The 132,535-nt window shown below is 32.0% G+C and overlaps 4 protein-coding genes across 18 annotated transcripts; 2 read left to right on the top strand and 2 right to left on the bottom strand.

Annotated features, from left to right (window-relative positions):
* Positions 1-3,237: 3,237 nt before the first annotated feature.
* LOC143224979 (protein singed wings 2-like) lies at positions 3,238-23,551 on the top strand. 7 transcript variants are annotated; one of them, XM_076453550.1, is made up of 3 exons: positions 3,238-3,393; positions 14,867-15,684; positions 18,948-23,551. In XM_076453550.1, the coding sequence occupies exons 2-3, from the start codon at positions 14,970-14,972 to the stop codon at positions 19,790-19,792; spliced, it is 1,560 nt and encodes a 519-aa protein (XP_076309665.1). In that variant the 5' UTR covers positions 3,238-3,393; positions 14,867-14,969; the 3' UTR covers positions 19,793-23,551. The 7 variants fall into 7 exon arrangements, with proteins under 7 accessions (XP_076309665.1, XP_076309666.1, XP_076309671.1 ...); XM_076453551.1 differs by having other exon boundaries at positions 3,264-3,431; XM_076453556.1 differs by having other exon boundaries at positions 3,264-3,397.
* LOC143224980 (ketimine reductase mu-crystallin) lies at positions 22,702-46,159 on the bottom strand. 6 transcript variants are annotated; one of them, XR_013013557.1, is made up of 9 exons: positions 45,898-46,159; positions 40,903-41,053; positions 38,071-38,133; positions 35,023-35,124; positions 33,447-33,639; positions 30,967-31,088; positions 30,327-30,411; positions 28,796-29,010; positions 22,702-28,080 (listed from the first exon to the last, which is right to left on the bottom strand). XR_013013557.1 is itself a non-coding variant. In XM_076453559.1 (9 exons), the coding sequence occupies exons 2-9, from the start codon at positions 43,654-43,656 to the stop codon at positions 28,940-28,942; spliced, it is 792 nt and encodes a 263-aa protein (XP_076309674.1). In that variant the 5' UTR covers positions 43,657-43,750; positions 45,130-45,479; the 3' UTR covers positions 28,213-28,939. The 6 variants fall into 6 exon arrangements, 4 of the variants coding, with proteins under 4 accessions (XP_076309674.1, XP_076309673.1, XP_076309676.1 ...); XR_013013558.1 differs by lacking the exon at positions 45,898-46,159 and adding an exon at positions 45,130-45,478; XM_076453559.1 differs by lacking the exons at positions 22,702-28,080; positions 45,898-46,159 and adding exons at positions 43,652-43,750; positions 45,130-45,479 and having other exon boundaries at positions 28,213-29,010.
* An 11,683-nt stretch (positions 46,160-57,842) lies between these two features.
* LOC143227332 (axin-1-like) lies at positions 57,843-81,895 on the bottom strand. Its single transcript, XM_076458788.1, has 12 exons — positions 81,280-81,895; positions 79,736-80,785; positions 79,156-79,168; positions 78,137-78,285; positions 73,129-73,240; positions 72,770-72,907; positions 72,103-72,495; positions 71,060-71,283; positions 68,775-68,915; positions 67,747-67,893; positions 61,702-61,875; positions 57,843-60,714 (listed from the first exon to the last, which is right to left on the bottom strand). The coding sequence occupies exons 2-12, from the start codon at positions 80,719-80,721 to the stop codon at positions 60,588-60,590; spliced, it is 2,604 nt and encodes an 867-aa protein (XP_076314903.1). The 5' UTR covers positions 80,722-80,785; positions 81,280-81,895; the 3' UTR covers positions 57,843-60,587.
* A 21,494-nt stretch (positions 81,896-103,389) lies between these two features.
* On the top strand, positions 103,390-120,148 carry LOC143224982 (cold shock domain-containing protein CG9705-like). Of its 4 annotated transcripts, none has more exons than XM_076453563.1 (5): positions 103,390-103,574; positions 108,880-109,031; positions 112,374-112,496; positions 115,572-115,794; positions 119,391-120,148. In XM_076453563.1, exons 2-4 carry the CDS (start codon positions 108,880-108,882, stop codon positions 115,759-115,761), a joined length of 465 nt encoding a protein of 154 aa, XP_076309678.1. In that variant the 5' UTR covers positions 103,390-103,574; the 3' UTR covers positions 115,762-115,794; positions 119,391-120,148. The 4 variants fall into 4 exon arrangements, with proteins under 4 accessions (XP_076309678.1, XP_076309677.1, XP_076309679.1 ...); XM_076453564.1 differs by lacking the exon at positions 119,391-120,148 and adding an exon at positions 104,641-104,742 and having other exon boundaries at positions 103,395-103,574; positions 115,572-118,767; XM_076453562.1 differs by lacking the exon at positions 119,391-120,148 and having other exon boundaries at positions 115,572-118,767.
* Positions 120,149-132,535: the final 12,387 nt, after the last annotated feature.

The following is a 132,535-nucleotide window of genomic DNA, read 5'->3' on the forward strand; positions in this document are numbered from 1 at the left end:
TATGCGGTTAGTAGTATTATACAACATTGGTTATTGGCAACTTAATTACTAAATAGTTACTAAGTGAAAATGTTTTTGAATTAAGTACAAAGCTACACAGATAGCCATCTGTGCTCTGCCTACCACGGGTATCGAAAGCCGGATTTTAGCGGTGGGAGTCAGCAGACATATCGCTGTGCCATTGAGAGGAACTTAAAATATTATTGTAAACGGCATTTTAATCAGTGATGTCGAGAAAACCCACTTTTACATATATAAACCGCATTTTAGTTTGAAACCTAGACTATCCTCCTTTAAAGCACATGCCAAGCGCGTAAGGCGTGCGACTCGTAATCCGAGGGTCGCGGGTTCGCGCCCGCGTCGCACTAAACATGCTCGCCCTCCCAGCCGTGGGGGTGTATAATGTGACGGTCAATCCCACTATTCATTGGTAAAAGAGTAGCCCAAGAGTTGGCGGTGGGTGGTGATGACTAGCTGCCTTCCCTCTAGTCTTACACTGCTAAATTAGGGACGGCTAGCACAGATAGCCCTCGAGTAGCTTTGTGCGAAATTCCAAAACAAACAATTTAAAGCACATACATTAAGTTTTCTTTGGGGAATCTGGATTATTCACATCATTTGATTGGCAGTTGGCTTAGACTTTTGTTGATTGTCAAAAATTATTTCGAATGAGTGAGTCATAAAGTAAATTACTAATGGAAACGTTTAAAACTAATGCATTCAAATGCATTACTGGTGATTCATTTCATAAAATACACAAAAAATGTCTAAATTTATCTCTGAATATCTTAATAAATGTCCTACAGCGACAAATCCTGAAAACAAAGCATATAAATATGTATTGTGTAAAACTTTGTTACTGTTACTTGTTTATCATAATTTATAACTGACTATGACTATGAGTAAAAAATAATAAAAATTATGATTTAATGATTCTTCGGCACAGAATCTGAAACGTTGACGAAATTCCTACCTAAATCGGTAGTAAACAAAATATAATCTACATAAACTGCAAATAATTTTCACTTAATTTCTGGATAAAAGAAAGAGTTCTTTTGCACATTACTTTGTTTCTGAATTGCTGATTTTAAGAGACTCTAGAAAAACTAATCCACTTATAAATTGTCAGCCGTGGGGGCTTTATAATGTTACGGTCAATCCCACTATTCGTTGGTAAAAGAGTATAGCGGTGGGTGGTGATGACTAGCTGCCTTCCCTCTAGTCTTACACTGCTAAATTAGGGACGGCTAGCGCAGATAGCCCTCTTGAAGCTTTGCACGAAATTCAAAACAAATAAACCAAACCAAACAAATTGTCAGTTGGTATTTGTTTTTCTCATCAAATGACGTGACGTCAAAACGCGAACTACGTTTCTAAAAATGAATTATTGTAAAATGAAATAAATTCAATTACAGTGACCAAATACACACAACAATTCCATTAGTTAGAGGCATGTTAATCTTTTAATATTTGTCCTATTAATGCGATTTGGCACGTAAAGATGGCCAAACATAATTTAAGTGCACTTTTATCAACGCAGTAGAAATCAAAGAAGACTAAAAGGCCCCCGCTGTTACAGCGGTAAGTCTACGGATTTACAATGCTAAAATCAGGGGTTCGATTCCCCTCGGTGGGCACAGCAGATAGCCCGATGTGACTTTGCTATAAGAAGAAACACAAACACACAGAAGACTAAAAAATGTTGGATCATTTGATACGCTCCTACTACTAGGCCTACTTACACTATAAGTTGGTTACTTTTTCATGGCATTAAAACAGCAGACAGAGGTGCACAAACTTATTTTTACAAAGATGAATGATTTTCAATAAATCTGAAATTGTTATATATCATTTAAACATGATGTGTATTGTTATAGAGTCACTAGTCGCAAAATAGTGATACTATACAAGATATATATATATATACCTTCTTTGAGATTTTTGGAAAAAGAAAACTTAGAATTTCCTTATGAAAATTTTGTTGTTGATTTGATCCCTTTAGGAATTTATTCTCTCTACACAATTATATGGAATCGTTTCATCAGTTCCTGGATCACCGATAGCTTTTTTAACGGTTGATTATCTTTTGCAGACCTTGTTTTCTTTTTTACTTCAGTTCAAACTTCACAATTAGTTAACTGCAGTGTGTCAGACGTGTGAAGGGGTGGCAGCATGACCAATCTGAGGGTCGCGGGTTCGAATCTCCGTCCTATCATAAATGCTTGTCCTTTTAGCCGTTGAGACGTTATAATGTTATGGTCAATTCCACTATTTGTTGGTAAAAGAATATCCCATGAGTTGGTAGTGAGCGGTGATAACAAGTGGCTTTCCTTTTAGTCTCTTACTTCTGAATTAAGGACGGCTGGGGCAGATGATCCTCGTGTAGCTTTGCATGAAATTCATAAAATATCAGTCGGAAGGGGTGGGTAAAACCCCAAATTTTAAACTCTGAAATCATTGGTTACTCCTTTTGTAAAGAAAGACGTTTGTGCATGATATTCAAACTAACTACTAGAGCCAGAATTGAGAGTACCGATAACTTGTATTAATTTGCTATATTATAAGAATATACAGTTATTATTAAATATATAAACTGGGATGGAGAATTGAATTTATTCTATCAGATTACTGTATTAGTATATATATATTTCACAGTTGTTCGTACGAAGAGTATAGTTAAAGCTGTTGTATCATTTATCTGGACTTTATGTTTCCTCCTTCGGTGAAAAACTATCATCTCTGGTTTGATTCATCACAGCGGGCAAAGCAGGTAGTCCAGTTAGGTTATTAAGATTCTACGCTAAAACAGTCAGATTCTACGAAAGTAGAGGAAGGAAACTGGGTAGACTGCTATTATAAAATAAACGTTAACAAATTTGAAGCCTAGTTTCATTATATTTCTTAACATTTAAGTATTCCGGTAGTTTGTTTAATGTATGGTTATTTTGTCAAAGAAATGATCTACTTATAAAAAAAACGCAACGTAATAATCTAGCTGCTATGTTTGATTTTTATTTTAATTAAAATTCCATTTTTTTTATCAAGACTCAAGATCATCTGTTTCTTTATCATTTTCCGAATTATCTTTTAGTAGTTATTTTTCAATGTTACCAAGCTTGGCTTCTCGAAAAATAAAGATGCAGTTGTTCAAAATATTTTAAATAATTATTCAATCAAAACATATACAAGACACCTTACACATATACTAAAATATACATTTTTCGGTACCATACGGAGGTTCGATCCTTCGTAGATCTTTGTTTTCACCGTTCCATGATGAGATATTAGCTTTGTTTGTGTTTTTGTTTCACATGGCGCTGTAATCGAGCTGATGTTTGTTAACATTAAATCTAACCTATTTGACACAACTGTAACGAAGAGAAGTCGCGAAAAGTAGGTTGTGTTTTTTGATGTTTGGATAGACGATTGATGTAATTTACATTTTTATTTGCTAAGTTAACACAACTTGTTGAAATCGGAACAAATAAGTAACATACGTAATTAAATTTTCTTTAATAACATTTTAGCCTTCTCAAACAGTTAATGAATGTGCTGAAATCGAAGTAAAATTATTTTCGTGATTTTGCAAGTAATGATGATTTAATTGTTAAGCCTAAGGCCACATCTGAACTGTTGAGATGTCATTAGTTACTACTGGTATGCTTATTGGTATTACATGTTCTAACGCCGAGTGTCGCGGACTGCTGTACTAACTCAGTGGTATTTTTTAGGTTAAGAGTTTTAACTTTTACATGGGTTGATCAGAAGGATTAATTAACGGAAAATGGGGCAATTTTTTTGTATGTGTGAGGTAGAGGCATATTTCAATTTGCATCAAGTTAAAATACATCTAAAACTAAAAGCAGGCTTAAAAGTGTCGCAGTAACACTTGGTAATATGCCAATCTACCGGCCAGTGAAGTTTTTTTTTTAATTTAATGTACATGTGTAATGTTTAATGTTAAGTAAAAGTGTTAGTAATTACTATATCTCGATATGTATGTAATTATTTTGAGTTGTGAGTGTGCTACAAATTCAAAATAGTTAATATTATGTTTTTAACAAACATTTTTATGAGCTATTTTCATTTATTTAATTATGCTTTCAAAATTGAAATATTTATATTTGTGAAATGAAATAATCATGGTACTGGATGCAATTGGATTAGAGGTGCAGGCAAGTATTATTTGTTATGTATTGTTGGCATTGTCCATTTTTATGAAAGTTATTGTCATTACCTCAATAAATTATCGTTTTAATAATTAGGCATTGTAAAAGTGTGTGAAAAAGGCTATGGAAAGTGTAGAATTACTTTTGTTGAATAGTAAAAATTTATAAAACTTAAAATTACACATGAATATTTCTGTAGCACATTTGTCTTAGGAAGTCTTGACTAATTTAGTGTGTGTGTAATACTAATTTTAGTCACTTATGAGTTTCTATGAGTTCTTAAATATAATTCATGTGTTCATAATATTTTCAATTACTAATGTCATGCCAGGTAGAAATTTACCATTTTAAACACCATGATTTCTGTTATGGAATGGAAAATCATTACTGATGTTGTTAGTAAGTCATCTAGTAAAGATTTTTGTATTTCCACTAATATCATCAAAAACTTAGTCATTGATTATCTCCAAATTGATAAATTTTGTAAATAAAGAAGCAGAAAAGGGCATTAAAATAATTGACTCATTTAACAAAAAAAATATATCTTTACAGATGTGTACAAAACATAGAGATATTGATAGATAAAAACAAAATTCCTTTGAACAGTGGAAATAAAAAAATGCATTTAAACCTCAGGTTGCTATGGTGATATTATATATACAAGTAATAATTTCACCACAAAACTGAAGAGAATGATTAGAACATAGACATGTTAAAATAGTACAAAATCCAAGCTTCTCCCTTAAGTTATTAATAACAAATTCAATATACAAAATGAAACATGTGTGAAAAATAATTATATAGCCATTAAATATGGACTACATAATCAGTGCTTTTTTAAGAATGTTGTTTATGAAGTGCTTGTGGTAGATGCTTTAGTATGTATATAGGAGAAACATGCTAACCTGTACATAATAGCAAATCTGAACATGTGGCATTCAAAACAGCAGTGCTAACAGTGCCATTGCTTACCATATGGGAAATACATGAGATATCACAAGCTGATAGTAACTTATTGGATGTCAAGATTTTATGTAAATATTACATGGTTTTATTAACCAAAAGATTAAAAATCTATTTTAAATTAACCAAAGATGAACAAATATAAATTGGCTTGTAATATAGAGCTGTTTATTGTAGTCTTAAGATTTTAAAATATTTTAATTTTGACATTATCAGAATTTTTTTGTGTATGTTTAGATACGATAGGATGCAGTAGTACAGATACTTATAAAGATACATGTATGAAGATGTATGTCACATTCATTACACTTAACCTATTGTAAATCATATGATCTTAATAGTTCATCTTTTGATCTACTTATCATTGTTCTATACTTTTTACACATGTAAATCCATATTCATTTAACTGTTGGCCATGTTCCATCTGTATTATTAAACTTTCAGGTTATTGGTAATTCAACCTAAGCCATAATGGCAAAGTATTAAGCCAGTGGAGATGCAGGTCATTATTTACAGTAATAGAAATGTTTCATAATGAACTCTAGCTTGCATTAAAACAGTGGCTAAGCAAAAGGTTTCTGGACTTGTTACACTACAAATATGGTTTTGATGCTTGCAGTAGGCAAATCACAAGTAGTCCATTGTATAGCTTTGTGCTTAACAACCACCACATTGAACAAAAGTGATTAATTGATAGCCTCATCAGTTGATTAATACAGTGTCCCTTGAACCATGGTACAAACAAGAAAACAGAAATAAAATTTGGTAGTGGCTGCTTTCACCTACTTGCTTTCCCTCTCTGTGGTCATCAGTTCAAAATTAGTTACAGTGGTAAATATATTTAATAGTTTTGTCATAATAAAGTTCAGTGTTAATATTTTGAATACTTGGATAGTTGGAATAGTAAAAAAATGATAATAAGAAACCATAATTTTGATTAGTTGAATTTTTATTTATTTTTTAACAATCAATTAAATGATAATTTTGATTAATTGATTGTTGGAATGAACTATAATAGTACTAATTAAAACACTAGTCTTAATGTTCTGGGAAATTGTCTAGTTTTAATACACTGTATGCATAGATAGATTATTATATTATTTTGTTGATCATGATATAAGGAAAGTAAAATAATTACTTTTAATTCTGCCAGTTATTTCATAATTTAAATGATAAAGTAATTTGTCTAACTAAAATTAATACACTTAAAGTATTTGACAAATTTATTTTTTACAATACATTTGACAAATGTAGAAAATATATATATTTTAAAAGTAGTTTCAGTTGTCCAATAACCCTTTGTTTTTATTGCTTATTTATTCAAAAATATAAATTATAAAAAAAATATTGTCATACACAAAAAATGATTTTCAAAGTAAAACTGGATTTAATTAAGAAGAATATATTCTCTGTAAGCAGCAACAGAGGGCCTTCACTAAGCATATTAAAAATTATAGTCAGCCAATCAGTTTTAAGTATGTATTTTTGAATGCATAAATTTTTGAAGACTAATTTAATAAAGTTTTATTTTGCCAAAACACAACAGTAAAATTCATCACTATTTTATTTAGGTTATTTGGTTGTTATTGTGAAAGGAGAGAAATATTCTGGGTTGTTTCATGACTGATAGGTAAGGTTAGTAGACGAGATACATCAAACTATTATTAAATTCTGGTATTAACAGAATATATGATATTGTATATTCTTGAGGAGTAATACTACATGATTAAAAATTGTTTTTATTGATACACTATATAATACAGTTAAGTATTTGAATTGTACCTCTTTCATACAAATTGCACATTTTACATGACATATATTAAATGTTTGTTCATTATAACCTAATGTTTTTGTCAGTAATGAAATATTAACTTTGTGTAAGTTCTTGTGCACCCTCCAATTGTAGTAAACAATAATTGCTTTTATTTATGTCTTTAAAATTTAACTGCCTTCTTTCAACTTATATTTCTTCACATTGACTTTATGAATACACCTGTTCTTTCTAACTAGTTGTTAGTTCATGTAAGATGAATAATTCTAAGAAGTAGCAGGATGACAGGTTTAGTGTGGGTGCTGTGATGTAGCCGAGATGTAGTAACTATTCTCACCTGGTCTCATGCCATTACTCTTTTCATTCACTTGAACCTTTCAAGAAAGCCTCATCAATTAAACAGCAGGAAATTTATGGGTTGTTGAAGTAATATATTTTAAAGAAGAGAAAGCATGACACACATTTTGTAGAATAAAAGTTACTGAAGTGGGAAAGATTGTTGTTCACCATGGAAAAAACATATAACCAAATCTTTCCTAAAAACATTCTATAAATTAGTAATTTTTACCTTGTAGACAATGATGTATTTCTAAACCATCTTGACAGTTGTCAGTTAACTTGATAAAGCAGTGCAGTGTAATAACAGCAAAAACAGTATAAACTTGGCAAACTCAAATTCTCATTAGGTATTTCATAACTGTTTTAAAACTTCCCCTGGTGAGTGCTCAAAATAATTTTTTAACAAACCTATCTTGCAACTGTGTGATTGTATCAGGGTGCATAATTTTTGGAAGTGTGTATTATAACAGTTTTTAAGACCTGTAAAAACATTTCTTGGCTAATTTAACTCCCATTGGAGATTGTCACATTTAACTGATTAAGTACTGATATCTTGAGATTAATTAGAGAAAGAGAGCAAAGCTTGATACATTTGGGTATTTAAAATATAGGAAGACAAAAAATAATTTTAACTATCAAGTACACAACATACAAAATGTACAGTACTTTTACTGTTGTGAAAGTTACAGAAGGCTGAGGATTAAGCCTTAGAATTAAACATTTAAATCAAGCAGATGTGCACATGTTCTATCTTGTGATACCTTAAAGTAATGACAATTGTAGACATCAGATGAACTTGTAAAATATTTAAAAAACTGTGTAAAGAGAAATGTTAGTCATAATTCTGTGTTTGGTAAATTTAACTGTTAGGTATCATAAAATTAAAACTTTTGAGAAAGATAAAAAAAAAATTTGGAAGATTTATGTAGTGTGCATGACTTTGGTCTTGTTACAAAAAGAATAAAACATGTCAAAAGAGTGCAACAATTTCTAATTTTTAAAACACAGCTCGGTTATAAAATTAGGTTTATAAATAGGAACATGGTTTTCATGAAAGTTGAAATCAATACTAGATTGTATTTAAATATACAGGATTTCACATATCACCTAAAAAACAAAAACAAATTAGAACAAAATAAAGTACAATTTATAAAATCAGTATTTATTTGAAACAGTGTAGTAGGAATTGTGTAATTGTCAATAACTTCTGATAAAATGATACTACTTGCATAGATTTGAATTAACTAATTAAATAATGTAACTAATGTACAGAGTGTCCAAAAAATGCATATATACATCATTAGTTATAATCAATCTAATTCTGCTTTCACATTCTGATAACAAATGCCCCCCGCTAGTACAGCAGTAAGTCTCCGGATTTACAACACTAAAATCAGGGTTTCGATTCCTCTCGGTGGGCTCAGCAGATGGCCCGATGTGGCTTTGCTATAAGAAAAACACACACACTGATAACAAACATCTTTGTAACAATGGATAAGACAGCATTATAGATACTAAGCTTTAGTTCTTCAGGATCCCTTGATATGTTATGGTTGACTTTTGTTTAAAAATATCACCAGAGATAAAAATCAAAAATGGTTGAATCTGGAGAACTCTTCATGGTCAGTCCTGAAGTCTGAAACAAAATGAATTCATAAACAATAATGGAAGTACTAATAATAATAATTAACTTAGATAAAATTCAAAGATGGTTTGAGTTTTGTTGTTAGTTCTAATAATAAAGTCATTTGATATATTAATTTTGGGACACTGTATTAATCTAACTAGGAGTATGCAGTAATGTCGAGCCGAGAATGAATAGCAGTTGACACAGTTTATGAAAGTTTGACAAAACCAAGCTAGCATTAAATCATCACTCCTCAAGCTGTAAGATGTGTTTTTCCTATGTTAATACACATGTACACTTATTTGATATTTGTTTGGTAAAGGACTACAGACGTTTACCTTATTTAAGAATTTATCATTTATTATAAAACATTTGTTATGATGAAAATTCATTGATTTTTGTTGTCTTTGCACTTTTGCTCTTACCCATATTTTTGTTATATGGGTAAAATAATTTCTAGTAGAGTAGCAAAAAATCACAGTTAATGCATTCCATTGGTTTGTGGAAGTAGTACTAGTGAATAAATATTTCAAAGTATGTTGAAGTATCAATTTTTACATTGAGAAATTATATAAATTCATTAGCTCATATTTAAAATGTTTAGTTTCTGAAAAATTCAAAGTCAAGTTTTTTTAACTGCTTTTGGATTTTGTTATTTCTTGTGATTTACATTGAACAGATATTATAGGTGATAATATCACTATTCCAGAAATCTGATAACACCAGATTTGAGAAGGGTATTTTTCTTTCTTTAGTGATGAACTGGGAATGAGCTAAAAATGTAAAAAGATATTTAAGTTATTGTTTGTGTGTAATAATGATATAATAGTGAATTATAATCATATATAGAAAATTAGAATATGACAGTGTATGTGAAATTTATAAAATAGAAGGAATAACCAATTAAGATATCTTAAAAACAAACTAAAGGAAATTAAAGTAACCCAAGGTACAAAATTCATTAGAGTAATAGGATAATATGTCATTAATAAAATTAACTAGCAGTAATGTAAATTAAAAAATTGTAAAAAGAACAAAACACATTAAAATAATATATAAAGGCTTGATATATTTATTATGTAAGTGAAAACAAATTAATTCTTTAGTAACAGTATAAATTTAGGACCGAAGATAATTTATTTTGGAAGCAAGATTAATGGCATAATTACATACCAGTATTTTAGTGAAACAGACATTCTTAAATTATTTTATCTTTCTGTTTAGTAGGAATAAATACTACAGTTCTTAATTTTAGGTCTGGATGACTAAGTGATTACCTTTTGGCATTAATTACTTCAAGTAATGTCATTAAAATAATGCTTTTGATTAACTCAAAGTTGCTCACTGTAATCTATTAGTGTTGCAGTTTGTGAAGACAAACTATTGGAAATTAATGTCTTTGATTATTCCAGATATACAAGTCTCCTGAGAATAATAATGAAATCAATTACCGAGTCTGATTAATGCATTAGCAGGTTCCACTATTTAAACAGTTACATCATAATCAATTTTTGCACATTACTATTGTTAAGTATTCAGATTTTATTTTATATATGTTTGTGTGTGTGTGTCTATTATCCCTGAAGATTGAACAGTTAATCTAGTAAATATTAACCAAATTTAACATGTGCTTAACTAAAACCCCATATAAATGGAATACTATAGGATATTTTGTAACCTTTCACAACCTTTAAGACAGTGTTTCTTAACCTTTATTGGGTCACATATCCCTTTGAGAATACAGTTCTAAAGCTGTGGGCCCTCTCCATAGAAAAATACATACACAATAAATAACGAAGGAAAAATAAAATTTTTGCCTCAGGTCAGAGGCCTTCTAGGTCCATGGACCACTGGTTAAGAACCCCTACTTTAGGGCATGACCAATGTATGAATTAGTTAAGTACAGAAAGCACTTTATACTTAAGGATGTGAGTGTTTGTGTAATATGTATTTAACTATATTATATCTTCTCTGTGAAGGCTTATTCTAAACATTTGGGACTTATTACTGTATAAGTTACTTTTACATTAAGAATACCCAAATGTTTATATTTTTAATACAGTATTAATTTCTGTATTAATTTTTACCAACATTTATTAAGGAAATAAAATAAGTTGTGTTTAAAATTCAATATTTTAATTTTATTGTGGTCTTCCAGGTAGATGACTGCACTATCATAATAAATACAAAAGCTCATGTATTTTTTACTGATTTTCATTGTTTTATAAAGGTCCTGTTTGCATATATTCACAGATCATATTAAATAAATAAAATAGTTTGGAACCACCATCAAAACTAGATTATTGGAAGATCCCTCAAAACCTTGTCATCTTTTACCTTTCAATAGACATATCCTTAATTTTGTTTTTTATTTAAAATATTCATCAGATTATTTGGTAAGCAGTTGTTTACAATATGTACATTTTGTATTGTGGCCTTCTTGATGAAACTATATCATTTGAATATTATCTTCACAACAATTAATATAAAATTCACCATACCTCATTTACCTTCATTTTTTGATATATGTAAATTCCAAGTCTTTAATTCATTATTAACTTTTATAACCCTGTGTACAAGGGTGGTGATCAGAATGTGCTTGCTATGATCTTTTGTAGAGTGCCATTCGATACGATGACATACATTTAATATCAGTTATCAACTGTACTGCTGATTTAACAACAGTTTAGTGGAGGACAGTAAATATAATGTACAATACACAAATACAGAGAAAATTGTAAATATGCATGTTGAAGATTCTTGAGGTTTTACAAATCCAGTGAAGAAAACAGTATGATGGACAAAAGTCTGTCATTTTTCATGTGAATATCACTGCACTTGGACACATCAGACTGTTGTCTTCAATTCACAGATGTGTCTTGACTGTAACTACTTTATTAACACATCTGATTTTTTGTGTATCTCAAGCTTGTACATTTTAATCAAGATTTCTTCTCCAATAACAGATTAGTCCAGTGGACTAATCCAATACACATTTAGTAACCTTCTTTGTTATTGAGCTTTTTGGTAACTTCTGATATTGGACTTGCTTTTTAACACACAGCAAATTTCAGTTTAATTTTATTTTGGAATTTTCTCTGTTTTCATTTCATTAGTAGATTTTCTGTGTTCTATGATAATTTTAGTGACCTAATATATTTTTTCTTTAAAATTAAGGTAAAGCTTAATGCTCTAGGTTCTAACATTAAAGAGAAACATAACCATTAGAACTGGGTGTTTAATGGTATTTGTTAATTGATTTAGAAAGTAAAATGTGGGTATGTGCTCCCTTCGTATATTTTTCAGACAGGCATTGTTCTAATGTTTTCATTCCCATTGTTTTTTAAATTAATTGTTAAAATTCCCTTGATTTTTCATCATGACCTTTTGTGAAATCATATTTTTTGTATTATAAAATTAAAAGTTATGTTAATGTTGACTACTATGTGGTTGCCATTATGTTTGCTTTTCAAACATTTGGAAACCCCACATTGTTCTTGCATAAATCAAATAAATTGACAATTAAATGGTGAAAATACATTTTGCCATCACTGATAGCATTGAAAAGAGAAATAATTTGTTTATTTAAAACATTATTAATGCAACTAGATAGTTAACTAAGTTATGTACATATATTATTTCAATAGGATAAATGTGAAAATAATCGACTTTGCAGTTATCTACCATACTCATATAAATCTACCTGACTTGGTTTTAAGTGGTGAATGTAGTAATAGAACCACATGTTTAGGAACATTGCAACTCAATAAAACAATATTATAACTTCTAAAAAAAGTAAAAACACCATAATTTTAAACACCACCAAGCATTAATAAGATACATTTTAAGCCTTAAGCAGTCTCTAGTCATGTGACTTCTTTTTATGTACTGTAATTCCCCTCCCTTTTGTAGGTAAACAACTTTTACCTGACTATGACAAAACCTTCTCCAAACATTGTGTACATATATATTTCTCTACAAGTGGACATCACTGATTATTGTGTATTTGTTACTTTGTTATACTTGTAATAATGTTTTCTTCATCACCCATTCAACCCATCCCTAATTCATAACTCGGTGAAATAAACATCTCTAACTTTCAAATAGAGAATTTAATACAGATTTTCATGCAATTAAAAATAAGGATTGAGAGGAATGTTTACAGAAACTGTAAACAAGAAATAAGCATGTACATCAACTGTTATTTGTATGTAATTATTTCTGCTCTCTATTAAAAGTTTTAGTGAATGTATATTTAACACAAATTTGAAGAGGTTATGGCTTCCTTTGTCTTTGATTTCATGACCTTATGTCTCATCTGTTTTAATTAGTGAAGTTTTAGTTTACAACAGGTAGCTTCAGTTAGGCCTATTCATTGTGAGTTTCTACTAGTGCTTACAATTTAGATGTCTGTACACTACCACAGAAAACTTGTTACATAATCAAAATCAGTTACTTTTCTTCATAGTCTAATGAATGCAATTTGTTTGTATTACTATAACTTACCAACTGATTAATAGTCAAGCTCATTAACTGAATACATTCAATTCATTATTCTTGAGTGAGATTCAAATAGTTGGATTAATTAAAATTAGATAATCAGAAATATGTCCTTTGAGTACTCTGGTGTCTTGTTGTAACCCTAAACATGATAAACATAAGGATTCGTGCTGCAACATAGCCTTCAGTTAGAATATTTTTTAACACACCCACTTTTTGTTACATATATATGTATTGTACATAAAACTGGAAGTAATTGATTTAATATACATGGATGAATAAGGGGAGTACTTTCAGTAAGACAACAGGAACTGTGTGAGGTACCTGAACACATGCACAGTTATTGACACGAGGATTTATCTTTGAAGTTAGGCCAACTGTCAAATGTACTTAAGATTACTTTGTATTTGAAGTGAATGAACCATTAAACCATTTGAGTGACAACAAAGCAGATAATTATGGAAATGTACTTTGAGCTTGATCACAACTATTAAATGGTCACTTTTGAGAGATATATTAGGAGAGAGCAGGAACTATTTATAAACGGATGAGTAAGAACACAACATTAATTCACAAAGATTGTTTTATATGTTGAAATTGATTTGTAAGTCAAAAGCAAAAACAAAACTAAAACTTAAATTTGTAAATCACACATGTTGTCTTGTTTGTTTTGTTATTCTTAACATCTAATTCCTCAGTGTTACACTAAGTTAGGAGTAGCATTAAAATGCATTTTATATACCAACTGGAAATTGCCTTGGGTTGTGATGTAAAATCTAATAATTGTTTTTAATTGAAATGTTTTAAAGTTTATTTTAGTAATATCCATGAAGTTGTTGAAACAGCTGCATGAAGAAACTTTTACTGTAACCAAGTAATAAACTAATATTCGTAACTTCTAAGTAGCTAAAGATGATCCACTTGTTTAAAAAACTAAAGAGTTTGCTCAAGCCATTGTCAATTTATCATTTTATTTCTCAGTTAAACAAAGTAGTTGATGAAATTAAAGGGTTTAAAGTTTATTATTTTCATTTATTTCCATTGTGAAGTAGATCTTTTTCAAGTTGAAAACTCACCAAACCCAAACCTGGTATTGTATTTATATTCATAGCACCCCTTTAGGACCCAAGGAATAAATGTTTGAAATTGTATTCATTTCCCCCTCCCTATCTCTTCCTCATTTATGAGCTAGAGGAAACAAATATGGCATATTTACTTGGTTATCATGGATGAATGTCTTAACAGAGTTTGTTTTGGGGTAGGTGTAAAAGTAATTGAATATATTGAGATTTTTAGAAGGAACAAATTATATATAAACAAATGTATTTATTACAGAAATAAATTAAGAGGTATCGACATTAAATAAAATTAGTAATGAAATATATATATCTAATAATAATCACAGTAGTAAGAGTAAAAATCTACTAGAGGTTTTACTTGCATTATAATACTTACATTGCTTTTTATTTTATTTTTTTTAATCTGTCTGGCTTCCAGCCCCCTCAAGTCAAGCCTCGATAGGATCTAGTCAGCCATGTTACTGAAAATGTATGCACTTCACTATTAACAAATTCAAATTGACTGTAAAAAAGAGGAAAAAATGCCAACATTTGAAAAAAATTTGGAATGTTTACTTATTTTGAATATGCTAGTACACTTTGTTTATGTCACACCAAATGACTTGTTTTGTAGAAATGCTGATCAGTGTCCAAAAAACAGTGAAATTGAAAACTACTGTTCATGTAAGTGTGAAAAGGCTTTGAATAAATGGGTTATCAAAGACATATATTGTACTGGCTTCACTAGAAAAACTCTTCGTAATAGTTTTAAATGGGGAAAAGGTAGTAAGAGTACTATTTCAATTGCTTCTATGGAAATAACTTACAACAGCTTCAATGAGATATCCCTCAAAGATTTGAAAAATCTGAAGGAGCTGAAAAAATTAAAAATCTCTCATAGTAATTTGACAGTAATTGCAAACAATGCTTTTAACAACTTCGATGCACTTGAAACTTTAGACTTGTCGGACAATAATCTAAGTGGGATAAAGGAAAAATGGTTCCAAGAACAACAGCAGCTTATAACTCTAAATATCTCTAGGAACAACCTAGCTTTCATTGAAAAGGAATCTTTCAAAAAACTTCAGAATCTGCAACAACTGGATCTCTCTGGAAACAATCTCTCCACTATTGATAAAGATGTATTTAAAGACTTGACAAATCTTGTGATGTTGAATCTTTCTGATAATCAACTTAATTTTCTTAAAAGTGGATCTTTTAACAACAGTCCAAAACTTTCAGAAGTGTATCTTTCAGGTAATTTTTTTCTTAATGTATCACACAAAAAATATATGATTGTAATTATTTTTGTAAGTTAATGGAAGTTTGTGTTTTTAAATATATTCTTAAAAAATAATGTAATATTTGCTATTTATAATGTAACTAAAAAGTGTTTTCAAGGCTATAACCAAAATTTGTAAGATACTAAGATATGTAATGTCTTTAAAAAAGGTATAAAACATAATTTTTAAATGAGATTGTAATTTAACTCTATTCTGTAAAACATAGCACCACCTCTAAGAAAAAATTATATTATTTGAAGTCAACATTTTTACATTTTAAACTATGCTGGTAAATCAAGGCCTAATTAATATTGTTTCTTTAATCAAAGATAGAAGTAATTTATGATATATATATATATATTTAGTTATTAATTGGGCTTCCATTATTCTCCTAAACAGATTTTACCACCATAATTTTGGATTAATACTTACAGTTGACTTGTTAGATTGGATACTGTACCACAGAGAGTTAGTTACCCAAGAACATTAATGTTGTTACAGCAGACATGTACAGTAAAATAAAACTGTGTTCACTTACTTTTAATCATTGAAGTAATTTTTCTGAGTTAGTATTTATTGTTTCTTTAACATGTAGGTGTGCTGTATCTTCCTAGTTGGTTTACCTAAAATCAGGAACTTTAATGAATCATTAATTTAAATTCAACCAGCACATACCTTTTATTGTATAATTTGTTCTGCAGTATTCTTATTTGTTCTTATTAATGAGTGAAGCAGTGTATGTCATTTTGTGGTATTGAGTTGGGTAACTGTTTTTTCCTATACTCCTGTTTAAATCTACAGAATCAGTTGGAGTACAAGAAATTAATACACTTTGAGAACAATAGTGCATGATTTGTGACAGCATTAAGTTTTACTGATATAAGTAGGTGGAAAGATACAGTTAAAGTAAATGTTAGTAGAACACAGCAGTTTTGTCCTGCTAAAGAATTATGCTTACACCTTGATTGGCCATAAGACTTGCATAACAAATGTTCTACTTTTTAACTATCACTATTGCTTTCAGTTTAATCTGTAATTGTATATGAACATCTTACATAATTACACACACACACACACACACATGTATATATTTCTCTACACGTGTTTACTCACCTGTTCCAGGTAATTAACAAAAACTTCAACATTCAAACTTCCTGTAGTTATCCTACAAGTCTACCACATTGATCTTTATGACAAGGGCTTCTTAAGCTTGTGTTAAACATGTACATATTTTATTAATGGCCTGGGGGTGGAATAACTAGCATAGCTTGGAGTTTATACAGTTACACTCAACCCACCAGATCTCATTCACTTCAAACCTGGCCATCTTTACAGTCAAAATTATCAAGTGAAATTCTAGTCTTTCATCAGGTGACAAATAGCCTCAATTTAGTTCCTTTTAATAGCCCATAATCTAGAATTTATACTTGAGCAGGATACTGTACCAGTTTTCTACAAACATACATCAAATACATGTATATCTCGCTAACCAGTCAGTTCATCAATAAAGCAGTAAGATGACTGATTAGCAGTTTACCTACCATTTCAATATCATATTCTCTACTTTCATTTATTAACTGGAGGTTTTCTCTTAATCCACTTCACTTATAGTTCCTAACTAAATTAATACTGCATTAAGTATCTTATTATATTAGTTGTCATACATACTGTGCAAGTTTAATTCATGTAAGTCTAATTTTCTCCTGGTTCAGCCATACAGATCAGTTGAATGTTTTATTTTGCTTTTATACACAAAGTTTGTGGCTATTTTTTGTTCTGTATGAAAATTATCTATTTAACATTTTCATCATGACTATTGTCATTCCTGATGATGTTTTTGGACACAAACTTTGATAGTTTTACTCTGTTGAACCACACTAAAAAAACTATTAACCGATATTCTTAACCACAGAGATTCAACTAACTCAAGATGGTAGATTACAGTACTTTGTAATTACTGTGTGCAATGTTAAGATAAAATAATAAATTTATTTTCTATTTGTCACATAAAAGGATAGTTTTGCACTACAACAGTTGCTGTAGATTCATTAAAGTGCAAATAAGTCCCCATCTCATCCATGACATTGCAGAACACCCAGACACGTAGCATTGAAATATTCAAATACAGTTGTATTTCCTTTCACAGAACAGTTAATTGTACACAATCAATAAATATACAAGCACAAATGTTATGTACTTGATATTCAGTTAATTTAAGCACTAAATATAGCAGCATGAATGCACATTGACATATTTCCACCAAAAATATGACATTCAAATATATAGGTCAGGAATGAAAAATAAAACCAAGGTCACACATTTTAGTGAAGCAAGCAACTTGACTTCAGTACAGTGTTCATGGTGGGTGTTATATTTCCAGCAAATGTAATCTGGTTTTTAACACAGTACACTGTACCATAAATTATGGTGGTTTTATTTCTTTTTAAAAGGCTAAAGGTAATTTTTAGGATCTAAGTAAATATTTGTAAAACTACATATATATTAGATTTGTGGAAATGAAAAAAACTTCAGAAAATTTGATTTTAACATTAGTCCTAATAAATTAAAATGAAAATACCCAAGAAACCTTATTGGATATATGATAATTTAACTGAAATTACTTTTAAGGCCAGGTTTGTTTGACAAATGATAAAGAACAAATTTTAAAGAGTATTCTCACTGGAAATGGTCTAATAAAATATGAACTTACTACTTCCCTCATGATTACTCAAAAAGAACTGAATAAATTAATATTGTTTGTAGATTTTAGTGATTACTAACAAGTAACTTAACAAATAAAAATATTTTACTGAACTAATCTATGATTTTTGTGTTGTGTTGTTTTGAAGGCAAATAACCTTGTGAGAAAATATTGATTTGATTAATAGATAATGGCAATATAATGTCATTTTTTCAGAATCTGTGCTAGTGCTTAATAATTGATTAATACCAGAAAATAAACAGAATTGTTGTATACAAATATTTTGAACTGTTTTATCTAAGAAAAATGACTTTTGTTTCATAATAAAGTTTGCAAGTAATTTAAGTTTTTCATTCATGTTTTTTTCAAAATTAATGTCCATATAGTTTACTTTGTATGCCTAAAAACATTTTTGTAGCATGTGAAAGTCAAGATGTGGTATGAAGCAAAATTCTGTGCATTTACACAAGTTTTGCTAGTCACTGCTACATATGTTATCTAAACAAAAATTTTTGACACAAAATATGTTTCTGTAGGCAATCCTTGGATGTGCAACCCACAACTTGACTGGCTATCTGATCATGTAGAAAACAAGACAGGAATGATGATAATGGACTTTTCAAGCATGCATTGCTTATTACCAGCTTCCAAAAAACACTATTCCATGACAAAATGGTTAAGTATTCGTAGTTTAGAGAGGGAGATTGAAAAGTCTGACCTTTGTAAAAATTGTACCTGTAAAGAAGAAAGATCTGAGTGGATTAGTGTGAACTGTAGTAGCAGAAACTGGACACAGCTTCCAAGAAAACTTCCAATTAAGACCAGAAGTGTTCACATGGAAAACAACAGGATCACATCCCTTTTCCTGCCACAGAATGCAACAGCATATTGGAAGACTGTGGCTTTTCTGTATTTAGAAAACAATTCAGTTGAATCTCTAACACGAATGGAAGCATCCAAAGTCTTGAGAAATCTAGTGACTCTTCACCTCAATAAGAACAGGCTTTCTGAGATTCCAATACATATTCTGGATCAGTTTCCAAACCAAATGGACCAACTCCATCTTTCTAACAACCCTTGGAAATGCACATGTAACACAGTTCGCTTCATGGAATGGCTACAGGATCATCACAAGCAGGTACAAGACAGGGAAGAGGTTCGGTGCCAAAGTGACGGGAGTCAGCTCGAACGAAGGGTTATATACCGACTCTTGAAGTCAGAGCTTTGTCCACAAAATTCTGTGACTGTCAACTATCTTGATATTGTTATTTGTATAATGGCTGTACTCATCATAATGATTGTTTTTAAACTTTTGTTTGATTGTTGGAGGCAGCAGAGAACAGGGAAACTCCCAAGGTTTTTCAGTTTTAAGCTAACTTAAACAGTATATCCTTCCAGAAAGAAAAACAAACAGGATAAGAATAGACAAGGCTCTTCCTTATATAGAAACAAAGAATGTTATTTTAGATTCTAAAGTTTTATATTTTTTAATCAAGAAAACTTTGTTCCCTGAGGGTATATTTCAAAATATGAAGATATATTGTTGAACAATCTATTGTTGTTGAAGCTTAACCAAAGAGACTTTAAGTGATGTGATAGGATAGTTACCTTATTGTTATGTAAAATAAGCTAATGAACTTGCACCTATTTAAGATTTTATTTTGATGGATTGAATTATGTGAGTTAGAAATACATTTCCATCAGTAAGGGTTTAAAGTGTTAATGTTGTAAGTTTCCATGTTATATAGTAGTGATTGTGTTTTCTAAAGTTAGTAGGAACTGTTGTTTTTATTAAGATTAGGCATGCAGGGAATTATTGAATGGGACTATTTTACTTTCTGTTCTGGCTTCTCATGCACAAGAATCTGTCTAGATAGGTTACTACTAAGCAGTGGTATGTGGTGGTTTCTCAAGTAGGTCTTGCAATAATAACTTAATAATATATATACAGGATAGGCAAAACAAAAGCATGCAGAGAATAGATTTACTCATCATATATAAAGATGAAGCTTATATAGTGGTTTTTCTTTAGATGAAAACTCTCCTAATGTTTGAGCTTGTGAAGTAACATCATAAAATCAAATATAACCTGTAACTGTTGATGAACATCTGGACATGCACTTGCTGTCATGCTATTTTAATGCAACATAACTTACACAGCTGTACCAACAGTTGGTGCTGAAAGGACAAGACCAAGCATGCATAATTTGCATAGCATGACATAACTGAAACTAGTAGTGCAGAGCTCTCAAAGTATGAAATGAGAATATTGCCACAGCACAAAGAAACACAATAAAACAATAATAAATACAAAAGATGCATGTCATTGCATAATACTGTTGTCACCTTTTTAGTTTTTAAGTGGGCATGCAGTGTATGATTTGCATGCCACTGTTAAAAAGTCAACATTTAATACATCTAACTTGTATAAAAGTTAGCGTATGTCACGTCGTGCTTTCTTGAAACAGGAGTATAAAAGCTAAAATGCATCATTCAGATAGAATAGTTCAATTACTGTCTTGCCCATTATGATTTTAGTAAGAAGTGCCACGAAACCTTGTATGTGTAGTGAATGTTGGTGTGAGATCACCTAAAGCTAAGTGCATAAAATTTGTCATGAAAGTAAAAATATCAATTCAATTTTAAATTAAGCTATTAACAAAAAATAAACCCCTTTAATCAAGAGATAAATTAAAAAATCAGATATTTTCCAGTTGCCTGTACATTCCATTTCATACTTTCAGTACATAGACTGGCAATATTAGGTTATAATTTTATTGCTAAGCAACATGGCAAATATGCCATTATTGGAATGTAGTGTTATCAAAACACACAGACTTTTCTGTATATTAGAAGTTATTAATCTAACTGCTTTTTGCCAATAATTATTCTATGAATTATTTTAAGAAATTATCTTAATTTTGATTGGATCACAAAGGAACTTACTAATGTTTGACTGTGTCGACTGCACTTTTCTGCCTCTTTGTTGGTTAAGCTTGATTTTGCAAAATTTCAGTTAACTATGAAATGTGAGGTTAGAATACTCTATGGGGTGGATGTGATAATACTTACCCCATCATTTTTGATGGACTATATGCTAGTTTATTAATGTCACTTCTCTAAAGAAATTGTTACTAGAACCCTAGCCAAACATAAATATTTTCAACAGCAGCAAAAAAGGGAAAACTCACTCTACAAAGGAAACAAAATGCAGAAAGTTGGACTCTAATATAAGTTTTACTGTATGATGCACACATAACAAAAAGCTTTGTAAACATTTGAAAGTTATGTAAATAAGTATCTTAACTATAAAGTTACTTTTATTAAAAAACTCTGCATTTATTAGTGAAATTAAACTCAATGAAATAACAGGATCAAAGAATAGTGGATTAATGTCCTTTAAACTATTGTGCAGTGAGAAAAACAGTAACAAAAGAAAATAAACTTTTTAATTATTTGTGAGCTAAAACCTAATTTAAATCTAAACACGGGTAACTTTAGTGTTTTCTAAAATTGAATAAAATGCTGATGCTGTATTTCATACTGTGGACAATATTTTACCTGACAATGACCAGTGGTCAAAATGTTATAAAGTGAATAAAAAAAATCCACTCAAAAGCTGTATCTATGGGCTTTTATTTAAGGTAATTTGAAAGTTACTATAGATTTCTCAAGATAATTAGAATGTTACTAGTCTTATTAAATTAAAATATTTTTACAAATATTCTAAAGCTTTGTGTTATTTTACCTTAGAAGGAAACCTAGTGTTACAAGAAGATGAAAACCATAACCCAGAAATGTTGTGTAAATTAGAATTGCGTAGAACTGGGATAATGAAGTATATTTTTATAGCTAGTTTTCCGAGTTTAAAATCAGACAGTAATCTAGATAAAGATATTAACCATTTAGTTTTATTGATAGGCTTGAATCTGTGTATGTAACATTGTTCAAGACCTGTTTATCAGTTACAGTTAAAACCTGAATTCACGTTATCTGTTTAGTTTTAAAAAGGAAAACAGTTAAGGACTGAGAACAAATTTAATAGATGATTTGAAGTTTGAAACTCTACACTGTATGGGGCCCTCAGCATACAGACTGAAATAAAGTTAGAAGAAAACAGATAAAATCATGTTACTGCTGTTTTTTAATATTACAAACTATCTTCATATATGTATATATAGTTATTTTATTTGTGACTATTCAGCTGTAAAGTAATGACAGTAAGTTGAAACCAATATTTTATGATCCAAAAATGGATGTTTTCTTATGAGCTGTTAGCTTAAAAAGTGAGGGAAATATAAAAACATTTATTACAAGTGTAACAAAAGAATAACTTCCATATAAATAGTATTACAATAAAGTTTATCAACTTTACCACTTATTTTACAAAACCATTGTTTTATGTGTTAAAAGTATGTCTACTACAAAATTGAGCTTACAGTAAGAGGGACAAATTGATTTTATAAGTAAGTACATACAACTTCCACAACATTTGTCATTTGGTACTTTCAAAAAACTGTTGAAGTAAAGAAACAATTACTTAAAAAACAAACCTGAACAGCTTTGTTTTTATTCACTACATAAGTAAGATACTTTGAGTTTTTAAGTATGAGAAACAGACATTAGAATTAAATAAAAGGTAAAAAAATTGATGGGAAAAATAAGTTGAAAAAACTTGTTCATATATATTATGTCCAATTTATTGTTTTCATAAAGGACAATTTATTGAATTAATAAAAATTGTGAAATTAAGACGTACTTCTTTCAAAATGTGAAATTCTTCAGTGCATTTTTACTTTTGTGAGAGATGTACTCAAAAATATTTTTCATAATGTTCACGAATATCTTGAATCAGCGTACGTAGTTTATAAAACAGGTGTTTTGTATGCATTTTTAAAGAAATCAATGTTGTGTGATAAGTACCTGTATGATGGTTTGAGGAAACTTAAACAGCAGATTTAGAGTATAAAGCTATATTGGTTTAAAACACCTTTTTAAATATCTTCTCTTTTTTAGAAGTATGTCAGTGAGTTTGAGAATTTTATTATCTGGAAGTTCAAATGTGTGTAATATTCAAAGTGAAAACTGTGAATATTATATATGAAATTCACTTGTGTAGACTAATAAAAGTTGAAAAATACCTGAACTTTTTCTATAAATAAGCATAAATCCAGTTCTGCTAATTCAAAAAACTATGCTCATAATAAATGACAGCTGTAAGGTGCTGTTACTGTTTACTGTTACTATATTCATACTTTATGCTTTTATGGCAGTGAATTAACAATTTAAAAAATATATTTTATTAAATTTCTACCATCTGCATAAGCATCACATAATCTACAGTATTTCCAAAAATGTCATGTGTAAGTGCAGTAAGAAGTATTTGCATTTTTCTTTGACTAGTTAAATTTTGAGTTAGGAACACATGAACGATTTATAAAGACAGTGATTGAGAAAAACTAAAGGTGTGATGGTTCACAAACTAGAAGAAAAACCTGAATTTAGGACTTCAAAACAAATATTAATTATCTTCAATTAACATATATTAAAACAGTAACAAAACTTACCCTAAAATATGTAAAATCAACTGAAATTACTTCATACAATATCACACTGCATCCATCTTTAAAACTATAATCAATTACCTACAGGCCTAATGTATAATGTACTATTTCCATTTTCAAATTGTTGCTTTTAACTACAGACTAATAACACTTGTTCAGTTTTGAAGCTTTTAAACCTTGATCTGCAAACAGTAGTTCCAAAATTATAGCTTCAAGGCAATAACTGACTACCTGAACTCCCTTGTCACTTGCTGTGGTCTATAACCTATAGTTTTCAGTCTATAAATTTCATCCTAAAGATCAAATGCTACAGTTGGCCAAAATACGTTTTTGGCACATTGGTTGGAAACATAATGAATATGAGAACTCAAGAAATTTAAATTACATGTAATGAAATGGAATCCTGTCTCATGGGATTTATTTACTGTTTATACTACTTGAGAAGGAAAGTTAACAAAAATGAAATTTATGATTTTACAAATATAACTTTTCAAGACTGGTTTCACCCCTGAACCTATCTCAAGTATTGTTTATTTCAAGCCACTGATTTAATTTTTAATATTTTATCATGAAACAATATCTTCTAATAACGTCAATGGAGCACTGTACTTTATAAGGATGTATAAATATTTATTCAATCCATCATTCCTACACAAGTTAGTCTTCTACTAGAAGGGACCATATCTAGAAAAAAACTGATTTCTACCTTTTATGTAAATGTGATATAAGACAAGCCTAAAAACTCAGCTGATACTCCTGTATAACTTGTATTTCATATTAGAAGTTAATTTATTCTATGTGAACCTAAGAAAAAACCTAATTTTTTATCTAAATTTCTTTTAAACTGCACAACAAATGCAAGTATTGTACTTATAGTCCACATTTTTAGTGAGAAAGGGGGAAGTTCCTCAGATGGAATGATTCATTTCATGTTTTTCATTGTCACATTAATTAATAAAAGCTGAGAATTAAAAATATCAGTTTTGTTTACCATGGAAGTTCCTGCTAGAAGTTAATACTTCTTTCTCATCCATGTGGATTTTTTCTCTTACTACAAATAGAAAGCTAAGTAACAAGTGTCTCATCCATATGTTTTTTGTTTTGTTTTTCTTTAAAGATGAAATGACAGCCAAGTAACAAATGTGATTACATTGAATACTCACCTTTCTTATGTATTATTAACAGTTCACTGCATGTAATAAAATGTACTAATTCTTTTGTAAAACAACTTTTAGATTTCTATAATTTTCACCATGTGTTTTACTTATAAGATTTTGTATACTGTCCATCTGACAATGTTACTTACCCTAGAAAAAACATTAAACCTTAAATGCAAATATACACTGTTTCATGTTCCTATTTGAGAATATATTTTCAGTTTTGTAAAGTTAAAACCATAAGTACAACATAATTTTTAATATAGTCTATTTTCATCAAGCTATAAAAAAAAACATATTTACTTACACTAGTTTTCAGTATACTGTATTAAGAAACAGTCTAATTTCATAAATGGTGCCAGAATATTTCAGAATGATACTTGTGAGGCAGACAGGAAGTTGGGTCTGATGTTTACAATGAATTTTGTTTTCTGCAAACAGTTGTATTTTTTTAAACATAAAAATGAAATAATTTTTCTTTCATTGTTTAATTGTAATAGTGAAAAAATAAAATTATGAGATATATTTATTCTTTTTTTCAAAACAAAATGCATAAATTAGAAAATATTGAAGTTGACATTTTGAGGCTTGTTTTATTTGTTTTAGTGCAAATTACACAATATATTATCTACATTATACTTATTACAGAGAATGGAATCCTGGAATTTAGTGTTGTAAGTCTAATGGGAGACACTTTTGGAAGATTTCTATCTAGGAGAAGCATTTATTTGAATTCTATTCTAGTCATCTTTAATGTGTGTTAAGTATGTGACAGCTTTAGTGTTATACATTTATTTTAATATCTACATTTGTTTCAGTTTAATGGATGTAACATATCCTTAAATGTATGTTGTGCAAGTCATGCTTGTTTCTCTAACTTAAGTGTAAAAATCAACACAATACATGTTTTATGAAAACACTATCTTATTCTTGGGCCAACTGAATTTGTGAATCTTGCCTAATGAATATAAAAGGTAGTTATTGCAAAATGCAGGGAAACAAAATAGTATTGTTGGTCTATTATAAGCCTTGAAAGCTATAATTGTGATACATGAATATTAATCAGAAAACTACAGATATTTGACCATGAATGTTTATAGATTTTGAACATTATGAACTATTCAACTTAAGAGAAATAAGTTTGAATGTTAGTATTTATACAAAGCCATTGCATAACTTCAGAAGAAAAACTCGCATGTTAAGAACAGAACTAGCTAGCATTCCTGGCAAGTGAAATGAATGTGTGTCAACGTAAAAGTAATTTGTGCCTCATGTACCTGAATCTTTGATAAAATAGTCAATTTAAGACTTTGTAATATTTTTATATATAAACGTTTGTAATAAATGTTATTACAAACTGTATTTTTTTTTGTATATTAAAACATTTGTTTCAAAAAAGAAAATTTTGTGTATCAATCTTATTGGCAAATATCATAAATTTAATATATAGCAACATGTATATATAATTAACTTTCAAATTCAACTTCAAGTTTCTGGCTATTTGAAATCATAAATGGAATGTACATAACATAATAAATTGTAGACTCATCTGATATAAATCATAATCAGGAACAATATTAATGAAAGCACTACAAGTCTAATGGCTCAGGGATGCGAAACAGTACAGAAAGTGTTTTAATATTATCGAAGCAAAATGGTATATATTACTTACAAGAGTCAAAAAACATTCTTAATAAAGTAATAAAATACAAAACATACTGTACATCTAACTAAGTACAAGTCCTATCCACATTGGACAGGCATAAAGAAAGTCTCAGTCTCCTGTAATAACATGGTGTATAAAGAAATTCAGAAAATAAAAATTCTTCCATGTGAATAAGAATCTATCAATATTAGAAAATACTACCTTACCATAAAATTGACCAGAAGGAGGAAAACACAAGAATAACAATAAGTGAATTCTACCACACTGACGATACAAGGATCGCTGAAAGCAAAAAGAGCTGAGAAGTGTAGAGGAGCCCACAATACAATATGTTCCTAAAACAGAACATGCTACAAGAAAGATGGTAAGTACAACATTCCTAACACTCCAAATCAACAGCAAAAGATAATAGATTTCACAAAGAAAACTTGTAGAACAATTAATGAGAAGAAGAAAAAGAGGTCAAGCCAATGACAGATACACTAAAACAACAAAACTTGAACCAAATAGTTTCAGATAAAATAAAGATCTCATACCTATAACAACTTGATGTGATGAAGGGTAGATTATAGAGGGAAAACATCTATGGACTATTTTTAATAATCAGGATATAGATAAATTTTTGAACAGTCTGAGAAATGTATTATCTAACAGATTACCAGAATCAAGAAAACAACAAAAAGAATTTAATATTAAGAAAGAATGTGATTTTATATGAATCCAGGGTATATGGATAATAAACAAGGTAAACCACACATACACACGCAAAAAAAACATCCACTAGGGAACAGAGATTGTACAATGAAATAATAGTTGAAGGCTGGCATGTCCAAAATAAATGCAGAAAATGAAAAATACACAAACTGCCCTAAACGTTTTAGAGGTTTTGAGCAAAAAACATCTGTAAAAAAAATAATAAAATTGAAAAGAACTGTTAAAAGTTTTCTAAAAAGAGGAGCTTCTTCCTCCTTTTGGTTCAGTTTACCCGTAGGTGATAGAATCAAGAGTATTTATTTTCTTTGTCTCTCTACAAAGTCTATAAAATTGTTGAAATAATAGATGAAAAGCTACAGTTAAAATGTTTAAGGGTTAAGTAGAAAAAATATTATTGTTAACATTTATTGACAACAGTTTTTCCTTTACAAAATAATATTTTGTGTCAGCAGATGGAAAATTAGACTTAAAAGCACTAAATAATTTGGTGGAGATTTGCTGCTAATTGTCTAGTCATTTAACAAGACATCCTGTAGTTGCAGGTGAAACTGAGCAGTTTTCTGGAAATCTATTAAAACAGATTCATTGCAGTAAAAATTTCATATGATCACAAAGCAGTTAGTAAATCATGTGAAAAAATATAATAATTAAATAACAAACTTAATGCTTTTAACAAGTACATTTGTATTAAATACACTTATAGTTGAACTAGTTTTTATTTTGTACAGTAATAAATTCAAAAATTTTGAGGGGTTAGGATTAATTCAATATAAATAAAGATTTTTCCTGATTACAAATAGCAAAACTACACAAAGTTTTAAAGAAACAAAGTAGAGATTACTGAAGAATAAATGACAAAATAGTTCTAACGAATTAAAATTTTAGTAATCTTTACACCTAAGCTTAACACTTTACATTTAGTTATTACGCATGTAAGTAGAGGAAATAACATACTCACTTATATACGTGTGTTTAATACATGACCTCAAATGTCACTTTACAAGTTGGCATACAGCAGTCAAGTTATATTTATTAATATAAACAATATTTAACACATTTAATTGCACAATATGGCATAAATATAAATCTTTTTTTTTCTTAAATCTACTTAAGATCAGCATTTCAAACACAAATGACATGGCAGAGCATTTTCCATAAACAATAGTATATAATACTAATTTACATATGCATCAAGATACATAATAGTACGTTATTAACTACCATAGCATCATTCTTGTAAGTTTTTCATACTCAAAGAAAATAGCATTTAATAAGACACTTACATTGGCACAAGCTATAAACACAGACCTGGTTACTTGGTTATCTTCTTCATAAACAACATAGCTTGAATATATAATACATTATAACAAACAAAATAAAGTTTCTATTCTGGACTTTGGTTAACTTGGCCAATGTATTTCATAAAATTACTTCTGGAGATCTGAAGTGTAAGCATCATAAACAAGTTTGGCTGCAACCAAGTCCTGTATAGCCATACCTGGAAGCATAAGAAACAGCCTAATCACAAAATTATGTACAATTAGGTTTTAAAACATAAATATTATTAACAAAACAGCCATATTTGCATTTGATTTTTTGACTGACTCCTTTTTTCTAAAAATAAAAAATAAAACCTTAACACTTGCACTAACATCTTTAAGCAAATAACCATGAATGTAGATAAATAATAAACTAGATTTTTGCACATCAGAATTTTGAAGTAAAACATTAAAACTCCTCTCAGTACCTATAATTATCAAACTGTTAACTCTGTTATTACCTGACTATATACACATGGTCATGACTTATAACACATTCCTATTTTATCTTGTGGAAATAGAAAGAAGCTGATATTACAAAATGTGAAATTTTTTAGTGTTAGCTTCATTTAAATGGATAAGACCAATGGGAAGCCAGATACAGTTAATATTTCCATACATAAATTATCACTAATACCATTTTGGTATAAACTCACTGAAAATATAAAATTGTTAATTGCAAAAACAAATATAACAATAACCAACTAAACAGTTTGAGTAGAAACTTAAATACCAACTTTGTTTTTACTGGGTTTTTGTTTAAAATACTGCATGCTGAAAATATATTTTATATTTATATAAACTAGATTTACTTGACAGAACTACAAGTTGATATTCAAAAAAATACAGGAACTTGCTTTTTAATATACAGTCTTAAGCTAAGATCTAAGAGGATATAAAGTAATAAAGTTATGACATAACAAAAGCAACAAATTTTTTTAAATTATTTTTTAACCAAAATAATTAAAACTGTACTTTTTATCAGACTAACACCAATCTAATAAGATCACACCTTGATGTCACTTTGTCCATCATCTGATGCATTATATATATCTGTATTTTAAGATTTCAAAAGTATTTAAAGCATACAAGTACATCCGTATGTATGACTTTATTTGACAATAGTTTTGAATCAATACAAACTATATGTCATAGAAATGAGCTAATTCAGTAAGTTCAAATATTACTTGTTACATTTAACCATTTCTCTGATACTAGAAGAAGCAAATAAATACCTGATAAAAATTACATTAATCCAAGTATCTATACTTTACAAAAAAAATATACAAACATAACCTGTGTGCTCCATTTTTGAATAAAATCAAATTTACAACCCACTTAAAACAAATTTATTGAACATTACAGTATTTTCAGATTGTAAGTTTTGGTTACGCACTAGAATCAAAAGTAGGAGACATCTTTGAGCCACATCGTCTACTACATAATCAAAACTATTTATGTACTATAAACTTATAAACTCTTTACATGTACTCACCAAGTGACTTGAATACAGTTGTTTTATCTCTGAAACCATCTTTCTTTCCCAAAATTACTTCCCGGATTTCTGCATACACTTCTACCTGTTCAAAATCAATAATCAGAACCACAGAGAAATTACTACAAAACTACAATTACAGTGTAACTTGTACAGTTATGACTCTCTCTGCTTATGAGCAATTTTTTCAATACCTGTTTAATTATCTTAAGGCATAAAATACATAAATATATTTGAAATTCTTCATATATTTTACTAATTTCTTATCACTGTTGAAATTTAAGATAATTTTTTTTACATCACACTGGTGTACTGGTGATTACCACAGATCACACTGGTGTATTGATAACTACCACAGGCTACATTTGTGTACTGATGATTACCACAAATCATACAGGTGTACTCGTGATTACCACATATCACACCAGTGTACTGGTAGTTACTGCATATCAATAATGTCTTTTAGAATATAACTTAAAATTTTAAGGAAAGTAAAAACTAAAATATTTGATTGCTCAGAACATATTTACTTTGAAACATTTTATATCATGACATAAATATACAGCCAACACTGTATCTTATACATTTTATATTGTTATAACACAAATGTTTTACATACAATTAAACCATAAAATCTTACTTCTGAAATAATTATGTCTCCTGATTCTACAAGAGCAGCTTCTGTATTGTCAGTATAGACAACAGCAGATCTCATCAACTGAGAATCCAATTCCTGGCTTGTTGGATGAGAAGCACCAACCACTAGATAATTTTGTAGGTAGTGAAGCCATTAAAATAAAAGATTTTGATAACTAAATGTTCTCTTAGTGTTAATTATACTTGAAACAAAAAAACAGTGTAATAGTTTCAATGTTAGAAAGAACTACATTTTTTAAAACACACACAAGTTTATTCTTGTTGGGTTGTTTTTTTTTTATCAGTTGCACACAGTGAAACTTTTGTTTTTGTTAAAAATATTTCACCAGGTTTACCTGGCATCATCATCTGGTTAAATATTCTGAACAAAATGTGTAGTATGTATAACCAATAAAAAAGTGGAAATATTTGATTTGTTTTTTCTCTTTAATAACTACATTATTTATCTCATGGTCTCTCCAAGAAGATGTATGTGTGTATAATAATACTATGTTCACAGTATCCATAGCTCAATAGTACAAGCTCATCATAAAATAGTAGATAGCTTTCATGATCAAGATCTGTTATGATATTAAACCTGAAATTAAGTGAACACTTGACCCTGACTTAAATAAGAGCTCCAAAATTAAGTGTTTTAAATATGTAATGTATACTATGGGACAGTGAGATACATGCACATGGTTTTTTGTATACCACACCATCAACTTTATTACAACACTTACAAAAACTTCATAAAAGAAAAATATATAATGAAGTATCAATGATTGTTGAGAAACATTATTTGATATGATGTAAAATATTGTAAAAACTCAGTCATACATTGATTAGTAATACCAGAGTAATTGTTCATAAATATTATTTCACATAATTGGAAGTGATTCCAAAGAACAAGTTATAACACTGTGTATAAAATCAATATAATTAAAATAACAATTTATTTATATTTAGATAAAACATTTGAAACAAAAAACATTTACACTCTAGATATATATAATATTTTTGTTTCTGTTTTAACCAATATTTGGTCTGAGCTTAAATTTCAAAAATATTTCACATACATATGTCTGTAATGTAAAAGGTCATTTTCTCTAAACTTTTTATCACAATGTGTAAATCCATTCAGTATGCACTACACATTTTGAAAGATAACAAAAATTTATTTACACCTAGTTTAATCTTTTTTTGTAGGATAAAAATACAAAACCTTATAACCTGCAGAACTCTTTTACCAAGAACAAACCTTTGTATGATACATACCACTAGATTTTAGTGGAGATGAGAGAGCAGCCAAAATTTAGAAATGTAATCCAATAATTCTTAGGCAGATTAATAATAATAATAAAAGTGTAAGTAAATAATATAATTAAATGGCCAGTGAAATAATTAAGACATTAGTCAACTATGTTAATCTTACAAAAATAAAAATATTATGATTTCTCCTTGCTAAATGTTAATTTAAATAAAGATGAAAATCCCAAGCACAATATATCTATACATCACTGTAATTTCAAGCAATGCATTTTATAAAAAGTAATTTAGATTAACAAAATTAGGTTAGCATCTTTGAAATAATTATCAATGCATTTAACAATGTACAAGAAGTTGATAACAAAAAAAAAAAAAATTCAACTTTTCACTTATAAACCATTAGGTTCAGTACCAATTCACCATGATAAAATTGTGCTTAAGACTTTTGGTTCATCTATATGTTCATTTCATCATTAACCACAAATTCACAACATAACCAGGCACGGGCTGATGATAAATCAGAAATATATAAAGTCTGTAAAATTTTGAAATGTACTAAAGATACACTAGAATGATAGATGTGAATTAGAATTTCTATTCTGTAAAGAGAAAATGTCATTAACTCTTATACTGGGAAGTTATTAAACATTCTTTGACCTTCCTTTCACCAATATTTTCAGTTTTTTGATCAAAAGTCAATTGCTTCTGATTGTGCTACTATTTCCCATTTTATAGCTTAGAAAATGAATGTAGAACATCAAAAGACATTATGATTCCTGACATTATGCTAAGTGCAATAAATGCAGTCAATAAGTTTCTGGCCGAGTTTATGCCGAAAACAACAATTAACCCTCATCAAGATAGGTCAACTTTGAAAAATAGTTTTTAAGCTGTATCAAAAGTAGTGTTAGTTTATACACTACAAACCCAAATTTAAATACTAAAACAACCAAATTAATACTTCTGTATCTAATGAAGTGAAAAGTTATCACATTGTATTGGTTCTGGACTAGTTATAAGTGTTAAATTCAATGTGAAAGTGCAAGTGAAGTTCTTTTTATATAAAAATCAATGTTTTTCTTTAACTTGGATGACAAGAAAGTATTAACTAACTTGGCTTCTTGTTGAAATCTGTCTTTAAAATGGTTCAACAACCTAACCAGTCATCAAATTTTAAAAGAACATGGATTTGCTTTAGTACAAAACATCACTAACCATTGATATGAGCTCCTGGTTTAACCCATGCTGCTTTCAGGACAGGAGTTTTCGAAAAGGTGGCAGTTACAATAATGTCTGCATCTCTTACAGCTTCTTCCACAGTCAAGCAACACACACACTGAAAGCCTTTGTCATCAAATTCTTTCACTAACTTTTCAGCAGTATTCTGATGAATGTTCCAAATTCTCACCTTGAAAAAAACTTCCATTTAATAAAAATGTTCACAAAAATGGCAATCTTGAATGTTTTGAATGTTAAATTCTAGAAACAGAAGTTTCCTTACACAGGATAAAAATGTAAAGCCAAACAAGATATGACAGCCTGATGATGCATGAGAGAGGAATAAGCAATGTACAATTAGAAGTTAAAGTAGGAACTTTGGGGAGAAACAATTCTTGTAAACTCTGGGCTCTACAGACTACTAATACATAGCTCCAGAAATTAATAAATAATTCTTGTTCACTTGGGACTCTACAGACTACTGATACATAGCTCCAGAGATGAAGAAACAATTCTTGTTAAACTGGAGCTCTACAGACTGCTGATACATAGCTCCAGAGATGAAGAAACAATTCTTGTTAAACTGGAGCTCTACAGACTGCTGATACATAGCTCCAGAGATGAAGAAACAATTCTTGTTAAACTGGAGCTCTACAGACTGCTGATACATGGATCCTGAGAATGATAAGCTATTGTTTTTACCACAGAGCTTATGGACTGTTCATACACAAGTTCTGAGAGGGATAAATAATCCTTGTTAATTTGGGGCTCTAGAAGGACCAATTATGACTGAATAGTAAAAAAAATTATGTATAAGGTAACTTCATTACAAGAGAAAATGCATTAATGTTTTGATGTTTCTGAAGAAAGAAAAGAAGACACTGAGACTAAGATGACTTGAGCTTTTAAAACTATTAATTGGACAGAGGTTTTAACCAATGAAGGTATTGAATGTAATGTATCTTAGTAATTATTTTGCTGAGTAGTAAGGGCCTCTTTCTTAGGCTAACTAGTTTATACAACTTAAAATTCCTTTATTACTGTCTTCACCACAATTCTGATGAACTGACTATTGTTGAACTTGAAATCTCTTTACTAAACATTTCTACCAAAAAATAAACCATATAATTAAACCAGTGAAGTAAGAACCAGGACTTTCTGCATCAACATAGTAATAGTATAACTGGTTAGAGCATATGCTCACTAAGCATAATCATACGTTTGAATCCTATTCAACACATTTCCACTTCTGAAGAAAAATCATAATTTTACAAGAATAGTGTTATCACCATTTATTTCTGTATCAGCACTATCAGTGCAAAGTAATTCTGTATAGTTTTACTATACTCATGTCACAAATTTCTTATATCTTAATAAAACAATAACAATGATATTCAGTTTCATGCACCTAAAAACCTATTTTAAAGATTTAATGTTAGTCATCAGGTTAATTACCCTATAAAGTGATTTTAGCATCTTACATTTCCATGTTTGCACACTTGAGCCTTTTAAAAGTGAAAAATACTTTTGCCTCATCTACTATTCTAAATACTGTGTAATAACATATTCTCACCTCTTCAAAATTATACAAATGAGTTAATACTTCAAGATGGCTTTTTCCTTGAACACCTGCTCCAAGAATGGCCAATATTTTGGGGTTTTCGGATGCTAAATACTGAAAACAAAAACCAGTTCCTAAAGAAAAAAACATCACAAAGCAAAGGGATAAAGAAATAACATATACAGTGGTACCTCGGTTCTCGAACTTAATCCATTCCAGAAGGCTGTTCGAAAACCGAATCAATTTTTCCCATAAGAAATACTGTAAATTAAATTAATCTGTTACAAACCTCCAAAAATTATGCATTATGAAGCATTTTAAGTAAAAATATTACTTATTTATACCTGTATAATAATACTTACATGTCAACTACAAAAACTATAAACACAATAAAAAAACAATAAATGAAAATTTAACTGCACTTTACCTGTGCTGAGAAGAGCTGATGGCGTAAGTGAAAGGTGGTAAGGAACGTGGAGAGTAGGAGGGTTATTATTGTTTGGAAGGGGAGTCACCTTCCATAAAAATGTCAGGTAACTCTCCTTCTGGAGTTCTTTCTCTTTTCTGTCTCTTTGCACCACTACAACCTGCTTGAGACTCAATGGACCTATTTCTCACTAAAAACTTGTCTAATGAGGTTTGTTTCTGCCTGCATTTTAAAATGTTTCTGAAGTACAACATGGCATTGTTATTGAAAAGGTTTATGCTGCGGTTTGCTACAGCTTTGTCAGGGTGAAATGTTTCCACAAAACTTTGTAACTCTCCCCATTTTCCACACATTTCCTTCCTCCCTTCCCTCCTCCTCATCTGAAGACACTTCCTCAGTTGCCTTCTGTTGCTGCTCCTTCTGAAGGCCTTGGAGTTCTTTCATAGTGAGCTCAGTGTTGTGGTCTTCCACCAACTCCTCCACATCATCACCACTCACATTCAAGCCCATACACTTGCCTAGTGAGACAATATCTTCGACAACAGGCTCAGCCTCAAAGCCTTCAAAGTCTCTATCTGCTACTGAATCTGGCCACAACAATTTCTTCCAGGCTGAGTTCATGGTCCTCAAAGACACTTCCCTCCAGGCTTTGTCTATGATCCTTAAGCAATGGAGGATATTAAAGTGATTTTTCCAGAACTCTATGAGGGTTAACTCTGTGTCAGAGGTCACTTCAAAGCACCTTTGAAACAGTGCTTTGGTGTAGAGTTTCTTAAAGTTCGATATGACCTGCTGGTCCATGGGCTGAACGAGAGGAGTCATGTTAGGGGGCAAGAGCTTCACCGTAATGAAACTGTACTCCTCCACCAACCCGTCCTCCAAGCCTGGTGGGTGAACAGGTGCATTGTCTGTCACAAGAAGGGCTTTGAGTGGCAACTGTTTTTCCTGTGAGGTAATTCTTTACACCTGGGGCAAACACTTCATGGACTCACTCCATAAAAAATTGCCTGGTTACCCATGCTTTACTATTAGCCCTCCACATGACATTTAGTTCACTTTTCAGGACATTATTTTTCTTAAAAAACCCTCGGGTTCTCAGAATGGTACATAAGCAAAGGCTTAAGTTTTAAGTCCCCTCTTGCATTACTACATAACAATAGAGTTAGCCTGTCCTTCATTGGCTTGTGTCCTAGCAGTGACTTCTCCTCCTTGGTGATATAGGTCCTCTTTGGTATTTTATTCCAAAAGAGGCCTGTCTCATCACAGTTGAACATTTGTTGGGGAATAAAACCCTCAGCTTCTACATAGTCCTTGAATTCCCTAACAAATTTATCAGCAGCGTCTTTGTTAGAACTGGCACCCTCCCCCCACTACGTATACCACTTCTCTTTCTAAATTTTTCAAACCACCCTCTACTAGCCTTAAAGGCATCACTTGTATCAGCACTCATTCTAGAGGTGTTTTTCAGGAGGTCAGCATGCAACTGCTTTGCTTTCTCACAAATGATGGTCTCAGAAAAGCTATCACCAGCTAACTGATTTTCCTTTACCCAAATCAACAACAGTTTTTCTACCTCTTCCATCGCTTGTGATATTTGTTTCATAAACACTGTTACTCCTTTTGCAACATCAGCTCCTTTAATGACATCTTTATTTTTCAGTATGGTGCAGACTGTAGACTTCACCATATCAAACTGTGTAACAAGGTCAGACACGCAAACACCACTCTCATACTTTGCTATGAGATCTTTTTTTACCTCTATTGTGGCTCTAACAACTTTTATATTTGGTTTGCTGCTTTCATTATACTTCTTTGACCCCCTGGTGGCTTATTTAATCAGAATATTTAGAAAAAAAAAGAAAAAAAAAGGAGAACATTCACAGCAGATTTTAGCAGGGGTGTGGACTGAGCGACAGGTGTGCGTAAAATGTTTTGGGCAAGCTTGACGTGGGCCAAAAATGGTCGCAGGGTCGTTTTGGTCACCAGTCAGGTTATTTCAGGAGTTCAAGCCACAACAACTTGGTTTGGGAACTGAATTTATGTTCGACAACCGAGACATTTTTTCTCAAACAATATGTTTGAAAACCGAATTATTCGAGAAGGGAGTCGTTCGAGAACCAAGGTACCACTGTACTTTAATGAAAGTTATATTCTACAAGCAAAACAGAAATGACATTTTTTTCTTCAGACTTGTCTGTTACAAATGTGAATAAGTAAAGAAAAATGGACTACCCTACAAACACTCCAAAGTTCCTTTACTATATTAATATCACACTGTTCGACCAAGTAAACATGTCACCAAGTCAACACATCTTGAAAGTTGGTTAAAATCTAGCAGAAATCTTGTCTTCAAATAAACTATTTGTCAAAGATATTTCCTAAATTAATTTAAAAAGCAAGACTGGTTACAAGCACAAAGTATGTAGAAAATAGTTTAAAATAATATAATATAATTTAATATATATTAAAAAGTTTGTTTTATTTTCCCTTTTGAATTAAATGAATAAATTATAATTTGTGATGCACATATGTGTTATGATTTTGTAAAACATTTATTTTTGTACAGGATAAAAAAAAATCAATACTTCTTGCATGTTTCCCAATACTATGTTGAATCTATAATATACACTCACCTTAGTGGCTACTGCAGATGCACCTGCTGTTCTTTTAGCTGTGATTACAGGAGCTTCCAATACCTGCATGAAAATAAGTTATTTTATTGACGTTATTGTATACTACCATTTCTCAAACTGGGGCTTCTGGCCCAAAAAGGGGTCAAAGATCACAGAGATATACCAAAATAAAGAATAATTAAGAGTATATAGAGTAATTTGCTATCAAAGGCATTTGTTTGGTTGTTGTTGTTTGGGTGGGGGGATAATTACAATCTGATTTATTTTCTGGGGAACAAGCAATAAATTTTGAGAACCCACAAAATGTAAATAAACATATTATACACTTTGGTATCATCACTTTTTTACAGAAATTATTCACATCAGTATAAACAATGGATGCAAAAAGATATTCATTCAATATCATTAATACCAATGGAAGACTTCTTCACAATATCATTACTGGTTGTGCAAGTGTTTTAAACAAAATATCTTATTTCACATTACATTCAACTGTACATGAGAAACAGTCTGGTTTATGTTAATCATTCAAGAAAAAGTTTCAAACATGAAATTTTTCCCACAAAGATAAAAACATCACTTAGAAAGCTGTGGCTTGAATAATATCCAATATGAAAATATTTTAATCACCTGATTTTGCCGTGGTAAAATTTGAAATAATTGTATACCTGAACCACTAGAATCTTTGCCAAATAGTGTCAGCTTTGTTTTTGTATTTCTCGAAGCAGTAATCTTCTGGAAAATGTAGATACCATCATAATAAAAAGTGTGCAGTTATAAAATCCAAAACATTATATTAGATTGAGGAATAATTCGTGAGCGTTTTTAAATAATTTCATTCAAGCATTACATGCAAGACTATACAATACTTCAATGCATGAACACATTACACCCAAAACATTTATTATGATACTTTATTTCATGTAATACCTAGGTATATAGTATGCATTGTTTTAAACGAAATTGCAAGAAATTAAATGCGAAAAGCAGATGGTGTCGAAAATGCTCAATTTTGTCCACTTGACAGTCCATTTAATGAGCTGAAAATGAAAGCGAAAATTAAAGACATATGAAAATCAAACACACAATCTATTAGAGCAAAAAATTATCTACCAAATGACATGAAATATTTTGAGAAAGCATTTCATTTATGAATATATTTGTTTAACTTGAAAAAACGCTCACGAATTATTCCTCAACCCAATATTATAAATCATAACAGAAATTAATCTACAAGTTTATTGGATAGTCATGTCTCCCTTGGGACGACACAGAGCATGGTAAGTAAATCATTTTAACAGTTCTTCATGTCCCCCACCAACTGCAAAATACAAAGATATTTTGTACATTCCACTTCATGGAAATAATAAAACAACCTTCATCCAGCACTCTGTTTTATATCTCTGTAGTTAAACTATTAATCTTAATTCAGACTGTTCTGCTTCATGGGGTAGAAACTTGGGCCATAAGAAGAAAGGAAGAGAGTATTTTATAAAGAACTGAAATGAGATGTTAAAGTAGATGGTGGTAATATCTCTGAGAGAAGGAACAACAAGTAATTATATACTACATTAACCAAATAAATAACAATCAGAATACACGATTACAGAAAAAGTAGGAGAAGCAAGTTTGAGACGGTTGGAACACACAGTATGAAAGAAAGAACAACAATGAAAATAGTAATGGAATGATGAAGAAGTGGAGAAAGATAAAGTGGACAATGATTTAAGGAGATTGGTGCAACTAGGAAAGATGCATAGAACCTTAATCTACGGAGAAAGAAGACTCAGGAAGTTACTTCCATACCAAAATGGAATTAAGGTCATAAGAAATTAAACTAGTAATTTTAATACAAAATAACATTGTATGGTTGTTTTAAGTCCTGAACAAAAATTACACAATTGTTCTCTTAGGAAAATAAAACTTGATCAGAAAAAAAACATGTGCATGCCATTAGTAGCCTTGAATTCTGAGGTGATAGGACTAAAAACAAACAAAAGAGACCAATATCTCAGATGCATGACATAAAAACTTAATTTCACATCATTTCTTACAGCTGTTTTATCATATTCAGTAGTCAAAATAGACCAGCATATGATGATATACCATACAGAAACTTCTCAGAATGTGTAATGAAACTTTTCGGAATATTTTAATGGGTGCATGGAATTAATAATTTCATTTCAAGACCTCTAAACATACATTTCAACCAGTGCTTATTGTTATTAATTTTTGAAATGTATTACCTGATAATTTAGATAACAATGAATGATCATCCAGATATTGTTTTCCTGCTGTTTATCTAATTATTTACATTCAGTTAAACATTTCAGCTAATATTTCAAGAAGTTGGTTGATAACTTTGTGATTTTTCAATATGTAACAAATAAATAATATAGAAAAAGTATCTGTTTTTTATTTATTTTTAACTCTGTAAAAGCCTCAGTTCTTTAGATTTTATCACCAAGAGTTCAAGCAATACTTATACTTTTAAAAGCAAATTCATACACAAACATTATAGAAAGATCTCTAAAGCTTATATGAGAAAGTTCTGTACACACATGTACATACAGAATCAAAAGAAATATATTATATATTATAAAGACTTAACTGTAAATAAATACTATAAGTATTTTGTTTAAGGTAAATATAAAAAATGGCCCTCATTTTAAAAAGAAATATTAAAACTTACATATTTATCCATATACTATATTAGAAAACTATGTTTTTAAACATCGTAAATCATTGCACATGTGTATATATATATATATAATGTTTTACACAGGAACTATAACCTCAGTTTAAACAAAGATAATGAACTGTGTTTATTACCGCCTTTAAAACACCATCTACTGCACTGAAAAGTAATATCACCCCCTGAATTCTCGGCACTCCCCTCAAGTGATTATCTGCATATAAAGTAATGATCTTAGTTGCCAGTGCTTCGTGAGGAGAACTGAAAACTGGCATTGACAACAACAACCTAAAATAAAGACAAAAAATGTTATTTCCAACACAGTTATCTGTATACAAAAATATTATAATACATTTACTAAATAAATAAGTCAGATGTACATGATTATATAATAACAAACATTATCTGTTTGTTGTACATGGTGATAAATAACACAGCTGACCAATATACAAGTTTTTTTTGTTTCGTTACAAAATTTAAAACTGGAAATTTATTACATTAGTTTTACCATCATCATGAGACTATGGTCTTCAACCAATAAGAAGCTGAGACATACTCCATGTGTAATAACTGCCATGAGCATTATCATTTCAACAAAAGCATATTTCTGATGAGATGAAAGAAAAACATTGGAAGACAGGAGGAAGGGCAAAAACTTCTGTGAAAGGTTCAGTATCTGAATATATTTATAGTTAAAAGAAAATGTCAACTTCTGAAATACTATTTACCCCTCGAAAGAACCAATAACTAGAATCACACACATTGAACAGATTATATATAGGCTGGAATAGATAAAGTAAAAAACATAAACTTCTTTGTGAGATTATAGCATCAGAAAGGGAAACCCATGAAGTATGTCATCCATTTGGAGTAAAGGAGAGGACCTAGTGGGATATCACTTAGTTGGAAACTGTATCCTTCCAAATATTCTTCACCCTATAAAAGTGGAAGAGTAAGAAACACTGTCAAAAGCACCATCTACAATGTGCAAAAATATTGTAAAGGTGAGCAGCATGCAAGATTGATCAACCAGCCATTACCTCTTGATGGAGGGGGGGTTGGGGTTGGACACAAGTAACTTGAGCAAGAAGTCATGCATTCAGTATTGGAAAAAAATATTCACATGAAATACTTACCAGAATAAGCAGGTGCAGGTAGAAATTATCCCAGACCAATATCTAAAGGAAAATGCAAGACTCATTCATACAATACAACTACTATGAATGGCTTGTTCTTAGTGTAATGCAGTGGCCTGTGCTAAACTTCCTGATAACATTCCATTCCTACTTCCAATTAAGGAGTTCATCCACTTGGTTTCATACTATTAGAATTAAATCAAACCAAAAGGGAACTCACCATATCAACCTGGAACTGGGGAAACAAGGGTTCTTCCCTTCATTACAACAGAATAAAATGATATGAAGGAATCTGCATGATAAACAAAGTGAGAGAGATGCTTCAAGCAAATAAGAGATGTGACATCTGCATAAAGTCCCACATCTGACGAGGTCAAAACTGAATTGAAGAGTAAATTCAGCCACCTCAAGCAAGATGACTCCCAAAGGAAGAGGGAGGTAACAACACTGAATGCCACAATAAATGGAACAAGAGGAGGACAAATATCCATATAGTAGTACACAGTAGGCATTAAAAAAACTGTAACCTCCAAGCCAAGGTAAGCCCATTGAACCACATTTTCAAAACATTCTTTTTTAATTTAATAATTTTTCTTGGTAAAAAGAGACTGAACTAGTTTTTAGCCCATGTACATAAAACCTAACATTTTGCACACACACACACACTTTGAAAATTCAAGGCTTGTTTGTTTGTTGTAGTAATTATACAATAGGCTGTCTGAATCCTATCCATCATAGAAAATTGTATCCCAGATTCTAGTGCTAAAAGTCAATAAATCTACCAATGATCCTACCAGTGAATATTCCTCCAACCTAAAAAAAACACTGTGAATAGAATATTCATAAGGAAAGAAGTATGTGCAACTTTATTGCCATTCTCTATAAAAGTATTGTTAATTGTTATAATACATTTTATCAGTGGATGAGTTTTGGGATTATTCGATAAAAATAATTAGAATCCCAGTTCATGTAACAACAATAAAGTGACTAATTTTTTTCAGTAAGATTCTATAGAGGCTATGTTCACTGATAAACCCAACTTTATAAACAATGTTCCAGAAAAACTCCAAATACAAAGACATACTTAATCAGCTGCTCACTTACAAAATTTCATTGCTAACTCCTTAATAACAAACAGACTGACTAACTTACTAATCAAATCAGTGACAGGCTGACTCACTAAAACTCTAACTGAACCAATTAATTCTAATTCACTCAGTCTGACATTTTATATTATACTCCATTTCATGAAATTTTGATTCCACAAACATTTAAAATTTCATGGAACACCCAAGCTTCACACAAATATTGTATCATATAAAAACTCCTTCTAGTGAACAAAATAAGAAATATTTAAAATATGGGTTACTGTGTCTAACTGTCCATTCACCAAATCTCTATTGTGCTTATTCTTTTTTTTATCTATGACTAGATTTGATAATGACATAGCTAGGTTAATTTTAAGGAGATCATGTAGTTATAGATAGTACAACAGTAGTGATAACAGATGTCAACCAGTTTTATTCTATATAACAAAATTTTCTAGTAAATGATGTTGTAGGTTTGAATTCTTAGGCAAGTTAAAAAGAGAATGTGGAAGGCTTGAGCTTTAAATTTGCCACATAATTTTCCAATTGTTTTATTGTTATTTTATAGTATTTTCTAACTCATTGATCAAGCTATTTTGATATTTCTGTGATTTATATATATATTTTTGTACTTCAATTTTATCATTATAGATGTTCCGTACTTCATTTTTATCTGTTTTCACATTCAGTCTTGCCACTGTAACCTCTCTTCAGTAGTTTCATCAATCTTGTCTTCAGTTAATTGGATTTTGTTCTTAAATCTGCAAATATTAAATTTGCTTCTAACTCCTTCCATAAGTTCCCCTTCCATATTGTTGAATGTTCTTTTAATTTTCTGTGATATTATTCTTTGTCTTTTAACGTTATCTCTTTCTGCCTTTATTCTTTACTAAGTTATATCATCACCGGCAAATTTTCAACCACGCTTCATGCTCCTAAGTTTAGATAAATTTCTGTTTTATTTCCCCAAAATAATTCAACTCCTTGCACAAATGTTATCACCTGTTTTATTTTTGAGTGAGCTCTGTACAAATATTCAGTAAGAATAATGCCAAATCTAGTCAACAATAAAGAATTAATTTATTTCTTCAATCACATTTTATACAGGCTGTGTTAAAAGGTAGATCTAACTTCACAAAGATTAATAATATACTTTACTCACAAGCTCAACCAATCACTTACTTGCAAAATTCCCTTTCTTATCCATTAATAAAAAATACGCTGATTGACTAATTTATTAATCACTTATCTAAAATACTCAATCTCACTCATTAAAACTCGAAAAGACACTAACTGATTAATTTATTCTTAACTCACTCTACTTGGCATTTCTATATTGTACTTTAAAAAAAAAAAAAAATCAAGACTCCGCAGTTTCCTAACTTCCTTGTACCTACTAGTGCACACAATTATTACGCAATATAACTTTTCTACAGTGAACAAAACTTTAAAATATAAAAAATAGCCTACAACTGCACACCAATTTTAAAAGTTGTCAAAAAACTCTTTTTTGAATAACAACCTTCTATATCTGCCTGGTGTTTATATTAGTCTGATTCTTTTTTCTTTGCCAATAGTGTTTATCAATTGAATCTGGGAGCTATTCTTTATACATACACATATTTCACAACATTGCATGAATTTGCTGTCAGAAGTATTCATTTCAAATGTCTCAAGCATTGTAAGGCAGGGAATGTGTTAAAATATTTGCACACAAAAACAAGACATTACTGACACCATCTCTGCCTTAGTCATTTCAGTATTTATACATCCTTGTTAATATTATCTATAATCACAGTTCATTCTTTTCAACATCCTTCTGAGAGATGTTGAACTTTTACTTAAATATAAACATTATTGAATGTAAAATTGAATTTGCAATGAAAACCCAGAATCAGAATAATGCATGTATATAAACCATATTATTAGTTAATTATATATAAATAAACATGCAAGAACAGATTTAAAAACCAATTTTCCTTGAAAATTAGGCCTGTTTTTGTCAATAAAAGTTGTTAACAGAAATAAACTTAATTTTATAAGGATCTGTGATCCAAATTCATTGTAACGAGTGTGTGTATTCTTATAGCAAAGCCACATTTACACTATATCATTGTAAAGATTTTAAGCTACTTCTTACATGGGAGAAATTAACCGCTTGCTTTTCTCAGCACAGAATGAACATTTCAAAGTTTTTTGGTTTTTTTTTTAAAGTATTTACATAAGTTATCTATACGGTTTATTACAAAACAAATGGATTTGTAGACCCCGCCAATCTGTAACCCTAATTATGGGACGTCTGTGTTTGTCGATAGTTGTCGATATCCAGGATGTCAACCTTGACCTTATGCTTTGCCATCTCTGCACTCAGCAATTCCCAACAGAATATTAAAATCAGGACTTATATCCGAAAAGAGTCAGTAAAAGCACACTTTAATTTATCGTGATCTCTACGAGCGGAGCGAAGGGAGGTATTAATATTCCTAAACAACTGTCCTGAATCTTTCTTTCACCACAAAACAAAACCAAATATTAATAAATATACAGTATATGTTATTATTTATTTTATTTTTACCTTATTTAGTTATTGTTGATTTCTATTACATCATTGTTTAATGACGTAATATTTTTTCTGACATTGTACGTTGTGACACTCTTTTGCGAGATAATCATATCTTGCCACCCTCATACGTTAGATAAACCTTGTAAGATGTGATTAAAAACGAAACATTTTAAAATATATTTTTATCGTAAGTAAATATATAGCATTTTAGTTTACATGTGATTTTTATAAAGAATTCATATATTACTACAAAGAACTAAAAACAATAAAATTTAAAAGTAACTTCTGTAACTTATAAATTGTCTCATATGAAGAAAGGAGAGAGAAAAAAAAGAGAGAGCCTACCCATTATATTCCGGAATTGTCACCCTCTCTCTCACAGGCTGAACAACTCGATCATCATTGCTTGAGCAAATGACAAAAGATGTTTCAAGGCCTGAAATCAGAGAATCCCATCTTCCATTAATGTATCTTGTAATTTGTTCTGAATTCAAAAACACTGGCGATGAATCAAAATCCATTATTATTTTTAAATTGTTATAAAGTAAAATTTGATGCCTATAGCTTCCACCTTTAACTAAGAAATCACGTGAGTATTTTGAAATAAACAGGACTTTTACGTTACATCAATGTAAATATAGATTTATAAATACCTATCCCATGTCACTCAGATGACAATAATAAGATAAAACTTGTTAATAAGTGTTTGATAAATATTTAATAAATTAATTAATATAAGAAGGATGAACTACAAATGCATAGTGAACATGAAAGGACTAAAAGCCCTTTATTAAATTTAAACTACATTATAGTAGTTGCAAAAGATACTTATTTTTAATCTACAGACGGTCCCCGATTACGTAACATGTGACTTGCGCAAAGAATTCACATAAACCTATTTTATAAATTCTCGATTGCGAAGGGGCCTGGCATGGCCTAGCGCGTTAAGGCGTGCGCTTCGTAATCTGAGGGTCGCTGGTTCGCGCCAAACATGCTCGCCCTCCCAGCCGTCGGGGTGTTATAATGTGACGGTCAATCCCACTATTCGTTGGTAAAAGAGTAGCCCAAGAGTTGGCGGTGGGTGGTGATGACTAGCTGCCTTCCCTCTAGTCTTACACTGCTAAATTAGGGACGGCTATCACAGATAGCCCTCGAGTAGCTTTGTGCGAAATTCCAAAAACCAAACCAACCAAACCAATCGATTGCGAAATATCTGCTTCACCGCTTCTTGTCAATTCGCTACTGCTGTCGCCACGTGGTCATTTCTACAGCCTACACCCATGTGCAAATTAATTAAAACAAATGGTCATTTTACAATATTTTCAGCATGTCGGCCAATGTAGGCTCGCTGGACCCGCTGATTTCCTGTAATAGTCATTTTTTCTCACAGACAGCGTCATTAGCTGTGTTTTGCAGTACGGTCGATCTATTTTTGGAATATATGACAAAATTTTTAGGAATATTACGTCATTCGAAATTGCGTTAGAAGGGCAACGAGACCAGTCAAAAAACAACTTCTTACCAACTTAATGAAGAAACAACGGTATCGATGAGGTCTGAAATATAAGAACTGAACGCAAGAACAATGGAGGAAGGTGTTATTCAGTGACGAAACTCATTTCTTCGTACAGAGTCAAAGAAGTCTGCATGTTCGCAGATCTCCAGATGAGAAACTTTGAGAATCTTATATCAATCAGTTCGTAAAACATCCTTTCAAGAAGATTATTTGAGGCTTTTTCAACTAGTATGGCGTCGGACGCTTACATATCGTAGAAGGTATGATGCGAGGACCACAGTACATCGAAGTTTTGCAGAAAATAGTCGTTCCAGAATTGAAAAAGAGATTTCCAGATGGATCTGGCATTTTTCAGCAAGATCTGGCTCCATGCCACACATCGAAACTTGTGAAGAATTTTATGACTACAACGCGAATAAAGGTGCTGGACTGGCCTGGAAACTCTCCGGACTTAAATCCTATTGAAAATCTTTGGACGATTTGTAAAGAAAGACTTCGGGGAAAAGACTGTACTACGAAAGATAAGCTAATTGAGGCCATAATTGATGTGTAGTACCGCGATCCAAAAATTAGTAAGGATTGCAATGAACTCGTGGACTCGATGCCAAAGCGGATTAATGATCTTCTGAAAAATAAAGGTAGTCATATCATGTATTAATTTGTGAGTAATTTTTGGATTCTCAGAAATAAAACGCAAAAAAATGAAAAAATCGTAATTTTCCGTCTTGTTTCAATTAATTTGCACAAGGGTGTACTTATCTGCTCTTACAGATGCTATCACGTGCAACCAATCATTGCGTGATTCCTTTCTCGTTAAGTTTGCACCTTCAACCGCTCACGATGTTGACTCTGATAACCCTGAAGTTATTGCTTTATCTGAAACATTACCTTTTCCGTCCTCCTCATCTAACAAATAAGTTCGAAATCACCACAATAAAAACACAACTTCATGCAGGCTTGGATGGTATTAATTTTAAGGCATGATAAGTAAGTTTAATTATCATGTACAATTGCTTAAAAACTTTTCAATTTTTTATCACCGATACATGTTTGTTTTGTTTCTTTTTTGAATTTCGCGCAAAGCTACACGAGGGCTATAGGCACTAGCCGTCCCAATTTAGCAGTGTAGAGGAAAGGCAGCTAGTCATTACTACCCACCGCCAACCTTTGGGTTGCTCTTTTACGAACGAATTGTGGGATTGATCGTAAATTATAACGCCTCCACGGCTAATAGGGCGAGGAAGTTTGGTGCGACCGGGATTCAAACCCGCTACCCTCAAATTACGAGTACATGAAAGTACTTAACATTTTGTTTGTTTGTTGTTGGTTTTTTGGTGTAAAAATATGTTATTCAGTTTTTAAAATTCTACCCTGGTAAATGTCTAATTCTAACTGTTTGATTCGGCCAATCAAATCATCTCTTTTGCAATCTCAATAAGTTGTGTATAACCATATTTTACCCTTCAATAACTTTAAATTACTTGTAATATGATGGTCGCGGGTTCGAATCCCTGCCACACCAAACATGCTCGCCCTTTCAGCCGTGGGGGTGTTATAATATGATGGTAAAGATCTTCATTCCTCATTTTCTGATATTCATTTTTAAATGGTTAGTTGATTGAAATGTGTACAGTTATATCCTTCCTGTTTGTTGTTGTTGTAGAAGTAATTGTTGTTATTTTTCGTCCAAGGATTTGACACATTTTAGCAAACAAGACTAATTCAAAGTTCCGTCGATGATGTGATAACATTTCCAAATGTATCCCAAATCCTGAATGGAACTTTTAAATAGCCTTGACATCTTTTCTTCCAAGAGTCTAAGCTATTTGATTTGAAGCAGCATATGTTTATTCTCACCGTTACTCTGTGGCAGAGGACAAGATCAGATTAAGGGTTTTATTAGCTCTAGGCTTTTCAACTAATAGATGCCTCCTCGAGATAGAATTTTTACGTACAATACATTTGTAATCATAGCTTGAAGTCCCCTAAGTAGTGTGAAGCCCTAGGCTTCAGCCCGGTTAGCCCATGCCTTAATCCAGGGTTGGCAGAGGACCAAGCACATAAACAGCAATTGTCTTAAGCAATGCTGTAACATAAGACTGTTGTAACTGTCTATAGTATTTTTCTTTCATGGACCTTTTCATTCAACTCATAATTCGCATGATTTACATCAATATTCTACTTAACTCAATAGAAATACTCTCTCTTTCTCTCTAGTGTCTTTTAACACCTAAGTGTTCAATTGTTGTAAGTCTGTGAATATCATGGAAGGTTGTGCTAATTAATAAGATAATCTGAAAGTACTAATTTTCAAAGTTTTTTCTGTTCACTTGTATCTTTTCATTTCAGACAACAAATTTTCTTGTAGGCATAATGAGCCCTATTGTGCCCAGTAAATATGTCTCTGGACTATTGTTCAATGTTCATAGGCCCGGCATGGCTAAGCATGTTAAGGCGTTCGACTCGTAATCCGAGGGTCGCGGGTTCGAATCACGGTCGCATCAAATACGCTCGCCCTCTCAGCCGTGGGGGCGTTATAATGTTACCGTCAATCCCACTATTTGTTGGTAAAAGAGTAGCCCAAGAATTGGTGATGGGTGGTGATGACCAGCTGCCTTCCCTCTTGTCTTACACTGCTAAATTAGGGTCGGCTAGTGCAGATAGCCCTCGAGTAGCTTTGCGCGAAATTCAAAACAAACAAACAATCAATGTTCATAATCCAGTTACTAATAAGTTTCAAACTAGTATATTTTGCCTGAGTCTTCAGTTGACTGCTTGACTACAGTAGTTTTCCAACATCACTTGTGAAAAAGTCCCATCTTGGATTATACCCCACTGTAATTTAGACTGGCCATCTTTCCTACACCGTTCTTTCCTCACTTCACAATGTTTACATTTTTTTATTAACAAGTAGTCTTTGAAATAATGCATTATAATTATCATGGTTCCACCAAGTGTAATGATGCTAAAGTTTAATTTCAGACATTTTTGGAGTCATTTTAATAGCAGGTCTTCTGGATTCCAAACATTCACCAGGTACTTCGATCCTGCAAGATCTATTCAGATTGTAAACTCTTGTTCATATATGTAATAATGGAAATAACTTAAAGCTAGAACAACGCTTAATAAATATTTTAAAGTGATACAATACCTCCTTTCTGCAGCATTCATTGCTTTGGTGTAGTAGACAATGACATCTCATTTTTGCCAGCTATATTTCAATTGAGTGGAACTTTAAGAAATAGTAACTTTAATTCGGAAGTAGTTCTTAATTCGTTCCTCAGGTTGTTGAATTCTTTTTCACAATCAGCAATCCGATAAAACTTATTTGGCTTTTACAATAGTTTGTGTAGATTAGAAGCTACAACAGAGAATTATTCCAAAAATGAAATTAATAAAATTACAGTCCAAGAACTTCTTTTCCCTCATTTAATTCGTTGATGCTGGCTAATTCCGAACAGATTCAATATTAAGTATATCTGCAAACACACCCTATGTGCTGAGTATATGTTCCAGAAAACTCAACTGTCTGTGGAACATTTTACACTTTTAGGAATTCAGCGTAAGGTTATATGAACTTTCATCAACCCATCATAAGCATCATTAAAGTATTTCCATATACGATCATGCCATCAAAGTATATGAGTACAATAATGCAGAATAATTAATAAACAGCACACCCCAGTAGTCATTGAAGTGTGGTAGGTGTATTGTATAACCAACTGTAACATAAAATATTTTCACAATTTATTTCTTGCAGTAAAGGTTGTATTCTATCTACTTGTTTTACAGATTACAGTATTCTTTATTCAAATTCAGTAGTGAACATGATTTGGGTCCAGATAAAGTATTCAAAGCAGAGCCAATCTTTGACAGATGGTAGAAATCCTTTTTTGTCACTTCATTCACTCCATTAATCCATGTAAAACATCATGAATCCAGCATTTCACATGAAATATCCAGTTAAAATAACTGGGAAATGCTTTCCAAATCTTCTGCACGTTTGACTAAGATCTATTCTTCTTTCTTCTGTATTTTGCTTCTAAACTTTGGCCTGGACGCTTCATACCGGTGTATTATTCTCAACCTTTTGGGTAAGATGGCCATCAACGCTTAACAGTTGTTATGGCTCTCAGCTGGAAGGTTGCTTAATGTCATTAAAGCTGATCCTTTTGCATATGCAACAATATGAATGGCTTGTTTATTATTCCATCCCTTTATTTTGTAGATTATTTCAAAATAAACCTGATATGGCTCTCATGGTACCATTCTATCATAATTCATTGGCGTTTTATTGGGCATTTTTATACTTTACTGATGTTTTTTTTTTTTTACTTCATGGTGTGTTTGTGCATTCTCGATACATTTCTGCACTTCTTCAGTCTTGTTGTAGTCTCTCTATACATATAAAACAGCTTTGTGGGTCGTGTCTTCAATAAAATGTGTGTTTGTTCTTAATGCATCTTTAAATAGTATGTCACATTAGTTCAATTCCTCTCTGAAAGTTTCACTCTATCATAACTAGTTTATAGCATACCTCTAATAAGGAATATTCGGGTTATTTTCTACATTTCAATGAAGATGCTCTACATAGTTTATAACATCTTTATAAATTGGATGTGCGAAGGTTGTAAATATGAACTAATCCGTCTCTTACATCTTGATTTTTATTTTACTATACATTCCTTCTCACTATACTTTTAATTTTCTGTTTCTCTTTCTTAATTATATTCATTTTCATATTATTTCGTCATGTTACTAGAACTTTCCGAGTATTTCTCGTTGTTTTGACTGAGTATTATTGCGTTATAATATTTAATAGTGTGTAGAATATTATAAATACGCGTCGAAAATGGAGTTCAAGAGATAGATTTAGATTGCGTGGTTGTAAACTTGGCTAGAAAAGGCGTTTAGTGGCGATTTTCGGCCACAAGGTGTATTGCAACTGTATTTTATTGAATATTTCTCTCCACCCAAGCTTTCATTTTGAATTATAATGAATACAGAAACTAGCCAGTATAAAAAAGTGCAATCACCGCGAAAGAATAAGCATTTTGTCTATTTTACTTCTTGTTCAGCTGATTTTGCTTGTCAACCTCTTACATGGGAGAGCGTTAACTAGTATCAAGGGAAATTACTCAAGGCGGTAATTAACCAAGCCGATAATTGATTTTTCACATTTCACAACTGATTGCTATTATTAACTGTATACGCATGGTTATATGCATGTACTTGAGAAAATTAAAAATTTTTAAGTACAAAAAAGATTGTTTGTTTGTTTTGAATTTCGGGCAAAGCTACTCGAGGGCTATCTGCGCTAGCCGTCCCTCATTTAACAGTGTAAGATTAGAGGGAAGGCAGCTAGTCATCACCACCTACCGCCAACTCTTTTACCAACGAATAGTGGGATTGATCGTCACATAATAACGCCCCCACGCTGACAGGGCGAGCATATTTGTGCGACCGGGATTCGAACCCGCGACCTTCGGATTATGAGTCGAACGCCTTAACACACTTGGCCATGCTGGGCCACGAAAGAGATATTCACCAATCTAAACTAACAGGACAAGGAAAACCTAGAACTTTTTACTTCATTTCTTTACTATAAACATTTTTAACTTTAACTTAACATTTCACTTGACCTTGAGTGACTTGACTCCGTTTCTTGTAAGAACTATAATTTTAGAAATAAACAATATCCACATCACAATTATTTTTGCTATGAAACCTATACAAGCATGTTTTGAACGAATTATGGAATTTGACTACCACCTTCGTAGCACACCCAATGGAATGTATGTTTGAGGCAGTGGGACATAAACCATTAATTTTCGTATTTACATTATGGTTTCTGCATAACCAAATAAGCAACGTTTATTTGACTACAGGAAGATCTTATTTATCTTTTTTTTTAAGAATCCATAATGAAAAACATCCTTTTACTGGAAGATGCTGCAAGTGGGTAAACTAGCTTTTTTAGGTATTGTCGTCTCCCAAGATCCACAGCAGACCAAGTTCAAAATTACCTCGTCACCACAACAAGAACAATGAAGACTACATGAACCTAATAATTAGAAAGATGGGACGGTAATTTGATGTAAATAGAATTGAAGACAAAACATATGTTGTGAAGTTGTAACAAAAGATACAATATTTGCAAAAGAATTGATTACACACTTAATCATCTACTTGTATTTGAAAATAAAATTATTTAACATAGGTCTAAAATTTTGTCTTTTTAAAGTAAAGCCACATATGCCTATCTACTGTAACCGCTGAGGGGAATCAAACCCATGATAACAGCTTTGTAAATCTGTAGACAGAGCAGTACAGTATTGTAGAAATGTGATAAGATAAAGTCAAAAACTAAGTTTCAGGCTACTTTCAATGAACAACGGAAGTCAAATCACAGGTGAAACATCAAAATTTTACTAATCTTCATATTTGATACAACAGAAACTCAGAGAAAGTCTTTGAGTTCAGCAAATAAGTCTTTCAGGCATTGTTGCAACATATTTAATCAAACTATCCTTTGGGATTTCACTCCAAATGTCTCTATTACACTCCCATAAAGTTTCTTTGGAAGTGACTTTCAATTTGTCATGTTTTTGATCTATCAAATCCTATATCTGTTCAATGGGGTTGAAATCAGGGATTTGTGGGAACCATTGCATCATTTGAATGACTCCAGCAGTTTTGTTGTTATTTTTTAGCTAAGTAATTTTTGCATAGGTCGGATGAGTGTTTGGAATCATTATCTTCTTGGTAGAATTATTTATCAATAATATGCAAACTGCAGTGTATATCATGATGGATCAATATTTGATGATACTTGCATTGGTAAATTATTCCATGTGTTTTTCAAATATATCCTGTTGCCTCAGGGCCTGGTATGGGCAAGTGCTTAGGGTGCTCAACTCACAATCTGAGGGCCATGGGTTTGAATTCCAGGCACACCAGACATGCTTGCCCTTTCAACTATGTGGGAAATTTTAAAGTGACAGTCAATCCCATTATTCATTGGTAAAAGAGAAACCAAAGAGTTGGCAGTGAGTATAATGACCAGCTGCCTTCCTTCTAGTCTTACACTGCTAAATTAGGGATGACTAGTGCAGATGGCTTCTCATGTAGCTTTGCACAAAATTCAAGACAAATCTGTAGTTTCAGCAGAAAAATACTCCCAAACCATTACATTTCCTTTCCCATGCTTCAAGGTAGAAGCTATGTATTGAGGTAAATATAATTTACCTTTCTTCTACCAAATGTTCAACCTCTATTTTGAATCAAAAATTCAAAATTCTATCCATAACATCCTTTTCCAATCATCAACAGGCCTGGCATGGCCAAGTGGGTTAAGGGGTGCAACTCGTAATTTGAGGGTCGCGGTTCGCATCCCCATCATACCAAACATGCTCGCCTTTTCAGCCGTGGGGGTGTTATAATGTGATGGTCAATCCCACTATTCGTTGGTAAAAGAGTAGCCCAAGAGTTGGCGGTGAGTGGTGATGACAAGCTGCCTTCCCTCTAGTCTTACACTGCTAAATTAGGGACGGCTAGCGCAGATAGCCCTCATGCAGCTTTGTGCAAAATTCAAAAACCAAACAAACAAACAATCATCAACAGTCCAGTTCTGGTACTTTTAGCAAATTTCAATCTCTTGACAATATTTGGGGATTGAAGTAAAGGTTTTTAACTGCTACATGACCAAATATTACATTCTTGTTCAGTTTTCTTGATACTGAAGGTCTAGACACTTTTCTGTCATTTGGTACATGGTCATTTATCTCATGCTTGAGAACAGTGGTAGTCTTCCTTCTGTCCCAGAGGCTGCAAAGATAGTTAACATTAGTATCATTGAGTTTAGGTGTTCTGTCTCTTCCTTTCCTATTTTCAAATTTTCCTGTTTAAGTCTTACAATCTAGGGTGAATCTGACAATATCTGAGGAGCATTTCAAGTCTATGGTAGTTTATTGGGCAGTCCAAACAGTACCATGAAAAACTTTACACCTCTGTTTTACTGACAATTCTCTAGTTTTTTGGACCGTGGCACAACAACACTTGACACTAGCATTAAACACTATTTTTTTTATCAAGGTTTATTTGTGGAGTGCTATTAAATTAATTTCTTCTAGCATATACTAGTACTACATGCTTACTCCTTTCTATATACTTAAGATGTTGCATGGGATACTGTGACAGTCATTTCATACCCTAAATTTGTTCAGCATGCACATTCAAGCAGAACCCTTATGAAATGTCTTTGGTACAAACATATGGGAATTCTAACAAATAAGTATTCTCACCCTGGCTCATTAAATTCTCAACATGAATCAATGAAGCTTTTCGATAGTGTTGAAATTTACGTTCTGTGATTGCAGGGAAGAATGACAAAATATTATCCTGTCCTAACACTTTTGCACATTATTGTATAAATGCATTTTTATAATATACTTTTATTCTTATAAGATTGCAAATACAAATCTTCATTTACATTTCGTTGAGGTGATGGATACAGTTAATTTCACAGAGTGTAATGGAAAGTTTGATAAATAATTGAATGATAAGAGCTGTTTTTGAGTGTTATATATGTATCAAGTTTAATTTCATGAATGGGATGGCCTAAAAGGACCAACAGATCCATTGTTGTCCTTAAACTTTGTGAATGTGTGTATTTATGTTTGTGATTAAGCACAAAGCTCAAACTTACCTCTGAGTTGCACTGAAGATAAACTTTGAGATTGGGTGTGATATTACTGTAAACTCTTCCATCAGATGTACCAAAATATGTATTGAAAACTCAACACCATGATTTATCAAATGAGTTTTACAAGAGACTCCAATGAGAGCTAATGCTAATGTGCATCAGATTATGGATTGAATGTTGATGAAAGTTATGCTAAAATATGCTCTCAGTTAAGACAGCGTAAAAAAGACGAGATTATATGTGTAAAAAACGGCTGATATGGATAGAAAAAGCACTATGTAGAGGAGCGAACAATGTTTCGACCTTCTTCGGTCATCACCTTTATACCTATATTAATAAATATAATCCAACATCTAAGCACGTCCTCTACATTCCTACACTCAGTTACACAACCGCCTTCAAACATGTGGTCAGCTATCGGTCATTTGCCTCTTAATTTCTTTGTGAACCTTTTTATTTTAAACTTGAGCTATTCACTCCTCTAAACAGTGCATTCTCTACCCACACCGGCCATTTTTTACATATATAATTTTCTCTACAAGTGGGTCTTCTTGTTATCATGGATTAAAGATGAGATTGTACGTTCATGAGAGAAAGAAAATAGTGAAAAAGTTGAAATAATTAATCACGTACATTGTAAATTGTACGTGAGATTATTAAATGATAGAAAAAGAAAAAAACTTGTTCATATAACATCCTAAAAACATTTAGGCCAGCAAAATCTGTTGCCAGAGTATGACAAGTGCTTACTTATTGAACTGTATCTAGAAAAGCCATTTTTATCATAAATTACCATAGGCTTACTGCATTCCAATTGATGATACCTATAAAAATACCTGAAAGGTTCATGCAAACCTCTTCATCAAGAATGCTGGGACTTAGGAAGATCAATCTTATAAATCACCACTAAGCTAATACTCTACACAGTTACGTTCAGTGTAAAGCTGAACATCTTTGTAATCTTAGCGACTGGTCACAAATTTTGGAAAGAATGAAAGCTACTACTTTACCCAATTTTAAAATGATGGTTAAATATCAATTTTGAGTCAGTTGAAAAAAAAAGTTTAGTGCTTGCATTATGCTGTGTTTGAGCAATATTTTAAGTTTGGTTGTAAACTTTATCTGCAAAGTGTGTGCACATATTTGCTCCAAGAGATCTTATATGAGTACACTATATGAACCATAGCAGTATTTACTGATAAACAGTCCAATGTATTGTTTCTGGCATTTAATGTTCCTTGGCATAAAATATGTGGCCCATGCAATTATTCACAGTAACAATATCAGTATTTTCAAAGTGCCCACCCACAGCTCAGATTTTAAACACATAAAGACCTTTGGTACCATCAATAGCAGCTGACTTTTCAACTGATCAAGTTTTTCAAAAACAGTGGAGACAAATCACCCCATATACCTGTCTAAATTCACTTGGGATATAAGTTTTTCAGATTAGCAAAGCTACTCAGGTCAAAAGTGGTGCTACACCACAGTGGAACCGTCCTTCATGTTACATGTCAGTTACTTCAATAAAAGATACAAAATACTTTTCAACTTTCAACTGAAACAACATACCTGTGCTTTTAAATAACATAACATACAAAAACTTTGTAAATTGATGCTTTTAGAAAACAGAAAAATTCAAAGACCACACTGCAAGTTGTAAAAAAATAATTACAATGAACAACATCAAAAATGGTGCAGTATTTTCTGTAAAGAAATGTGGCAAAATTTTGGTTTAACCATTAAATATTGTAGCTTTGTTTCCAAAAATGTCTAGTTGGAACATTAATTTTTGTAGCAACAGCATGTTTTCAAAATTGTACTAATATATAAGCTCAATGCTGGATAGAAAAAACAACAATTCATAAATTGGTATTTGAAACAAACAAAAAGGAGCTTCCCAATTTTTACTATGTGTATAGGTTATAGTATTAGATATTAGGAATACTAAAAAGTTTATGTGAAATTGTATGTATTTTAAAAGAATCTATACCAGTGAATATCAGCTGAAAAATTACTGGTTTATAACATTTTTATCACGAATTCAAGGAAAAAAAAACAAACAACAACTGAATATTTATTTTTATTTAACAATTCAAAACAACATTATTAGTTGGTATTTTTTATCAATAAAATATAATCTCAATAATACTTTTGTAACATATATTTCTAGAAATATCCTGTTCCTATTTATAATAGAGCTTGAATTTGAAGAGCAGCTATTTTTATTTACATAATACAAGGCTGTGAGAATTAAACACCTTATTTTTATCTTTACAAAATTCAAAATTTACTTCTGAAAAACACAATATCAATATATACAAACCAGTGGCCATAATCCCATTTAATCTCATAATTTTAACACTCATTGATATGTCACGTTATATTCTTTATAATTAAAAGCCTCAACAAAACGTCAACATTAATCTTCACAAATAACAAACATAAAAATATCAAGATAAAGGTCGAATTATGAATTGAAGGCTCTCATCGTTTAGTTATTGTTTTCAGTAAATAGGTATCATTATTAAAAATATGCTAATGAAGCACAAAATTTGACCTAAAATTGTGGTTCAAAATACAAGATACATATAGCACAATACTTTAGGAATGACAACAAAAAAAAGACTTTCCAGTGGTTAGTGGCAAATCAGCCACAAAGTTATATCAAAGAATTTTAGTTTACAAATTCCTCTCCTAAAACAAATAAATGAAAACAATTCATATCTGACTTACTATCAAAATAAAACATACTATCTTAGACAAACCATTTTATCATCAAACTTAGTACATTAAAACCATCTTTGTTTTTGGCACAATACACAAAGACACAGTGTGCTTCATTAAAAGTTCTATGTTGATAAAAACATGGAAAAATAGCTTTACACTTCCTTTAATTTACAAGGAGTTAGTAACTATCATGAAATATGAACAAATAGATTTCCTCATAGCTGTTTTTCTTAGAAACACTGTTCCACCTTTATTTTTGTATACTACAATACAAGTCAATAAAAGTAACAGAAGTAAGGTTTATTTTGTACATATCTATAAGTCTTACGTAACTCATTCACTGCACTTTGTAGTAGTTGTGGTAGTTGATAAGCACATAGCTACAGTATGGACTGTCTTCACTTTGTTCACCACAAGTATCAAAATCAAATTTTTAGAGTTGTAAGCCTGTATCTTATAGCTGAAAGGCAGGAATTCGTAGTTAAACAAACAATCTGTTATACAAAGCTTGTACTACTGAGCATGCATGAAATTTATGTTCTGTTTGTTATCTGTTCTGTTCTCATAAATTCAGATATTTCTGAACGTTTTATGCTATCTTTAAACAGTGAGGTTGAATATTTCACAGATAATTTCAGAAACACCTAAACAGAGTTTACATTACCATTTAAGGTAAATGGACTTAAATTTAAAAACCAAAAGCAGTTTCTCTTCATGATGGTTTCATAAGCCATTTTATAACTTTAATTTTAAAATAAGGTAACAAAACACCTAACTGGAGGACCTTGTTTATATCCACATCTGTCAGTTTCACAGAAATATAATATTAAAGCAGGAAAGAACTTGAAAGGCTTAAGCTCATTCATTGTCATGAACACGCGAGCACACACACATATATATACATAGATCCCACTACAAAACTTTTATTTCAGTCTTGAAAAGTGTGATAAACCTAATTCCCTTTAAATCTATACAAAGTTTACCAGTTCCAAGATTCAGGTTAGAAACAAAATATTACTGTCATTTTATTTTTCATTGTACATCAGAAAATAAACATGGCTCTGGGAGAGTTTGTTATCCTATTTGTTTAATAAAAATTTCAGAAAATATGCTAATAAAAAATAGTAAAATAAATATTTGAAAATTTAAACAGGATTTCTACATTTTTGCACATGAAAAATATTTTTCTGCACACTTTTTAAACTAATGTAAAACTTCGTATTAAACTCAGAGTACTTTTACTTCATTTATAAGAAATTTTTCAAAAGAAAAATATTAGAGTTGTAATGAACATGAAATTATACGACAATGTAGAACTAGCTAGGCTACGGCACAATTATTAGCCATAACATAACACAGCTATGTATAGAACAATTTTCTGATATACAAACATGTCTTCTAAAGCCTGACATTTCATTAAATAAATACACAACACTCAATCATTCACAAGTCACAGAAACTCAGATTAAATGTAACCAGGGCAGGTTTAGAGGGAGCTAATGCAAGTTTAGGGGCCCATTGATGGAATTATTTCCATTCTTTCAAAATTCACAACATTACTGTGGTCCTGAGCTGCAGCCCTATCACCCCTTATATTTATCCAGTACTGGATGCAACAGTCAATTTTTATCTGAGTAAAGAAGCATGATTTCAGTTAACATTTATATATAAATGTATCGGAACATTATCACCATGGGTTTCATTTATGCCATAAGAATGTAGTTTTTACATGTTTTGAGTAATATTAATGTAAAATGTTGGATAAAAGTTATACCTATAGCTATTATATAGCTAAACACACACATGACTATAACAGCAGTTTGTAGGTAATAGAACAAACTTCCAAACATACACATACATCTTACACATAAATAAAAAGAGGGCACTGTTGTCTTCAGAGGAGTCAGGCTATAATCATTACATTTTAGTTTATGAAACTAATAAAAATTTGACAATTTAATCTTTCAATTTTGTCTTTGAGAATAGTTTTGACTAAAGTATAAACTTAATAATTTGTCGTAATGACAGAACTGTACACTCTCAAGAAATGGAATAATATTATAAAACTGGAAAAGAAATGTCAATTCAATCTATCATTTCAACTGTAGCAAAAACCTTTCCTTCCCAAAGAGGTAACACCTCATTGTCATTTGATATTTCTTCATTTATTATTCCAGTTTCAAATTCATTGCATCTTTTTTTAAAGAAGTACCTGTGAAGAAAAAAATACACTGAAAGTCAAACTTTATAACAGCTGATTTTTTTAAATCTGGGATATAAATCAGTTTTCTTTGAAAAACATAAAGAATTTACAGTTCAATATATATTTCTCTGAACTTTCATATGAGAATGAAAATATGCATTATAGCTTATTATAACATTCTCTTGTAACCCATGTATTATGTCTCATTCTACTCATAAAATTATTCTGTGTTATCTCTCTCTGAACAAAATAACTTACAACTGAATTATGGCAAATGTAGTCTTAAATACAAAGGTTCAAACAAACAATCACAGTTTAGAACTATGTACCTCTTTGTTGTTGTTTTTATCTTATTTTCATGAAGTAAATGAGAAAAACACCTAAAATTCTAAACACATACCTTACAAAAATTTCTATATATACAACCACTACATTCTAGGTTTGTCTATTTATCAGAGAATGTAATAAAAACAAGAATACATTTTTCTCAGTTCTTGACAAAACCTACAAGTAAACAAAACAAAAGAACATGAACGAATATAACATCTATGAATAAAGTTATTTAAATCAAAATATGATAAAAACAGTTTATAACTTTGGAGCTCTTAACACTTCTGCTTTTCTGCTGGGTAACTAAAGTTATTAATGTAATATTTCTAGTTAAATCCCAGAAAATATAATCTTACCATCTCTATACACTTTCTAATTCCATAATTTTTTTATAATCATTTAATGAAATGAAATTTTAAGCATACTATGGTCCATATCACTTCTAAATTTACAGTTTAAGAAAATTAAATTATTACCTGGTTTATCTTCCAAATGTATACCTAAGTGGTTTTCAGTTTCACAATAAAAGGTTTGATATTTAAACATATTTTTGCAGCTTGAAGCAAAATGTAATTAATTCCCTTGTTAACAATTCTTAACTTTCTTGGAACCTTTGAGCCTCTCCCCTGCAAATGTGAGGGGGGCTTACTTACACCAATATTATACCTGTAGTTTCCTTTCCTGCTAAGAAGAGTTTTGAACTGCTTGAGAGTGACATTCTTGCCAGGAAACTTAGTTCTGTAAGGCACTGATTCCCCAGAGAAATAGTAACCAATAATGGTGAACTCATCAGTGTAGCCAGACCCAGGATGGTAATTAGATAAAAGTTTCTTGTTCATCCTTTGTAAGTAAAATGCAAATGTATAATAACAATTTCAATACTTGATCTAAACCATGAGAAAATAAAAAAGTAAAATAATTTTCACCTTTACTTAAAAACACAAAATCCTGAACAAGTCTTTGATCCTATGTAACAAATGTAGTAGATGACCTATGGAGGTAAAAAGATTGTTCTCTGCTTTATTAGTACAAGTGTTAATACCCATACCAGCCATTCTGAGATACAACATATAAACGTGTTACAAAATGCTGCACAATTACTACTTCCTTCTGTCACTTGTCTACCTGATGCAATAAAGAACAAAACGTACGTTTAATCCAGGTTCTTCGATAACAGTTAGCATTACTTACTTTTTGTCTTTTGTAAATCTTAATATATTGAGTGCATTCCCTGCTTTGATTAGAACTCTTAACTTTCTCATCAAATACCAAGTTAGAAATGACACAAAACTATTATTTGCTTTAATGAGATTATAAATTCTAAAAATGCTAACTAACCAATATAGCTTGTAGAGTAAAATTATAAAAATTCTGAATAATTAATATCATTTTCTCATTAAGTTAATATAGGTTGCAGGCTAAAAGTCTACAAAATCTGATTAACCAATTTAATTTTCTCATTGATGGAGGTTGTAGACTACCCTAAATGGTGGTTTGTTCATATAACAACATGTGTCAGCATACTTTTTCTCAAGTCTTCATTGTGTGTGATAAGACAAAGTTAATAAATTTCTGATACAAATACTCACAGTCATTAGAAGTGTAAGCTTGGCAATTGAACACTTAAAGATACACAGCTTTTAACTTCTTTAAGATTCTTTGTTTTTAAACTGTATGTGTGTATTTATACAAATAAATTTTTCATTATTTGTGACAACACAGTAATATATGTCAAATAACTATGTAAGTCAAACATCTAATTGCAATTAAACCCACATTAGATTTTATTTGCATATAAATAAACTCTTTCATATTTTCCTGTTGTTTAATATCATGGATAAAAAAGTTACACTATAGAATTAATATAGTTTTATTTTATTTTCCTTGTTAAATTTATGTCCAATATATATATATAAGATGAAATGAAAACACTAACCCTATTTTTGTTTTGTAAAGCCTGTTGGTTAATTAGTTCTAGCCTAGTCAAACAATCTTGGCAGGTTTGCACTTTAGACAAAGTAGAATATTTTAAAGGTATTCAAGGTCAAAGTATGAAAGTTGTTGAATTATTTCTCAAACAACCATGCTTTTGTTATGGTCAAAAGTGGGATCACCTCAAAATCTTTAGTTGTTGGTAGATGGAAAGCAAACTGCAAATGTTGTTTATAAAAAAGCTTTGTTATAATTTTTAAATTTTCAAAGTTTATTTTCAAGTTATTACTTTGAAATATATAAATCGCTGTTAAACTTGCATAGTTTTAATTAAGTTTAAAGATTTCCCTATTAGGTGATGAATATTTCAGCTTTAGATTATATTTTGCATTCAACCATAGGAATAATTTAGAAAATACTAAACATCTCAAAGAACCCTAGACTTGATCAACCCTAACATCAATTGTTTATGGTTTTGATACAAAATTTTCAAAACATTGCTGTGTGTAGTTGCACCGATGTCCAGTTATAAAAATAAATTATTATTTTTATGCATGATCTATGATTATATATGTGTCATAACAATTATATAATTTAAGCATTACATATTTAATGTTATTGGAAGTTAGCATTACATAAATAAACCTTATCTGTTGTAAATCTCAGAATTTTAAATTGAATAGTCTCTAAATAAAATTGTTTATATGTACTGCACTTGCTCCTTTAAGAAATAGTCGCTTACTTAGAAAATTAGCAGAACCAGCCAGCAGTCCTGACGAAAAGTGCTTGTTGTATCTTATGATCATGAATGGCACTCATTATACCATATCGGTGATGTAGGCAGTTTTCCCATTGCACTGAAACATATATTTTATGCTAAACTATATTTCAAACATTACCACCCCTTTTTTCATGTTTAAATTCTAGATATCTTGATAACTTCTCTAACATATTGATGTGGACAATTATCCATCATGCTTCAAGAAATAAATTTTAAGGATGAATCTTTGTTTGTTTGTAATTAAGCACAAATCTACACGATGAGTTAGCTATGCTCTGCCCATCATGGGTATCAAAACCTGGTTTGTAGCAGTGTAAGTCTGCAGACATGCCACTGTGTCACTAGGGGACTAAGCACGGATATGTTGAATAAAACATACAGGTTCAAAGTAAGCTCAAAGAACAGGATGACAAATTAATAAGCTACCCCATGAAGAACAAATCAAAGATAGCACTTGAACAGACAAGATATTGGATTGGTTAGATAAGCACTCATGACCACTACCTTAGCCATCCATAAACCTGAATAAAAGCCCACCTAAAGATGAGAAAGAAGTCCCTGATAAATCTCGGCAAAACCAAAGAGTGACTGAGGTGGACAAATGAATCCTAGGCTGCCAGTCCCCAGGTTTATTGGATACTACAAGCAATCTGTAATAAGAACCTGGAGAAGAATGAGTTACGTGTTCAATGGCTTTCTGGGAGAGAAGATTTTGTACCTTACTCTGACAGATGTTGGCTGGTGGTAGGATTCTGAGGCAATGGAAATAATATAGGTACTCGAGACAACAGAAGAGGGGGAAGAAAGTGGATGACAAACCCTCAGATAATACCCAAATAACCCACTAAAACAATACATAAGGGAACAAAATCAGTCAGTCAAGCCCCCATTTGAACTGAAATCACTGAGTGGTCATCAATACTGTTGTTGACATGTCCAAAGGTGTCAAATAATATGACAAGAGGAGGAGCACCTGGAGTGAGTAAATAGTAACGGTTTGGAAGGAGTGAGATTTGAAACAGGAATAGGGGCTCAGAAAGAAACAAATGATCAACAAAAGATAAAAGGGTTGATTGATGTCTCACTAGTTCCATACAGGAAACAGACTGTCAAAGAAAGGGGTCATACATAATTCCTGAAGATGAACAAGTGGTAAACAAACTAGGGGCAATAAAGCATCCCTCCCCAGAAAATTCCAATAACGGAAAAACTGTATGTGTGTATGGAAAGAGCTAAAGAAGGCAAACATGTCAACATGGAAATAATCATGGAGAGGTTATCCCCGAACAACCCTCAGGACTGCAGTGGGTCACCTCAGAAATGAGAAGGATAGTAAATAAGGAGAATTGATAAGGTAAGATAAAGGAGGGAAAACTGGATGTGGGATATAAATGAACAGAATGATCAGGGTCAGCCCCCCATGTGAGCAAAAGCAATTCCAATTATTGAGAATCAAGATGTGGAAATTAAATTTGATAATATACTGAAGTAAACTGATCTGAATCTCATGAAAGATAAGGCATACTAGCACCTTAAACCAACTTGAGAGACAAACATTTTCCATAAACCCCAATATCTTGGAAAGGAAGAAACACAAAATACTGAGAGGAGGTGTATCATGTAACAAAGGTAAGAGATTATAAGAAACTGTGGAAAAGGATAAAACAGAATACATATGTCTAAAAAAGTCATATTAGGCCTAGCTGATTTCACAGGAAGACACAGCAAGACCAGGTGGAAGAAAAAGATTGTCAAATTTCTCATCAACTAAATAGGTTCAGCATCTTCATGAGGAATATAGGAAACACTGGTGAAAGCAGACTGACTCATATGTATCCATCAATCTAAAATCAGGTGAGAGCTAATAATTTCACAGACAAGTTACCTCACTTCCAGCCTGTATAAATGTGTTGATAGGTGGTATTACCTCTGAAGTATTAACTTGAACTTCAGAATTCAATGTTAACAATGAATGATAAAGGACAACAATGTTGGAATAAAGATAACGAAAAAGAGAAAAAATAAGTTATCTTTAAGTTCAAACTGTTTTTTAAATTGAAAAGAACAATTCCACTTCAGAATGAATGCGAAAAAAATGTTCTAATTTTACACAAAACACAATAATAAAAAAATGTCTTAACACAAACACTGCCAAATGAGAAATAATAGTTTGGTAGAATCAAATGGAAGGAATTATATGCATGAGGATGGTTTGTTACAGTCCTATTGGTTAAGGATTGTCACATGATGATATGTATACCAGATGCAGTTGAACCATGTTGACATAGAGTATGTGGGAACTCAAGGCTTGGGGCATGCAAAAACATTTTTGTATATCAAAGGCAGCACTAAAAGAGAATATCTATTTATATGAGAGAAGGTACTGTATCTAAAACCTAAAATTCTTTCCCAAACAAAACATTTATTTACAATTCACAAATATGCTGATAATTAATTAAAGGTATAAATCAGAGGAACTTTCAATAATACCTTTTGTGGCAATTAACTTTATAATCACTGACTTTTGTACTTACTAAATTGCTACGTCAGAAGAAAAAGTGAAACATCACTATCAAATACCATGATCTAAGTGAAAGGCTGCATAGACTTCTAAGTAGCATACATATACCATAAAATAAAACATCAACATATTATGCTAACATAAGTAGTATCAAATAACACTACATATAAAAATATATTTCTTTTTTGATACTAAAGATGCAGTATCTTGTCTTGTTAGTACCTCACATCCAAAGAGGATTCATAATTTATCAAAAATAAAATAGTTGATCCATTTAAAAAGAAAATATGATATAGATAAAACACAAACATGTTGCAACACCTTATCAATCTCCTAGATAATCTCTCAAACTCCAGTAAGTTCACCTTTCAAGCATTTTTTCTTAAAAAATAAACTTGGAGCTCTTAACCTCTCCCTCAAAGGTAACTCCTCTATCCCCAGGATCATACTGATAATCCTCTATTTCCAATCAGTCCTCATCCATCTTGGATAAGAAGATATAAATTGTACACAGTATTCTGAGTGAGGTCTAACAAATGATTTGTATATATAGGTTATTTACCTATTTTTAACTTCCAATCAATGTATCTATAAATACATCTTAAAATTCTATTAGCAACACAGCATTGCTTTAAGGGCTTGAATGACTTATCAACTATGTTACAGCCCTCTTCTTCAGTCAAAATATTTAAAGGATTCTCATCTATGTTAAATATGATACAAATTAAGATACCCCAAGTGCATTATATTGTACTTACAGGTCAGTTGCAAATAATTAATCAAACACATTTTGTAATATTTCAAAATTTCAAAGACCTAAAAGCTAACCTTTAAGGCACCACAATACTAATAAAGAGATCTGTTCTATAGGCTACAAATTTTGCTTAAAAACCTTCTTAGGTAGATACAGTCCATAGAAGCCTCCAATTAGGAATAAAGGTCTCAGTTGACTGTACTCCACTAATAACAACCTATTTTCTCCTTTTATACAACCATCATATGATCCAATTCATTAAACTTTCTCTTATACCTGCTGATGTGTTATCTTAGCTTACATTCTGTGTGGCACCTTTCCAATAAACTTCTTGAAAATTTCATTAAACTGACTCCACACATTTCCATCATCAAATAACACATAACATCCTCAAAAGAAGTAAAGAGATTAGTAAAGCAAGCTTTTCTAAATAATTACAAACTTCCTCAGCACATATCCATTGATTGTTCACCTACAGAGGATAAAAGAGATAGAAATACTTGCATATTTGTTTTTGATCTCCACTGGAGAAAACCTTGAGTAGTTCTGGTACTTCATCTTTTATTAATCTCTAAATATTTCTTATTATCACTAAGAAATAATAAATTATGACACATCATACATAAAAAAGCAAGTTGCTGGTTATATAGAAAAGTTAAATATCATCTTTATTTTGCCATCTTTCACAAGTGATAAATATTACACTTTGAATAAATAACTTACTTGTTCTTTCCACATTTTAAATGTGCCTCATCTTCTAGCCGTCGCTTAGCTTCCAGAAGCTGTGTTGCTGTGTCAGGTGGAGGAAGGATTGGCATGGATGGATCTATGGCAATGGGCTGTAACATCCATGGGTAAGTATGGGTTGGACTGTAAAAATACAATTTATAACAAGGTACATTGCCTGGTAATTGAAAAAGAAAAGACCAAAAAGGAATAGAGTCTTCCCCCTTAGATCTGAAGATGGGGTCACTTGCTTCTTAGAATACCTTATAATACAAGAGAAAATCAATAATGATATTTTATTATTATGAGACTACATGACAACAATTTAAAAAAATATATACAATAATTTGTTGTTTATTTGTTTTTCGAATTTCGTGCAAAGCTACATAAGGGCTACCTGAACCAGTCATCCCTAATTTAGCAGTGTAAGACCAGAGAGAAGGCAGCTAGTTATCACCATCCACTGCCAACTCCTGAGCCACTCTTTTACCAACAAATAATAGGATTGACTGTCACATCATAATACCTCCTATGGCTGAAAGGGTGATCATGTCTGGTATGATGGATATTGAGCCTGTGGCTCTCATATTATGAATCGAGTGCCCTAACCTCCTGGCCATGATAGACCTAAACACTCATTTATCATCTTTGGCTCCAAGTCTTTTCACCTGCAACTAACACAGTACTAATACTGTACTTACTGTTATTAACCTCTTTACCAGCAACTCACGTACTACTAATACTGTACCTACTGTTATTAACCTCTTTACCAGCAACTCACGTACTACTAATACTGTACCAATTGTTATTAAAGTATTTTTACATTATAAATCTATGTCAAACAGTGGAAAATAAAAGCTGGTTCTAAAAGAAACCAACAACAAAAGAAAACATTATCATTTAAATATGCTGAGAAAAAACAAACAAAAGTAGCTTTTTCAATTTAAAAGGTTTTAGTTCCATTTTCAAAAACATAAAATAATGCAAGATACCCTTTTGTCACCTTTTTTTAAAGCTCTTCTTACCTTTGTTGGTCTGGTATTGAAGATGAGGTGAATAATGAAGATCTGTTTGATTTCTTATGTTTTGTAAAAGAATCCTTTTCTGAATCAGGACCACAACAACGAGAAGAATACTTTTCATTGTCCATCATCCAACTAGAAACCCTAAGAACAACACAAAACACTGTCTGGCTACTACTTAATATCTAATGCAGAGAATCAACTTCCTTTAAAGTAATGTGTTTCATAGCTATAAACAACTTTTTTTTAATTTTGTGCAAACCTACACAAGGGCTATCTGTGGTAGCCATCCATAATTTAGCAGTGTAAGACTAGAGGGAAGGTAGTTAGTCATCACCATCCACTACCAACTCTTGAGCTACTCTTTTACCAACAAATAGTGGGATTGACCATAATTTTATAATGCCCCCCATGGTTGAAAGAGCAAGCATGTTTGGTGTGACAGGGAATTAAACCCATGACTCTCAGATTACAAGTTGAGCATCCTAACCACATTACCATGCTGAACAGCTATAAATGAGACCCTTTTATTGATACAGTAACAGGATCATGATATAAAATAAAAAAATATTATTTTTACAAGAGTCATATTTTGAGAGGTTTAAAATCATGCACCATACAAGACAGTACATATGACAAATGATTGATATAAATAGTTTTTCAACTAAGGTTTTGTTTTATAACCTAACTGCTTTGATGTTGTTTTCTATATTTTAAAAGACTTGATGATGAAAGCTTGTAACAATGTAAAGATGGAATTATATCATAATAGGTACCTTAAAAATAAATTATATAATAATATTTACAGTCTTATGGTACAAGTACCCTGATGAGACAGCAGTAAATCTAGAGACTTAAAAAGCTAAAGACATGGGGTTCAGTTCCATACAGTGAACATGGCATATAGCCCAAACTTGGCATTGCTTATTAATAAGCACGTCAATTAAGCTGATTGATGAAACTTTGTAAAATAGACGGTAACTGCCTGTTGCTGTCCATTCCACAAACTTTCATCCTGAATACTCTGCCTAAACAATCTATCAAAGAATTAAGCTGATTGTACAAACATGGTCACATTAAATATAACAAATTCATATTATAATCAAAGGAGCTTTAACATAGATTTTTACCATTACATAAGCCAATAGGTTCTTTCTTTCATTTTTATAAAAAGTACTTTGGCCACTTGTAACGATCAGCAATCCCATGTATTTAGAGAAAAGGAAGTTATACTGACAAAGACATATTAATGCATGTATCAAAAGCAAGTTTGTTTTTTATAATAAATAAAGTGAAAAAAATTGATAACTATGTAAGTTAACTGTACTAATATAAAGTTATTGGCAGGGAAAACAAATAATATAATTTGCTTTAAAATAGTACATGTGAACCACTAATACTCAAATTAATGATTTTATTGGTTGTTTTTATCTTATTTCTTGCAACACAAAACTTTTGACCTAAGCAGTTATATTAGACTAACTGGCATCATAATTTGACCTACACATTTACTTTTTGGTGCAAAAAATCTCATCAGTAAAGAAATAAACTCTTTTAGTTCTAATCCAAAATTAAGGTACTTTAGTTTAATTTTAAATTATTAAATGGTATAAAGAAACTTCAAAATTAACATTTTTGTCAGATACAAATCCAATTCAATTTCGGCCCGACATGGCCAAATGTGTTAAGGCGTGGGACTCATAATCTGAGGGTCACGGGTTCGCATCCCCGTCGCACCAAACATGCTCGCCCTCCCTCCTCGTGGGGGCATTATATGTTATGATCAATCCCACTATTCGTTGGTAAAAGAGTAGTCCAAGAGTTGGCAATGGATGGTGATGACTAGCTGCCTTCCCTCTAGTCTTACACTGCTAAATTAGGAATGGTTAGCACAGATAGCCCTCAAGTAGCTTTGTGCAAAATTCAAAACAAACAAACAAACCAATTCAATTTCAAGAATCTCTTCATAAAAATAGAAAGCTAAGAAATATTACAAAAACTATTAATATCATTTTATATTAAGAATAATGTCAAAAAAAGAAGAAAATTTTAAAAACAGTATAATGAACAAAATTATTTACGAATATTGTTCAGGTAATTCAATTAGTCTATATTCTTTAAAAACTTTTTCATAGGTTACACATCAATAGCGCCACACTGCAACTGGTATTTTACTAAAACATTTGTCAAGAAATATATGGTACAGTGTCACGTAAAAAGAAAGGTTTGGATTTGGCTCTCTACTATTATGAAATTAATCATATCCAGAATCATGTTTTGACCACTACCTTTTGCTAGATGCCAGGACTGGCAGTACTGGATCACATGATAAACTAACTCCACTATCATTACAGCTACTACTAAAATCATTTGTGGACAACTTCTTAAAACATGATTTCCAAGACACATCCTTGGAATCCCAGGTCTGCTTGTGTTCAGCAGAGGTCACACTTGGCAGCTCTGGTGCCATCTCATCTCTTTTGGCCACTACTGAATGGTGATGATGGATTTGCTTGTGAAGGTAAAAAGGAGGAAGATAAAATTTTCTTGATTCATTATCAGAAGTGAATTCATGAACTGTTCTACTAGCTCTTGAACTTAAATTCTGATCATACTTGAACAACGATTATGCATTATTTCAGAAACAACAAACAATTTTAACAAATAACAATGAATAACTGTCTATAATCATTATGGAAGTTCAAACCTAGAAATCTGAAGGTTGCACTGCAAAATGTCTATAGCATATTGTTAGGGTTTTATATGGTTTATGTATAGCTTACAAAATAATGATCACCTTAAAGATTTCCTAGAAAAACTAATTTTTTCAAACTTATCATATACTTAAAACAATGTCTCATTTAGGGATTTTATTAAATGAAATGGATATTGTTTATATCATAAATACAACAATAAATCATCATAGCTACAAAACAATGTACAACATTGTTTATAGAAATGATGCAAAATTTCAGATAATTACAATTTAATTTTTTTGTTTTTTCAATGTATTTTTACTCTCCACAGAATAAACAAAGTTATTAGCATTAAAAATCTACTCATAACTTCAATAAATTACTTTTTTAAACTTATTAATAAAATTTTGGATTTAGATAGATAATTTTTTTTAATCTGTAACACAAACTATAAATGTCTTCATATGATTTTTCATCTTTGAAAAATGATTAAATTTTCATTTATTGTGGAGATCAGTGTTAATAGTCTTATCCAGACTAAATGTTTTATACATTTTGTAATATTTTGCACACATAACTTACTGTATATAACTAAGGGTTAGATACATCTTGCATTTCAATAAAAGGTTAGATACCTCTTTTGGACGACCAAAACTGTTGTGATGAGAATGAACAGGTTCATAAGGACTGGCATAGAGGCCTGCAGTACTCATACCTGAAGTGGACAACCTCAGAGACACAAGAGAGCCAAAACCTGATGAATCAGATCTATGCCTCTCTAGATGAGGTGACACAGATATTGATGAAGGAGAAAAGAGACTCGGAGATCCACTTGGAGTCTGATGTGCAGAGTCATTCCACACTCTTGACACATGTTGGTCCAAAATGGACTGATCACTGTCTTCTGAAACAGCTCGATCATCTGTTAGAGCTTGTGATAAAAATTGTGAAGGAATATCCACAAACACGTTTAAAGGACACTGTAAATTTCTAACACAAGATTGTGACAAGGACATACCTTCTTCTGCCTATAAATGAAAAACATACATAAATTGTTTCAACTAAGTTATATCTCCATTAGAACCAAAAGAAACATTCTGCACTTGTACATTCAATCAGGAATTCAATCAAAATATAAAGTTACATGCATGTTTCAATGCAAATTAAGAAAATCAATATTCAGAAATTTTTAATCTGTAGGAAAGAAACTTGTTTTTAAGACATTACTTACAAAAGAGAACAAGGTACCAAACCACAAATTCATTTATAATTTCAGCTGAAGAGCAAGAGAAAGAAACAAACCTGCAGTTTCTGAAAATACTCTTCAACTTGTTCCTGGTCTTCTCTTTCTTTTTTTACTTGCAGCAATTTTTGAGTTAAAATTGCTGCAAATTTTTCTTCTTTCAAGTTTGTGAACTTCTTTGGTGTTTGCTGAGTTTTCTGGAGGGAGAAAACTGGTTCTTGTACTAAGTTAGTTTTTCAAGCATAATACATAGTTCTAGATGTCTTACCTCACACTGTCTTTCAAAATAAAGTGTTTCATCTTTGCTATTAAACACATTTTTACCAATTACTATGTATAAAAACCAACACAGAATTACACTTTTTTCTCATTTAAAGAATTATTTGCATATAAAACCAAAAACTTCAGTCAAACTTACAGGTATTATACTTTGATGGCCAAGATAATCACTGTGTAAATTGGCATTTTTCTCTATCATATGCTGGTGTATTTTTACCTGACTTCTTGATGGCACAGTAGGACTACAGTCTCTATCAAATAAAAGTAAGAACAATGGAAGAAAAGCAAATATAAAAAAAAGTTCTAACAAAGCAAAAGGGAAAATAAAGTGTTCAATGTTATTCAGTTTAAAATTTTTTGTTATTGTTTAGCGTAACTTTCATTCTATTATTTGCATAGCTATACTAGAACCAGTCCTTGAATAGTTGAAGGTTAAAAAAAAAACTCCAAAATGTTTTTGAAAAATATATAACATAATTTCAGTCACTGTATTATAGTCCTAACTTATGATGTGATAACCACTTTAACTTTTTCAATGTAAACATTACGAACTATGAAAAGACACATTTCTTACAGCCAAAATAATAAAACCACACCATCAACAATTAAGTACTCTATTTCCCGTTAGTCAATGGTTTTCTCAGTTTAAGCCTTATTATAAAGATTTATTTGCTACCCTTATAAGATCAAGTTGTTGATATTTGTTCCTTAAATACAACAATGATTTTGAATTATTTGAAATAATGCCAATGAAACAGTTGATTGAAACTTAATGTACCACACAGAATTGTTATATATTGTAATTTTTCTCAGATGAGTCTCTGATTAATATGTTATGTATTATGATTTAAAATAGCTGGAAATTTTAATTTAAAAGTTAAATAGATGTCTATGTGTGTAAAATTTAAGATATTTGCCAAGAAGATTGATACACACAATTTTCTTTCTTAATGCAAATATATTTTAATATATAAACAACACAATTTATAATAATGGTTATTACAAATAATGAATTGTATGCAAAACTTTTACATGCTTATTAACAACATTGAGTCTTCTATCTGGTCTGGAGCTGAATAGTTTATCAACAATTCATGATGAGCTATCCTTTCACATGCGAGTTTTTTTCCCTCTGAAGTTATGAAATGTATTGTAGAAACACTAACACCTGAAGTGAAATCACTGAAGTTAAATGGTTTGTAATGTTCAAATTCTATAAACATTCCTAGTCATATATCTGCAGTTTTCTGATTAATAAGCATTTGTCACAGTTATAGTTCTGAGGTTTATAGTATAAGGCAACAATAATGTTGATATGCTAGTACTTTCATAAAACTTCATACTCTTCAGAACCTTGTACAAATTTACTGAATAGGTGAGGATTTCACCATATACGTTTAACAGTATAAATTACACACATTTTTAAACACATATTTAACTGAAACAAACGTAGATATTAAAATAAATATATAATAGTAAATCTGTTACAGAAAATATTCCATTAGACAATTAATAATTTTTTGTTGCCTCCATGTTTAATATACTCAAATAAGAATAAAATATGCAAAAGTTTGATTATTTCTTAAACAATCATAATTCTTGAGATCCAAAAATTTTATATTATTTACCATCCTAAAAACTGAAGTTAATTTTTTCAATGAACATGTTTCCTTATTGTTTTACCTAGTAACTTCATAAAGAGGTTTTTATTTAATGGAATCAAAAAATAATGTAATGATTCAGAACAACATGGGGCCTATTGGTCCATCTCTGCTATCCCACCCACCCTCTAAACCAGAGGTCACCAAACTACAGGCCGCGGGTCGGATACGGCCCTCGAGGTCATTCTGTCCAACCTGCCAGCTTAAAGTGACAATCAGTGTGATTTATTTTGTTACGACAATCGGACATTTGATGAAATGTCACTTTTTATTTCCAAGCGGCTAGCTGCTGGTAGGTTGGACTGCTTTTAAAAGATGAAAAGTGGATTCTGAGCGACGTGCTTTCAATTAAGAATGGGGAGAAAAGTACATGTTTGTGGAAACAAAAAACCAGAAAGCTACTTGTGTGATATGCACCGAAAGTGTTGCCGTTTTGAAAGAGTACAATCTTTGGCATCACTATGAAACCAAACATCTATCAACATATTTGAAATGTTCTGGAAAATTTCGTTCTGAGAAATTTTAATCCATGAAACGTGTTTTTGAATCTCAAAAGAATCTCTTCACGAGAAAGTTTGCTGAAAATGAATATGTTACTAGAACAAGTTACAAAATAGTGCATAGGATGGCAGAGCGAGGAAAATCCTTTACTGACGTCAACTTCATCAAAGAGTGTATAATAGAAGCAGCAAATAAGCTGTGTCCTGAAAAAGCAAATTTCTTTGAAAGTATCAGCCTTTCAGCAACTTCAGTTGTACGGAGAGCAGAAGAACTTGGAGAGAACATCGCATTACAGATACGCCAAAAGCTAGAGACTTCCTGTGGTATTTTCTGATACTGGTTGAGTCTACTGATCTCTCGAGTACGTCACAACTTCTCATGTTCATTCGTAGAGTTAATTTGGACTTTCAGATCACGGAAGAGTTGGCATCAGTTTGCAGCATGCACGGAAGAACAACTGGAAAAGACATTTTCATGGAAGTGCATAAAGCTTTGCAAGACTATAGCCTTCAGTGGAATCAGCTTAGAAGTGTAACAGTTGATGGAAGAACAAACATGGCTGGAGTAAAGAAGGGTCTGGTGGGGCTGATCAGAAAACAATTGGAAGATATTCAACTGCCAAGTGCTCTGTTCATACACTGCATCATACATCAGCAAGCACTCTGTGGAAAAGACTTGGATATTTTTTGCAAACTGAAACCAGTCATTTCTGCAATGCACTTCATTCGGGGTCATGCACTTAATCATCGCCAGTTCAAGATGTGTCTTGAAGAAATTGATTCGGATTTCTGTGACTTGCCCCATCACATGACGGTGAGGTAGCTTAGCTGTGGTAAAGTCTTGTCTCGTTTTTATAAGCTGAGTAGAGAAATAGATATATTTCTTATCAAGAAATACAAAGCCGATCCACTTCTGTCAGATCCAACCTGGTTGTCAAAGTTGTCATTTTTGGTTGACATCACATCCCACATGAATGAATTGAACTTGAAAATTCCAGGGAAAAATAACCTTGTCTGTGATCTCTATAGAATCATTAAAGTATTTCGGAGAAAGCTGTCATTGTTTGAAGCACATTTGGAAGGAGGAAACCTCTCTCATTTTTAGTGTTTCGATGAGTTTCATGCTGGAATCACAGAAGATGTCAACCTGAAGTTTCAGAAAAAGATTATATGTGATTTAAATAAGCATTTTTAGAGAGATTTTTGGATCTTAACAGAATCGAAAGTGACATTCTCCTTTTTCAGAATCCTTTTGATTGTGTCATTGATGATGTGCCAGTGGAACTTCAGCTGGAGGTCATCGATTTGCAAGGAAATGACTTGTTGAAAGCAAAACACAGAGAAGGGCAACTTATTGAATTTTACAGCTGCATACATGAAGATGATTTTCCAAAGCTGAAGCAGTTCACATCTGGTATGGCATCAGTGTTTGGGACAACTTATGTCTGTGAACAAGAATTTTTAAAAACGAAGTATGTGAAGTCGGTACATCGATCAAGGTTGACTGATGAACATTTGAAAGCAATTCTAATGATTGGATGCAGCAATTCAAAACCGAACAATGAAGATATTTTGAAAGCCAAATGCCAATTTCATAAATCTCACTAACTTTTTTACGGCTTAGTGAAATTCAGATATGTACTCACCATGTGTGATGTGACAATTGTTTTTGCTAATGTCACCTTCTTTGATAACCTTTTGGTAAATAAAAATGTTGGATGTATTTCTGTTTGTTTTTTATTATATGTGTGTATTGCATGCTACTCCCACATGACTAATGTGGCATCCTAAACTTAGTGTTAAGTCTTTTACAGAGAGCATTCATTCTAGCTTATGAGTATTGAGCATAATGATCATGGGACCCACGCTTCTCATTCCCCAAGTAATCTGACCCCTGTGAAAAACGTTTGGTGACCCCTGCTCTAAACTAAACTAAAACTATTAATAATAAAGTTTGAAAACAAATCTTAAAGCTAGCCCTTATCATTCAAGTACATCACCTTAATTCATATTTTTGTAAAGCTACGAAGAAGGATTGAGTAATGAAACAGTAGTGATTAGCTTGACTTAACATGCTTCTTAATGCTAGGATGTTGAGAATAATAATTTTGTGGAGAATGTTTCTCTTAGTTAAAACATTTTCAGCCTTTGTATGTGGGCCAAAATGTAGGAAATGATATTCAATACTGGAAGGAAAAGAAATACTGCATTATTGTGGTAAGGAAGTTTGGAAAATATTTACTGCTTTTGTAAGAGGATAATTGGTGTTGTGGAAAAAAGTTATTTTATATATTATTATTAATAGCAGTCTGAAGGTTAAAATGAATGTTTGGCTGTAAGTAAAGGTTTCTGCTAAACCCAGCAGCTTTTAGAGGGTGTTTCTAGTAAATTAGTAAAATATATTATAAATCTATCATGAGACACTACTTACCTCATTCAGAAATTATGAGTAGTTGGAACTTCCTTATTATAACAAGAATATTCAGATGTCAACTTCAGTGTAAAAAACAGGATAATTAAAAAATGATATATTGAAACATTTAACATATGGAGCATAAGAAAAGTAATAAATGACTTGAATCAAGTGATTACACATACATAGGAGTTGAACAATTTAATTACAGGTAGTTTGTGTGAGTGGTAAATGAAAAACTGGAGTAGAGAATTGAATGTACAGAGGCAAAATATTTGAACTTTCAAAACCTGAGTGCATATTTGCTCTTCACCAAAGCCACTTGTTAGAGTAATAAACCTGATTACATAAATTATACTGTTTGTTGGTGTTCTCATTAACTTCAGAGTTGAATACATTGATGTTTAGTTATGATAATGTCAATGGGTTGAATGGCCTTTTGTTGTATTGCACCCAATCAACACTTGTTGAAGTAGCTTTTACCTTTTGAAAACTATTTTATTGTATAAAAACTGATAACATCCTTAAGGGAAAAAAAACATTTAGAGTTAATAAAAATGAAGATTTACTTACATGTTACTACCGTCTGTCAGTAACATACTTTCAACACTCAGTGTATCCAAAGAGATGCAACATAATTCCCTATCCTGAACAGATGTTGGGAGAATAATTGAATACTTCTCATGGTACAGTTGGGGATCTCTACATATTTCATGCCATGTCTATTAAAGTAGAGAAATACTGTTCAAATCGCCCAAGACTATTAACAATGGAAACTACACATCCATGATATTAGTGTCTCTTAAAAAAGAGAAATTTCTTTCACATAGTTGAAGTCAATAACAAGAAGCTTCATATATATTCACAATTACAACTTCAATATACAGAACATTGAATCAAATCATAAGTCATAACTATGGATTTTTAGTTTTGTTTTTTAGGAAAGTTCAAAGGCTTGGAATCAGGAGTTACCATCTAAAGTTCATTTGGGCCACATAGAAGTGCTGATACAGAGAATAAAAAACTTTTAAGTTTGGATTTTAACATGTAAATAACAGTATTAACAATCTTGTTTATAAAATCAATAACTAGGTCTAAACTTTGACCTTTAACTTTATAACAAAAGTAACAAGACACTTCAAACTTTGATTATAAGAACAAGATCTAAATTTTAATATCTGGTTTTAAAAAAGTCAAAATGAGAAGTGTGCATCAGGATCAAAAATCAAGAACAAAAGATAAATATCTTTGATTTCACATTAGACATACAAAAGAAATGTCAATTAGGAGTGAAATTAAGAACCAGTACTGAACCAGGGCTCAATTTTTTATATTTCCCTTTCAGTAGTAGAGAAATGTTAATAAAGGGTTGTATGATAAGGAAATAAAGCCAAACTATATTAACTTTTATCCTCTGATTTTACAATATAAATCAACCACAGATAATCTGAGAAGTAAGACAACCAAAGATACTTTTACTTTGGAAATTATTTCAGTAAGAAGACAGAACTGTACATCACGACATCTCATATGCCATGATTTGCCCCTCAGAGTTTAAACCTAAGAATTTTTAAAAAATTGCATAACATTACTAATCGTAAACTACTAAAAAGCAGAGTTAAACTTTAAACTTCATTATGTCTTTGTAAACTATAACACTCCAAACAAAAGAAACAAGTTTCACCACTACATGAAGTACAGCATCCAAATTTTAGCAACAAGAAACACTTTGTCTTTTGAACAAATCAGTTTACTTCTATTAATTCTAAATGTATATTATTAAATTACTGTGATGCATACTTCAAATTAGGTTTTAATTACAACTATAAAAGCACAAATCTACTCAGGTGATATGATAGAACACAAACTATTCACATTTATGATGAATCCAAATTGTATTTGTTTGAGAAGCAAAGACTAAAAATAAATAGTTCTCTTCTTTACCACATCAGATCATACATAGATATCTAAGAACTCAGAGACTGTTCTCCAAATAAAATAATTGAACAAAACACACACACAGCCTCTGATTTTGTCAATTCATTATTTAATTATCTGTTTTTTTGTTAAACAGCTGGGGCTAGAAGACATAAAACAAAAGTTTTCAAAAATGATCCAAATAATCATGAAGTAATTCTTAATCTATTTCACTAGAAAATAAAAGATATTTACCCAGACTGAGCCTCAGGTGTATAAGAACTCTTCATTACCCTGGATTGCTTCTTCACAGCTTCCCTGGACAGGACTAACTCATCATCACATTGACTTGCTTTGAGTTCAGCATTTTCATGTAATGTCTGTAAGATGTATGATCCTTGTCTGAAATTCACGTTTTCATTGACAGATTCTAAATCAACCACTTGTTTAGTTGATCCCAGATTAATCTTTTGTTGCATTAACTGAACATATTGAAGATACAGCTCAGACTTAAGAAAACTAGGGTATGTTGTCCTTGCCATAATAATTTCAATGTTTTTTTGAGCATTGTCAAATATTGTTTGATCAAACCCTATTTTACTGTTAATTTTACTGGCTATTTCTTCTCTAGTTCCTTGTTTAATATCTGTTTGCCCAGATCTTATAAATTTTTTATATATAAGCTTAATTACTTGCTGAATATAAACCACATCAGTTGGATTAGCCTTTTTAAGGCCTTCACAGGCAAACCAAAAGTTCAGACTATCTGCACAATTTTCCTGAGTTAAATATTTTTTAAACAAATTCACTCCTTCCAAATCTTGCAGGAGACACTGTAGGTCTTCTGCCCATTTCAAATAAGTTGGGGTTCCATTTTTTGAAAGTGTACCTTCAGCATTATTAAAAATGCTACAGTTTTCATGTCCATTATCTGTGTCATAGGACCTATATCGAAATTTCGGAGAAAGAGTTCTAAACCTCTCTTCTTTGGAATCTGTTTGAACTATTAGTGCTTCAGAATGACTGTCCTTAAACTTACTTCTGCTTTTGAACAAAGTCCGCTGCCCAACACATGAGCTGCGATTAATATTTACTTTACAACTATTGTACGTATTTTCTTCTTCACTCTCTATAGCTAGAAATTCATTCTCCTTTCCATCTGCAGGTGACCTTGATGACGATTCGATGACTTTTTTTTCAGTGACCTCGAGTACAGGTAATTCTCGCACATAGCCACTCATTTTGTTTTATGGCAATCATGTCTCCTTGGATTATCTATGTTCGCAACTTTTCTCTATTTTAAAACTGCGAAAATACAAAAAACTTAATCAGTTTCCGTTTACAAAAGTATATTTCGAAAGTACATTCTGCTTTTTTTCAAAATAAAATAAGTTTTTAATTATGAAACATAAACAAAAATAAGTTATTTGTCGTATCATAATTTTAAGGGAAGCACCGAAAGCCTGTTATTAATTTCACAACTTAAAAAAGATATATTCACACCGTTAGAAACCAGGTTTCGATACCCGTGGTGGGCAGAACGCAAATAGCTCATTGTGTAGTCTTGTGTTAATTACAAAATGCTTAAAATTTCTAGAATTTCTTATAAAGGTTGTGAAATACAACTTTTATATGCATAAGTGATTTGATAATTACTTTCTTTACAATATTTATGTTAACGAAAATGTACATAACAATTCTGAGGAAAGTCTTTGCTTTTTTTTTTTTTGTTTAGTAAATGGAAAGTATTGACATTAATGCATATACTATTTCTATAAATTATGTCAAAGAGTAATTACCATGCAGTCGGTAGCATGCAGGAAGTCAAAACGCACATCTTAAACACGTGTACTAAATGTTACTTTTTCATAGCGGTTGTAACTTATCATCTTCATCCGTAAATAAAATAAAGTTTAATACAAAATACTCCGGTTGTACAATAAATAAATTCAAAATCTGGTTTCTTAGAAGAAGAGAGTAAAAACTATTTGGAAAAGTTAAACTTAAGGGTAAAATCTTAATGATTCAGGCTAAAACAAAAGAATACTTTAATAATTAAACGAATACGGTCAAAAGCTAAAAAGGAATAACTGTGACAAGAAACAATAGTTTCCTTTACTCGCCAAAAACCGCGCAGCTGTAGCGAGTTCCCCTATGGTGTCGTGCTCAGGCCTCGGGACAGCGCCAACTATCAAACAAACGATGCACTCTGTTACAGTCGGCATACCAGTATAATTAGAGAGCACAGTCAGAACCGCACAGAGCTGCAGATCACCTAACGTACCAGTAAACGCCCTTTTAGCTATACTCTGCCGCTACCCATTTCACACCTCTATCACTGACAACTCTTATCCCCTCTCTCGCCCCCCGGCCTCCTTCCCACTTTCTATATTCTTTTTCCAGCACCTGTCGTAATGCTTCAGTTGTGCAACGATTTCTGTTGTTAGTGCTTATCTGCGCATGAATACTCTCTCATACTGTAGTCTGGAACAGATATTTAAGCATAAAACTACTGAACTACCGCAATATTTTAGAATTAGAAAGCCTCAAGTTTACGGGGTGATATAATAAATGACTGGCAAAACTTCAGTTTTTGTTTATATTATATAATAATCCACATAAATGTGTTTCTTTTTGCAAAGCCTCATCGGGTTAATTTGCTGTGTTCATCGAGAGCAACTAAACCCTTGATTTTAGCGTTGTAAATCCGTAGACTTACCGCTGTCCCAGCGGAAGACCCACATAAATTAACATAATTCTCAGGCTCAACAAAAAAAAATCAATGAACACCAACTACTTTGAAAAATTCAACTTAATTTTTGATGTAAAATAACTTTTTAATGCTCTAAAATATTTGTAATTGCGTTAATGAACGGTATAAAACAGAGGGAAATTTGAATTACCTAGGCCTATACAAAACAACAACCAGAATAAATATGAAAATAATATATATGAAAGAACCCTGACCATACGATAGTCAGAAGCTGACTTAAGTTTCATTATATAGTTTACTAGTAATTTTAATGAATGATCATCCAGTCTTTTCTAAAACCTGATGTGAAATGTAATGATTTAAGCTTTAGTTAAAACCTGCTTATACTTAGTAACATGTTTCTCTTGTTAAAATGCGACCTTCAGATCAGTTATCTAATTTCATTAAACAAAGTTGTTTTGTATTCAAACAGAAAGAAAACAAAAACACCATATTCCGTCAAACAAAGAAAAAAGTGTAAATCTCACAGATATGATTGAAATCTTCATTTAAAAACGGTAAATATTCTGTAGTTCTAGAATTTACTAACTGCGTTCTCCCGATAGCACAACGATTTTGTTTTTTTTTTTTTGTTTGTTTTCGAATTTCGCACAAAGCTACTCAAGGGCTATCTGCGCTAGCCGTCCCTACTTTTGCAGTGTAAGACAAGAGGGAAGGCAGCTAGTCATCACCACCCACCGCTAACTCTTGGGCTACTCTTTTACCAACGAATAGTGGGATTGACCGTGACATTATGACGCCCCCACGGCTGAAAGGGCGAGCATGTTTGGCGCGACGGAGATGCGAACCCGCGACCCTCAGATTACGAGTCGCACGCCTTAACACGCTTGGCCATGCCGAGCCAGGACAACGATAAGTTTACGAATTCACACCGCTAAAATCCAAGATATGATTTCCACGGTGGACGCAGCAAATAAACTGTGACTGAACTAATCACTTGGATTACAAAATGTAATGTAATAGTGTTATGAATTAATACAGTTTGCTAAAGGACGCGTAATTTTAGCTTAAAATAAATATAGGTTAACAGTTATCAAGACCTAATATTAATGTGGTAAGTGAAAATGCCCTATATAATCATTTCCTATGTAATGAGAGTTTGCAATATGTGTATAAAAGCAATAACACTGATCGTAATGGAGGGAGATTAAAAACGGCATGATTAAATGTTATTATGAGATTTGCCGGAGACAAGGGCAATTTTATAACGACTAAGTGGGGATAAATTTCTGAAATTTTTTATACCAATACACAGTATTCTTACACTGGACCTGTAGTCAAAAGGATATGAGTTTTAAGCTTGCTTGCGACGCGTTATTGCGTCCTTGAACAAGACACTTTAACAGTGCGTAGCTGAGGGTTAACCTGCAGTGGACTGGCATTACATACGAGTTGGTGGAATGTTACCATTCTCTTCCATTTGGACAACAAGAGAGAGTTGAATATTTACCAAGATTGTAATTAAACGATTCATATGTGGACATTATTCAAAGAACACAAAATGTCACCTTCTCTCGTTTTCGAACACTGCAAATCAAATAAACACAACATAACCATAGAAAACACCCAAATACTAAATAAAGAAACAAACATAAACAAACGCAAAATTAAAGAAGCCTTACTTATACAACAACTCAAACCCAAAATAAACCAATACAAAGGAACACCTTTATACCTATATTAATAAATATATCCAACGTCTAAGCACGCCCTCTACATTCCTACACTCAATTACACAACCGCCTTCATACATGTGGTCAGCTACCGGTCAGTAACCCTTTCTTATTTTGTGAATCTGACGATGGCCGAAGAAGGTCGAAACGTTGTTCGCTCCTCTACTAGTGCTTTCTTTGCTCATACCAACCGTTTTTAAATATATAGAGTTGAGTATTGATCGATCTGCAGAGGCTCAACAAGGATTACCTACTTGCGGTATATAAGCTGGCCGAAAATAATAAATATTCAAACTCCTTTCTCTTGTGGTTTTTTCAAGATAATTTTTTTTTAATTTAACAGCGCAGTAACTATAGTAAAGATTATACTATAATATTATATACTTGACAGTTGTAATATTATGGATGTCGCCAGGATGAGAACGATTGGTCTCAACCGTGTTTCGAGGCAAAACCAACCGAACGTAGTGTTACACTTTTATATCAACTTCTTTTATTTGCTAGTGCGTTTCTTAAAACTGACGTGATTCTTGCTGTTGGCAATGTAACGGCATGCTATTAACTCACAGTTTATTTTGGCCTACATATTTTATTGATTTAAGAAACGACCACACTCCTGGAAAATCCTAATTACGGTGATGAATTTGGTACAAAAAAATCTGAAATTTTACCGGCGTCTGTACCACCTGAGTATCACCCCTACTTCATATTAATCAATCGTAATATCACATCAAACTTTAAATATAACAATAATTATATACTACTATTAATAAGGCATTTATTCATAACATAACAAACTACGATCATTTTCATAGACGCTTTTTTCAATATGGAAATTACGTATATTCAACTGCATACATACCTAGTTACTAGCTCTGTTTACTTTCCTTACAGCTGCACCAGGCTGACTGAGGTGTCCAATTCAAGTAAATACTTCACTAATATTTAACTATCAGTCTATTCCTGCAGTTTTATTCTATACATTCGCTTCTCTCTTTCTTGATTCCAAGCCAGATGGTTATGTATAATAAACTGGAGCCACGAACTATGTGTCGTGAAAGGTGAGTGTTTGAGAATACCAAAAAAATTGTCATCAAGCACGTCCACGAGGCCTAAATTGATTATACTTGTTTCGAAGAGAAACTGTTCGCTGGTTCCCACAGTAAGGGCTAGACAGAAGCAATTATTTTCTTTGATATCTTTTCTGGCTTTGTCAGGTACACAGAAAGCTCTACATGGGCAAGGGAAAAATGTGTCACATGTGCCTTGCCGTTTGTGTAGCAAAAACAAAACTCCTTATCGGAACGTTACTCTGTAAACTTGGAATTGCCTTTCAACTTCGCCGCGATAATGTTAGATGGGTGAAAGATAAAAAAACGATGTTTAATGAATTAAGTACAAAGGCAGGCAGTATCACGGGGTAGTTGTGTCCGGGGGCTGTATATTCTCGAAAGCGGATAGGTTCGCTCGCGCGCATGGATTCGCTTTTCAGACCTTACTACATAAAGAACGATTCACCAAATTATTACCAGTGGAATCATCCTACGCGGGAGATTCCAGGCAAAGAAAACTAGGCGCTTTTAAATGCACAGAGATGCTGCAGGGTATCCAAATCTTGTTTTGGTTAGGTAACTGGAGTTTCTATACAAAGGGCCGCTTCGTGTAAGCCCAGCAAGCCTTCTTTTCTATACGGAAATATCATAAAAGAACTAATGAGTAATTTTTCATAAAAGAAATTATAACATTTTTTTTCTGCTTCCTCACTTCCTTTCTCTTATTTGATAAGTGCTCATACACTTTACTATCTAGTGACTCATCCCACAGCAATGTCCGTCCGTAAAATTCGGGGTTGAAGGAATTCGCCATTTGTCAGCATTTTACTTCTTGTTCGTCCACCCTTCCTGCCCGCTGACTTACAGTAAACAGGACTGTTAAACCGCACCGGATACACTCCTTCGCAGACAGACTTAAACTAGGTAGTAAACATAACGGCTTTTTAAAGTTGTGATGCTCTTGCTTTATACACAACATTTCCACAAATAACAACCATCTCAGGTGACCAGCTTAAAACATTATTCAATAATAATTGTCATGTCACTTTCGATAGTCCTTCTGTATCGTATCTATTAAGTATCATCAACCTGTTAAAGCAGGAAATGTTGCTTATTTGAGATGTACTAACACGTGTTACGTTACGACGATACACATATGATCATACTGTGGTTGTTATACATTCAAAAGTAGAATTTTCACACACAAAATATAACAAAAACATTTTGAAAGTTGTACGCACACAAACACACGTGCAATTTGAAATTGACTTGTATTTAATTAATTGAATGTTTGTATTGTAACATATGTGATGGAATACTGACACCGAGAAACATACTCGTCTTTTCAGCCGTGGGGGCGTCATAATATTTCGATCAATCTCATTATTCGCTGGTAACAGAGTAGTCCCAAAGTTGGCGGTGGGTAGTGATAACTAGCTGCTTTCCCTCTAGTTTTACACTGCTAAATTAGGGAGAGATAGTGCAGATAGCCCTCGTGTAGCTTTGTGTGAAATTCAAAAACAAACAAACAATCAGTCAACACCTGCATTATTAAATTGTTTTAAATGAAACTTTCCCCATCAGATATAACGGACATGTAAAAATATGATTTTAAAGCAAATTAAACGAAACTATAATTATTGGCAATTCCCACGTGACTGCTCTAAAGTTGTGATTTTTCGAACACAAACTTTCCCAGACAACTGAATGTTGCCCGTGTCGCTGATCACACACTTTATATATATTATAAATCACCCTAAGATATGTTTCAGCAAAAATAAAATATGTTGCACATTTTTTCCCACACACATTATTTTATTAAAAACTAACTGGAGTACAATCCTATGAACGTAAGTTATGTAAATTCATCATTAATGAAAGGTTATCTTAGGACATAAAAAGTTGTTTCATTTATATCTAATTGTAAAAAAAACTAAAAACATTTACAGAAACGGCAAACCACAAGATGTAAAACCGTGAGTTTGAGTGCATCTCTGCATCGACCAAACAAACTTTCATGCTAAATTTGGTGAATCTTCATCAACAAGGGACGAAGTAGTCGTAAAAACCGCAAAATGCAAAACTGAAAATTTGAATGTACTCCTCGTGTGGACCTAATAAGCCTCCATGTCAGTTTTGGTGAAGATCCATCAATGCCCTGCGAAGAAGTTAGATAATACTACTATATTTATATATTTAAATAACTAGGGTATAGTGATTGATTGCTTATATACTCCATAGAATATCGTAAAAATTCGGAGAACACAAGTAGATTAGTTCTGGATATCACATGAGAATGTTTTTAAAGTGAAAGGACGAAACAGTAAAAAAGTATTTTCAGTTACAAGGATACACTCATAATTTTGAGTAAATCTATGAGCAAAGCGCCAAGCCATTTAAAAGTCACTGATACATTTTCTAATACTGTGAAATGCACTTAAAAAGTACAAAACATGTGACATAAGACGCTATGAACGGAGAAAATGGGTAGAAAAGTTAAGGGAAAATTTCCAGACACAAATAACAATTCGTTTGCGACTCCATCTGAAGAAATGCTATAGAACTTAAATGAATAACAAAAAATTAACTTCTAATGAAAACTATTTGTTATATAAATCAATTATTTAATGAGCATGTTAAAATTACAGGATTCTGATTTGGTTTTGTAAATCAATAACATTTTTTCAAAACTATTAGATTTCAATATGAAGTAAAAGCTTTGCTACCTCGCATCTTCCTATTCAGAAAACTCTTGTAGCCAGAATTTTCATTATCTCAAAATGCAAATGTTCATTTTAGTCTAGTGGTTTTGCTGAGTCTTTGTTTTCGTTCTTTTTTTTTTCTTCAGAGTTTGGTTTGTTTTGAATTTCGCGCAAAGCTACACGAGGACTATGTTCCTGTGCATAGCCGTCCAAAGTTTGAATTGGTAAATTAGGAACAAAAGAACTAGTCGACAGCACCCATCGAAAACACTGAATACTGTGAGCAAATGGAGCTGTTTCATATGATAGCTCCTAAAACGCGCAAACACATTCGTATTGCTGAGCTTACTTCGGTTAGGTCACTTATATATTAAACAAGCAGTGTTTTTGTGCCTTAGTGGCCCTTAATCTAATACCAAAACTTATCAGTTTGACTCACCCAACACCACTTATGAAAGATAATATTCTCATACAATCGCGCGTTTCTTTTCCGAATTCTGATAATGTGCTGAGAATTCTGGAATTATTCCATTTACTGTCACTGTATACTGCACAGTGCCCCACAGTGCATAATTCATTTATACGGCAACAGAATGCGAACTAGGGACCCTCGAATTTTTAACCTACGCTGTCGGTAATCCCTTTAGCCAGTATACCTGGGATCCGATTTTTTAAAGAAGAAAAAATTATGTTTAAGTTTGGTTCTCGTGGTAAGCTTTCTGCAAAAGCGTATATAATTATTATTGGTGTATATTACCTGTACCTTAATAGTGTAAGTAGTGTAATACGAGCAAGCTCAGAAAGATCTTAAGATTTGCACGGACGAGGCGTGGACTAATGGTCAATGTAATTGAACTTTAAATCTGAAAATCATCATTTATAGCTCTATACCGCAAAAACACGCTCCGCAATTTGAGGCCGTAGGTGCGCTTTCAAAGATACTGTTAAATTCTACTGTTCTGTCAGACAAAAGTTGGCAGTGACTACTTATGACGGCCCGACATGGCCAGGTGATTAAGGCACTCGACTCGTAATCTGAGGGTCGCGGGTTCGAATCCTTGTCATACCAAACATGCTCGCCCTTTCAGTTGTGGTTACGTTATAATGTAATATCAATTCCACTATTCGTTGGTAAAAGAATAGCCCAAGAGTTGGCGGTGGGTGGTGATGACTAACTGCTTTCTTTCTACTCTTACACTGCTAAATTAGGGACAGCTAGTGCAGCTAGCCTTGGGGAACCTTGCGCGAAATTCATAAAAAATAAATATCGGTGACTAGGTGCGTTCCTTCTTGTCTAGCAGTTTAAAATTATGGGCGGCTATGCTAAGATAACCTTGTGTGCACCTTTGCACGTAGGCCTTTCATGGCCAGATAGTTAGAGCACTCAACTCACTTTCTGAAAGTCGTGGGTTCGAATCCCCGCACACCAAACATGCTCGCTCTTTCAGCCGGGTGGGCGTTATAATGTGACTGTAAAAGAATAGCCTAAGCATTGGCGGTGGATGATGATGACTAGCTGCCTTTCCTACTGCTAAATTCAGAACGGTTTGCGCAGATATTTATCATGTAACTTTGCAGGAAATTTAAAAAAACAACCACAAAACCTTTGAACGAAAATTCTAAAACAATCTTTCATATATACTCATACAAACTGATGATTCCCCCTTCAGGTGAAACTTTGTGGTTAGGGCACTCGCATCCTGGGTTTGAATCCCATCATTGAACAAGATCTACCTCTCAGCCGTCATGGCATTTCGAAGAGATGGTGAATCCCATTATTCACTGATAAAAGAGTAGCCAAACAGTTGGCGGTGAGTGGTATTAGCTATCACTTCTACATTATGTAATGAATTTACCCTTGCAAATTTATTTTAGGGTCTACGCTTGTTTCTGTAGTTTTCTTTTTTGCATGTGATGTATATTGTTGATTATGTGTTGCGTAAGTCCCAACTGTTCTCAAAACTCATAGATAATTCTTGAATAAGGATAAACAATGTATTATGTGTATGCATATAACATTAGTGAATGACAGTAAGTTGAAAGCGAACTTTGGTGAACGTTCTAGAGTCTCGCGTGATTTGTATAAAAAGCAACTAGCCCATGGACGAAAGTAGTAATATTATTGGACAGCTACATTCAGTTCGCTAAAACCCTAGGAAGCAATAACTGTGATTAACGTCTATCAGTCGGAAACACTTGAAAACTTGGCCAGGAACATTTATAGATTTCAAACATTACAAAAAGTTCAACTTAGTAAATAACTTCGGACTTTATTTTTACGAGGACATTAAATACCTTCATCGCCGGAAGAAGTGAGCTTGTAAGGGTGCGAGGCCAACCAAGCTCGCTATTTTAAGCGAGGTGTGTGACAACAGCAATTCAGAATTAATTTGCTGGGCGTGGACTTAGATCGTTGATGTTGTTTTGTATTAAGCACAAAACTATCTGTGTTCTTCCCACCAGGGCTATCGAAGCCCGGTTTCTAGTGGTACTAGTCCGCAGACATGCCACTGTGCCACTCTTGGGCAGGACCGTCGATAAAATATTTACGTTCTTTACCGGATACAAGACTCAGTATGGCCTATAAGTTTGTAAAACTATTGTTTATAAACCATAATTTGTAATAACTATTAGTAAAAATCGTTGTTATAAATTCTATCGTTTTTATGTTTGTGTATTAAAATATATTTGTGTTAAAAATGAAATTGTGTGTATCAATCTTGTTGGCAAATAACCTAAATTTAATACGTAGTAACATTTAATTAACTTCTAAGCTCAAATTAAAACTCCGGTTATTTGAAATAATAATACATAACGTGCATAACATAATAAATAGGAGATTCGTCCGAAATAAATAATGGTACATAACAATCAGGGACGGCTTTGGGCGAAATTCAACGAACAAACCCCTGATTTGTTACACTTACCTTGCAGGTCAATCAAACCTTAAACTTGTCTGGTCTTTGTTAGTCTATATCGAATAGAGCGCAAAACTATATATATACTTTCTCGTTCCAGACACACACGTGCCTTAGTTTCAAATATCAATGCTATCCATGCATTTCCTGAGTAGTATTTACATAGTGATGTGCACCCATTTGATGCAAAGTTCCAAATTCTGTAAGTAAAACAACGCCCTCTATGATCACACATACGAACTTAAGTCAACAGCTTTCGACATGGTAACGCCTTTTGCATCAACAAACGAACCTCGTGAGATTCCCAAACACACTTTTCTAAGTTCTGTACTTTAATGTGCTATTCCGAATACACGTATCAGATTTTCAGTCTGAATTAAATTATTGATCACTAAGACGAAAAAGGAAAAAACTCACAACTATTACGAAGCGTGTATATTACGGACGATAACTTTAATGTATTAGTCTAGAATGGTATGGGTTTTCTTTGAACGGATTGGAACAAGTTCTAATACTTTTTAAACCTGTCCGTGCATTGATTTAAATCAAATAGATGAAAGCCATGTGAGAATGTATAAAACCTTTTGAGTGAGAAATAAATTCAAACTTGCGCGGTGACTCTCCCACTTGGGAAAAGGAAAACTCCCTTTTGTCACGATCAGTTGATGCAACGTTTATACTTGCGGCGTTCACGCGCCGTCTCGAACGCTTTAGGCTAGCAACAATGGTTGCGGCAAGATCAAAAAGCGTTAACCGCTCTGAATTCAGCTGAGTGGCTCCTTCGTAAACAAATAACTTCAAGAGCACGTGATAAATGCCGCAACTTCACAGCAGTAAATGAGATAACTCCATCGCTTCTTCCCACTGAATCATCACCAAGATAAAATATCGATGAGAGATTCTGATGTGACATTAAAACTAGTTTCTGAAACTACAAACACAACTTAAAAATATGGATGAAGGAGAAAGAAATGGAAAAAATTAAACATATATGAATTTTATCTGTTTTAACTATCATTTGAAACACTGCTTTTAACTTGTAACAAATAAGTCAAAGAAGCGAAGTGAAAATACACAGTAAAATAAGTATGTTTGTGCGTGCGTGTATGATTTACCACGATGTGATTATTTGTATTATTTCCTAAAACGCCACCCAGTGTCACAGCTGCAAGTCTGCAGCTTTTCCACGGTGGAAACCGCGTTTGGATATTCGTGATGGGCAGAGTACAGGTAATCCATTGTGTAGTTTTGTGTCGAATTTTACACAAATAATCAACTAAATGTATATGCAAAAACGGCTCGTTTGGGTTGAGAAAATATTTTACATAGAAGAGCAAACAACGTTTCGACCTTCTTCGGTCATCGTCAGGTTCACAAAGAAAGAAAGAGGTAACTAACCGGAAGCTGACCACATGTTTGGAAGGGGTTGTGTAACTGAGTGTCGGAATGTAGAGGGCGGTGTTAGATGTTTGAATATATAATTTTATATTATTTATTTTATTATATTTAATATACAGTGTACATTATATTTAATGTACAGTTATATATGTGGTATCACAACAATTGTTAGTAATGTACAATTATATATGTGGTATTACAACAACAGTTAGTAATGTACAGTTATATATGTGGTATTACAACAACTGTTAGTAATGTACAGTTATATATGTGGTATTACAACAACTGTTAGTAATGTACAGTTATATATGTGGTATTACAACAACAATTAGGAATGTACAGTTATATTTGTGGTATTACAACAACAGTTAGTAATGTACAGTTATATATGTGGTATTACAACAACTGTTAGTAATGTACAGTTATATATGTGGTATTATAACAACTGTTAGTAATGTACAGTTATAAGTCTGCAGTACATTAGTTAGTTATGTATAAATATAAATCTTTGCTATTATAAGAAAACTCTTAGTAATCTATACGCCTGAATTTTTTGTTTGTTGCGTTTTATTAGCAGTATATCATCAACATTTATATATAGCTATATGGGTAAAAACTATTAGTTGTAAAGGCGACACATAAAATAGCTGAGTGCTTTGTGTTATATATTAATTAAGTGTGCAGATTTGGAAATCACGTGACAACTACAATCACTATAAAATCGTGGAAGAACAGCTGTATCAGAACTACATTTTAACATCATTTGGCGTTAAATATGTAGTGTGGTGCCACCGAAGATTGATCCCTTTTGAAGAGGGTATGTAAGAGCCCTTTCCAACAAAAATATTTGTGCAATCAGATCATAAAGATGTTTTCAGATCGGATACTTTGAACTTCAAGAAGAGTGTTTCAGTTATACTTAGTGACAATTGGAAACAAAGGAATGTGGATCAGCTTTGAGTGGCAAAACCATTCAGAAAGTTGTACTCCATCTGTAATGAGCAATGTATGGCATCTTGCGACAAGTAAGAATCTACAGGTTTCTTTAACGATGTCAGGGTTTTGTATATAGGCTTGGAACTTTTACAGTGGGTGTCTGTGATTTTTTGGCGATAAAGTGGAACAATAAACAGACATCACACAATCCACTTGATTTAAAATAATATATTTATTCAAAAGAAGTCAAAATTATGTACAAAAATGATTGACACAGATGTATCTAAAATTCTAAACAAATATCTTTTCTTGTCAAACATTTGCATAGACCATTTCAGTTGCTTTAGAACTCATTTAACAATACGAATTATTTTTCTTTACTCTGTTTCTTATTATACAATCTGCGATAAATTCACTTACGTTACCCCCTCCGTGAGTTACCACTCCTGTATCCACAACTATAAATAATTATCTCCTTTTCGTCAACATCCACACAGACCGGTTTAATTACTGTAGAACACCCTTTGACAAAACAAATTATTCTCATTGTCTCTGTTAAACCGTGAAACCTACTTTAGAATATCGTCCATTACAGCTAAACTAACAATCACGCAGTCTAATTTCATTTTCACAAACTTAACTCTTTCTGACGTAACTTTACTTGTGCTTGCTTGATTGTTTGTTTGTTTGTTTTTTGAATTTCGCGCAAAGCTACTCGAGGGCTATCTGCGCTAGCCGTCCCTAATTTAGCAGTGTAAGACTAGAGGGAAGGCAGCTAGTCATCACCACCCACCGCCAACTCTTGGACTACTCTTTTACCAACGAATAGTGGGATTGGCCGTCACATTATAACGCCCCCACGGCTGGGAGGGCGAGCATGTTTGGCGCGACGGGGATGCGAACCCGCGACCCTCAGATTACGAGTCGCACGCCTTAACACGCTTGGCCTATATATACATTGCTAACAGACGCCTAGAATTTTTACAAACTACGAGATATATAATGTAGAAATATTTACTTAAGACAACGAGAAATGTATGAAAAATTTGTGTAGTGTGATGTCAAATTATAACAATTGAACTATACACACATGACATTCGACTCCTACCGAGTTATTGCGCAGTGTGATGTCAGATTATAACAATTGAACTATACACGCATAACGTTAGACTCCTACCGAGTTACGCAACGAAATTTGTTGCAACTATTGCCTTTCAAATAATTAATTTTTAGATTATTTAAATATATTTTTGGTGTGAACGTGCTTTATACTGCTAACTTTATTATTATTTTAACACTGTTTGTCATAAAAGCTAAATACTCATTAAATATTATATCACTAAATGAATTAAGTAATAACTATTACACTGAACGATCTTGCATATTCAACAAACGATATATTCCTTTAACTATCACATTCCTCAAATAGCTGAATGATTAAACGAATCTTCATGCTATTCCATGCAATGAAATCACCTGCTGTATGTGATTGTGTTGAAACAGGCTCTCGGAAAATATCGTACTGAACCTTCTACAGATTGATTATGGATAAAGGGTGTGACTCGAACACGACAGAATTACAACCGAGACCTTTGCAATGGAAACTACGTTACATAACTGTTGGAAAGAGGCAGAGCCATTAAAAACAGCATGATCATATGTGGTGACATGGACTGTAACGACATGGCGAGTCTCCAAAATAGCTCTTATGGTATGGTCTTCTGATCATACAATAATAAAAAAAACCTTAGGCAGTTTAAAGTTATACTACAGAACAATAACAAGAGTAGAGGGAAGGCAGCTAGTCATCACTACCCACCGCCAACTCTTGGGCTACTCTTTTACCAACGAATAGTGGGATTGACCGTCACATTATAACGCTCCCACGACTGAAAAGGCGAGCATGTTTGGTGTGACAGGGAATCGAACCCGCAACCCCCAGATTACCAGCCGAGTGCCTGGCCGTGCCGGACCGTAATTTATGTCTGTTAAACAACTCAACCTCAACCTAACATAGATAGAGACATTGAATTTTAAAGGGTAACCAACGAATTTACGAGCCTCGAATACTCTCATGACACAGCAAGACTTGTCGGAAATTTGTTGTTTTTTTTTGTTTATAAGTAAGCACAAAGATTCACAATAGGCTATCTGTGTTCTGCCCACCACGGGTATCGAAACCCAATTTCCAGAATTGTAAGGCTTCAGACATGCTGCTGTGTCACTGAAAGTAGGGCAGTTTTCGGAAAGCGTTGTACACTAATTCTAGTCTCGTACAACATACAGAGAAACCTACCCTTTCAGATATCTTATTACTTTCTTTTTACATTTTTAACCTCTTACATAAATGAGGTTTTTGTTTGTCTGACAAATATTCTTCCTTGTTGAAAAAGAACTAAAACGTAACCTAAATTCATAAAACATGTTTACATCTCGTTTTTTTCAGCACATAAACATGTCCGACACCCACCTTCTATTTAAGCGTTAACGTCACAATACACTGTTTCTGCATCACCATTGCGAATGGACAGAACGCAATTAGCCGGTTCCCCACGAGAAAGGTTTGTTACATTTCACACCGGTACCTTTGATGTTTCAGTATTATTGGTAATTATAGATTATAAGTGAAATTAAAGAAGAATATAATAATATGTCAACCACTCCATATCTGCCAGCTATACCTATTACCGACGAGCGTTTTCGCCTCCCTAGGATACAAGAGACACAATAACGGGTCGATATACTTACTACGTATAATTTACTTAGACAAGTGTTACAGTGTGAACTAGATTAAGTTTGTGAAGCGCAATAATTTTATCAACCTTATTTTTTGTCATTACAAATCCGAATTGGGTTTTGATTTCATCATGATTAAATTATTTAAATTTCCGTAGAACATCATAAACTGTTACTTGAAACACACCGAGAGGCGCAATATTAGGCTTAAGTGTTCAGAAAGAAGTTTTATTTCAGAAACAATAACATAAAACTATATGACCATCAGTTTTAAGTACGTACATATGAAATTCACGATGTTCAAATAACGAAAAAAATTATAGTTTTAATTTGTATTATTCCATTGCATATAGGAATAGTTATTATTTCGTTAGGGTAAAATTTTATTGAAAATAAAATTTTGTCTTAAAGTTTTTACAATAATAATAAAATTTATTTACAAACTATTTTTGTCATGATTTTATCTACGCCATATAGTTTACAGTGTCAATAACTCATACTATATTTTAAATCTCAAGTTCTAAATAAATTTATCTTGTAATAAAACAAAACAATAACTCTAATTTCAGTAAAGTTAACAATGATATACTAATATGCTTCTGAAACTGAAATATAAGTGTTTCACACAAAACGGTGATGAATAGTGTTGCTTTTTTTTAATTTCTCCTGAATAGATCAACAACACTTTTTTTTTTTTTAACTTACATGTTCACCTAGAAAATAAACCTTTCTCGCTTTGGAAGAAGGCAGCTAATTTAGTCTATTTAAATTCTAGCTTTACTTTTAACACAACCCGTACTTGTAAAAAGAGTAAGTTCATGTAAGGAAAAAAAAAGACTCATTACCAAAGATACGTTTTTAAGGTTAATTTTTTGAGCAATATCAGTGGTCAGGAAGATGATAATTTAACATGTTTCTAGTTTCAATGAACCATTGGCTGCTCAAAATCGATGGATCGAAACTCACGACGACAGCTATAAGGAGAATCGACGATATTCTAATTCTAAACAGAACTTTGCACGTGTAAAGCAGACCAATTATTATTTATTATGGGAAGGTAACTTGTAAAAGACAAGGGAGAAACTAAAGAAATAATATCCAGTAACGTGCTTCACTACAAAATGATGAAATTTTCCATTCGTGTGAAACAAATATCAAAACCCAATAAACTTCTTGACTGTTAGCTTGATACAGTATGGATCGACGCTTTGTACAATTGCAGTGTTCCACCTAACATTCCTAATATAGAGCTAATCATCATGCTATACCGATCTTTATGTACCGATATATGTATCTATACTTAATATTTATTATTAAAAAAATAGCTGTGAAATTATTATATTTACTAGTTTTCTTTACTGTCATTTCCGCAGTCGTTCGTATGTTTTTGAAATGTTTAGCAAAGCTACACGAGGGCTATCTGCGCTAGCCATACCTAAGTTAGCAGTGTAAGATCAGAAGGAATGCTATTTTTTTACCGTAACATTATAACATCCCCACGACTGAAAGGGCGAGCATGTTTGGTGTGACGAGGATTCGAACTCGTGACCTTCGGATCAGGAATCGAGTGCCTTAACCACCTGGCCATGCCAGACCATTCCGTAATCGAATTCCAAGTTCGTATTTTAATGATCCAATTCCTGGTACAAAATGTTTCTCACTTTGTTCATATAGCAGGTGTTTAAAGACAGTTGAATAACAAACTTTCACTAAAGGCATATAGAATAGAAGCTTCTTCCATTCTAAAGTTCGTTTTCTTTTCTACATCAAGAAAACATTTTTTGATATTTTACTAACTGCAAAATAATTATCACTCAATTATATGTTTTTATGTCATTTACATATTATTTTCATATAGGCAGTTGCAAAACCTAGAATTTATTCAGGTTTTAGCCGTAAGTTATAAAATAAATTATTTTCAATAAATATTATAGACCACTAGCCTGAAATAGGTTTAAAATAACTCTGAAAAGAGCTTCAAAATTCCTTCTTCAGACTTGAGTTACTGAGGTGAAGAGGACAGCCAAATCCTCAATAGTTCCAATCAATCTATATTCATGTGAACAGTGATTCATTAAAGTGTGTTTGTATCTGTTTTAAACTTCTATATGAAAATTAACGTTTCATGTACTTGTAATGGATAAAAAACAACATAGCAGCATGAACAAAAAAAGAAGGAAAAATATATTTTGACATGCTAATCTAATCGTTTACTAACATAAGAAAAACATTCAAATACTCTTTGCTTTTAAACAATCTAATAAGTGTTAGTGTGATCAATGCAAAGTTCAGTTTGTGTTTTCTTAGAGCAAAGCCACATCGGGCTATCTGCTGAGCCCACCGAGGGGAATCGAACCCCTGATTTTAGCGTTGTAAATCTGGAGACATACCGCTGTACTAGCGGGGGGCGGCAAAGTTCAGACTGGTAAATTAATATAATGTCTTCAGATAGGACACCGAAAATAAAACTGAATCAGCTGGTTAAAAACATACTGGCCAAGCGTGTTAAGGCGTGCGACTCGTAATCTGAGGGGCGCGGGTTCGCATCCCCGTCGCAAATACAAACTTATGTGGATGCGTATAATACCTAATTTTTGTATTTAAGAAAAAAGTATTTACTAGCACGTTGTTAAAAGCTTTTCTTAACTTAAATGACTTTATTTTGAGATTAAGGTTATGGACAGCAAGCAAATGAAAAATAATTCAGAATTATTTAGCAATAGAAACATTTGTATCGTTAAATTATCAAAGAAGAGCAACTGTTCCATGGAAAACAAAACACATTTTAAAATGAACTCGATTTTCTATATTATATACCTTTATATTTAACATTTTGGTTGTAAACATGTAGTGAGTTACTTAATAAAAGATCAGATGGGAATTCCAAGGGGAGGAAAATCCAGCTTCGTGCTATGATGCCTCTCTAAGCTCTCAGATTGTTTCTCATGGAAATAATCACTGATATCTACAACACTAAAATCCCTTGTTTGGAACAAAAACAATTCTTATTTGATTACACAACCACTGCATAGGATTCCTTGAAATACTGTGGGTATATCCAGTGCAGAAATACAATGGGTGTGAAAAGATGAAATCACAAAGAATGTTTGGTCATCTCCAGTAGTGATTTCAAGAAGAATTTACATACAGGCCCTGTATTGATTTCAAATGGGTGAATGCTGTAGTACGTGTTAGTGTCTTTTTGTACAATAGATAGATGAAAAATCTTGACATTATGGAAAATGCTCAATGACTCACCTCAGATCTGATTTCCACATACTGACAAGTTGAGATTGATGATGGGAATTGAACCAGAACTGAATTCAGCACTCAAGATGATCTATAAGTTTTCAATCATTCCACTTAGCCTATGTTATGCTCCCACCACTTTTTGAGAAATTGATGGAGCTTACACTTATTGGACTGATTTCTGGTCTAGTGAATAATGTCTAAGTATGTGGTCCGCTGTTATGAACCTGTTCACAGCACTGCAACTGATACAAATGGTCCATTTCAACATGTCCACTCATATGCACAGAAGCATAACTTCTTGAAAGAGACAGTACCTCCTGAATAGACCCTGTGAAGACCATAATGGTTCAAGACTGGCCTCAATCTCTGACATGACAAAAGTATGAAGTTTTAGAGTTTTGCGTCACATATCAACACTTCATGAGTAGTTTCTCTGATATCACTGCAATAATGTATGCTCTCATTGAAGCTTATAAGCATATTAGGTGGACTGAAGAATGTGAGAATGCATCAATGTCACTGAAGATGTCCTTTAATGGAGTTTCTCATGATTCTATAGAAACAACAGGACTCTAAGTTCTTCTTGGATACATATGCAAGTTTTGCAGATTCAAGATAGAGTGGAACTTGTCATAGATTATGCGAGTTGTATACTAACAGTTCCTTAATGCTGTACAACACAAAGAGAAATGCAGTTGTGATTTTTATGATATAATTTTGACATTACCTTTCCTGCAGAAAGGTCGTCCTTTGCACATACCATACATCTTCAAAATGGCTAATAAATTATGAGGACCGGGAATATACGATAGCACATTTAATTAGAATGTCGCAATACCATGAAAATGCTCGTACATCATCGTCTGAAGAAGCAACAAGGAAATGCAAATTAAATATTTTTTCACACATTGAGAACCTGTCTATTTGCTTAATGTCCTGATCCGGAACAACAGCATCAGGAATAGTAATTTCTGTCACTGGTAGATTCCACTGGTAAATGAATTCCATGATTCATACCCAAATGTCCTGGGAAGAGAAACTTGGAGATCTCAAACTAGTGTGGCCACCTCTTGTCATGCAGCAAGTTAAAGTATGGCGAGCACAGATTTAGGAACAGAGCGGATTAATGCAGCTAATGTCACTTGTAAGAGCAAATATAGATGTGTAAAGCTCTGTTAAACCACAGCTATCAACCATTGAGATGTGCTTCCCAGCCTGTGTAACAGTTACTGGTTCCAAGAACTATGATCCAAGCTATTGTTTTAACCTTTCACAACACAGGAACTTGTTGCTACCAAGGTGTCATATGTTTGTATTAATGTGTAGTGATGGTTTTAATAACTACTTTCAGGTTGAGATGTTAGTTGCTAAAGCCTGTAATGTATGGTGTGTCTTACCAACTTATACACGATAAACTCCAGCAAAGAGTATTGTTTTTTCTCCTCAGAGGATCGATCACCTTAGATATCACTGGGCCTCTCCCAGAAACTGAATGAGATAATAAGTATGTGATAGTCAATTCATTCATTAAATGTGCCAAAGTTTATCCATTGGCCAATACTTCACCAAAGTCCACAACTAATAAAACCTTAGGTATCCAGATTTAATGAACCAAAAGAAACCAAGGAATTAATGTCACCATTTAGATTATTTCTGAGTTGTGAATCCATGCACTTTACCTTATTACTTTCAGTCTGATGAGTTACTCAAATTTAGTAGCAAAATACTGCTCCCAATAAATGTGATGAATGGTTCACTCAATTGTAAATTTCCTACAATGTCAACAGGAATATGTGGAGTAGTTGCAAACTGTGTTAGCCAATGCACACGGGCCCAGCATGGCTAGGTGATTAGGTTCTTGGGTTCGAATCCCCGTCTCACCAGATATGCTCGCCCCTTCAGCCATGGGGGTGTTATAATGTGACGATCAATCCCATTATTCATTGGTAAAAGAGTAGTTCAAGAGTTAGTAATGGGTGGTGATGACTAGCTGCCGTCCTTCTAGTCTCACACTGCTAAATTAGAGACGGCTAGCGCAGCTAGCCCTGGTGTGGCTTTTCAGTGAATTAAAGAAAAACAAATAAGCAAATCCAATGCACACGACTTGCTGAGCTCAGCATAGCGAGATGGTTAAGATGCTTTACTCGCATTCTGAAGGTTAAGAGTTTGAATTCACATCCCACCGAGCAATCTCTTCTTTTCATATGTGGGGACATTATAACAGATGGTCAAGCCCACTATTCATTAGTAAAAGAGAAATCCAAGATTTGGTAGTGGTTGATTATGACTAGATGTCTTCCCTATTGTCTTTCATTGCTAATTAGGAATGGTTAGCACAGATAGCTTTTGTGTAGCTATACCCGAAGCTCAAGTCAAATCGATTTTCTGCATCAATAATTAGGAAATAGTTCCAAAACAGTTAAAGAGCATTAATTCCAAAAAGGAGACTGGGCTTGGTCTTAATTTGTGCTATTAGAATTGAAGTCACTTGGCTTTAACTGGTTGGAACCATGACTAGTATTCCAATAAATGGGTCAAGTGATGAACGAGATACAACAATCAGGTTGCATGCACAAATATGTGAAATACGTCTAGAAGGTCTGATTATGCAATATGGATAATCTCTCATGCACTGATTTTAATCATGTGTCAGATTAGTAGATACCTAAAAATGTGCTAGATAATTTTTTGATTGGCTTAGATGTCAATATTCTGATTGATACAGCTGGGATGACCTACAAGATTAGCATTCAGGACAGTAATTGATTGTAAAATCACTGACTAAAAGAAAGTTGTATTATTTGCTTTTCAACTTATTAAATGATGCTCATCATGCAATGTACACTACATTTGTGATTTCAACTTGATTATTAGAAGCTAGGATTGTTGATTGGTTGTGAAATCAATGGCTGAAAGAGTTTATGGCCCTTAATTGCTTTCAGAGTTACTAAAATGTGCGGAAAATGTACGGAGTACAATTTTGTTACTACCACTCAATTATCAGTAAGTTATAGTGATTGTAAGGTTGATGGGACTGAATGGGTGCTGTGAAGCTAGCTTTTGAGTAAATGTCACACATGATGTTCACAGGATCTGGCTGAAAGTTGCTTGAATATTCCACATTTAGGATGTTTGGAATTGGTAAAGGCTAGGCTAGGATCGAAATTTTGGCTGAAAGGGTTTTGAAACCATTAATTTCTAAGTTATTGAACATTCTTCTCCAATGAAGTAGTAATTTAACACAGATCCTGTAGAAAGTAACAATCCTATGTCCTACACAAATATGCACAATATTTTTCTGCTTTAGACATAAAGACCGTTTCTCACTTTATATAACGTATTCACTGTTTTTCTTTACTTTAAAAATCAATCAGTTTAGCTAAATTCAGATTTATTTTATAATTATCCTGATTGCACATCCGTTTATTAAATGGAAACACTTGACACATTTTACAGAAATCGTTGAATTTGAAATGTTAGACACAAATCACACATTTTCTTTTTTCTTCCTGTATTAATATAATACAGGAAGAAAAATACTATTTATTACTATTTGACTACAAACGTATGTTGACAAATTGCCATATTGACATAGCTGGATCAGCTCTTAATTTTATCATTAAAAAAAACACTCATAGGTAGCCCTTACCATTCAATATTCAGAATATTGCTTTTTGACTTAGTTGAATATATTTTTATACGTAAAGCATGGAAGGAAAGTGTTTTGTTTTTCCTTTTACGATAAAAAAGATTAAACTTAATTAACGTAGTGTAAAGTGTATATACTACTGGCAACTGCACTAACATAAACCGTTTAGTAGCTCATGTTTTAGACTCATGACACTAAAAATTGGGTCTCAAAAGTCTATTGTGTAGCTTTGCGCTTAACAATGTACAATCATTTCAGTGATACAACGACATATCTGCGGACTTTCAATACTATAAACCGGGTTTTGATACCCGTAGTGGATAGAACACAGATAGTCCATTGTATGTTTTTGCACTTAACTACAAATAAATAAAACAATATATTAATACAAACAAGCGTTATGAGTTCTGAAAAAAATACATTGATCATATTTCGATCATCTGCTGGCATGGCCAAGCGCGTTGCGATAAACATCGTGGGGTGTATAATGTGACGGTCAATCCCACTATTCGTTGGTAAAAAAGTAGCCCAATGACTATAGTCTTACACTGTTAAATTATAGCACAGATAGCCCTCGTGTAGCTTTGTGCGAAATTCCAAAACAAACAAACAAAACAAATCGATCATCTGACGCAAAGATGTCTTTGTATATTACGCAATAACAAAAGCTAAACACACAAAATAATACAATTATTTTACATCAACACGTACTCGATAATAAAACTAATTATACACACAAACACACTTTTTTTCAAATGTTAGATTTTCGGAATATGTTATCAACAGATAGATATTTATGAATTTGAACCAACTGTCCATTTTTCTAAGTTGATGGATTACAACATTGCTTGTGGATGTTTAATATTTCACAGTAACGTTAATAGCCCACGTGTCGCGATTTTGAAACTTTTTACCGTAAACTACAGAGTAATTGCTGTAAAATATTTTACAGCTTTTAAAAAGTTGTAGCGTTAGGAAAGGAATTATTCTGAGATACTTGAAGTGGTAAGTTTTAAATGATACTTTATTTACCAGTTGTACTATATAATAATGATAACGTGTAAATGACGAAAATGCTAGGCCTAACGTTATATTGTTCTAACTGTAACTGTGGATGTTTCGAAAAGAAACACTAGTATTAATAATCGTAGTACTATTTCTATTTAATATTACTATTAGTAACAGCGTTACTATTACTGGCAGTACGACATTATAAAGTCTATCAGGTAGGGCATTGATATCACTTAAAAGCTTGAATATATTTTAATTTAAGTCAGTTGTAATGGTGATTTGCGCTGTGTTGTGTAGTTTGATTTTTAAGCGGAGAGTTTGGTCTTTTGGTTTATAAATAATGTTTAAATATTATAGTATAAAAATTACACAATTTTTTTTTGTTTTGCACTGTTCATTACGCATCATGTAACATTCGCAAGCAATGTAGGAAGAACTTCAAAATGGCCCATATGTAGGCTACGTTTTTTCATTATGATTTCTGTAATGTCGGCTAAAGGGAGTTATCATGTCATGTGATAGGCGTTTTTAAAAATTAATGCCAAGAGTTTTCTTGAAGTTGAACGCTTAGAAAATAATTCAAGTAGTATAAAAAGAGAACTTGAGTAGATTTATTGATTGATTATTGAGTTTATGTTTGACAAAGAAATGGAAGTCATGGGAAAGCTATAGGAAAAGCTAGCAATTGCAATTGTTGCATTATCATCTGGTAGTTGAAGATGAAAATGCTGTAGTCATAATTAGACTGGACTTTGCATTTTCATTTTTGCTAAATTGTACAAAAGAACCAATCCAACAATACAAATTATCACAAATGTATAAAAACCTTGAGATTATATAAAAATATTTGCTTCTTACAGATACTTTTTTATTAAATATTTTACTAATGAAACAATTTTTTATTAAGTTTTCAAAACATTAATTTAAAATACCAAGTCTTATTCCAAGGACAGCTGGTATGGGTGTTAACACTTTCATCAAAATACAGTAGAGAACAATATTTTAACTTACTTAAGTCATCTTTGTGTAATGATATTATAAGCTTTTTGTATTATTATAGTTAGATAGAAAAATTACGGATTTTCTTTGTGAACACTAAAGCACAACGCTTGTTTATAATCTGGATCATTGGTGGAAACTGGCACTCTACTTGAGTTAAAAGGTTTGTTTTAACTTTTATTCATGGATAGGTGTGTAGGGACAGCTTTAATGAACCAATTGGACCATTGTTGTCTGAATGTTAGGGTATATTCTTGATCTCCAGCCTTTATGCTAAAGTTTAAGATTCATGAAATTGCATAAGATACTGAATATGATTTTTTAGTATCTTGCAATTTAACAAAATATTTACTTTTCTATTTGATAATTTTTAAAGTTTGCTGAAAATGAGATGTACCCTCTCCATGTTGGAAAACTGTGTATATAATTACATAGAAGTTATTTTTAAATTTAATAAAGTGTGAATCATCACAACGTTGTAGAATGTTTCTATAACTTACCAACTGAACATAATGTCTTAGTATAACATATGGTAAAATATTTTCTATTTTAACATTGTTATAAATGATTCATATTATTTCTGTACATACATTCTATAGATACCCTAACTGATTTTTGTGCAAAGTCAGCAAAATTTACAAATGGTACATTTCAAATGACCTGTTAAACTAATTTAGGTATTTCAATACTTTCTTGTTATACTAATCAACAGTTAACATTATATCATAATCTTTAAGTGTCACATTTTGGATGTGACATTTTTATAGCTTCCTCATAATTTATAACTGAACATCATTATGAAAAAAAAGTTTTAGCATCTCTGCCTTCATATAAAGATACTGTTGATTAATTTCAGTAGGAAAAAAAATTCAGATTGGATCAGTTTTATGAATTTTTCTCATTGACCTAAAACGCATTCTGAACTGTAGATTTTCTGTACCCTATATTCCAATTCAGCTGGTGCCAGAATGGTGCATCTTCTTGAAAATGTAATACTACAGGTAGAAAATGTTAATTTTTCTTATAATTCCTAATGAATTTATAAAATTGGAATGTTTTAAAAAAATCTTTTACTGATTTTAATCAAACCATATTGCAAGATTCAAAGCTCAAATTGGGTAATGTCAGACTTATTTTTTATTTCTAAGAAATGTTACACTTGTGTAACAGTAAAGTAATTTGATGTCATTTGATTAGGTAAGAAAAAACAAATATATGAAAGTAGATCCAAAGCCTAAATTTAGACTAATTTCTAAGGATTTGTATTCAAGTAGTTGTTATGACTTTATACTTTCTGTGCAAAATGTTGGAGTAAAATTACTGATGGTTCTTTTACCTTTGTTATGATGCAACATTTCTAATATACTTAATACATAGATAATAAGCATTCATCAGTTCTTTACATCAGAGAAGAAATTTGAAGGTAGTAAAAATATTTCACTGGTAGAATTCCAAAACATACTATCTACTGATGTTATAGATATTTCTCAATCTCTAGGGTTTCCATTCTTTCATCATCTAAGCATTGAGGTTGCTTGTTCCAGTCTTTTATACCCCACTCAAGTGCCTTAGGTAAATTCTGCCACAAACTTCAATATGCACCTTCTGTCTAGGTAGTGTATATAAGAGTCTTATTCTGTTAATGAAATTACTTTTTCTTAAAAAAGCATTTGGTACAGATTTCTATCAATAGGAGTGTTATGATTTTTGATGTGCTTGGCATTTTTATGGTTATATTTCTATTTATATTCATAAATCACTTACAAAAGAATACCTTTATTTTCCGGTATGAATCCCTGAGTTAATGTTTCTACTACAGAGGTCAAACAGACGTCTGCTATTTGGTGTTTGCCTACAGCCAGGGAAGGGGTAATTGAAGCTGTCTGCAGTATGATCTGTTGTGAGATGGAGATGCACATGCAGACTTAAGGGTGTCTCTCCTGGTTATTCTGAGAAGGCTCTTGCAAGTAACCATGGAAAGGCTGGTGAAACTTTACATTCACATTTTTCATCTCATTCTTTTACTAGGTCAGCCTCAACAGGATATTTTGATCAGCCACTTGTTGCTCTTTTTCCTTCAGTTGGTTATTCAGGTTTGTGAGGTATCAGGGATTGACTTGAATCCTTTGAGAAAGAACAATAAGTCACTACTTGGTTTTTTCTCCTCCTCCTAATATTGCTGTTCATGCTGGGGGATTTGCCACTCAGTTATATGAAGGGGTAGCTGTGTCTTGTCCTCCACATTTATCATATCAGCATACTTTGGCTTATAACTGCCAGAAGGAGGCCTATTTAGATGCTCAATGGATAAGACTACCTTTCGTATCTGTAGGGTTCTAGATTGGAATCTGCTGTAACTTTAACAAGATCACAGTTTCTCAGATTCATCTTACTCTCATGACTCTCCTGAGGTATTTGCCTTCAATCCACCTTTTGCTTGAGGTCTATCTGGCTCTCTTGAAAGGAAAATTTTTCATCATATATTTAGACAATTCCACAATGGTATGTCAGCTGGCACTGGATAATATGTAGACGTTGTGTGGTAGGTATATCCACTGGATAATATGTAGACGTTGTGTGGTAGGTATATCCACTGGATAATATGTAGATGTTGTGTGGTAGGTATATCCACTGGATAATATGTATGTGGTAGGTATATCCACTGGATAATATGTAGACGCTGTGGTAGGTATATCCACTGGATAATATGTAGACGCTATGCGTGGTAGGTATATCCACTGGATAATATGTAGACGTTGCGTGGTAGGTATATCCACTGGATAATATGTAGACGTTGTGTGGTAGGTATATCCACTGGATAATATGTAGACGTTGTGTGGTAGGTATATCCACTGGATAATATGTAGACGTTGTGTGGTAGATATATCCACTGGATAATATGTAGACGTTGTGTGGTAGATATATCCACTGGATAATATGTAGACGTTGTGTGGTAGATATATCCACTGGATAATATGTAGTTGCTGTGTGGTACATATATCATATTTTTTACTTTCTCTCAGAAGTTCTTAGAAATATTATTTTTCAAGAGGAATAAATACAGAATTTTTATACATACACACAGTTAGAGATTTGCTTTATTTTTGCTCATAAATTAATCTGTATGATATTTTTGAGAGAAAAATTTAGTGATATTTGATGTGAAAATGAGTGTGAGAAAAGTAATTCTTGATGATGAGAAACCCACTTGAAATAAAAATATAAACAATATTTCAACCTTCCAAGGTCATCTTCAGGTTAAGAAGGAGGGTAAAATATTGTTCTCTTCTTACCAAACAAAGTGCTAATACCCATAACAGCCATTCTGAGATACAGTGTGAGGAAAAGTTTCATGTTTTGACAGTTTGTTAGTAGTTTAATATATATATATTTCATTAGCATACATTCAAGCTGAATATTTCAATTATACTTGGTGTGATGTACAAAATGTGGAGAGTTGGTAACTAAGAACTGAAACAAATTGACAAACTTAAATGTTCTAGGATGGGACTAGTATTAGCTTCCCTCTAGATGGAAATAAGGCTTATAAATCACAAGTGTAGAACTTATTTTCATTCAGCATTCTTTGTGTTTATCCTGAAAAAGTAAGCTAATTTGTTTTAGTGTATGTTTTAAGAAATGTCATTTTCATTTTTAAAAACTTACTATGTAGATGACATATGATGGCTGTGGACTTCATATTTATAACTGATAATAACACATATGCTGTCTAACTAGAATCACATTTGTTGGTCATCCCAAAATATTAGTTCACAAAGTTTTGATAGAAGCAAATACTGTACTCTTGGGAATTTGAATTTTGTTTTTATTGTGGTATATCCATCTTATATAGTAAAAACCTATTTTTTTAGTATAGGCTGAACATGTGGCATCATTTGTAAACAGGTTTAACTATTATTGTCTCAGTGCTGTGATAAGAGTTTTGTGATGCTATTTACTGAGAGTAGCTGAATATGAAAAATGTAGAACATTTGATTATGTTAAAAAAAAGTTTTTGTGACTTGTTAACTTTTTTGCTCACAGATTGTGAATGAAAACTTACATGAGATTAAATTGTTTCAGGTGAAGTTATGAATTGTGATACTTAATTTATAACTGAATATTCATGTAAATGTGTACTTTTTAGAAATAAGTACAAATCCCTTTTTGAAATTTATTTGTTATACCACTTGAATCATGGTGAAAGAGATTTTTGCATAACAACAATATATGATGAGGATGAAAATTTCAGAGAGATGAAACATTAAAGTTATCTGTTTGTATGCATATTTTTTTACAGATGTCTAAGCCATTGGATATCCCTCACCAAATTCGACCTGAAAAAGGTTTAGAACTTCCGTCGTCTCCTTCCAGAACTTCCTTTGGGTCACCAGGTAAACATTACCAGATTCCAAGCCCTATTATTACCCGACGTACACGGACATTTTCCTTGTAAGTATGAATTAAAATTGAATCTTTTACTTTAGATTATTGTAATGGTTTACAGTGAAGCTTCACTATGTCTAAATACCTGAAAACTTTTACAAGTTTGACATTTGAAATACATTATTTGGCAACATTTTTTCTTATGATGAGTTGTATGTTTTTTTGGGTTTTTCAAAATATTCTTTTAATGCCGCAAACTGAATCTGAACTGAAGGAATCTTCATTACTATTCACACGTCGAAGCCTTTTACTTATACGTTGATTGTTTTACAGTATTTGTTACTCATTTGTAGTTGGAAAATGTTCAGTAGAGCATTGTACAAGTTCAGGTGTGAAATGTTTTTGAATGGTCAACTAGCAACAAACAGAGTTTAGACATTTCATTTCAGAAGAGGCCAAAGAATGTTTTTATTAACATTGTAGTTGAGAGTATTGTCTCTAGTTTCCAGTAGAGCTGGACATTAGTGGTATTGGTTAATCAATGATTCCCTTGTGGTAAGTGAAATACTATACATTTCAATCTAGCAGATTGCTAACTTTACAATACTGTATGAGGTCTAATTTGTATATTTGTTCTACTCTTTCAAGCAGCACTGTTAAGCCATGAATTTGGCAAGATTAATTTGTTACAGTGACCTAAAGAATATATCAGGTCCCTACATAATTTTCACTACAATTCATGTAACAACAGTGTTCATGTTTTCCATGCTAGCTGCAGTAATGTTTCAGTGTTTTATGTAGTTTATTATTTAAAGATTGTAGCTATGTAACACTGTAACCAAATTTTCAGCTTAATTTTTTGCATGAATAACTTTCATTGTAGTATTTTGGGGTAATCATTGTTGACCATATTGTGTTAAAGTAACCTAAGCTGGTTAAAAAAATTAAAATAATGTTAATATATTCAGTTAAAGATTAGCTAAGTCAGGTTATAATTCAGTGATATTTTTGCTTCTGATGATGTCATTGACATGAAAATAAAGGTTTAAACCTATCATAATGGGTCAGAGGTCAAAAGCTCTGTTATTACTTTTTTGAGTTGTCAAAATTTTATGTAACTACTCTTTTATGAATTTATCTCTTCAAGTTTGGTATCAAGTTATAGGTTATAATACAAATTGTCATATCATACATTATTTAATTTCTTAATCTAAATTAAAATATTAAACAAATATGCCTAAACATCAATCTTTGTGTGTCACATGGTATGTTGAATGCAGAACTGGTTAAAATTGTGTTTGTGATGTCAAAATACAAAGGCTGTAGTTTTGTATGAATTAGGAACTCAAATTCCCAGTATTGACAAATTAGAATATAAAATGAAAACCTTTTATTTTTTTATTTACTGAATGATCATTATATTCAGGGAATAAAACACAGTGGCCCCCTCTCATCTCTTTCCATTTTTGGAAGTGGTCCCTTGTATACACTGTGAATAACCATGGAAGCTTAGAATGTCTCCTTAGTGATTTTCTCAGTTATTTTCAAATATAACAGCAATCCTCTCTTTTAAGACAAACATTCATGCTGGTCAACATTTTCATCAATAAATAGTAAAGTAATGGGTTGATTAATTTAATCATGAATTCAGTTAATCAGTTTGTTTGTGATACTAATCCGTGTAACAGCTGTTCATGGGTAATTTAGATTGAAGTGTCCAGCTTTAGTTTCTAATGCATAATGCAAGATGTACCATATGTAAATAAGAATCCCAGTTCTGACCAATCAAAGTTAGGTAAAAAATTAGGGATTCATTCATTATTTGGCTAGAAAGAAAGACAGGAATAGAAACTATATTGAACAAGTGTTATTCAGTCATCTTTTAATATTTGTTAGATGCCCCTTAATGAGTGTAGATTATACAAAACTGAAGTGGTGGCCAGATGTTTTTGCTCCAAAATTTTATAAAGCATTTTGGATACTTGTTATGAACATATTTATCACTGTTATGTGAAAGAAATCCCTCCATAGTTTTTGTAGTAAATGTGAGTTGTTTACATTTATTATTATGATGTATTGGGCACCAGCAAAGAAACAAGTGAGTGAAATATTGTTGTTTCAACTGTGTTTAAAACTCAAACATGTTTCTTGAATATAAGTTAAACTTTTAATTGTGACTAAAGTTTCCAACACGAACAAGGTATTAGAAAGAACACGATGTGAAGTCTACTCTTTTTACCTGAGAAATTACCATAAAAAAAGGATTTCTCTCAAACTACCAATCAGGAGAGTTTTTTCTGGTTGCACAATACTATAGAATAAATTTGTAACTGTTTTTGTTGGAGTTGATTTCATTAGATTATTAACAGTAAAGTCGTGTTTCTAGCAATAATCACCGAAATCACCTGTCCAGTAATCGTTATTTATTGACAGGCTTAGACACCTGTGAATATTCCCTGGACTTTTAGCACATACAGTAATATTAATTAATAATCATTAGTTACCTAGATTTGAAAACAATTCAAATGTAGCTTACAATAAATAATAACAACCATCCTGTATTACTAGTTCACTGACTAGAAGTACTTTGTTGTAAATCAAAACACCAAAAAAACCAAAAGCTTTACATGATACAAACTCGTTTAGCTATTAGTTTTGTGAATTGCAAAATACAAGAATCTGTAATCTTTTTCTTTAGTGAAATAACTGACTTATTTGGTCATGGTTTGTATTTCAGATAAATTTGAAGTAAAATAATTTTTGTAGAACAAACTGAGATTATGATTCTATTGTATTGAATGCTTAGCTTGATCATAAAAAAAAAAATCAAGCAACATGTTTATCTGCATTCTTCATCACATTCCTAAAGAAATATGTGCAAGTAAGATTGAACCTAATATGAGCATGCAGAAATTATATATATTGAGCAAGGAAACTATAAAAACTAGGTTAGGTGGAGAGAAGTTCTATTGTGCTTAAATTTTCTGAGAGGTAATTATTGCTTCCTTGCAGAAAAATAAAATTACATTGAATGGATAGAAAAAATGTACAGAAAATATTGTTATATATGCTTTATTTATGACTTTTGCCATTAACTTTATTTATATTAAATTCTAGTTGGGTCTTCAGTTGACTTTTGTAATTTCTGTATTAAGATATATTAACTGTGTTTACCACATAAATGTAACTCTGAAGGTATTGTTTCATTTGAATATAAGAATAATCAGAATTTATTGTGAAGAAAACTAATTTGATAAAAATACAAAAACTCCCACTGGAAAGTTAATGTGCAGTAAAACGTACCTAATAAAAGAAGTGAATTCTTAATGTTTAACTATCCAAAATGTATACCTATTGCTGGTGAATTTATCCATGCATTAAGAGTACCCTGTTTTTTCTCTTCTACAGGTCAGAGCAAGCAGCAGCAAATCCAGTTCAACATGGCACAGTGAAATATTTCTGTCGTCAGAAGGGTCACGGTTTTATTAGACCTGATGATGAATCGGAAGACATTTTCTTTCATATCTCTGAGTAAATACTACTTGTATGAACTTCGTAAAGCTTCTGGCACTTACATTAAACTAGAGATAATTTTATGGTTAATACCTCAGCATATCTTGTATACAGGAACTATAAATTCATTCTAGTTATCTATACATTGATAAACCTTTTTTTTTTTTAACTGTGAGGAAACATAAACTGTAATAAAGAGATATTTTTACTGTAAACAATAATGGGAATATTGAAACTAAATCAAAAATTAATATAGCAGGGAAATTAACATTGTTTTTAAGCCTAATATGTCAAAACAAATTGTAGAGTAGGATAGATTTTGTGTGTGTGTCCTTCTTTGTAATGTTTTCAATGTGTTTGTGTTGAAACATAATTTTTTTTACATTTACTTTAGGTATGTATACTTTGTCTAGTTTCTTAAAAAAGATAGGTAAATAGAGTAATATTTTTCTCCCCTTTCGTGTAATAACTGTTAATAAAGAAATGTTTGACTTCTGAAGCATCATTAAAGTACTGTGACCAATTTTCCCAGTATCAAGGCAGCATGCAGATGTGTGTTACCAGAGGTTTTATGTTGGGGGTGAGGGGTATTTTTAGACCATCAACTGTAATGAATTATTTGGTAACTTTTCAATGCTACCAGTTAATTGGTTATTTGGGCTTTAGGCCTATTGATTGCTGGGTTCATTAAGACCATCAAGATCTTGAGACTTCTTACCATAACTGAAGATGTGTGAAGCTAGAATAATTAAGTTTGTGGCATTCAATTGGTTGTTGTATGGCTCCACAGTTTGAAGAGAACACTGAATGGTGACCCCTTTAAAAAGTGTTATAGGTATAGTGTATAAACAACTTTCTGTGGTTAACATTATTTTCAACTATTTATTAAAATAGCATCTACTAATAACAGTGCCCTCTATCTGTGATATTAAGTATCAAAATCATAGTTTATTATAAAATTATGCTTACCATGATGAAAAAAAATGTATTTCATTGTGCTGAATCTTCTTGAAGTTTCTCTTAGATTAATGTGTTATATTCTTTTCAGTGTAATTCCAATATGCTTCTTATCTCCTCTCATGAGATTAGCCATTCTTGTTCAGTATGTGCAAAATGTTTCTTTATACATGCCACAGGCCTTCTACTCCTCCGATACTGGAATTGAAAAATTCCAAGATATGTTTTGTGCATAACCTCGTAAACGATTGGAACAAGACATGTTTACATGATGCATGTGTCTTCCATTGCACTCATCCACTGAAACTTCACTTCTTGTTTGGCAGTGTTAGAATTTGGACGTGCTATTTTGCTAATTTATTGCTGCATGTTCAATTTTGTTTTGATCCCAAAATGGTTAATTTTCAACTTCATTCCACTTATTCAACTCAACATTATATTATTTCTTTATATCAGTCCTTTCAAGTCATTTTTTTTTTTTTTTTTTCACTCATGTTTGATGTCATCTTTCTGCCCGTGTTACAGGCCTCAGGTGATCAAATGTTACATGTGGCTCATCCTTTATTCCCAGCCTTCTCCATGACTACTACTGACTCTTCTGAGCCTTTGCTGGTTGACAAGGGACTTGTTTGTCATTTTACATCTTCAGTATTTGCTAATCATTATTGTTTTCTCTTGGTGTCTCCACGGACTAATTCAGTATTCACAGAATTCACTCAAGTTTTTGATGTTTTCTCTGTCACTTAATTCGTATTTATGTGAGGATGTTTTGATTTGCTGAGTACAGTCTGACATGCCGTAGCCACTCTATACCTCACAATTTCTGCCCTTGTGTTTTATGAATTACACATGCATTCAAAGAATATACTTTGCTCAGAAGTGGTGAGATTACCCTCTTCTGAACTTCAGATCTATTATTCTCATTGTCAGGAGTATCCTTCAGATGCTTTCAGTGGTACTTTTGTCATTTTCTTGCATTAGTCCCTTCTCCTCCTCATTGTGGGAATCTAGCCATTATTTTGAGAGTTATTGTTTTCCTACAACAAAAATGTATTTCCAATAGTACTTACCTTCTCTCATACTTTCATTATTCTTCACTATTCTGGTGCTCACATCATATGCCAAACTTCAAAGTGAAAGTTTGGTGGAGGGGTCTAGATGAGCCACATGCATGTCGTGCTTCTACTGGTTAAAAAGTGATGCATAATTTGCATAAAACTTGTGTTAGTATCTTCCAATTCCAACAGGAAGGCTTGTGGTATGTGTAAAGAGAGAGTTTGCATATGGATGGCAGCACTGATACAAAATAGCTAATCTTGTAAGAGGTAAGCACCTCTGTGAAATACATCATTAGTATAGCAAAATTATAACTTTCCAAACAGACTTAGATAATACAACATTTTAAGAGTGTGCTACTTGTAGAAGTGTGAGTCCATGTTATAGAAACATTTTCCTTATACTAAATGCTTCTACAAAAGTTCTCTTTAATTATGGATGTATATTTCAACAAGAAAATATATGTGGGAATGTTTTACACCTGTGTAAAGTATGCACCTGCCCCAAACTGTATTGTAATGATGAATATTTTTATATTTTATGGAAAATTCATTTTGTAAAGTTACTGCTAAAAATGGTAGCTATTAATGGCACCTGTGAATATAGATAACATATATGTAGGGATCCGTTCTCTGCAAATCAAAGTAAAGCTTGAATCAATAGCTGGCTAGATATACAAGAATAGTGGGTGAATCTTTGACACTAAGCTATGGATAACTTGGTATTGTCAAACATGTCAGTGGTTGGAAAATGTTGATGAATTCAACTATTTTAGAACTTGGCAAAACAAGTCCATTATTCAGCATCACAATAAAATACAATGTTTATCAGTAACTATTTAGAAAAACCAATTCAGCAGTGTACTAATACTTAGTTGTACAACAGTATTCAGTGAATGTTTGACACTGATGAGTACTATTTTTATTGAAACCTACATATTTACAGGACAATGTTAGATGTGAAACTGTTGTTTTATTTTACTTTTTTTACATATTTTGTCAGTGAAATGTAGACATCAGGAAGTCTTTGATAATTACTTAAATTTCTTATAATACTCACTGTTTTTTACAACAATTCTAGCATAGAAGGAGAGTACGCCCCACGTCGAGATGATGAAGTGACTTATAAACTCTGTCTCATTCCTCCAAAGAAGGAGAAGGTTCAAGCCACACATGTTATCATAACCTCTTTGGGTCCAGGAACACATGAACGTTGGGATCAACCACCATCACCTGTTCCTAAAGAAGCAGCATCAGGAACTTGCATCTAGAAACAGAAGTGTTGAAGAGTTAGTGCATGAGAAGTAAGAAAACATAATATTCAGGTGTTGTCATGAATGTTTAACTGTGTGTTTCGTGGAATTAAAAGATCTGTCATATGTTAAGTAAAACAAAGTTTAAACAAATGTATTGTTCAAACTCCTAGAATATGCTTAAAAACACAATTAGCTGCATACAAGTCATGTCAAATAATATATGTACTATACTTTTGTGAAAAGCTTATTTTTAAACACCAAAACAAGTAACATAAAACTCGTATATATACAAGTTTCACAAATCTGTTGAAGTCAAAATCTACACTGTACAGTTACCATTACACATCCCATGTATTTCGACAAATTGTGTACTTTTCTAAGTTTTACTGAACTACTGATAACGTTATATTTTCTATTCTACTAGCAATCTGCCAACTGTATCTAGTTCGAAAACTGTGTACATTAATATTGTTACAACATTAAAACAACTAGACAGTATCAGTAATCTGTCATACTCCTAGTGTACAGACAGTTTGTGTATTCATTTAATAATGATAAATGTTCTACAGATTACAGTGATGACTTCTCTAGCCTTTTATTTTCATTTATGTTTGTATTTTTATTTTGAGTTTTCAGCATATGTGCTTGAAAATTTTTTAAATTTATTCAGCAGTTTTATGTTGTAGAAAATTCTGATTTTTTCTATTACTGCAGTTGATGTTTTAAGATTTAATGGTTTTTTTTCTATTAATCAAAAATCTTGCACATTTGTCCTTTGAAACCTGTGAAAGTAGTGTTATGTTTAATATAACAGTATTTCATTCAGTCTGAGAGCTTTAAGTAAAGAATTCCTTTGCAGTTTAACATGTGTGATGTTACTTTAATATCTGGACTTTTTGATTTACACTATAAAACTGAGCAATCTATATTTTCAGTATTAAAAAGTGAACTGTGATGGTGACATTATTTTTGAATAATTTTTAATGTGCATATTAGTTCTTTATGTATATAAAAATTAGGGTGATTGCTGGCTAATATTCAGTTCAAATCATCTATGATTATGTATCACGATCTGTACTTTAAGTGAATTATTCCTTCTCAACATAAGACATAAACACTTAATTAGATACATGATAGTTTTATACAAAAATTGGAATCCTTAAAATAATAGAGCAAACAATAATTTTGCACTTGTGAGACTTACCAGTGGATGTAGTGAAAAGAATAAAATATTTTTTCACTGTAATGTGTATTTTAAGAATCTGTCTTGATTTCAGTTACGGGTAAATACTCTTGAATTGACCAAAATACAAAATTTTCAATAATTTTATTAACATTTTAACAGAGTAAATTCGTGTTGCACTTTCCAATGCCAAGTCTCTTAAAGTAGTTTTTAATATATCACCAAACTTAGACATTAGAAATAATTTTATCTTGACAAGATCTCTTCATTCTTTCTTTTGTTTTTCAATGCATCATTTTCACCAGATATTGTGCCAATGTTTGTTGAATATTAATCTGAAGTAGTAGATATGCATATTGTATAGCAAGCAAGAGTCTCTATTTTATTTTTACCTCTCGTCCTGTGTTTACTTCTAAAAAACATTGTTAGAATTAAATTGTAATGTTATTTCCATTTAATCCTTGGAGCTGTTATTTATCAATATCATATGGTTTGGGGATTTTACAGATTTTCATAAGAATAATGGCTCAAGAATTGTGAATTGAAAGAATATCTTAAGAAATTTCTTAAAGAAGTCTTTACAAATTTTCACATTAATTTGTAGTCCAGGTCAGTAGTTTCTAACCCCCTCCTCCCCCAAACTAAGAACCATCTTGTTCTAATCCCAAAATTTCAAAGATTGCTTTGTACAATATTACTTATTTGAGATTTTTAATGTATATTGTAAAAAGAGTACACTTCAGTAGCTATATTTTAAGATGCTTTTATTTTAAACTGTCTTGTGTACAAGTATTGGTATACTGACTGGCATTTGAAAACCACTGTGTGAGATAGTAATGTTTCTAGACTAAAAATCATGTAAAGTATGGAATATAATAAATTGTTTTCCTTTATTGAAGCCAAAACAACTTTCTTCATACACGAATCATACATTAATTCTTTAGTATTGTCTTGTTCCTTCACAATTGTTTCTTTCACAGTCAATGTTTAAGTGCTTTTGTTAATTATTAAGGGCTAAACATTTAATAACATGCATTTGCTAAAATACCATTACCAGTTTTATGGCAATTTAATCATACTTTGTACTTCTAGTTACTGTTGAAGATACTAAATCACCATACTATGTAGTGATGGCTATTAAATTGTTAGTGGTTGAATATTGCAACTGCCATATATTAATTAATATGAATTTTAGTAAGTTTAAAAACAATTTCAATATTTTGATGCTTTAGACTGATAGCTGGTAATGTCAAAATGTTTGTGTATTGTTATCCAGTCTGTGCAAAGAGCAGATTTTGTGCATTCAACTTTAAAAAAAACTCATTGTCTGTTAATATTTCTGAAAAAACTATAAAATTGTTGCTTTAAAAACAGTTATGGTCATGTTAGATGCCAGTTTGCTTGGTGCCTTTTGGAATTTATTGTTTGCAAGTTTAAGTGCAGTGTTAGATTACTTTAATAGAAGGAAAAGTCTCATGGGTTAATGCATTGGAAAATTTTCCTCATTTATATTTCTAAGGCCTCTTAAGGTTGCAAGTGTGGAAAGCGAGAATGGAAGAATGCATTGTAACAACAACAGATTTTTATGGTTACTAATTAAATGCTCTTGAACTGTATTTCTTAACTGTTATGGATATTTTGTTTACTTGATAAATTCAAAGTCAGAAAATTCAACATACGTATGGCCATACTCCCACTAGAATGTTGATTTTTTTATTTCCACAGTTTGAAATTAACACTTATGTTAACCATACAATTGTGAATCGTCTATGTTATAATGATACATTTGTAAATCGTCCAGAAAAAAAAATAAACAAGTATTTTTGTCACTTGTTTAATGTGTAGTTGAGTTTTAATTATTGTTTTAGTTTTTGTATTGTTCCAACTTCATATATAGAAACAACTCTTTGAAAGTAATGCATATAGAAGCAAAGACAAGTTGTTTTATTAATACCTTTAGAAAATTGTGGATGTAGTTTTTTTACAAAATTGTGGGTGTAGGTTTTCTACAAAGATTTTTCACATCAAAGCATTTATCAATTCTTAAAGTACAGAGTTTTGCATTTCTAAAAGTCCAGAATGAAAGTACTGTTAACATATCTGAGTTAGAAGAATCTGTGATCCCTTTTGTAATAAAACATAAAATTTGAATATGTAAATATTTTGATTCAACATAAAGTGCAATAATTACATATATATAACATATAGTAATTTATTGTTAAATTACAGAAAATTCTTGAAGAATAAATGAACTAAGATTGAATTTTATACTAATTTTACAACAATTAATGGAAAGTATTATACATTTGTAATCACTTTTTTATGATTCATAATCATAGTTGCACACTGGCACTTACACTCACCATAGCTATAAGTATGTACACTTACAGATTACACATAATTTATTGTGCATTTTTATAATGATTCATAAATACTACTTTAAATCTATCTCTTTACACAGAAACAATTTTTGAAATGGAAGTTAAGAATTTAAAAAGACCCACAGTTACTGTGACAAAATGATGGTCCAGCTTTTACTTGGCCTGTAGGACCTGCTCCAATGCACATGATTGATCTGAAGTGGTAAATGGAATTGAAGCAAGCAACAAAAGTACAGAATATTAAATATTGTAAACCTAATTTTTGCTCCACTTGTCTGTATAAAGAATATTGTTAGGTTTCTTGGGTTGTACATAAATTACACTGATATTTGATACCCACCCTTTTATTATTGTATCTTATCCCTGTGATAGGTGGTTTTAATAATGTTCACTGATTAAATGTATGCACATCCTCCTTAAATGTGCAAATTATTTATCAAAAGATCAAAAAAGAGAAAAGTTTATATTCATTCTTCTTTCCCTCTTAAATTGTTTACTGTTACTATATTCAGGAAAATAAGTAAGCACTAATACGTGCACAAATACATAGAAGCATAAGATTCTTTAAGAATGGTTTCTTTAGAGTGGTAGTCTTAATATGTTTGTTATGTGCTACATTGTACATTCTTTTAAATTATGGGAATGCTGGAGAATGTGCAGGAAAATATTTTTAAAAAATTATTTAAGAATTATAATAATACTCCACTCTATAACTATTGTAATTATCTGTAGAGAAAATGCTTTTAGAATTCTCAGTATAGTTACAACTGAACTGCTACTGTCATAGTGCAATCAATATTTTGAAAATGTGCTATTAAAACTCCAGGTAAAAATATAATATGTACAACAATATATATTTATTTGTAATATCAACATTTCTGTCACATGCACTGCATTCAAACTTGCATGTAGAAATCTGATACAAATAGGCTGAATAACACATATATAAAAAAACATTTACTGAAATACAGTCAACCTGAGGTACATGCTACACAACTGACAGTTGATGTGTGTGTGTGTGCATATATATATATACACATTATTAATTAACAATTGTAAAATAAATCATTTCATTTTAAATTAAAATGTGGAGTTAGAATTATATAAATATTTCACAACAAAATTATAGAGGAATATATAAAGTCTATACCATAGACAAACTTTTGTGTCAAAACATGTAATATTACAAAATGGTACCCTGCATTTTTTTAGTTATACTGTGTTACACAATAAAAATATTGCACTGTCTTAAAAGTTCATATATCAAATAGCTATGTACATTTCCAAACACAAACAACCAAGCTCCCAGTAAAAAAAACGTCCCTTTTTTGGGGGGGGTAAGTTATCTCCAGGCCAAAATTTTCTCCAACCACAACATGCCATAGTTTTTGTCCATAGTTTCCTTTATCATTTTTGATAAGCTGTCTTAGTTTTTTAAAAACAGAAATATGGTAAAGTTGTATGACTTGGATATGCAATAAGTTGAGACATTTTTCGTCTAACTTCAATAATTACCACATTTTAGAAATTATAATTTTTAAGTTTCTGTTGTAACAGGTGCTATAAGTGCAAAGACTGTAAAAAGATTTTACTTTTATATTATGATACTTTTAAAATATTCTATTACAACAAATTGTCATAATTTTTATCAGGAAAATATGGAGGGACAAGTGTCTGAGCTTTGTTTACTGAATATTGAGCAGAGCTTCCTAAGGGCTATTTATATTAGCTGTACCTAATTTCAAAGCAATAGAAGGAAAGCAGCTAGTCAATACCACCTAACACCCAATCTTTTAGTTCCTCTTTATCAACAAGTAGTGGAATTGACTATCACAATTATAACAACTCCAGGCTGAAAGAGCAAGCATGTCCAGTGAAAGTTACAGCCCTGCAATTTACAGATTATGAACAAAGACACCATAACCACAAGGCCTATATTTAATCTCTTAACATTAATGTAATGATACATTTATTAAGATAACAACCACTTTACCTTGTATGTTACAAATAGTGTAAGCATCTAATTAAGAAAATATACATACATAAACTTTACAGTGTTTGGTTTTCTAATATTTATAATGAATATCATGTGACCCTGATGTATGTGTGTACTGGAGAACGATAATGTCTGAAACTCTCTGACCAACCATAAAGAACCATCATTAGAACTGCTTTTTCAGACAACAAGATACTTAAACATCCATGCAAAAACTAACTGATAATTTTGGTTTAATAATCATCATTAGATTTTACAACTAACAATAGAACATTTTTTTTATTTTAACCTCTGTAAGTTTGTTTTGTTTGTTTTTTGGAATTTCGCACAAAGCTACTCGTGGGCTATCTATGCTAGCCGTCCGTAATTTAGTAGTGTAAGACTAGAGGGAAGGCAGCTAGTCATCACCACCCACCGCCAACTCTTGGGCTGCTCTTTTACCAACAAATAGTGGGATTGACTGTAACATTATAACGCCCCCACAGCTGGGAGGGCAAACATGTTTGGCGTGAACCCCGACCCTCAGATTACAAAGCGCACGCCTTAACGAGCTAGGCCATGCCAGGCCTATCTAACCTCTGTAAGAACTCTGTCTCTTAGTTGTAAGTAGATACAGCTATTCATTTTTATGTGCTTAAGGCATGTACAGATCATAATTCAGTGACAGTAAATTGAAATAAATTTAAGTAATTAAAATATTTAGAGATCACCACCTGTATATGTATTGATATATATTTATATTCTACCTGAGCATATGAGAAAATAAATAATATCCTAAGTGCATTCAAGAAGAAGGTCTACCTTCTGAAAACTATCAGATTATTGAGTTCATTGTTTTTTTTTAATTTATTTTGTTCCTTTTCATCATTTGGTAAAACATAATGCAAATTAGAATTTTATTTCTTTAATTACAGGTTCCTTGTAACTGATGATAGGCCTAACTACACTAAAAATAATGCTAAAAATTTAGTTACTTAGTAACTTCTTCCACATCTCCAGTATTACTAAACACTTACAGCACTGAACAACAATTTAAGTTACATTCCCAGATATTAAGCATCAACTAACTGTTAACACTTAATAAAAGTAATGCTCACAAATACAAACATTACTCTCATTAATTATCTGAAAAAGTACAATCAAAATTTTGATCAGCAAAACTAATATTTCTTTACTTATTTACTGCCCTGTCACAAAATCATTATGGAATCTTGCTATCTTGTCAATGGAGGAGTTATGTTATGTAGATGAATTAACTGGTGGCAACATTTATGTTTATATCTTGGAAGTGATCTCAACACAAATCTCTGGTTTTCTAGCAGATTGATTTACTTCTGTTGGAGTTTTCTCAGAAGCAAACCATTTTATTATTATTCTAGTGACAATCATGACTGATGACCTTGTAATTAGACCATTTGTCATTTTGGAATGTGCCTTGGGTCAGTACAATGGATCAACTCTGTATTGAAGAATATTGACCATAACTGAGAATTTATGAAATGTGACAAGCTTTACGTCAATAATGTGAATCTCTCGTACACAAAAATCAGTTGTGTTAATAAAAATTTTGTACTGAAGATGTCTTTTGAAATGCCTCCAGTAAGTTGGAAGGGAAGTTGATTGTCATGAGAAGAAGGAACAAGATACTTTTGTCCAATGTATAATTTGCAAATTCAAACAACAAAATGTAAACATTTTTCTCAATGCATATATAGTTTTTCCAGTATTGCTGTTTATTGTGTCTTGTATTTTCTGTACTGTTTTTAGTAAAAATATTATCTACTTAACCAATTGATTTACCGATGTTTCCACACTAATTGACCTGATTAATTCCTAAATGGTACCTTTAGTTGTTTACCTGCACCTTTAATTAAATAAAATACCATTTCCAACTGGGCAGCCTCCTTTGAATAAAAACTGTTTCAAAATCAGCAATGTTGAGTAACATGAAGAGTTACCAACTCTTGATATCAAATTCATAATACCATGTTGAATGATCCTATGTAAAAGGTCAGGGCGTGCATACTTCGACCTTTATCCATGCACCAAATTTGGTACCTTTAGTTGTTTATCTGTACCTTTAATTAATTAAAATACCATTTACAGTTTGGCAGCTTTCTTAAAATATATACTCTACAGGTTCAGCTAAGGTCCCATTTTTATCTTTAAATATATACTTTATAGGTTCAGCTAAGGTTTCATTTTAACTCCCACCTCTGATAATAAACATTGCTTTAAAAAACTTCCTTCTCATGTGATACTCCAACTCTGTTTGATAAAGTGGTTACTAATGCCTGATAATTTTTACAACTCTAGGTTGAAAGGATGTTTAATGTTGTGCTTTCACATGTGCATCAAAATACAGTTTGCTTTTCATTACTCCATTCATTAATGCTGGAAGTTATTTCAATGTGTATCTGATATGCCTCTTAGGTACCTCTTCATCATAATATGGGTACTACAATTACACAGATTTTGAATCCACCTGCTAAATTCCATAACTCAATGAAGCAGTTTTGCTGATGGAGTCCAGGAATGTCCGACAGTCATGAGTGGCACTAAAGGTGTAGAACATGTGGGTTCTCCTGTTCAATATGGCATACTCTGAAGCTAGGATTCTTGAAAAATGAGATTAGTTCCACCATTATATTTGCCAGTCCAGTTTCTAAATGTTTTATCCTAGCATCAGTTTCCTTCTTTAGTTCATTGGTGTCTTTCTACACATTACCTATTTATTGTCATTCTGTAGTGTTGTTTTATAATCATTCTATAATTTCCTTTTCACTTCACTGATATTTTTTTTTGTATTTCTTCATTTTATTTGATGCCATCTTCCTTCTGTGTATTTTCTATGATTTGTCAATCTTACCTTTTATCAAATTTATTTTTAGTCAAAATTTCTTTCACAACTTCTGTCTATTTACACCTTGGTCTTTTCTTCATCACTTCTCCATCATTTTTAGAAAATCTTCCATATCTTCTTTAGCATGTCATCATCTTAGAGTTGGATTTTTAGTTTTCATTTATCAAAATAACTCCACCCCCACCTCTTATAATGGTATTGTAATGCAAAAATCTTCCAATATAAAAATTACCTCTAGCTAACATTTTTAAATACTAAGAAAATACAGTGTCTGCATTTAGTATTCTCATTACATCTTTAGTGATGAGGTCTGTTAAACAAACTAGTTTTTATTATTAGTGAAATGTTATTTGAGTCACAATCTGAGGATCATGTGTTCAATTCCCCATCACCAATCATAGGTGCATTATAATGTTATGGTTAATCCTATTCATTACTGAAAGAATAACTCGAGTTTGCAGTGAGTGGTGTTGACTAATTGCCTATCACTGCTAAATTAAATATGGCTAGTTGAGATAGCCCTCATGTAGTTTTGTATGAAATTTAAAACAAACAAACAGTGTTAATCAAAACTTAGTCCATGTTAATGTTTTTATATTTATGTATTCTAGCCTAAGAAAATATGTGTCAAATATTCAAAGGAATAACTTTATTTGAATCATTATATGTGTCATACAAAAAACAAATTTGCTATAATACAATAAGTACATTAATGTAAAAGAGATTAGAGTAACAATCAAATTATTACTGACAAATGTTTCACAGGCTGACACATAGTTTCATTGTTTTCACCTTAATTTCCTCATTCATGTATGAATGCTATAAAGAAAAAAGAAAATACATGTATATTTTTAAAATTTTTTTATTTTTATATATATTTTTTCTTTTACAGAACTTTAATTACACTGGGTAGGATTTTTTTCATGTGCATTAGAAACTCGTTTATACAAATAGCCATTCACAGATTTTTTTATAAACTGGTCCAATACTCCTGGAGCCCAAAGTCTGCAGTTTGTGTTTATCAGTACATAATGTACAGATATTGAGGGTCTTGTTATATATAACTTTAGTCTCTACAGTTATGCTGAAAATCTAGTTAACATTGTTCAAGTTGTTAAACATACTATAATCATGAAATCACAAAGTGTGATTATATCCACAAAATCTATAAAACTTAAATAATTAAAATCATGCTTTATTATTGCAGTTTTATTTTTATTTCAAGCACCTATTATAACATTTTGTACATCAATGGTGACGTCTGCCATAATTTATTTTCACAAAGTGTTATAATAAAGAGGAGAGATCACAGAAAAGAATACAAATTATTTATTAACAAGAGTGGCAGGTTTTAAAGGGTTGCTAAAGTTAAAAAAAAAAAAGAACTGTGGTAAGGCAACCATAATTTAATAGTTTTATAGTCTCCATATTCTAGCTGGAAATTAATGTCTGTTTTGATGTATATGGTAAATTATTTCATATTTCTAACTGCCTAATCTAATGATAACATAAAATATTAAAAAGAAGAAAAATTTGCAGATTATAACTCTTCGTTTATTCTCCCACATACATACATGTTAATATAAATGTTTTTTTGTTTTTTTTGCGATCGACAGTATATGGTCCTTAAAGTTTCATGTTTTTGTTGCTGTGTTCGATAGAGACTGAGTGCATGCATTGAAACGGCGCAGGATTATTTCACAATACTATATTTGACGTTAGGTTTATTTGCTTGCATCTTTTATTAAAACTATTAAAAGATATTTAAAGTACTCCCCCTCCTTTTGTTAAGCTAAACTTAATCTTACAGTTCCATTGGCTGAAGTGAACTAGTCCTTAACAGGGAAAACATAATGTGGGTTTGGAACTACTGGTTTGTTTTGAATTTCGCGCAAAGCTACTCGAGAATCATCTACACTAGCCGGCCCTAATTTAGCAGTGTAAGACTAGAGGGAAGGTAGATAGTCATCACCACCCACCGCCAACTCTTGGGAGTACTTTTACCAACGAATAGTGGATTGATCGTAACATTATAACACCCCCACGGCTGAAAGGGCGAGCATGTTTTGGTGTGACGAGGATTCGAACCCGCAAAGCCAGATTACAAGTCGAGTGTCCTAGTCACCTGGCCACGCCGAGCCGGGAACTAGTGGCCGACTAACAGTTGTTGATAGCTGTATACTGATGGCTAGAAACCGTGGTTTCAACCAACAGTTTGTGAAAAACATATTGTACAACACAGCTGAACAGCCAATAAGTGTCAATTATGTTTTTAAATATATTGTACTGCTAGCCTAATGCTAGAAATTGTAAAATAGATTATGACACTTACGATTTACGCCCTTAAAATTTTAATAAATACAGTAACGTATTATAATTCGTGCAAAAGCGCAGAACTTGTCAAACTGTATCTCTGCGTAATAGGTTATAGCTTAATTTTACGACTACTAATTCTATGAAAAGAGTAAATACTTACACCTTTACGAATGGATAGGTTTTAATTTTGTTTGGTGGTTTGCTCTTTTCTTTCTTTTTACCCGCCGTTGTGTCTCCCATTTTTTTAAATAAACAAACTTTCTGAACAGTCCAATCAAAATAAAAAAGACAAGCAACCCTCGTAAACGTTTCTTGTCCCACCATTTCAACAAATATTGCACGAAAATACAAAATCTTCATACTGTAAGTTTATAATCGATGGAATAAAGGCCTGTGATTTCTTTATTCTGTATCTAAAAAATACACGAGATAGAATAAGTTTAAATTTTGGAAAATGGCAGTCTATGTTCGAGTTTTAAATCATATTTTATTCATTTACGAACAGATTGATTAACTTTGTATAGAAGTTACTGTCGGAAATAACAATTTCCTGGAGCTTGACAACTGGTAAGATTTGCAATTATGTCCTTAACGTTAAGAGTCGGTTCAAATTAAATTCATATCTTGAGTTAAACTCACGAGGGGGATAAATGATTTACGGAAAATAAAGGGTTGGTTTATATTTATTATTTTCCCAAAGATGGATGTGAAAGGATCTCTTATTCGTTATTGTGCTTTATAACTGATGCAACAGTTTGAACTTACACATTTGATTATAAAATTATGACAAATAGTTTCAAAATCAAAATATTAAAAATGCAAATGCATTACAGCTATTACTAAGATTTGTACCAGTGGATTATTCGCTGTTTGTGTTATCATTTGAAATAATCCACATTACAAATTTTAAAATGAATAACTCATACATAATTACACATATTGTGCATGTGTGATTAACTGTATAGATACATAAAAATTATTAACAGATTGCATTGTTATATAATAATAATTTTAAGTTTAAAATATTTTGTAACCACTTTTATCTTTTTTCGATAACTCGGTAAAAGTAATGCAAAATCAAGTCCAATTGTTATTTAATTATTTTATCTTAAAGTAACTACGAATTATACAGTTGACATTTCCTGATTGCCATCGCTTTAAAAATAACATTTCAAAGAAACTAGGCCCGGCATGGCCAGGTGGTTAAGGTACTCAACTCGTAATCCGAGGGTCGCGGGTTCGAATCTCTGTCGCACCAAACATGCCCGCCCTTTCAGCCGTGGGGGCGTTATAATGTGACTGTTAATCCACTATATGTTGGTAAAAGAGTAGCCCAAGAGTTGGCTGTGGGTGGTGATGACAGGCTGCCTTCCCTCTAGTCTTAGGCTGCTAAATTAGGGACGCTTTGCACGAAGTTCAAAATAAACCAATAAAAGATACTTTGAAGTTAATAATGTGCATAACTCACAAATGATACTTAGTCAAATATATACTTGAAAAATTATTTTTGTTATTTATTATCAGGGATGGGAAACTGAAAAAATTCGATTCAAGTTTTCGACTTGGGTTTGAAATTTGAAAAAAAAAAAAAAAAAAACTATTTCAGTTTCGATTCCAGTTTTTAGCTTAATTCAGTTTCGATTTCATTTCCAGATTTCCATGTTTCTTTAAAATGATTATTAATTTCTTCTGCATCAGTATGGACTAATTTAGTAACTTGTGACTTTATTTTATATTTGCATTCACACCTAGTTTTGAAAGATAACTTTTTCATCTCTATATATGAGTTGTTTGTTTTTTTATAATTAATATTTATAAATGCCACACTTTGGCAACTTTATGTTTTTTCCTGTCCCGTTTCATTTCTTTCTGGGGTATGAAACATTGTGTCTTCCTTTTCCTATTTACTCTTATTTTTGCTTCAGTTTAATTACAATCTTTATAAATACATATTTAAAACCATTCTTAATAAAACAAACGTATTTAACGGAAAACCACTTATTCTTTCCGACACTTTTTATTTAATTTTCTTATTTTTAAACTCGTTAATATTTGTTTAATTTGTGCTGTCACAAACATAGCAAGTTTTAAAATAGTAATAGCGAAAAGGGGTTTCTAGCGCAATTTCTTTATTACATAAAAAGTACAAGCGTTATATAACATAAGCTTACAAGTTGAAATTAGAATGAACAACTAAGATATTCTCAATGTTTTCAGGCAACAAACTGTTTCTTTGGGGATTTAAGATTGTTCTAAAAATAGTAAATAACCTTTCTACACTGACTTGTGTTACTGAAACAACTTACACAACTATAGACAATTTGAACAAATCTTCGTGCTTTATCATAAATACGATCCACCATGAAATTAGATTGCTGTCTGTTGGAATTCTTTTAGTATTCGCAAAGTTTTTCACAGTTGAAGCAATGGTCTTTTTTTGAAGCATTCGAGTTTTTCATGTTCTATACAGCTACTCTAAGCATGCTGTCCAACTCATCCTCTGATGTACTAGATGTCACCTGATTCAGATTCCGAAGATACTTGAAGCTCAAGTTTGGGATTCATTGTACATAATTTGCTATTAAGTTTGATCAAATGATTTATGACTCATTCCTGTTCTGTTTCAGATAACAAAACACTAAATCTACAATCTAGATATAACGATGCTAATATTACTTCATTTTTAAGTTCTTTTTCCCTCGCATTCGTTGGTTCTATGATGTTATGAGCCAGCAGACATTTGATTTTTGATATTTCACTTTTGCAAACAAACCGCATCTAATAGAAGTTCCTAGGAGTTAAGTTTTCTTCTTATAACCGTCGTGTAGCATTTTAGCCGGTTTTAATACATGCATAATTTCTTGTAATTTATCCCAACATTGAAAAGAAAGTTTTAAGTCCATTCAAATTATTTTCATAAACTCTTCGTTTAGTTCCACTAAACAAGAGATCAGGTCACATGTTGAGCAGTTTGATCGGGCATGGGCGGAGTTTAGTGATGTCAAGTGTGCCCTTCAGTTAGGTCAAGTTGACTCACTTATAAAATTTCCTTTGATTTATCATGGCCTAGTTTGTATCATATTATACTATAAAAATGTTACAGAGGAAATGATTTTTATTATTAGTCATTTTATAAGATGACAAAAGAAATAGCCAACGTGCCGAGTAATTGTACTGTGAACAGATGTTTCAATAATAAGAAAAGAACAAGTGAAAACGGAGATTTGTTATTTTTTCGGTTTACTAAGGAAAAGATAAAAACGCAATGGATTTATTTATGCAGACGTAGGGACCATACTAACACAAATTCTGTTCCTGGATAGTATGTGTTATTTCTTAATTGCTTATGTTGTAAAAGTACAGAAAATGGCCATTATTCCCTTCAAACTTTGCTTTTGTGACCTGGATAATGAAATTTAGAAATTTTCTATGTAAAAACGAGCAAATTTGCACATTTTTATTTACATAAGGTCTGAATAAATCAACATATGAATCAAGATTTACATGTATTTGTACTAAAGTTATACACAAATGAAAATAAAATGTTTAGAAGTGAGTAGTTTCTCGAGATTTGCGACTGCAATGTAAATCATTTTCACGTATCAGCCCCCAAATACAGTTTGCTTGTTTTTAATTTCGCACAAAGCTACTCGAGGGCTATCTGTGCTAGCTGTTTCTAATTTAGCAGTGTAAGACTAGAGGGAAGGCGGCTAGTCATCACCACCCACCGCCAACTCGTGGGCTACTCTTTTACCAACGAATAGTGCGATTGGCCGTAACATTATAACGCCTCCACGGCTGAAAGAGCGTGCATGTTGGGTGCGACCGGGATTCGAACCCGCGACCCTCAGATTACGAGTCGAACGCCTTAACCCGCCTGGCCACCTTCCCAAATATAGTCTCCCATCATGTTTTCGTTATAAGCTACCAGGTCGCAAAAGCAACGTTTGAAGAGAAAAATAGGTCTTTTCCATTTACTTTAGGCATAAACAATTGGGAAATAACACTTTCTGCCCGGGAACAAGAAAAAGTAATAACTTTGTTACATAGTGCAATACTCTTAACATTTCACAAAGAATTATTATGCTGATGATATGAGGCCGCGTCTTTTGGAGATCCTAAGTCAAATAACTGAAAGACGATTTAAGAAGAATGCAGTGACATCTCAGTTCTTATACAAATTTATGTTGGTGTTAGGTTTAAACGTGCTCGTTTTTTGAACTAATAAACAACTTCAGGGGAAATTTTATGTAAGGAATCGGTGTAATGGTATATGACTTAACTAGCTAATTTTGTATTTCTAACATCTAATGGACTTGTTCAAGAATAGGACATTGACAGAGATATCACCAAGGATTCCCTGAAGAGTGTAAATAAAGAAATAATGACATTACTGAACAAATACGCTGCTCCCGTCATGGAACAGACTCGATAGAGATTTTCTCTCATGATATGTGATACGTATGGTGTCATACGAGTGTATTGATGAAAAGTGCTAAAAATGAGCGGTGCTGTTGTTACTGTTGAATTATGCAGTCATTATTTACATAAAATAATTTCAACCTTCATTTGTCTATATTGATTTTCTTCTTTTCTACTATACTCCATAATTATGATGTTACTTAGTAATTTTATCCGTATTTAATCGCTATGTAATTTTAATTGTCAAAACTGTGTTGTTTATCATCTACTGCACCTAACAGTATTGCTCTGTAAAGGTGCTATTTAGCATTCAAGTTGCATCTGGGATTAATATCTCAAAAATATCTCTCATATCACTTCATAATTTTTCAAATCTATAGTGTAGGCAATTATTTATAACATGCTAATAGTTCATAATTTCATTGATAAGCAATAGTGAAATATATTGCATTTAAAGCTGCATCCGGGTTTTAATAATGCCCCATTATGAGGTCATTTTTTTTCTCCATATTATGTTTTATCTTATTCTTTGGATGTTATAAGAATTATTCATATTAGTGACATGTTAGTTAATTCAAGATACCAAAGATGACAAATAAGAACAACCTGGAATGACATTGCTGAATCAGAAACTTTTACCAGATTCAGAGCTATTTGAATTTGGTCAAAATGAAAGTATCTGAGTATTTATTCATGGGGAAGCATGCTAACTCTTCTTCCGATTCTAATTAACAACCTTCCTTTAAGACTCTTTGATCATATTGACTTCAAAGGAAGACGATTTTAGGCTTAAAGAGGTCAAATTCTAATTACATACTGACTTATGATTTGGAAAGGTAAGCGATTGGTCATTATTTCAACAAGGTCATTTTTATAATTCCTAAAAAGGTTCAAAGACGCCGCTTCTTTCTCGATTTTGTTCCATGTTGCCACATCTACAAATACAGTCAGCGGGTTACTTTTCAGGTAGCAGCAGCCTCATTGAGGTATTAAGAACTTACAACAATAGAAGTCGAACAGATTTTTTGTGAGAATACCATTCTCTTAAGAGGTTTGATGTAGTAAGACAGATTAAAGGAGCAGGGCTAATGAGGTCAATAAGAAGGTAGGGAAAAAGGGAAATGAATGGTATAATGAATACCCGAGCACAAATGAATGTGCTAAGGATATTCGAAAGTTTCCCGTAAAAAACCGAATTTTTTTTATCGATTCGAGATTGAATTTCAGTTTTTTATATAATTTCAATTAAAATTCGAATTTAAATTTATGTTTTTAATTTTTTTCAATTCGTTTTTTTTTCTTTTCAAATTCGGATCGTGAAAAAGTACCAGTTTTATCAGTTTAACGATTCGAATTCGATTCAGTTTCCCATATCTGATAACAACACAACTTGAAACTGGATGACTAACACTATCAACTGACAACGTAGTAATCATTCACTAGATAATTACTAAATTGGTTGATTCGCTAACTAAATCAACTGCTTTACTCAACGACTAACTCGTTGTCTAATTCTTTCTTAATGACTACTAACTACTGGTATATTCATATAATACTTGTTTTTCTTCTGTTTCTTGAAGATTCTAGGTCTAGGAAATCACGAAACATTTAGATATCATACTAAAATC

This window comes from Tachypleus tridentatus, chromosome 9 (assembly GCF_004210375.1).
Source record: "Tachypleus tridentatus isolate NWPU-2018 chromosome 9, ASM421037v1, whole genome shotgun sequence".
Taxonomy (NCBI): domain Eukaryota; kingdom Metazoa; phylum Arthropoda; class Merostomata; order Xiphosura; family Limulidae; genus Tachypleus; species Tachypleus tridentatus.

Bases quoted from the DNA above. Each gene is read 5' to 3' on its own strand.
- LOC143224979 (XM_076453550.1), top strand. From the start codon at position 14,970: ATGCCAACATTTGAAAAAAATTTGGAATGTTTACTTATTTTGAATATG. The intron at 15,685-18,947 runs GTAATTTTTTTC...ATGTTTCTGTAG, and splicing joins TTCAGAAGTGTATCTTTCAG to GCAATCCTTGGATGTGCAAC.
- LOC143224980 (XM_076453558.1), bottom strand. From the start codon at position 46,073: ATGGATTTTGATTCATCGCCAGTGTTTTTGAATTCAGAACAAATTACA. The intron at 41,054-45,897 runs GTAGGCTCTCTC...TCTTTATTTTAG, and splicing joins ACAATTCCGGAATATAATGG to GTTGTTGTTGTCAATGCCAG. The intron at 35,125-38,070 runs GTGAGTGTATAT...TTTTGTTTTCAG, and splicing joins CATCTGCAGTAGCCACTAAG to TATTTAGCATCCGAAAACCC.
- LOC143227332 (XM_076458788.1), bottom strand. From the start codon at position 80,721: ATGAGTGGCTATGTGCGAGAATTACCTGTACTCGAGGTCACTGAAAAA. The intron at 72,496-72,769 runs GTTTGTTTCTTT...TTTCATTTATAG, and splicing joins AGTATTTTCAGAAACTGCAG to GCAGAAGAAGGTATGTCCTT. The intron at 67,894-68,774 runs GTAAGAAGAGCT...GTATTTTTACAG, and splicing joins TCAATACCAGACCAACAAAG to TCCAACCCATACTTACCCAT.
- LOC143224982 (XM_076453563.1), top strand. From the start codon at position 108,880: ATGTCTAAGCCATTGGATATCCCTCACCAAATTCGACCTGAAAAAGGT. The intron at 109,032-112,373 runs GTAAGTATGAAT...TCTCTTCTACAG, and splicing joins CGTACACGGACATTTTCCTT to GTCAGAGCAAGCAGCAGCAA. The intron at 112,497-115,571 runs GTAAATACTACT...CAACAATTCTAG, and splicing joins ATTTTCTTTCATATCTCTGA to CATAGAAGGAGAGTACGCCC.